The sequence below is a fragment of the Kogia breviceps genome, chromosome 6 (assembly GCF_026419965.1).
Source record: "Kogia breviceps isolate mKogBre1 chromosome 6, mKogBre1 haplotype 1, whole genome shotgun sequence".
NCBI lineage: Eukaryota > Metazoa > Chordata > Mammalia > Artiodactyla > Physeteridae > Kogia > Kogia breviceps.
The window spans coordinates 130,433,975-130,578,153 of record NC_081315.1 but is presented as its reverse complement, the minus strand read 5'-3'; the positions used below and the strand labels follow the sequence as shown (position 1 = coordinate 130,578,153).

The 144,179-nt window shown below is 37.7% G+C and overlaps 1 protein-coding gene across 2 annotated transcripts; it reads left to right on the top strand.

Moving 5' to 3' along the window:
- Nucleotides 1-74,631: 74,631 nt before the first annotated feature.
- On the top strand, nucleotides 74,632-118,810 carry ANKRD50 (ankyrin repeat domain containing 50). 2 transcript variants are annotated; one of them, XM_059066302.2, is made up of 5 exons: nucleotides 74,632-74,925; nucleotides 76,418-77,370; nucleotides 103,836-104,065; nucleotides 110,630-114,177; nucleotides 115,699-118,810. In XM_059066302.2, exons 2-4 carry the CDS (start codon nucleotides 76,859-76,861, stop codon nucleotides 114,172-114,174), a joined length of 4,287 nt encoding a protein of 1,428 aa, XP_058922285.1. In that variant the 5' UTR covers nucleotides 74,632-74,925; nucleotides 76,418-76,858; the 3' UTR covers nucleotides 114,175-114,177; nucleotides 115,699-118,810. The 2 variants fall into 2 exon arrangements, with proteins under 2 accessions (XP_058922285.1, XP_066892738.1); XM_067036637.1 differs by having other exon boundaries at nucleotides 74,637-74,925; nucleotides 76,487-77,370.
- Nucleotides 118,811-144,179: the final 25,369 nt, after the last annotated feature.

The following is a 144,179-nucleotide window of genomic DNA, read 5'->3' as shown; positions in this document are numbered from 1 at the left end:
CCGCCTGCCCATGCAGGGGACACGGGTTCGTGCCCCGGTCTGGGAAGATCCCACATGCCGCAGAGCGGCTGGGCCGGTGAGCCATGGCCGCTGAGCCTGCGCGTCCGGAGCCTGTGCTCCGCAACGGGAGAGGTCACAACAGTGAGGCCCGCATACCACAAAAAAAAAAATAAATAAATAAACTCAGAATGGGTTAAAGACCTACATGTAAGGCCAGACACTATCAAACTCTTAGAGGAAAACATAGGCAGAACACTCTATGACATAAATCACAGCAAGATCCTTTTGGACCCACCTCCTAGAGAAATGGAAATAAAAACAAAAATAAACAAATGGGACCTAATGAAACTTAAAAGCTTTTGCACAGCAAAGGATACCATAAACAAGACCAAAAGACAACCCTCAGAATGGGAGAAAATATTTGCAAATGAAGCAACTGACAAAGGATTAATACCCAAAATTTATAAGCAACCCATGCAGCTCAATAACAAAAAAGTAAACAACCCAATCCAAAAATGGGCAGAAGACCTAAATAGACATTTCTCCAAAGAAGATATACAGATTGCCAACAAACACATGAAAGAATGCTCAACATCATTAATCATTAGAGAAATGCAAATCAAAACTACAATGAGATATCATCTCACACCGGTCAGAATGGCCATCATCAAAAAATCTATAAACAATAAATGCTGGAGAGGGTGTGGAGAAAAGGGAACACTCTTGCACTGCTGGTCGGAATGTAAATTGATACAGCCACTATGGAGAACAGTATGGAGGTTCCTTAAAAAGCTACAAATAGAACTACCATACGACCCAGCAATCCCACTACTGGATATACACCCTGAGAAAACCGTAATTCAAAAAGAGTCCTGTACCAAAATGTTCATTGCAGCTCTATTTACAATATCCAGGACATGGAAGCAACCTAAGTGTCCATCGACAGATGAATGGATAAAGAAGATGTGGCACATATATGCAATGGAATATTACTCAGCCATAGATAGAAATGAAACTGAGTTATTTGTAATGAGGTGAATAGGCCTGGAGTCTGTCATACAGAGTGAAGTAAGTCAGAAGGAGAAGAGCAAATACCATATGCTAACACATATATATGGAATCTAAGAAAAAAAATGTCATGAAGGGACTAGGAGTTGGACGGGAATAAAACACAGACCTACTAGAGCATGGACTTGAGGATATGGGGAGGGGGAAGTGTAAGCTGTGACGAAGTGAGAGAGTGGCATGGACATATATACACTACCAAACGTAGGGTGGATAGGTAGTGGGAAGCAGCCACATAGCACAGGGAGATCAGCTAGGTGGTTTGTGACCACCTAGAGGGGTGGGATAGGGAGGGTGGGAGGGACAGAGATGCAAGAGGGAAGAGATATGGGAACATATGTATATGTATAACTGATTCACTTTGTTGTAAAGCTGAAACTAACAAACCATTGTAAAGCAATTATACTCCAATAAAGATGTTAAAAAAAAAAGTTGTATTTTGTCAAACACTTTCTATGGATCTATTTTTCCTGCATCATACGGTTTTTATCTTTCATTCTATTAATGTGGTATATCACATTTATTGATTTGCATAGGTTGAACCATGCTTGCATCCCAGGGGTAAATCTTACTTGATGGCGGTTTATGATCTTTTTAATGTGCTGTTGATTCAGGTTGCTAACATTTTGTTGAGAATTTTTACATGTATATCAATCAGGGATATTGCCCCGTAGTTTTGTTTCTTGTAGTGTCCTTATCTGACTTCAGTATCAGGAGAATGCTGATCTTGTAAAATGAGTTGGGGAGTGTCCCCTCCTCTTCAACCTTCTGGAAAAGCTTGAGAAGTGTAGGTACTAATTCTTCTTTAAATGAAAGAAGGGAAAGCATCTAGCCCAGGGTTTTTTTTGGACGGATGGGGGGGATTTTTGATTACTCATGCAGTCTCCTTACTCATTATTGATTTGTTTGGATTTTCTATTTCTTCATGAATTGGTCTTGGTAAGTTGTATGTTTCTAGAAATATATCCATTTCTGGTCAATAGTAATTGTAAGATGCCATTGATAAGGTATCTTGACATCAGAAGTGGGGAGAAAAAAAAGAATATGCTTTAGAATCAGTGCATTGGTAAATAGTAATCTGCTCACTACTGGAAAGAGTAAAAGAGATGAGAGCTGGTTGACATTCATTTCTCTAACCCACCCTTTTGTACACTCCCCACCGTTCTCAGCTTTATCTGGCTTCTTTGGGTAGAAGCAACAGAGTTACCAATACACTTAACGTCTTGAGAAGGGGGGTGCCAGAGGAATGTTGGGAGTGTACTGGTGCCTCCTCTCCAAAGCTAATGCAGGAATTTGAAAAGCCAGTGATTTATAAAAATTCAGAGGCCCTCTAATTAAATGAACTTCTTGCCCTCTTTGTTATAATCAGAGGAAGTCCTACATAAATAATTGCTCTAATCATCCAGGAATAGCTGAAGGTAGAAAGATAAGTTAGGAAACCTACATTTTAATTAATATTGCATTTGACTTTTGCTATATAATTTTGGTAGTTTTATTAAATAGAGTACGAATTTCAAAGCTCAAAGTTTTCCAGAGGGGTAGCAAACTAGAACAAGATTGACCCTAAATATTCTATTACTTCCATCCAGCTTTAGAGTAAATAAGAAGGGTAAACTGGAGTCAATATGTGGTTTTTCCTGCTTTGGGTCAAATCTTAATCATTATAGTCTCCATTAATAAAAGCCACATGACACATATTTGAAATTATTAAATCTTATCCTATGCATGATCTCAATTTTTGCCATTCCAAATTGTATACTATCCTTAATAACACACCAAGCTTGTATAATTGAAAGAATGAATGGAGCCTTAACCTAAGTAATCAGAAGTATAAATTAAAACAGATGCACATGATGTGCTTTAAATTTTAAAAGGAGAAAAGGGGACTTCCCCGGTGGCGCAGTGGATAAGAATCCGCCTGCCAATGCAGGGAACACGGGTTCGATCCCTGGTCTGGAAGATCCCACATGCTGCAGAGCAACTAAGCCCATGCACCACAACTACTGAGCCTGAGCTCTAGAGCCCATGTACGACAACTGCTGAGCCCCGTGAGCCACAACTACTGAAGCCCACATGCCTAGAGCCCGTGCTCCACAAGAGAAGCCACCGCAAGGAGAATCCCACGCACCACAATGAAGAGTAGCCCCTGCTCGCCACAACTAGAGAAAGCCCGCACGCAGCAATGAAGACCCAACGCAGCCAAAAATAAATAAAATTCAATCTTAAAAAAAAAAAAAAGTAGAAAAGAAGATGGCTCTAAAGATGAATTTCCAGCTCACTTAAAAGTAAACACTGACATGTAATAGCTGAAAAAAAAATGCCCCTTCTCACCTCCTCCCCAGAGTGCACTGCAAGTATATCATAATGCTAGATTAATCGTTTTAAAAGAAAAAAGACGAGGTTAATAAGTCATGATCAAAACAAGATAAATATCTTTGTAAATAGAAAGAGGAATAGAAATGCAAATTAATAAACAGTCTTGTGCTGGGTGGGAGAGGTAAGGAAGAAGCATCAGATGTTTAGTGGCCTTAGGTTAAGTGGACTAAAGAAACTACTCAGATGCAAGGACTACAAACACACTTACTGCTTGAAACTAGACACTAGGTACAATTCCCCTCTTATGAAAAGATTCTACCAGTTGCTGAGGGGCTGTCGTTTAGAACAAGTACAATGTCTAGAAAGGTGGGAGATCAAAAACAAAACCCTTCTACCAGGAAATGAGCCAATCCACCTGTTGACTTGTTAACTAAAATCTGTGATAGTTCCAGAATCACCCAGACCAGAAGTCTCAGGGCTGCCATACTAAGACTTGGTCCTTGAAAACTATTTTAAAGTATGTATTGTTAGGACCTTCACTGAGGCAAATAAAAGAACATCTAAAAAATGAGCAATACAATAGAAACAAAAGCAAGTGGAAATTTCTTTTATAAGGTGGATATTGTATGAAAACAGTAAATTAGAAATCTTGACAAAGAAAAAAATACATCCACTGAAGTAAAAGAACACATTTAGAATTATAAATATTAAGTAGGAAATATTAGTTTGTATTAATTTTCTATTGCTGTATAACAAATTACCATAGATTTGGCAGCTGAAAATGACACACATTTATTATCTCACTGTTTCCATGGATCAGGAGTCTGGGCAAGACTTAACTAGGTCTTCTGCTCAGAACTCACCAGAGTGCTAGCAAGATATTGGCTGAGCTGTGCCCTCCCTGGATTTAGGGGCTACATCTTCAGCAACAGGTGGTTGCTGGAAGAAATTTTGCAGTTGTAGGACCGAGGCCCTCAAATCCTAGAGGTTGCCCACATCTCCTTACCACGTGGGCCTCTCCATAGACACTCAATAGCATGACAGTTGACTTCTTCAAGATCACCAGGAGAGCCTTTCACTGTAATCTGCTAAGACAGAGTCTATATAATACAACCTCATCAATGGAGTGATGGCCCATCACTTTTGCCATATTCAGTTGGTTAAGAGGAAGTCTTAGATTCAGTCCATGCTTAAGGAAGTGGCTCATACAAGGGCCTGACCCACTGGGGTTACCTTAGATTGTGTCCACCATATACTGATATTAAAAATTAATGAATTAGAACATATTACCCTGGCATTTTACAAGAGAGAAACAAGCTAAAACCTGTTAAGAAAGAGAAAGAAGGTAGGATAAAGAATCTCCAACATGTTTCTAATATAAGTTCAAGATGAAGATAGCAGAAATGACAGAAGGAACATTTTTTAAAAGTGGTAGAAATTTTTCAAGAATTAAAATAAGGCAACATAATAAAAAGTAGTCCTTGATTTGAAAGTGCAGAGCAGAGTTAAATAAGAGTCCCATCTTAATACAGCACAGAGATCTGGAGAATGTTAGGATAAGAAGAAAATTTTCAACGCCACCAATGAGAAAAGAAATATTGACTTCAGACTGACAGGAGCCAACTTCTTATCAGTAACAATAGATTATATAAGGCATTGGGCTAAAATCATCAATGTACAGAGAGGGGAAAAACTACTAACCTAGAGTTATATAAACAGTTAAACTATCCTTCAAGAATATGAGAAAAGAAATTTTCATACAAACACAATACAATCTCCAACTAACAAATTGCTTAAAGTATATAGTTCAACAATGAAAGTAAAAGAATGTATAAAATGGTTATACATAAAGTAAAATAGAAATTGAGAAATATATGTTGGTGAATTTCATTACTATTAATAATAAAACAAAAAATAAACATACGTACAAAGAATGAATCAGAGTATGTTTCTGCATTCATAATTTTTAAATGCCTGTTCCCTTACTAAGTATTTTTCCATTTCCTTCCATCATCTCACATTTTTCTCCCTCCCATTTCCCTTTCCTTCTTTTTCAACTCCTCTGAAACTTAGTGCTGGAAGGAAGCAAACCTGGGTTTCTTTTGGCATTCAAGACATGAATATGAAGGCCATATATAGGGACTTCCCTGGTGGCGCAGTGGTTAAGAATCCGCCTGCCGATGCAGGGAGCACAGTCTGATCTCCGGTCCGGGAAGATCCCACATACCGCGGAGCAACTAAGTCCGTGCGCCACAACTACTCATCCTGCTCTCCAGAGCCCGTGAACCACAACTACTGAGCCTGTGTGCTGTAACTACTGAAGCCTGGGTGCCTAGAGCCCATGGTCCACAACAAGAGAAGCCACTGCAATGAGAAGCCCGTGCACCACAACGAAGAGTAGCCCCTGTTCACCACAACTAGAGAAGGCCCACGCACAGCAATGAAGACACAATGCAGCCAAACAAAACAAACCAACAAACAAACCCCAGGATATCTAGCTTCCTCCGTCTGACACTTAATATTCATATTTAGACCTTTGACCCAAGTGAGCAAAACTTGCCCCGAGTATAAGATAATGAGACACTATCAAAAGAAGTTAAGACCAAGAGCAAAGACAGTTCTGTTCTGGCCATAAGAGATGAGTCTTCCCTCGTATAACCAATTTAAACAGTTTAATGCCCCTGCTTCATAGAAACTGGACAACTAGGACATGCTTTCCAGACAAGAGAATTTTTTACATTACATACTTTTCATAATTATATTATAGTGCATAGTTTTTGTTTTAGGCTTTGCCCTATTTTCATTCCCTTTGCAAAAAAAAATGAGCTAAAATATGGTATCTTTAAAACCGGTACTTAACTGATGTTCATCAGCTATTTCAGTCCATACTACACTTGCTTTATTGATTCCACTTCATCCTTAACTTACTCACTTGTTTACATCCCAAATTAGGACATAAGATTATGAACCAAATTTTCAAACTCTTTGTTCCAAATTAGAATTCATTAACGACTGGAATTCATTAGTTCCCAATCCAAATCACTGGTCTACTGGACTAATGTCGGTTTTTATCTTCTTTCTCCTAATATCAATGACAAGAAAACTAATATATTCCAACGTCTTCTAAGTTGCAATAAGTAAACGTACAGTTAACCTAAAGTACAATATAATGACGGAGGCTCCAAAGCCAATTGTTGAACTGAACCTGGGAATGACAAGCAAATTAATAACCAGCCTGTTGTTTTGGTACCAAAGCATTGATGTTGAGAGATCTTTCTAAGTGTCAGCAAGAATAAAAGTACATGTTAAAAAGCAGATTCAATTTATACATAATTTGAGTAGGATTAATGTTAAATTATTTTCAAAATGAGTGGTAAAATGAAAAAGTTAAGAATGCACAATTGCCGTAAGGTTTTGCCTATGGGTATGGCTCTATGAGAGAAAAGTGGATATTCAGCTAGAATGAGCAGTTTATGACTTTATCAGAGAACATGTACAAACACCTCAGAAATTAAAGCTTTATATCATTCCCAATAGCCTTTCAGAGGATATGAAATACAAGTTATACATTTGATCCATTCATTCTTACAATAGTTACTTAATAAAGAAAATATGATATCCTTTACTATCTCTTCAATTTGTCTTCTCTCTTTAACACTGTTCATAAGTTATCTTATAGCCAAGGGTATATAATTTATAACATTTTAGCTAATTGACTAACTAGTTACAGATTTACTCGAAACCTATTGCCCATTAATTGAAATAGGACACCAAGAGTAACTTAAAGGAAAATAAATGTAAGTAAAAATATTTCAAATATGAAACTGAGAAATAAAATGGAAGTCAAATTACAAAGACTAATAACACAGAAATATGTCAATAATTCATTCTAGCTGGTCAAAGGCTCCCCTCTCAAAACATCTGACACATCCTTCATATGGCACCAAAGTGACAGTGTCATATGGAAAATTGAATAAAAAATTAACAATGCTGTATGTGCTCAAAGACTTAGATGAATGGTGCAACTTTTAGCAAAGCTGGTGAGCTCTGAAAAAGAATAAAGATTCAAAGAGTTCTTTTGGTTTCTTTATGTGCAAGTGCTTTTTAAGAGTACTAAAACAGCCACAGCATAATTTATCTTTCCCAAGAAGGGGGAAGTTCCAAAAACCCTCAAGTGTAGAATATAAGGGTATCAATAGATCCTATGTCATGTATAATATGAAATATTTACAATTTAGTGGAACTGGCTTATTACAGTGTTCAGAAGTAGACTATTGCAGTTAGCAAAATCGTAATGAAATAGGCCTGGCTTTTGTGGAGAACAACAACAAAAAGCTAAAAAAAATGATACGCACTTAAAAGAGGCCATCAGATAGAATGTCCTTCAGGGAGTTGAGCTCCCTTGGTTCTCTTTACAAGAGATCCCAATCTTAAAACCAGGATTTGGGGAGTTAATTGCATACACTAAGAAGTCTGACTGGATGTACATATAAGGAAAGTGAAGTAAGCTTCATTGCTGGGCCTTTTTCTTTCCCAAAGTCTCTGAGTAGTTTGTTGTTTTGCTCCATTTTCTCCATTTGTTATGTGGTTTTAAGAGCGTGCATGGACACACACCTGCATCCAATTTGAGTAACACGAACACATGACTTCGCTGGCAGAAGAAGTAAGAGACACTGGAATGCACAGAGGGCTTTTCTCAATGCCAGTTGCCTTTTTTTTTTTTTCTTTGCTGTCTCTTCTTTTTTGGAACTAAAGAATACTTAAGATTACAGAGCAAAGTAAGAGAGACAAGATTTGGGCTTTTTTTTTTTGCAAGTCCCCACTAAAACCTGAGAATAGCAATGATAATAATGATTTATATTTACATAACTGCCATCCAGCCTCCTAAATCTTTAAATGTTAACTTAAATTACTCAGATTTTAAAATAGTCTTATACGGTAGGTACATGCCAGCTCTTATTTTATAATAGGCAGACTAATGAATGCACTGTATATATATATATATATATATATATATATAAAATCTTCCCTGGCATAGCATTTAATCAAAATGTTCACTTCTCAACATTTCAGAAGTCAACAGGAATAGCTAAGAATTGAGGACTGTTAAGTGTTCAATATATATTTTTCAAAGAAACAAAACAAAAAAAGCTTCTAGTTCACCACGAATGTAAATTGATATTTGGAAAGTGTATGCCTATAATTCAGAAAATAAAAACCATAGATAGATAATATTTTTGTGAAATATGGTAATAACTTATAATTATCCATTATTGATCAGAGTTCACCTTTAATTCAATTAAGCATGTTTCTGGAGTGTCAAGCTCTGAATCTCATATTGGACATAGCCAATGTGAGCCATATATAGACAGATAGATAGAATATATATCTATGTATATGTTTCTCCCTTCCATTCTCACACAGCAAATGTGAGCCTTCAAGAAATAATTATGCAGAAAACTGCAGAATTTCAAGCAAGTGAAAAGATTTTGTGACTTATACATGATTCTACTTTGGAGAATTTGTAACCTCTAAGACCTTACTTAAGTCTTTCATGGTCTGGCTGTATAAGTGGCATATGTCTGTGCCTATAACATTTTCCTTAAGTTAAACTATAAAATAAAGTTGTCTATGAATTTTTCACATCTAACTTTCTCATCTTAGTAAAAATTAGTCAAAATTATCATCTACTTAAATTATCAAGATAAAAATCATTATATATATTTTGGAAAAAGAGACAATAATGACATATCCTAGTATAGTTTCCTACTATGGAGACAGTAAAATGCATTGGTAGTCTGTTGATGAGGACAGCATGGAGTCAGCCTGGTTGGGGTTCCTTCTAGATTTCAGCACATGTAACATAGTCGGCAAATTCTCTAAGTTTCCTCCACTATAAAAGAGACACAAGTGTTTCACAGTGTAACTGTGAAGACCAATTGACAGAACATATAAGAAGCATTTCAGGACTTCTCTGGTATATATAGAAATGTATAGGGAGAATATATATATTTAAATATATAAATTTGAATATGTAATGTATGTAAATATGTATAAAGGATATATATAATATATTGCATACATAAATATATGTGTGTATAATATAAATGTACACATAAAATATGTACGTGTGTATATCTATATGTAGATATTTCTGTCTTTCATTCTCAAATTCATTCTTCAAACTCCTCCAAAATCCACTTTACCTTTCCAAATCCAGTAAGAACTTATGAAGTCCCTACAACCTTCCAGATATTATAAGGGTGGAAAAGAAATATTATTTATGTTCTCAATTTTCCAATATTATTGAAGAAGCAAAGCATACACACATGAAATATGTAGAGAGCATCATTTAATACCATTAAAATTTTAAAAGTCAACAGGTGTGGTGAGGAAACATATGACTATCAGGGGAAAAATCAGAATAAACTGGAAGTTTGCTGGGAAATTCTAAAGCAGGATTGCCTAGACACTTGAGAAACAGCTTTATTTTTCAATCTCATCTCACCACAAGGCTGAATTCCTTCACTTCTAGTTAATTACATTAGTATTACTTTTCCCTTGCCCTATAAAATCCATCATCATCTCCAGAAAGCTTGAGTTTCCTCCCATCATTTCTCTGCTTAGGAGAGCCTGATCTCCTAGCTGTGTGCATGTCTAAATTACTTTTTGCCACTAAAGCAAAATCTAACAGCAAAAAACAATTTTTGGAGATGGCCTAAACTTATGAAATAGGTTCCACTGCTAACAGTGATGTGGCAGCTATAGTCTTGGCCTTATCAGTGGTGTATGGTATCCAGTAGGATCAAATAAAGAAGTATTAATAAGAAATATGTCACCCCAGTAGGGCTGGCAATGAACAAGTAGCTTAGCATTCATCTCCAGCTGGACACAGAACTAATGAAATTTGCTGAGGTAGCTCTCTATCAGAACTATATTGCCAGCCTCAAGGCTGATCCAGCAAAAGGTTTCTTTTTTTTTTTTTTTTTTTTTTTTTTTTGCGGTATGCGGGCCTCTCACTGTTGTGGCCTCTCCCGCTGCGGAGCACAGGCTCCGGACGCGCAGGCCTAGCAGCCATGGCTCACGGGCCCAGCTGCTCCGCGGCATGTGGGATCTTCCCGGACCAGGGCACGAACCCGTGTCTCCTGCATCGGCAGGCGGACTCTCAACCACTGCGCCACCAGGGAAGCCCAAAAGGTTTCTTTTTAATGTGCTTCTTTTTTACAGCATAAACTGTTTCAGTTATACAAAGAAAAGAATGTTTCTTATGATCAAAAGCTAGATACAAATTGACCTAAAATTAGAAAGGAGGAAAAATGTACTAATATAATGTGTACTGATATAACATACTCATATACTAATGTACTAATAGAATATAAAATCATTACTGTCTATAAGATGCCATGGTAGACCCTAGAGGAAATAAAGAGCTGAGTAAGACTCAAATCTCTGTCCACTTTGCAATAAGGAGTTGCTATTGTGAAATCATAGCTATAATTTAAGCCACAGTATAATAAACGGTACTGGAGCATATAAAACGTTAGAAAAATAGAAACATACTCATTCTTGCTTTAGGGAGAGTGGAAGAGTCGATGTGTTAATTGCCTCCTCTTTACCCTGTTGGTGAAGGAGGGATTCCCGCCCTAGGGTCATGGAGATGGCCAAACACACAGCACCTAACACTGTGCAAATGAGATCAACAGCAGCTCATTAGTCACATACACGCACAGCCTGTGGGAAGGAGCAGACTACACCGCACACAGGGCCACATGGGAGTTGCACTCGGGGACACAGGAAGTAGTTAAGGGCCATAGGAGGCAGGTTGTATAGTACCAAGAGGGTGAGATGCCCCATGGTTCCTGAGGGAGGATGTTACTGGCTTGGTTGAATAATCCCATGAGTCCACAGGGAACTGAAACCAGCTACTCAGGGAGAAGCAGGAACTGTGCCTGGTTCCCCTGAAGAGGGTTGCTTAGTGAGGGGACATTATCTGTGGGAGAAGTTGGGGAGGGGAGACTTGCAGATAGGCTATTTGAGGCCCTCTCCATTTCCCCAGATGTTAAGGCAGCACATAATACTAGGTCTTAATTTTAGAGCTTACACTACCATCAAGGGAGTAGAGTCAGAGAAGGCTGCATACAGGGGGTTACATTTGAATTCCTAAGTTGGACCTTGATGGGTGGATAGTAATTTAAGAGGTAGAGATGGGAGAAAGTGAGAAACTACCTTAATCATATACACTGAAGATGCAAAGAGAAATGTTCAAGAAAGTTAATTTTTTTTTTTTTTTTTTTTTTTTTTTTTGCGGTATGCGGGCCTCTCACTGTTGTGGCCTCTCCCGTTGCGGAGCACAGGCTCCGGACGCACAGGCCCAGCGGCCGTGGCTCACGGGCTTAGTTGCTCCGCGGCATGTGGGATCTTCCCGGACCAGGGCACGAACCCGTGTCTCCTGCATCGGCAGGCGGATTCTCAACCACTGCACCACCAGGGAAGCCAAGAAAGTTAATTTTTAATGAATGTACATTTCATCCAAGTAGAAGAGACTCTGATAACATTCTGTATATTCTTCCAATTTTAGCAGATGGGCTGCTTATACAAAGAGCTCCTTTTCGTGAAATACAGAGTGTAAGAGAGTAAGGGACAAAATCATATGTGATTTAATGCCAATATTTGAGTTACAGTGCAAGCCCTGATGAAGGTAAAATATTTTGCCTGGGAAGCATGAAATGAAAGATAATGTCTGTTAAACATTCCTTTGACTATCTCTTCCAACCGAGCCTCAAATCTTTATGATTCTGGCAACTTTGTGGATTAGACCTAAAAGCATAAAATCTTAGAGCGGGAGTCCACATTTATTCTAATCATCCTCTTACCAAAGGATCTTGACTTGCAAATCATTGCAGTATCAGGAAATGCACAGTTTTGGGAGACAATTCATTTCATTCTTAGGTGCCAAATTGTATCCTCTGTTGAACTAGAGTGTTCCTATTCACAACTTTGTCTATTGATTCAAACGTGCTTTCTCAACCAACATAGTCTGTCCAATACATGACAGAGAAAATGAAAAATGGCTCTGGCAGCTGACAGCTAAGCTCTGATGTTCCCTAACGAACATAAACATGGTCACAGGATATGAACAACATAAACAATGACCAAGCAAGGCATGCTGTGACTGGGATGGAACAAGACACAGAACATGCCACTCAGTGACCACGTCGGAAATAAGATACAGACAAAGACCCTGAAGCCACAAGACTAGCTAAACATACCTTTCTTCTTACTAACATGAGTGACTACTGCTTCTTTACCAAAGACAACTCTAACCCCACTTCAGTACCCCCTCCTTCAAGTTAAAAGTTACCAAGATGCCCCTACTTGCAGACAGCACTCAAAACAGGATGAACTCAGCTTCCTTTCACCATGTTTAGAACCAGCAGCATAACCCCAATCCTGTAATAAGCCCCTTCCTATTGCCTCTTAGCATGATATCCCATGGTCCCTATATGTGCTTTTTCTCTTGCTGCAGAAACTTCGACAACAGCTGCATTCCTGGTGGTCTCTGACCCGTGGGCTTTAACATCGCATTACACCGTTTGATTCCATCATGCCAGACAGAATGTATAAAGTATTACAGTGGAATTGACATATCTCTAGGACTCAAAGAGACCTAGGTTCTAGTCCACTTCGGTGGGATACCTTGGGAAGGTCACTAAACCTCTCTACGCCTCAGTGTTTACAATTACAAAATGAGAGGGTTAGGTTAGACTGATGATTTCTGACCTTTGAGGCTTGAACCACACGGACCGTGAGTTACTACAAGGGGTCCTTGAGTTTATATGGACACCGGATTTCAATAATCAGTGCAGTCAGTGTGCATTAAAAATACAACCACTCTTCTTACATGAGGATATTTAAAAGGTTTAGACTTTAAAAATAATCTTAATATTTGGTATTGGAAACCACTGGACTCCTGAAAGTTCATATAATTGTAACTTTCCCAGTGAACACTTTAGCACTGATCAAACCATCAAAGATTCTCTATGTCACCTTGGAAAGCAAAGAGTGTGCAGAAGAGGCTACAGACTTTCCATAGGGAGTGGAAGGTGAAGTGTCTCTAGTAGTCTAAGTACCTATTATAAAGCATAAAGCAACTTGAGAAAAAACTACTGATACGGTGCCCATAAGAGTCTGAGACCCTGCCATGGTGCCCCCTGTATAGAACGTCACTTGTTCCCCAGTTATGCTTGTGGATGAGAGCTACTGACACTAATGGGTGAATGAGTTCTGTGGTTAAATGCAAGATTGTGCTCTGGGTTGTTAGCAAAGGGAAGTCTCTTTCAGAGGAGTTAATTCAGAACGGTAGTGAGCTGTACATTTTTTTGATTATACGCATATATATAAATTATTAAGGTTAAATTCTAAAAATCCCCATTTTAGCCTTGAATTAAACTTCTCATACAATACTTTATTTTTTTCTTCAGATTCTCAAGCTTTCAGCCATCGTTTTTTTACGCACTACATTATGAACCTAAAATTTGTCTCATGAATACAGTTTTTGTGCTATATTTAGCAGGATACTTCCTGTTCTTCCTCTATAGATATTCCTCAATGAGTGCAGTCTTTACTCATTGACACTGTGACTAGTCTTTCTTCAGACACAGAATCAGAAGAAGTTTCTCCTTCTTTTAGGGAAAATGGAAATTTATTTGATTTACGTGAATATATTAAAAAGAACTTGAATATAAGTGACTGTCTTTCAGACCATTATGAGTTTACCCTGATTATTTTTAATCATTTAAGCGCTTTTGCAATGGAAACTATGCTGGCCATAACCTCTATTTGATTAAATACAAAATATCTACAATTTTAACTATTTTAATGGAAATATGCTTGAGGTTTAAAAAACTACACTGCTTTCATAAAAATTTGAGAAATAGGCCTGAGGTTAAGCCTAGCTGTATACTAAAACAATTATTATTAATAATAATAAATTATTTTTCAAGAAATTATGACAAGGATTAATGAATTAATATTTGCAAAGCATTTTGAATCTTCAGAAAAAATATTAAAAAGACAATTTAATTGAATATTTTAAAAACCAAATTTTTAAATTAGTTTACTAGATTGAATATCACCTGTAAATACATATATATTATACATGTATAATTCATAAATATATATGTATCTGTGTGTGTCTATGTATGTAGAATATTGAAGAGGATGCAATGAATTGCAATCTAACAAGAAGACTACCAGAAATATCAACTTAACTACTATATATATATGTAAATTGGTTTTATTCTTATCTGAGACTTATGCTCAGCACTATCCTTAGGATTTGTTAGAAGAAAAATGTATGAATGAGTAAATTAGCCCCCTCTTATCTTATCATACCTCATCCTTCAACTTCACGTTGAAGAAAAGTTCGTATGCAGTAAATGACTTCTGTGTAAATTTTGCTTCTCTTATTATTTTACTGAAACTGTTTTGAAGTTCACTATCACATTCCAGTTACCAAATTCAAAGGTCTTTTATCATTGCTCTTCATGCTGTACCCCTGGAATAGCTGGACTAACTTACCATTATCTTCTTTAAAAAATATGCTGTCCCTCAAACCACGACATCTGTTCTCACATTGTCTTATAAAAGTTATAGCCTTTTCAATTTTTTCTCTAGCTTCTTGTCTTCAGAATATGATGTTTTCTCACTCATGTATTTTTGTCTCCTCCAACTTTTTATCTTTCTTTCCCTTGAAGGAGGCGTCTGCCATAAAGTTACATCCTGATAACTTCAAAGCTATTTCCGCAGCAACACTCTCCCTTTGGAATCTTTGTCAATGGCCCACTGCTTGTCCATCCCATCATTTGAATGATTTCCTAACATCTCAAATCTGATTTATTCAGACTAAATTTATCATCTTTACCCTAAAACTTGTTACTTTGTGACTTACGCGTATTTGTTAATAGCATTACAATCACCATAATCACACTCAGGCTTAAACACTACAGTGTTAGACTTTGAAACCCCATGTCATTCTATTAACTTCATGTAGGCTCACGGCACAAAATTTAACATGGTCTATTACAATAGCTTCATGTTCCACTCCCAATCTATGCCTCACACTGTTAAGAGAAATCTTCCTGCTGTACGACTCTAATTGGCTTTCCCAACCACTCAAAAATGTTCAGTGGCTCACATTACCACTGAGAAATGAACAAATTCCTTTGTTGGTCCTACTTGACATGACCCCAAACTGGTTTTCTTTCTTTCTTTCTTTCTTTTTTTTATTTCCAGTATTGTTTACAATTACTTTCAAATACCTCACACAACAACTTAACGAGACTACTTGGTGGACTCAATATGTTCTATGCTTTTCTTTCTCTGTGAATTTTTTTCATGTGGAATTAAATTACTACACATAGAGCTAAAATTGGAAGAAATTACCTCTGTATATTTTAGGCACAAATTCTAAAAAATATAAAACAGTTGAATTTTATTATCTCTTCTCTTAATGTATCTAATAATTTGGCTCTACTTAAATTAATTAAATGCATATTGTATTATTTTGCATTAAAATGCATGTTGTGTAACAAATCACCACCAGCTTACCAGCATAAAGCAGCACAGATTTGTCATCTCACAGTTGCTGTAGGTCAGAGTCTAGCACACCAATTCACTGCCCAGAGTCTCACCAGATTGAAATCAAAGTGTTGGTCAGGGCTATGGTTCTCATCTGAGGCCTTGGGTTCTCCTCCAAGCTCACTGTGTTTGGGCAGAATTCATTTCCTTGTGGTTGTAGGACTGAGGTCCCTATTTTCCATTTAGCTGTTGACCATGGACACTCTTTTCTCCTAGATGTCTCCCTCAGTTTCTTGCCATGTAGCTTCCATAGCCCATTCCAGTGTGGATGGTTGCTTTCTTCCAGGCCAGCTAAAATGTGTCTCTGACTTTCCCTAATGCAACCATTTGGAGAAAACTCTCTTTTTAAAGACCCACATGGGGCTTCCCTGGTGGCGCAGTGGTTGAGAATCCGCCTGCCGATGCAGGGGATACGGGTTCGTGCCCCAGTCCGGGAAGATCCCACATGCCGCGGAGCGGCTGGGCCCGTGAGCCATGGCTGCTGAGCCTGTGCGTCCGGAGCCTGTGCTCCTCAACGGGAGAGGCCGCAGCGGTGAGAGGCCCGCGTACCACAAAAAAAAAAAAAAAAAAAAAAGACCCACATGGATAATCTCCCTATAATAAAATCAGCTGATTTGGGACCTTAATTACATCTATAAAATCAACTCATAGCAGTACCTACTTAGCATTTAATTGAATAACTAGGAGAAACTGTATAAACACCAGGGCCTGGGGCTCTTAGGGAGCCATTTAGAATTTGTCTACCACACATGCCTACTACTTTTTTCAGTGCTGTTGACATATTTCACTGTTATAGGCCAATAGTCCTTCAGAAGCAGTCAAATCTGTTGACTATTTGCTGGTAAAAGGAACAGCAACAAAAATTGTTGACTTTGGCTCCATATTCTCCAAATTTCAAACATAAATACTAATTCTGAATCCAGTAATTCATGTCAAATGTGGATATATATGGTCCTACTAATTTATTTGGGTAAGGTCATTACTCTGTGATATTACTCAAAAGCAAATTGCTTTGGGAGCCTTACTGAGGATCTTTAACGATTGAAATGGGCAATTGACAACACCTGCTTTTAAATTTCTAGGCCAGCTTTTCTCTTTCATTCTGTATGGAACAGACCTTGGGATCAAAATCAAGAATTCAAGTAGTTTCATCTCTTTGCGGACAGTTTTGGACTCACAGGCATAGCCTTCCATGCAGAATTTGGACAGCCCTTTGATTCAGGGTGAAATATGTGTTAGGCTCAGTAACACGATAGCCAATACAAACTGTATCCCCTTATCTTCAGTCAAACTTCTCCAGAATGTCAACATTTCAGAGCTTGTCAGAGAAGCCAATCCCAAATTGGTTGCCTTGTGAATTCCTGGAATGCAGGGACCAGATCTAAAGCATTTAAATTTTCAATGACTTAGCCAATCCTAATAATAAATAAATGTTCAATTGCAATATTATATTTGAGTAAGGATTTCTAAGACCATGCTTAGCTCCTTAAAGAAATGGCTTTATCAAGATTAAATTCTATATATACTAGACACAAGAAGTACTATAAGAAGAACATTTCTGCAACTTCTCAAACCTGCACTGAAATATCTTACCCACTATATTTGTTGGTGTCCTTTATGTCAGTAGCCATGCAATATCTTTCTCAATTAAGTATCTTATAAAGAATAGCTTTTGTGACAGTTCAGTTCAGTTCAGTTCATCAAACATGTATTTAAGGCCTAAGATTTAAGGAATTTGGCCAGGCCAAAGTGATACAATTATTGAAAAATAATTGGTTATCTTAAAATAGTTTAAAGAGTTTAAAGAAATATGAATTTCTTCTTATGAGAATTTTAGTGACCTGACTCATTGCTCGTTTATTGATTGATTGATTTTTACTTTAAGAAATATGGGGATAAATTTTATATTCTCTCCAGTAACAAATTTCTGGGAACATTTGTGTCTATTTCTCTAAATAAATGGTCTCTGATTTTGTTTTTAAATCTTTTATTTATTTTGTGTGTGTGTGTGTGTGTGTGTGTGTGTGGTACATGGGCCTCTCACTGCTGTGGCCTCTCCCGTTGCGGAGCACAGGCTCCGGACGCGCAGGCCCAGCGGCCATGGCTCACGGGCCCAGCCGCTCCGTGGCACGTGGGGTCCTCCCGGACCGGGGCACGAACCGGTGTACCCTACATCAGCAGGCGGACTCGCAACCACTGCGCCACCAAGGAAGCCCTGTTTTTAAATCTTTTAAAGAAAGTTTTTACTGTTTATTTTTATTGTAAGCTGCTTCAATTTTTCTTTTTTTACAAATAGGTGACATTTTAAATGTAACATTTACAATAGTTAAAATTTATAATAATATTTTCTTTTCAAATTTTTTATCAAATCATCTTTAGGCATTGAAAACATTCAGAACTATTACCATAAAGAATGAAGGGCCGGGCTTCCCTGGTGGCGCAGTGGTTGCGAGTCCGCCTGCCGATGCAGGGGACACGGGTTCGTGCCCCGGTCCGGGAAGATCCCACATGCCGCGGAGCGGCTGGGCCCGTGAGCCATGGCCGCTGAGCCTGCGCGTCCGGAGCCTGTGCCCCGCAACGGGAGAGGCCACAACAGTGAGAGGCCCGCGTACTACACAAAAAACAAAAACAAAAAACAAACAAACAAAAAGAATGAAGGGCCTTTTATAAAAATCTAATTTTCCAGTTTTTTTAAAGAAATTTTATTATAAAAAAATTCTTTTAAAATTAAATAACTTCAGAAGATCAAACAGATTCGTGTTTCCATTTTTCCTTTATGATACAATTAAAATGTAAAAATGGAAGGGAGAGGACATTGATATTTATTATATTGTTTCTACGGACCAGACTCTGTACTAAGCATTTTAATTAGTTCATCTTACTTAACTCTGTAGGTGATTAGACAGGACAGTAACATTTGCATTCTACGTTCCAGCTACTGAGTTAGGCATTTATGATGTTGTGATTTATAATCAGAAATATATATATTTGGTCTTATTCCCCTATTCCTGGTGCATAGCTCATAAAACTCTTCTAAATTTCTATGTAAGAGGCACAGGAGACTCTTTTGCTAAAATATTTAGTTTATTTCCAGTTCCTGAAGTAGCTGCATAGCATAAAGGTGAAATGGGTGTTCTTTTGTTATTCATAACAAGCTTCTTTCAGTCACATCCAAGTTTATGTTAATGAGGTGACTTTAGAAAGCTCCCAAGGATGGGGTCCAGGTGCCTAGGGAACCACGCATGTGATTAGACTTTGGAGTTTTCAGCCCCACACTCCCCACTTCCCCCAATGTATTTAAATACTTGTATCAGTTAATACTTAAGCAATCACGTAAGTTAATTAATCCCATTTTATATATAGGCACACCTCGAAGATAATGCAGGTTTCTTTCCAGACTACCACAACAAAGCGAATATCTCAATAAAATGAGTAAAACAAGTCACACAGATTTTTTTGGTTTCCCAGTACATGTAAACTTTATGTTTACACCAAACTGTAGTCTATTAAGTTTGGAATAGCATTATGTCTTTTAAAAAAGCACATACCTTAATTACAAATACTTTATTGCTAAAAAACGCTAACCGTCATCTGAGTCTTCAGTGAGTCATAGTGGTAACATCAAAGATCGCTGATCACAGACCACCATAACAAATATACTAATAATTTTAAAGTTGAAAATATTGCAAAAGTTACCAAAATGTGACACAGAGACACGAAGTGAGCAAATGCTCTTGGAAAATGGTACCAATAGACTTGCCCAACCCAGAGTTGCCACAAACTTTCAGTTAGTGAAAAACAAAATAAAGCAAAGCACAGTAGAACACGCTTTGCCTGTGTGGAAAAGATGAACCTCAGAGAAGTTACTAGTAAAGGTTATAGAGATCAGAGTAATGGAATTGAAGTGTGAAGCCAGGTGCAATAAGGAGAATTTTGAGATGATCATCATTGATCTACACCTTGTACCCTTAAGTGTGAGAGGGACCTACAACTGGCTTTTAACGAGTAGAATGTGGCCAAGGTGATGAGGCAGCACTCCTGTGATTATGTTATATGTCAAAGGCGAAGGGATTGGGCAGATACAGCTAGAATCCCTATTCCATTGACTTTAAGTTAATTACAAGGGAGACGCCTTCAAAAGAGGTAAGAGACAGGAGGAAGCAGCACAAGTGCTCTCTTCGTAGTCTTAAAGGAGCAAATGTCATGTCTGGAGAGGGCTATGTGACAGGGAACTTTAGCCTTACAACCACAAAGGACAGAATTTTGCCAAAATTCCAAGAGCTTGGAAGAGGACACCTGTTCGAGGATGAGTTTCCCGTCCTGGTGCACACCTTGATTTCAGCCTCAAGAAGCCCGAAGTAGGGGACCTGGCTAAGCTGCACTCACACTCCTGACCCACAGAAACTGTGAGATAATAAATGCATGTTGTTTAAGCCACCGAATTTGTGAAGTTTTTTATGTAGTGATAATAAGCTTATGCACCCAATCTGACTCATTTAGACTTCTACAGTTTTTCCATTATATTATGGTGTATTTTCTTAAGACACAAGACCAGTGCTATAGTTACTTAACAAGAGCTATTTTTCCACCATTCTTTCTTGCTCTCATAGCATTTTCCCAGCTTCCCTTGCAGGTAAGGTATGGGAAAATGAATACACTCATGTTGATAAGACATAAAGGGAAGTAATTTGGGGGCATCTGTAAAAATTTTCCTCCTTAATGAAAGAGAGAGATATATGAGGAGAAGCACCATTTGCTTCTTTTTACCTTTGATGTGGCCATGTTAAGGACTCAATTGTTTAGAAGTGAAGCTACCATACTATGAATATGAGGAGAAAACCAAGACCGGCCAAGAAGCTCCCATCCCTGAGCTACAAGGCAAACACGATGCATTCTGAGCAAAACATTCCTAATATTTTAGTCTCTGATGCTCATCAACATAGTAGAGACTGAATGGTAAATCATATTTGCAGCTGAAAGTATCTGTATTAGTCAGGCTTCTCCAGAGAAACAGAGATGTGTGTATACGTATAGAAAGAGATTTATTTTAAGAAATTGGCAGATGCGATTGTGGAGTCTTGGTGAAACCAAAATATCATGGGGTGTGTGAGCAGGCTGGAGAGTCAGGAAAGAGTTTCAGTTCAAGTCCAAAGGCACTCAGTTGTAGAACCAGGAAGAGCCGATGTTAGAGAGGAAGTCCAAGGGCATTCAGCTGGGAGATTCTCTCTTGCTCTGGGGAGGTTAACCTTTCTGTTTTAGGCCTTCAGTCTGACTGGATGAGGTCCACCCACATTATGAATGGCAATCTGCTTTACTCAGAGTCTACCAATTTATATGTAAACCTCATCCAAAAACACCCTCACAAACACATCCCAGCATAATGTTTGACCAAATATCTGAGTATAATCTTCCAGACAAGTTGATACAAAAAATTAATCATCACAGCAGCCGAACTGCTACAGAAAAATAAATATGTCTTGTATGTTTTATCCTGATAATAACTACCAACCGCATGGGAAAATAGAATTCAGCTTTGACAATAAAATTAGCTGTCATTCATTGAGTGCTAATGTTATGCCAAGCATTACCGCAGATGCTTTTTATCAATTATTTTATTTAATCTGCATATCAACCTTGCAAGGGATTTAAAATATTTTATTATTTATTCAACAACTATTTAGCACTCACAGTATGTCAGGCATGGTTTGGGGGCTGTACACACAGCAATAAACAAGACAAAGTCCCTGCCCTCTGGAAGTTATATTCGAGTGAGTTAGGACAGACAGCAGACCAATAGACAAACAAATATGTGACATGTTAGTTAGTGGTAAGTGCTAAGAAGAAATTAAAGCAGGTAATGCCATAAAGGTGAAGGCAGAGGTGGTGTATTTTAAGGAAATGGCATTTTACCGGATACAGAAATGATGTGAGGGCGTAGCTATACAAACATCTGGGAGAAAGTGATACAGGTAGAGAGCCAAGAGTAACTGCCTCGAAGTAAGAATGAGTCCCAAGTGTTGAAGGAACATGAGGAAGGCCAGAAATTATTAGAATAGAATGAGTTTGGGCAAAAGAGTTAGGAGATGATGGCAGACACAACCAAAACTAAATTATACATGAATACACCCATTGGAAGGTTTTGGACAAGAAACTGAAGTGATCTGATTCATGTTTTAAAAAGATCACTCTGCCCGCTGAGTGAAGCCAGACTGGAAGGCGGCAAGAGCGGAAGTCGGGATGCCATCAGGAGTCTAGTGCAGTGATACAGGAGAAACGCTGCAGGCAGGGACTTGGGTGATACTGGGGGTGTGGGACCACGATTGTTATTGACTCCTTTCACAGGTGAGGAGACTGGGCTTGGGAAGTTTGAGAAAATTATACAAGGTAACACAGCTTATAAGTGGAATAGATATACTCAGAAACAAATCATCCTGTACTCAAACATTCGTGCTATTTCCATATGTTTTCTTTTCTTGCTTTAAAATAAATAATTAGTAAAACTTCTGTTATACAGGATTAGTGATGTTCGAGGGAAGTTCTGCCATGTGCTAGTACACTTGAGGAAAAAAAATGACAGGAAACATTTGGCAAAACAAAAATTAAAAAAGAAAAATAACCTAACAATAAAGAATCTCTTTTCAAGGCAAAATGGATTAGAAGGACAGTGATATTTTCAGATCTCCCTACAAATCCAGTTGGTAGGAGCATAATAATGTTTTGTTTCTTCTTGGCCAAGATCATTGCAATGACGTCATCTGAGGCAGAATTTAAATCTAGGTGGAGAAGGCATCATTGGTTCACATTTAAACTCTCATGATATATAAACAGAACATTGCTTATCACCTTGTAAAAACATAGTGTGTTCACCCCCTTCCTTTTTCTATCTTTATAATAGAAAGAGTTGCCAAACTCTTCTGAATATTACTCAAAATGAGAAATATCTTTTAAATTATGACCCAGTGAGCAAACTCAGGTGCACACGCGCGCATGAATCCCCACGAAACAAGCATTTCAAAAGGTAGCATTTATCTTTACTATTTACGATGAACTCTGGAATGTTTGATTCTATTTCATTTTTGAACGCTGGATGAAAATCACTAAATTGATTTCAATTGGCTGATCAACGCACCAGAGTTTCGAAAGCACTGGCGTTAGAAAGCAGACCAGAAGAAAACTGTAAATATCCAGCTTTGTCCCCATTCATGTCTTTTCCAACGTAGGTGCAGGATCATCACACAGTTACACTGAGGCCAACCCATAGCACAAGAGCAACTGAGTCCATAGTCATGAAAGCACACACTGTCTCTGAGATGCTCTCCTCCCCTTTCTGACCTCTTACAACATTCCCCTTTGCCAACACGTAGCCTTCCGAGTTTGGCAGAGTTAAGGATCTCTGGCTGAAATTGACAGTGGATGTAGCGTCAGGGGCTCTTCTTTGGGCTGGCAAAGGGCCCACCCGTTAACGGTTAAGAGCACGTGCTCAGGAACCAGAGGTCAACACCAGCCCTGCTCTAACACCGCTGGGTACGCTTCAGGGGAATGCTTAACTTTGTGTTTCAGTTACCTCAGGTCCGACACAGCACTAGTGGGCTCTCACTCAGAGGGGAACTGGCATAGAAAATGAGTTGATGCGAACAAAGTGCTCGGCTCAGAACCTGGCACAAGCTGAGCATCCATTGATAACCGCTCCTATTATTGTTGTTGTTGTTGCTGTGGCAGAGCGGAGCGTGAAGTCCGAGAGAGATGGAAAAGAATGCAAGTAACTGTGAAGAAGAGCAGAAGTGAAAGAAGTCTTAGAATTGATCTGTCGGAACCCTTACGGGAAAATGGCCCGGAGAGATTCGGTGACTTCCCAACTCACACAGCTGATCTGTGGTGGAGTTAGGAGTGCATTTCAGTTTTTATGAATCTAAGGTCATTCCTCTTTAATGGGAGTGTCATTCCTGGCAGGGCTTCACACTTCACAAGCATATTACTCACACAAGTTTGAATTTCAAAAAACATGTGCCCATTAACATTTTATTGCAAAGAAGTAAGGATGAACCTCTAAGTAAATATTTTAAAAGATTAAGAGACTCTGGTTTTCCAGGTATATAAATTGTTTAGTATATTTATGAGAGTTTTATATAGTTTAATGATTTATAAACACTATTTATAAATACAAACTGTCATAGATCCTTAGATTCACATATGTGACAGGACCTATGTCTATTTGCGCTTATTATTAACCTGCTGTTTTGAATTTTTTTATCTTGTTAATTAAAGTATAATTGCAATACAACGTTGTATTAGTTTCAGGTGTACAGATGAGTCAGTATTTGTATATGTCACAAAGTGACTGCCACAATAAGTCCAGTTAACATCCATCACCATACGTAGTTAGAGAACTATTTTTCTTGTGATAAGAACTTTTAAGATCTACTGTCTTAGCAACTTTCAAATATGCAGTAGAGTGTTATCAACTCTAGTTGCCATTTCTGTAATGTTATATCCCCATTACTTCTTTATTTTACAACTGGAAGGTTGTACTTTATGACTCCCTCTTCACCCATTTTGTCCACCCTCATGACCTCTGGCTATTCACAATCTGTTCTCTGTATCTGTGAGCCTGTGTTTTTTCATTCCCCATATAAGTGAGTTCATATAGTATCTTTCTCTGTCTGACCTATTTCACTTAACATGATGCCTTCAAGGTCCATTCATGTGGTCACAAATTGCAAGATTTCATTCTTTTTTATGGCTGAATAATTTAGATATAGACTTATACCACATTTCCTTTATCCATTGTTCCATGGACGGACATTTAGGTCGTTCCATGTCTTGGCTATTGTAAACAATGTTGCAATAAACAGGTGGTGCATGTATCTTTTTGAGTTAGTGTTTCTGTTTTCTTCTGATAACAGCAGAATTCCTGAGTGGAATTGCTGGATCATATGGTAGTTCTATTTTTACATTTTTGACCAACTCCCATACTGCTTTCCATAGTGGCTGCACCAATTTACATTCTCACCAACAGTGCACAAGGGTTCCCTTTTCTCTACATCCTCACCAGCACTTATTATCTCATCTCTCTGAGAATGGCCATTCTAACAGGTGTGAGATAATATCTCAATGTGGTTTTGATTGCTTTCCCTGATGACTCGTGATGTTGAGCATATTTTTATGTACCTGTTGGTCATCTGTACATCTTGGGAAAAATGTGTATTTAGATCCTCTACCCATTTTTTAATTGCATCGTTTATTTTTTGTTATTGAGTTGTATGAGTTCTTTATATACTTTGGATATTAATCCCTTATCAGATATATGATTTGCAAATATTTTCTTTCATTCAGTAGGTTGTCTTTTCATTTTGCGGATGGTTTCCTTTGCTGTGCAGAAGCTTTTTAGTTTGATACAGTCCCGCTTGTTTATCTTTTAATAGGTGAATATGAAAAATGACTTTCCAATGTTATTAAGATAATCATAGCTAGTAAAAAGGCCCAGAAAGAATACACACACACACACACACACACACACACACACACACACACACGTGAGATAATTTAATAGTATCTGGGATTAAACTGTTTATTGTTTCTCATATAAGAAAAAGTTGGAGAACTGGTTCTGTGTAGCCCAGTAACCAGGTTTACCATCATATCAGCAGCTGGCAACGTAATGTAGTGGTGATGGTAATTTCTAGAGATATCACTAATGTTAATGCTCAAACAATACAGTCAAATCATCCATCAAGTCATTAGTGGAGTCCATATTTTTCTAAAGTGCATGTTTGTAGATAACTATATAAACACACACACATATTCAGAGAGAGAGAGAAAAAGAAAGAAAAGTTAGTGCAAGAGTATTTAAAAATTTTTGATCCAGGGTATACATTGGATTAATAGTAACAAGTGTCATTTAAATATTCACTGGGATAATGAATATTTTTGCTTATAGTGCTAACTATTACAAACAAGAGAACAGTTTTCTAAAACTATAATGATAAGCCTTGTTTAGTCCAAATATAATGGTTTATTTATTATATATTTCCCAACTAAACTCAACAATCAAGAAATAAATTTCCAAAATATATAGACGTATATAATGATGAAACTACTTGATATAATGTATGTTTCTGAATACAGATATGAACAAACAAAACATCAAACCTTTTAAGAATGTAGAGGCTACCGTAGCCAATTCATTAAAACACCACCCCTTTCTAGAAAATTTTCTCTGTGTCTGAGCCAGAAATGCTTGACTGATTCTAAGCTTAAAGAGAAACTCACATTTCATGACAAATTCAAAGAATAAGGTGATTTTATCAATTCATTATAACCTAGTGAAATAAAAAGACTGATGCATACACTAATTTTTAAAACAACCTAATTCAAAAGCTGCAAGGAGGGGCTTCCCTGGTGGCACAGTGGTTAGGAATCCACCTGCTAATGCCAGGGACACGGGTTTGAGCCCTGGTCCGGGAAGATCCCACATGCCGTTGAGCAACTAAGCCCCTGCGCCACAACTACTGAGCTCACGTGCCACAACTACTGAAGCCAGCGCACCTAGAGCCCGTGCTCCACAACAAGAGAAGCCACCGCAATGAGAAGTCCACACACCGTTTCAGCCCCTGCTCATCACAACTAGAGAAAGCCCGCGCACAGCAACAAAGACCCAATGCAGCCAAAAATAAATAAATAAAATAAATAAATGTTTCTTTAATTTAAAAACTACAAGGAAAATTTCACCAAAATTCCAATAGAAGTTAGAGCAATAAGATTTGAATCTATTTAATTTATACACTCATACATAGGAGTTAGACATTTAAATTTAGACATCTTTAAGTTTTTATGCACAAATCCATTTTCTTAAGGCAACGACATCATCTAAATACTGTTTACTAGTTGTTTTTCAACAACTGAAAAAAATCATTAATTTTCTAAGATAATAAATATCTTTCAAGAATATTTTCTGGCAGCAGAGTTCCTCCTTATCGTTTAACATGTATATTTTTTTAAAGTTGCTTATTTTCCAAACCCTGTTCTAATTATTGCAGATATAATAACCCAGTTTCTGTCACTATGGGGTTTATAATATAAGGAGAAAAACAAATATAAACAAAGAACTATTAATTATACAGAGGACGAACACAGCACAGTGCTAAGAGGGTATAGAATGTAACCTATTCTGGGTTAATAAGAAACCTAGTGTTGCAACATATTTCATTTAATCAAATTCTTGGGTATTCACATTGCTTCCAAGGTTTCACTGTTAATTAAAAAACTGACTCCCAGGTATATTCTTAGAGCTGAATACTTGCATAATTTCATGATGACTGATTTGGAATAAATTCTTAGACGAGGAATTTAGGAGTCAAAATATGTGCACCATTTGAAGACTTCTAATGTGTATCATATATCCTCCGGAAAGGTTATAACCAAGTAACAAATCACAGATCACCAGCTGTGCTTGTACTTTTCCTTCACCCTCATAGTACTGTATATCTCAACATCTCAATCTCTCTCAGTTTTCCTCCTCCACTCTCTCGGCCCCATAAACAGATGCCAATTACTTATTAAGGTGTTACATTTAAAACACGAGAGTTTTTAAGTTCATTTGCCAAGAGTTTATTAAACTTCACTAAAATAAGAATCATCTGGGGGCTTGTAAAATTCCAAATTTCTGAACATATAAAACAAAAACAAACAAAAAGAACTTTATCTAGGAGGGCACAGGCAACTTTTATTTTTAAGAAGTGCCAAGTTTTTCCTTTTATAAAGCAGAAAAGGAAAAAGGCAAACTTATCCGCGGAAATATCTGTTAAAATACTTAAAAGACCAGCAAGGCAAGGATTGTGCACGCCACTGCTATCAAAGAAACCAAGAATAATATTTATGTGCTTTCTTAAGCATATCAGGGAAACAAGTTTGCTGTTCTGCAGAAAATGTAAGGTTTCCTGGGTCTGATACTTAATGACTTTGCAAAACTATTGCTTCAAGGACCTGCTTTGTCTAAACTTCTCACAGCTTAATTTATTAGAAAGTTCAAGAAAAGGCAGCTCAAACTAGTATCAGTATTTCCTTTATTTTACTTTCATTGACACAAATTAATGGATGAGAGAACATCAAATTTAAATCAGCAAAGCAATTAATAGAGTTCATTCTCACCATATGCATATTTGAGCAGGAAGTAGCTGTGCTTCGAAAGGTAATTTGTATTCAACATTTATGAAACATGAATCAGATTTCTACAGTGTACCAGATTCTAGGTTACATTGAAAATAAAGAGTTGAGTTTATAGTTTCCTGCAACAGAGACTTCAACTATCTAACCCGGGAGCAGATTTAGTCAAGAAAATATACTAAAAGACGACAATACAGTGCAGTGGAAGCAAATGCAAAGTACTGTAGGATTGTTGAAAGAGTCTAGATCAAGGAAGACCAAATGACCGCTCTTAGAAGATTGTTCAAGATAAAGAGATAGTGAGAGGCCCGCGCACAGCGATGAAGAGTGGCCCCCGCTCGCCGCCAACTAGGGAAAGCCCTCGCACAGAAACGAAGACCCGACACAGCCAAAAATAAATAAATAAAAAAAAAAAAAAAAAAAAAGATAAAGAGAAATTGAGTTTAGTTTAAAAATCTAAATGTACAATTTAAAAATATTAATTGGTCAATTCATTGTCTATCAGCATATTTGCATAGCATTTTAAAAATATATATAAAATCATAAAGCCAAGGTTGCAACTCCCCTTATGCAGACAAAGGGCTCACCATCAGAAGACACTGTCTCTTAATGACACTTTGTACTGACCAAACAGCAATCATTAAACTCCTTGTTTAGCAAACCTTGTTGACTATATAATGGAAATAGCACCAGAATGAACAATATATATACAATAAACTATATATGGACAATATAAAATTTAATGTTTGTAGATATATATGGGTGTGCTCACTGCTGTTTTAAAATATGTGTGTAATTAAGTACCTTTAATGCAGTTAGACATGACCTTCTGTCCTCAGAGTAGAACTTTCCTTAGTCTATAAATCTCCCATGCAGCAGTGAGCAAATCAGCTCACTAACCTAAACGACTCTTGCATTTCATCAATGTGAATTATACTTTTAGTTGGCACATAACATACTTAGAACTTGTCTAGCATATTAACCCAGAACATGAAATAAAATGTTATATAAAACACATAGTTCTTTCCTCCACATAATAAATCCTTGTCTAGAGAATGCCTATGAATATTGGCTTTGCAGGATCAGTGAGATAATTGCATTTGAAGGAATAAGCTTTTAACTAAAATATGATCCGCTACATTCATGCAAGTTTTCAAATATTTTAACATATCTGTCATAGGTGCCCAAGCAGCTAGCTTTTGTCTTTCCTTTAAAATTTTTCTACACAGTTCTAAGTAGCCCTTATCAGTCACAACTTCAGGAAACTTTCAGAATAACATCCCAAGAACTAATTTTTTAAAGACCTAGTGCATTTCAGTGTATTTCAAAGATAAATTTATGAAGAAAAAAGAACACTTTAGAATGGGTAAGCTTTCTTCTGTTTGTACAACTCCGCATGTGTTGGCTAATCTTGTTTTAACAGTGACCAGTAATGGTGCTTTCAATGCTTCCCCTCGGAAACTAGGCCAGGTCTATACCATCATCCAAAGTAAATGGTTTTGTAAATAGTCAGTAAGTTGGAAATAATATGAAAGATTCAAGCCAGAGGATCTGGGGGCTCCGTGTAAATATTTGACTACAAGAATATTATAAATGAAGCAAACACTTGGGCAGACCTCCACTTTGCTGGCACTAAATCTGGCAAAGGCTGCCTTTGTACTGGCAAATGGAGTGTAGTGAAATGGGAATAGACTCCTCCAAATACTCGAACAGAAGCCTAGCACTGCTAAGAACACGGGGCCAAATGCAGATTTTTGAAAATGCTTACATCACTATAACTACACAAAAGTTTTTATAAACATTTTCAATAGAAAGCCGCCGAAAACCCATGAGAATTCCTAGCTGATAGGAAGTGTTAGAGGAGAAAGAGGTGGGGCAGGAAGCGATGGTGGGAAGTTTGGGACATGGGGAGGTAACTACTAAACATTTTCATGGGCCTGTTGCCATATTATTGGGGAATTATTACTGTACTAACAAAATCTTTTGGAAAATTTTGACATGAAATTTATATTTCTGAATTCTGTGGTTGAGCTGGCAGGGAAAGATTTAACTAAGAAATTGATTTACCAAACATTCACTTTATTTATAAAAGACTTCAGCAGTAATGTTCAACGTGATAGATTCAGAAATTTTCACAATATATAATCTAATCAATTGGATTCAAGGAAACAATGAAACTTTTCCTGTATTATATTTAACTCATCAAATTTTTATTATCAATTAATAAAAGTATTAACCTTTTATTTCAAAGCCTTTGTGGATGAAATGAGACTTGAACTGGCTGTATGTATAGATAGGCTCTCCCAAATTAGAGACAGAATGGCTTAAAATCTTACAATACAGATACAGTACAAAGAAGGGTCCTATCGCTCTCTAGTTGAACCTCCTCCCCATCACCTTCAGAATCCCATGCAGATGTGGAAATGCAGAATATAGCATATTGCTTCACGTAGAGAGTGTCTGCTTCTCTGTCTTTTCATCCCACAACTTCACTTTGAGGTCTATACTCTTGTCACGCACAGCGCGGTGCAACCCCAAGGAGAAGGCAAGTGCTTTTGACTTCAGACCATTGAATTGGCAGCTTCTACTGCTCAGAATATTCTCAAGTCTCCTTCTTTCTAGTAAGGTTTCCCTCTCCGTCACCTTGCCTGGTCAACTACTACTCACCTCACAAACCCCATCTTAAACCTCACTTTCTTTGGGAGACCCCTCATGACAGTCATTTTACTTATTTATGTATTTGAGTCTGCGCCTGTGCTCGGTCAATGTCACCCCATCATCACGCGTCCAAACAAGGTTCCCCTCTTGCTGTAGATATTTATTACCTTTGAGCCCCTCATCCACTCCTGTTTCTACCTCTACCACATGCAACTACGGCAATTATTCATTATGTTTAATGAGAATTATTTTATTTGTATATGTTTACAAACTGTATAGAGCTTGAAAACATGTGTTTTCAAATGTATGTAAATGTGCTGTTTTAAAGCTCTCATTGTTTCTATTGATATCTTTCACTAAATACTGTGTATGTAAGATCCATCTATGTTGTTCTTACTCCAGGTAATCTTTAGATCCGATTGTTGTGTATGACCCATGCTGTGTCCACTCTCCCAATTCTGGCCATTTGGGTCACCGAGACGAACCTTCCATTACACGTGCACGCACGCTCACACACACACACTCTCGCACACACTCAGGCTCACGTATATACACTTGCATACACTCACACCACACAAATACACACACTCATACACACTCACCGCACACACGCATAAACGTTGCAATGACAATGCCCTAAATGTCCCATTTGGAACATGTAAGAACGTCTTTGGTACATGGACCCTGAAGGAGAACTGCTGAGTGATAAGCCATGTTGAAAACTAAATATTTTCAGATAGTGCCAGACTGTTCTCCAGAATGGCGGAGGGTTCCCTAAGCCCCACATCTTAGCCAGCACTTGGCATTATTCAGCTTTCTAATGTGTCCAGTCCAATAATGTGTGAGAAACCTTTACTGAAACAACTCCTCAACACTTTCTGTCTCTTTTTGTTTATCTAGTCTGCACTAGCCTTATAAGATTAATGGCCATTAAAACCCAAAGACCCTAAAACATATTTGAAGGATAAAGATGTCAGGAAAGCAAGGCTAAGAGTGAAAAAAAGAGAATATTACCCAAACTCATTAAACTAGGAATTGGCTAAGGTGACATAAATGTGACCCAATTCCAATTCCATGTTCATTTCCACATGTCAGAAGGCAACTTATTCATACCTCATGTCAAGAATCATTATACTTTTTTTGCATTTGTTGTATTTTTGGTGACAGGAATAGTCTACACCTCAAGGTCCTTTACGTATCTCACTAATTCTAACACCTCCCTAAAATGTAGAGTTTTACTGTTCATAATACCGTAAATGAGCAACAGAGCTCAGGGTAAGCAGTTAGGCAGCTGTTCTTTCATCAGTCAGAGGAGCCTCCCAGCATGAGACTTCAGCCTCAGCAACTCTGTCTGGCTCAGCGGGTTCTCAACATCCATTCTGGTTCTCCAAGCCTCATGATCCAGGGGCTAAACATCAGCCCAGCCTACTAATTCACCTCTGTCGAGATTGCCCAAGGAATTCTTTGTTTGCTTTGTTCTGACCTTTTCAGAGTCCTCCTTAATTTCTACATTCAAAAAGTATTCTTTGAAGTATGTTGTAATAAATAATTTAATTCATTTGCCATTGATTTACATCTTGTTCACTCCAAAAGGAATTTTAAGTAGCAAAGAGTTGATCATTTGATTTCAATGACGTAGCTAATTTTACGTCCTTTTGCTATGAGCTGGACAATTTTTTTCCCCTGAAGCTTTTTGTTCCTTCTCAGAGTAAAGGTCATATGCATTTCTATGAGACTCACAACAGCTCACAGTGAGGCAGCCCATCATATTCTTGGGGGTAGCCCTTATGTTTCACATACAGATCAGCTTTCCTCAAAGACCTTTGATTTGTATCCTTTATAGAGCTATATATAACTCTTCTTATACGCCAGCCCACTGTAGCAGAGAATTTCTAAATCTGTGAAGCTTAATTAGAGAGAAGCAGGCACACATATGGTTGACAGACTTAAAAATCAGAAGCTTTGGGTTTGAGCTATTCTTCCATGAACTCCATTCAATGATTTGGAGCCCTTAGTAAAGATTCTTCAATTCCTTTGTCTACAATTTATAGTAATACAGTTGTGTTTTAATATGAATGTTCATTATTATTTATTGAACAAACACCCTTTGCAGCACTAACTACGTGCGAACTACTATTCTTAGTATTCTACATCTATAAAGTGCTTGGCCTTCAGTAAACTCCGTTAAGCAGGCACTAGTATCATCTCCACTTTACAAGTGAAGAAATGAGGTCCAGAGAGGGTAACTAACTTGTTCAGGTCTATACAGCTTGTCAGTGTCAAAGGCAGGATTCTAACCTTGGCAATCCAGCTACACAATCAATGGCCCTGACATGTTTCTAACTAAAGGTCCCAAAACACAACATGATCTTAATAGTTTTCAGGCAAATGACGTAGGACTATTATTATTGTGTAGGTAATAGGAAACGCTTACTCTGTGAAAAAGAAGAGAGATACTATTTCACAAAATCCAGATCATATGCTGTGGCTTTCTTCAGTTTCCTAATTAAGAAGTTTTATTGCAACCATCTCCCAAATGTATTCTATGGATTATAATGCTACAAGAGAAATTGGACCAAGCCTCATATTTCTCATTTCCCTGCCTGTTTCCTTGTCACCCAATCCCTTTGAACCAAAAATATCACAACATAACAACAAAACATCATATCGTCAATTAAAAGCACTTCTTTAAATTTCATCCAAGGGAAAATTGAACCATATTTAACTATGATAGCACCAAAGCTTGTCATTATTTGGTATAGAAACCTAAAAGTCAACTTTCCACCAATAGGTCATATTTTACTTAAAAAGACAATCACCCATCATTAACCTCTAAGTTAAAAAGGACACGTCAATAAAGTTTATGAAACACCCTGCATGTGTCGATTACCATGCTAGGGTTTGGAAATGCTCACGTGAATAAGACAACACCTAACATCTGAAAATATATATACAGAAAACAGAAAAATTAAAACCTGGTGTAGATGCTACAAACAAGGTAAACCAAGGGTTTATTTTTTAATTGTTATGAGTTTATTGTATTAAAAGCATCAGATGGAGAGTTTAATTGAAGATATTTTTTAAGTAATAAATGACCATAAGAATTTATTTGAATTAAAGATGTATACACATTGAGACTTTCTTTTAGGTCTTGTATAAATGAAAATAAAAAGACTTTTAGATTTAAACTGTTTTCCAAGGTCAGGTTAAAGTCATTTTGAAAAACAACAATTTCACTAACCAAGTAAACACATTTTAACAATTCATTCAAATGAAAATTCTATGGGAAATTATCCAATTTTAGGCCAAGAAAATTGTTGGAAACTGCATTTTCTGGATGTTTCTGATAGATTTATGTTTTGTTTTTGAGCCTATTTAAACTCCCATATTATTTCTCAGTGTAACAACATCTCTAAAACAGAAATAATGTAGTGATGTCATGGTAAGAACTAGAAAGGCTTTCCAAACAGAGATAACAAACACGTTATTCTGTCTAACCATACATTCACAGATAGAGTCAAACCAAATGGAGGAAAATCTTTATTAACCTGGTGACCTCAGTCTGCAATGCTCACAGCTGGTTATTATTCAGTCTTCAGATCCAGCCTTAACATCTCTTTGGATAGGCTTTCCCTAATCACCCAGTCTAATGCAGGCCCTTTATAGTCTTTCAAATAAAACTGTACTTTTCTTGTGTAGTACTGTTCTGGTTAGCTCAGGCTGCCATAGCAAAATACCGTAACCTAAAAGCCTTAAACAACAGAAATTTATTTTCCCACAGGGCTGGAGGCTGAAAGTCTGCAGAGTTTCAGTATGATGTAGTTCTGGTGAGACCTCTCTACCTGGCTCACAGTGTCTTCTCACTGTGTCCTCACATGTTGAAGAAAGAGTTCTGGTGTCTCTTTCTCTTCTTAGAAGGGTACCATTTCTATCAGATCAGGGCTCCACACTTATGACCTCGTTTAACCTTAATCACCTCCTCAAAGGCCCTATATCTCCAGTACAGTTGCAGGGGGCGGTTAGCATTTCAACATATGAATGGGGGGGGGAGTCAAAATTCAGTCCATAGCAAGTATCTACCACAACTTTTCTCCACGTAATAACTTTACTTATTTGATGGCTTCCCCTCCAACTCAGTCATAAGCTGTTGGGATCAGAGACCCATTTACCTTGGGCACCACTGAACAGTCAGCACTCAGCATAGTACCAAGAAACTTGGGCCAAGTTTCTTTCTCCAAACTCAACAATCTGACTAGTGGTCCTAGTTCACCTGGAGCAGAGACAATAAGAGAGCAAGCGGCAAGAGGCTAGGAGAGTCAAAATGGAAGAAAGCCTTAAAATTGAGAAATGATCATTCCACCACTAACACATCATACGAATTTATGAGCATAAAGCCTTAAAGCTAGTGCCTTAATTCATAGAGTTTTGGTGAAGATGGCCACAATAGCCACCCAACTCTGTAAAGTTCTGTGCAGTTAAAAAGCTCTTGAGGTCAACTTCCTCGTTAATTCTAGCAATACATTATTATCCTCATATTTTAGTTGGATAAAAAGAGTAAAATTAAAGTAACAAATGTAGTTTATAAGATGTAGTAGTACTAAGGATAAAATTCATGTCAATTAAACTTAGCACTTTCACCATTATATCTAGATGTCTCAGAATCTGAAACAGATGTTTCTCTCAGCACAGGTAATGCAGGCTGTCTGAGATAAATTTGAAAAAAAGTAGCCTTGACACTTCTGGTGGAACTGAATAAAAGTTGACTATAGAACTTGAAAATACACTGGATTGAAATTTTAGAATAGAATGGGAGGGAAAGGGCCACTGTAGTATTTTGTTAAGCCAGGACTGGATATAATTAATGCCACAAATTTCTCTCTTCAGATGCTGCTTATGATATTTTTTTGTTCTGATGCTAAACAGTCCAAGAAAATTGGAGGGCTAATTCTTCTGGAGATATTAATTTAATCAATGCAGTTAATTTTCCATGTTCCTCTTTGTATGACTCAGTTTGAGAATTTTTAAACAGGAGTTTTTGTCCTTCGATCAAAGATAAATTTTATCAGCCACTGTTTCTTTGTCTGTACTTCAGAACATCTCCCACATGAAAAAGATTTAAGTTGGCCGTTAATAAGGATGGCATCATAAAATAATATCCCAAAGGTACTGTTGTGAATTATCAACCGACATTATTTTGCGCTTATTGTTTTTAAAGTTTTAAATGGGAAAGATTAATGTATGCGTAGTAGTCCTAAAGCTACTGAAGGGAATCCTGTCCCTCAACCATGGAATTTCAGAGATTTCTGTGGGAGGATGCAGATCATGACCACATTAATTTGTTCATTCAAGATTCAACCAGGGTGTGTTGTACCAGGGGCTCTGCTGAGTGCTGGACATTCAGTGGTGCCCAAGGCAAATGGGTCCCTGATCCCTACAGCTTATAACTGAGTTGGGGAGGAAGCCATCAAATAAGTAGACAAGTGATTAAGTGGTGAAACATTGTGGTAGAGACTTGCTATAGTTTAACCCCTCCTTTCTCTCTCTTTTGCTAGTATGCTCTGTAGAAAGTCTGTGTTTCCTCTACTGTGGTTTCCCACAGACAGGCTAGGCAGCTGATGGAGGAGGCCTACTCCAGTTCAAGACCGTTAGCGACAGGAAGGTTGGTAGCCAGCATCCAACAAGGTCACCAATGATTCATGTCTCCTAATACTCTTGCCATCGTGTAGTCTCCTCCCACATTGAAAGCAGCTGGCTTGTAAAATCAATAAGATAATGCAGAAATGACAATGTGTGACTTCTGAGGCAAAGCCATAAAAGAAATTGTGTCTTCTATCTTGCTCTTTCTTGCGGTACCCCCTTTAGGGGGGGCCAGCTGCCAGAATCATGAAAACATTCAAATAGTCCAATGGAAAGAAACTGCCAACAGCCAGCATCAACTTGTCAGCGATATATGACTGAGCTCTCTTGGAATCAGATCCTCTAGCCCCAGTCAGGTTTTCGACTGTGGCCCAAGCCTACATCTTGCCTGCAACCTCATAGGAGACCCTGCACCAGAACACCCAGCTAAGCCTCTTCTGAATTCCTCGTCTGTAGCAAATGTGACAGACTAAGTGTTTATTGCTGTGTAAGCTTCTAAGTCTTGAGATAAGTTTATACAGCAATAGACAATTAATATAAAATATTAAGTACTCTTCAATCTTACATCTGTTATGAGACATGAACTATACTCTCCCGTACTAGCTTGAAATATCAGAGTTGAAATTTTACCTTCCAAAAGCTGAATCTTTCGTCTTTTTTGTCATTACTTGGACACTTGAGCAGGGAAGTTTGATTCTAGTTCTCGAACCCTCTCAAACATCTTAATATTATTCATTGCATTTTATCATTTATTCATCCATTCAACAAGCATTCTATTGAACACCTCCTAAATTCCAAGCACTGTGCAAAAGTTCTGAATGCCCAAAGAATTAAAACTGAAATAAGAACATCTACGGCATTTGAAGTTTCCATAATCTCATGGGGGAAAAATAATGGCAGAACTAACTGAAAACTATGAAATAATATCATAGAGAGTCAAATTTCAATTAACTCATCAATAGGATAGGAGGGAAGAAAGAGAAAAGTTCAGCAAGTCTAAAACTGATTTGATATATTTAATCAGAATTACCTCCCATATGTAGAGAGCATATGTGAGTAAGTCCAGGCCCATGTGTTACCTTACTGATGAGAATTCTACTTGCAAAACAGAACACAGTGGTCGAGAGCACAGGCTCTGGAGCCAGACTGTCTCATTTTCTGTCTTGGCTTTGCCTTTTGGGACCTGTGTGATGTTGGGCTACTTATTTAAACTTGCTGTGTCTCTTCCCTTAACTGTCAAATGGGGTTATTTGAGGACCAAATGAGCTAATAAATGTTAAGTATTTAGGATAGGGCCTAGCAGTCTATTATTGTTTGATGTTATTATCAGGATTTACAAAATCATTTAATTATGTTGACAACAATTAGTCTCAACTTCTTCAAACTCTGATTCATGCATGTAAGAGTCAAGTCATGCATTAATGTTATTTTCATCAGGTAGTTTGCCAAAAGATATTTTCGAGATGTTATCTAACATTCCAAGAGTACGAAGGGAAAAGTTTGTTCTTTCCATAGCGAATTAACTCAGATGCTCGAACTTCTTGTACCCATTTTTTGACAAACCAGCCAGAATTACCTTCTTGCAGTCATTCTATGAAGAAGAATTCATGATTTTTTACCTTTTAAACCTGTTTATAAAACTGGACCAAATTGCAGATGAAATAAATTGATTATCTATCCTTTTCAAGTAAAAAATAAGTCAAGCAATACTTTAGTCATAGTGTATTTCAAGGTGTTCAGTAGTCTCTTCTTTTTATAATTGTTTTAAATTATCACATATTTTACTCAATGTAAAGCACTAGATAATTTTATTGACCCAAACATTTAAATTATTGAGCTATACATCTAATGGGCAAGAGAAATTGGCTTTCTCACTCAATATTAGCTACAATATGACATCTTTGGCTCTTTATAATCCAAAATAATGGAAGTTTTTTACAAAGTTCTTACTGATTCATGAGAGTTCGAGAGTTTTCAATGATGCAGTGTCTATTCTTTCGACTGTGTAATGTGAAATCTAGTTCATCTCTCCCTAAATAATCAAGAGCTGTGGAGTGACATCAGTTAAGACAATGATTAGGAGTTTTCTACCATCTTCCCCACAAAGGACACCGATTCTGGCAAACACCCACAAATAAGAATACATTTTAGGAGTCTGGAAGTCCAGGTAAGAAGTTCTAGCACACCATCGGGGCAAAAAAAATCTGAGGTTGGATTTATTAAAGAGGTAGAGGAACAGTTTCAATCTACTCCTGTCACCCCTCCCCTCAGAAGGCACAACTCACTGCCAAGAGAGATCCCCTGACACTCAATTTCTCCTGGGTGGGAAAGTGAGAGCCTGTGAGCACGGCTTCCCCAGCTAGGTAGGATGCTGTCAAAGAGGTCCATTTCTTCCTTGCCCCATCCAGAATACTGAGGGGGTCTGCATGACTGAGGCGCAGGGAGGGGTTGAGAACACAACTTCAACATCACTAATCTTCAGGAAAATGCAAATCAAAGCCATAAGGGGACATCACCTCACACCTGTTAGGATGGCTATCGTCAAAAAGCAAGAGATAACAAATGTTGGTGAGAATGTGGAGAAAAGGCAACCTTTGTACACTGTCGATGGGATTGTTAATTGGTGCAGTCACCATACAAAATGGTATGGCGGTTCCTCAAAAAATTAAAAGTAGAACCGCCTTACGGTCCAGGAATTCTACTTCTGGTATATATCCAAAGGAAACGAAATCACTATTTCTAAGAGATATCTGTGCTCCTGTGTTCTCCATAGCATTATTCACAGTAGCCAAAATATAGCAACAACCTAAGTGTTGACAAATGAATGCATAAAGAAAACGTGGTATACATATATATATTCTTTATATATATATTTCTTTGTATATATATGAAGAAAATGTGTATGTATATATATGTATATGAATATTATTCAGCCTTAAAAAGAAGGAAGTCTTGCCATTTAAGACAACATGGATGGGCTTCCCTGGTGGCACAGCGGTTGAGAGTCCGCCTGCCGATGCAGGGGACGCGGGTTCGGGCCCCGGTCCGGGAAGATCCCACGTGCCGCGGAGCGGCTGGGCCCGTGAGCCATGGCCGCTGAGCCTGCGCGTCCGGAGCCTGTGCTCCGCAACGGGAGAGGCCCTCATGTCGCAAAAAAACCCCCCAAAAGACAACAGGGATGAAATAAAACAATTTAGGGGAAGATAAGCCGTCTAGGATCTCACTTATATGTGGAATCTTTATAAAAATGTCAAACACATAGAAACAGAAAGTAAAAGGGTGGTTGCCTGGGGCTCAGAGTGGAGTAATTGAGAAGATGGTGCTCAAAGGATACAAACCATCAGTTATAAGATGAGTAAGTTCTGGGCGGTCTAGCATGGTGGCTATAGTTGATAATACTGTATTGTGTACTTGAAATTTGCTAACAGAGTAAATCTTAAACATTCCCACCACACACGCATGCATGTGCGCACACACGCACATACAAGGTAACTCTACGAGGTGATGGATATGTTCATGAATCTGATTGTGGCAATCCTTTCACAATGTATACATATATCAAGTCATCACATTGTATACTTTAACTATATACAGTGTTGTTTGCCAATTATACCTCAATAAACCTGGGGAAAATAGAAAGGAATAGAGTGATAGTAACTGAAAAAAAAAAGTATTATGATATAGGGACAAAAATTTCTTATAGAAATACAGGAGGGAATAGAGAGGATCATAGAGAATGTGATTATCTTGACTACAACTTAAGTATTTGAGAGCTCCTTGTTGGAAAGAACAGAGTGAAGACGGAGGGTATTTTAAATTAAAAAACAGCTTGAACAAGAGAAATGAGTTAATCAGGATGTCCAGGAAACAGTAGACTATAGCCAGATTTGGAAGGGTCATTAATAGCATGTTATATGGATTAGTCTTTATTTTATAAACTAAGGTTGGTAAACTTTTGCCAATGGACCAGATCTGCCCTGCCTCCCGCTTTTGTAAGTAAGGTCTTACTGGAAAACAGCTATGCTCATTGGTTTAAGTATTGTCCATGACAGTTTTCAAACTATGCAGAGTGAATACTTGCAACAGAGATCAGATTGGCTGCAAAACCTAAAATATTAGCTATCTGGGGACTTCCCTGGTGGCACAGTGGTTAAGAATCTGCCTGCCAATGCAGGGGACACGGGTTCGAGCAGTGGTCCAGGAAGATCCCACACGCCGCGGAGCAACTAAGCCCGTGCGCCACAACTCCTGAGCCTGAGCTCTAGAGCCCGTGAGACACAACTACTGAGCCCACGTGCCACAACTACTGAAGCCCGCGCGCCTAGAGCCCATGGTCCTCAACAAGAGAAGCCATGGCGATGAGAAGCCCACGCACCGCAACGAAGAGTAGGCCCCGCTCGCCACAACTAGAGAAAGCCGGCGCACAGCAACAAAGACCCAACGCAGCCAAAAATAAATAAATGAATTAATTAATTTTTTAAAAATTAGCTATCTGGCTCTTCACAGAAAGAGTTTACTGACGCTTGTTATAGACGATGGTGTCAAAATGAAAAATTTTGAAGAGTAATAAAGTGTTTAATGAGGTTTTTAACTTATAATTGTTTTTTAGAAAGAGAATTCTTATAAATAGAAAATTATGTAGAGGTTTTATGTACTACTTTATTTAAAAACTATACAAAATAAATATTAATATATAAATCTGTTACTTTTTCTACTACATTGCAAGTGCCTCAATAAATATGTATGTTATCCAGGTGGAGGTGGTAGCAGCGTATCCATTTGTAATATATAGAGAGATTATTTTACTTTAGCAAAAATTAATTCACTGAAGATATGAAAAATATAAATTATTTTAGTGGAAAATGAACTGGGGAGATGAGTGGGTAGAATATCTAGAAAATATGGATTAGTCTTGTAGAAGGGCGGCTTCCAGTAGAGTCCAGAAAGAAGCCAACAGTTTGGGAGACAGGCAGAGGAATAAACTGAGAAAGAATTTGCCAATGAAAATTGGATAAGAGTCTTGAGAAAGAGGTAGGATGTTAAAGAAAACCACCCACATCACATTTTTTTCTACAGTCTGCTCTGGATTTATTGGATACTTTGATGCTTGAAAGAACTGCATGTAATAGCTGCAAAGTGCTAAAATTAATTAAAATTTCAAGGGCTGATGGCTGTTTTTACTTACTACAGGGATTGCTCTAGTAAGCTCTATTGTCATGAGGAGAAGGAAGCTGATGAATCTTAAGAAATCTTTGGCAGGAAACTTGAAAAGCATATTAGCACAGCTCAACAAACCATGATTACGAACAGCTTCCTCAGAAACATCATCATGAATACTGAGATGAATAAGATCTTGATTTTTCAAAAAGATCTTTATACGTCAATCATATTTTATTCTGCTAATAATAAAAGCATATTGATAAAAATAATAAATGAATATGAGCAAGAAAGAATCCCAGCCTCCCCAAAAACCACTGTTAACATTTTGGAGTATTTCTTTTCAAATATTTTTCTATTCATTTTTCGTTTACAGAAATGAAATCATGTCATACAATCAATTTTGTATCACTTTCTCCACATAAGATTTTGCAAAATAAACAGTCTCCAGGTTTTTATTTCAGGCTTTTTAATAACATTTGTTAACACAATATTTTATCATCTCAATGTGCTATCACCTAACCGTTCCCCTATTCTGGACATTTAGTTTGCTTCCAATTTTTTGCAGTTATAAATTATACAACTTGATGATGAACATCTTTATGCCTGAATCTTTAATGGCATTTAGAATTACTTCCTTAAGCTAGATTTCTGGAAGTAAGATTATGAGATCAAAGGCTATGAATATTTTTAAGCATTGTGATCCTTCATGCCTTTAATTGTAGTGGTGATTACATGGATCTATACATTTGTCAATGTGGTACCATTAATATTTGTGCACTTTATGCAAATTATACTTCATTCAAGTTGATTTTTTAAAAATAAAAAGTGTAATTACCAACTCAAGAAAAAAATGTAATAGCTTCTGTTAGAGGTAGTTTCTCTTCGAATGAATGGTATAAAATAGACAGAGAATTCAAAAGTATAGGAACTGGTGAAAAAGCAGGACATTTTCACCTGGTACCAACCATGTTTTCAATGTTGTAGCTCTCCTCATAGAAATAGGCAATATTACTCAAAAATAAATAATGACTGAGCCTTACAAGGGGACTGTGCCAGTGAGGATCCCTGAGGCTGAAGACTCATCAGGTTCATGTTAAATCCACCTGGTATTTACATTTCTTGTGACTTGAAATTAAAATTCCATAAAGTTATATCCTGGGAAATCTCATTTAATAGAATCTACCAAGTTCAGGTTTTATTTAAAATTTGGCTATGGCCCCATTTGTTGTACAATGAGAATGATTTCAAATAATGATTTTAAGTTTAATTTTATTTGCAAACAAAAATGGAGTTAAAGGAAGGGAGAAAGGAAAAATTCACTCAATCACATTGACAATGCTGTAGCCTAAGAGTTAAAACGAGAAATCAGTGGAAACTGGTTTGTGATTTTTTTTTTTTTTCCCTTTTCCAAACACATTGCATCATTCATTTAACTCCATTACTAATCCTATTTGAAGTTTTTTCTTGATATGCTGGACAAAGGACTTTGGATTTCTCTTTTCTAATCTAGAGAATGAAAGGTCTTACCAGTGACGTAATTGAAATATTTTCGATGAAGGTCTTAATACAGTAAGATAAACATAAGCACATTTTACACAACAGGATCATCCCTATGATAAGACACTTCTCTGGTGACATGGAAATTGCATGCAGTGAAATGGGAGCTAGAGAAAAATAAGAGAACACGAACCACTGTTTTAGACTCTCTGGCTCTTTCTCCACTAGGTGTTAAAGTCAACTTAAAAAAAGGGGAGTAAAAAAGAGAGTAAAAAGAGGTCTCAGTGGCATGCCTTTTATAAGCAAGTAAAATAAGCTGTTGGAAATGAGGAACTGAGTTTTGATAAGTTTGAGATCGTAAAGCAATTATACTCCAATAAAGATGTTAAAAAAATGCTAAACTATGTTGAATATTCTGTATACAATTTGCAACAAAGAATCATTGATTGTGCACCTGCATTTAGAGCAGTTACTACTAAACTTTAAAAATATAGTAAGCTAATTGTTTTCTTGGCAAAGTACATGGTCACCCACTGTGTGGTCTTGGGTAGTTCCCGCCTACCTCATAGTATTTTCCAATTATCTTCCTGGTTCCCCTTAACAACCCAGGTGACTGGAAGGTTCTTGTATTGAATTGCCAACACTGATGTATTTGAACAAAATAAATGTTTTTTTTCATTTTTATACCCTTTTGTTTCCAAAAACCCCACTATACAAATGGACACATTTTACTGAGATAAAGAGAGATACAGTATGATAACCCTGGAGATATTGTATGGCTCTTAATTTTTAGCATGTTGACAACAACATATTTAGCAGTTTACATGCTATTCTTACTGTTGACATCCAGACCTTAAACTTATTCATTATAAAGCAAAAAATGTACAACACTAGTTGAAAAGTACGCCTGGCTTAGAATAGAAAGATAAGATTGTAGACATCAGAGCACCCTAGGAAGTTGCTTGGGCCAACAGGAAGGAGAGTCATGAAGACCAAATGGAACCACGTCGTGCCTTTATCTCTGAGTGTCTGTGCTAAGTGTTTATCAATGACATCACTCTAAACGCGTTTTTGAATTTTAGCAATGTTTATAGTGTGCTGGCGGGACTATACTCGTCTTGTTCTTCAGGAAGCAAAAGAAAGTTTATTGACTACATAGAAAAGAGAGTTTAAATGCAAGAATTTAAAAAATATTAAATTTGTATTTTCCTGTTAAGAAAACAAAAGTCAGAAACCTTCCAAAGGAGTCATGAAAAGGTAACAAGGATTTAGCCACAATGTTTTTAAAACATGATTGTAACTGAAAGCAAACTGAAACTGAACCTTGCACGAAGGCTTTATCCAGAGCCTTTCCTGCAAACAGCCACTTCCATTATTTTATTTTCTAATCCACTGATTTAAGTAAATGCATCTGACAAGCTAAAGAGAACTTTAAAATTGTAAATACGGATAATCTTGAAAACCTCAGCTGCTCGTCAAGCATACTTTACCATTTTTCCCCCACAGACGGGGCTTACGAAAAAAACTATCTCTGGGTGATTCATCTTCTAATGTCTTATTGAGAAATTATCCTTTATGCTTTTTACACAATGTAAACACATACTTCTTAAGAAAATATGCAGCAGCAGGTCCTCATTAGTTATCTATTTTATACATAGTATCAATAGTGTATACGTACAGCTGATTCACTTTGCTGGACAGTAGAAACTAACACAACATTGTAAAGCAACTATCCTCCAATAAGAATTAATTTGAAAAAAGAAAATATGTAACAGTATATTCTTTTGGCAGGCCCTCTGCTACTCTGTGCAAAACTGTCACAACAAAGCTCAGCATCATATGAAACAGTTCACTGGAACAGTTCTTCCACGAGGCCTTGTGATCTTCAGTCCATTAGGATGACTAGATTTTAATTATTCCTGAGCCAACATAATTCCCTGACCCCGGCATTTTTTATTAGCTAAATGGGATATTTAGAAAAGACTGATAGTCCTTTAAAATTTTTTTTTTACTCATAGCAATTAACATAGAAATGTGTCCAAGAGGTCCCTGTCCTGAATAGGCCCGTCCCGACCCATGGTGTGCCATCATCTCCTGCAGGGTACAGTACAGCAGGATGCAAAATTTATGCAGTGGCAATTACAAACTAGTCATCAGAGATCCGATTTTGAGTATCACCAAAGAAAACCAAAAAGATTGCCTCATTGTTCATGCCAAAACTACGATTCCCCAGATAATATTAATTATGAAAACTGAAGGACCAAATTCTATAAGTCATGTCCTTGTGAAATAAATGAATTCATTTCTCTTTACAATAAACAAGAACACTGACGGATTCTTCAGAGTAGGTACTTTAAAATGATTTGTTTCAAAACGAGTTTATTTGTACCTGTTTTTAAAAGCAATGTAAAGAACCTCACCAGTCAAACTCACCCTGTGAAATTATAATTGTAAGTGTTTTTTTGTTGCGGGCATTTTTTTCCTTCAGTAATGATTTTTAAGGTACTTTGGATTATTATTTAAGACCTCTTCCTCCTTAGGTGGATCACATACAAGTAAAATAACAATTAACAGGCTTTGACATAGGAAAGGATTGTTGCTACAGCTCTACCTTATAAATCTAGAAAACTCCACTAAAATATTTCTCCAGAAGAACTTGACCATCATACCTTTTCTAGGTTACTGAATCCCAAATTTCATTTGTTTTCTGCAGTTTCTCTCAAGTAAAACCCAAGAACAGTGCCTTCTGCTTAGAGGATACTCAACTTATATGTGTTCAGGATATGGGTAAACAAAAGGTTTCCCCACCTTATGCCTTCCTCATGCCTCCTATCTGGGAGGATTTGTAAGAGATCTTGGGGGGGGGTCTTAGACACCTCTTGCTTTGATATAATTGAGTAATAGTAATTTTCAATGCACAATGCACAGGTGAGAGAAATGTTGAAGTTCAATGAGTAAAAGTTGGGAGATGATGTAGTGAAGTCCCGAAAAGATGGTATAAGAACTGGTTTTAGACAGAAGGAGGAACATGTATTTCCACCGGGTAGTGAGATGGAAGTAAACCTTGACCCATAGGCAGGTGAGGTCGTTGGGGCGAGTGGTGGTGCAGGAAAGGAAGAGAGTTGAGGTGGCATCCGTCTGATCAATTTTATTTTATCTGTGAAGTATAAAGCTAGCTCACTCTTTAAAAATGTTTTTTCAGCTCTATTGATGTATAATTGACAAATATAATTGTATATATTTAAAGTGTATAATGTGACCTTTTAACATACATATACATTGTAAAATGATTACCACAATCAAGCTAACATATTTATCATCTCATACAGTCACCGCTGTGTGTGTGTGTGTGTGTGTGTGTGTGTGTGTGTGTGTTGAGAATACTTAAGGTCTACTCTCTTACCAGATTTTGAGTACACAACGCACTATTCTTCCCTATAGTCATCATGCTGTGCATTAGGTCTCCAGAACTTTATTCATTTTAAAACTGAAAGTTTGTACCCTTTGACTAATATCTCTCTCCATTATCCCCAACCTTCCTATCTCCCAGAAACCACCCTTCTATTCTCTGTTTCTGTGAGTTTAATTTTTTTAGATTCCTCATATAAATGAGATCATTCAGTATTTGTCTTTCTTCATTTAGCTTATTTCACTTAACATAATGTTCTCCAAGTTCATCTATGTTGTCATTATCACAAATGGCAGGATATCCTTCTTTAAGGTTGAATAATATTACATCGTGTGTGTGTGTGTATGTGTGTGTGTGTGTGATATGTGTATATATATCACATTTTCTTTACCCATTCATCTATGAATGAACACTTAAAATGTTTCCATATTTTGACTATTTGAATAACGCTGCAGTAGCGAACATGGGAGTGCAGACTATCTTTTGGGGATAGTGACCTCATTTCCTTTGGATATATACCCAGAAGTGGGATTGTTGGATCATATCGCAGTTCTATTTTTAATTTTTGGAGGAACCTCCATACTATATTCCATAATGGCTCTACCAATTTACATTGCCACCAATAGTGTACTAGGGTTCCTTTTTCTTCACATTCTTAACAACTGATAATGAAGACAAATGAAGTAATAAAAGGACTTAAGAATAGTGGAAAAGATTTTAAACAGACTAAAAATAGGTTGGGACATGATTTTCAAGTGTTATGAGTAAGTGTAAAGACTTTGAATTTCTATAACTGAAAATGAGTCATTTCATTTGGGGTCTGAATATTAACTGTGGGATTTGCAATTAATAAATCACTGCCGATCTTGACGACGATTTTAGTTTGGATAAAAGTCAAATTGTAATAGACTGAGGAAAAAAATGATGTGAATTCAGGAAGTGAGCCTAAAACTATGCAAACTGCTTGATCCAGAATTTCTCCTCCTGGGATATATCCTGAAGTCTTTGAGAATTTGGTGTGCTTCTCATTTCAATCTCCCCTTCAAGTCCGAACCCATGGAGTATACTCACGAAGATCATTAGCCAAATGGAAAAAGAAAACTAATTTTATGATTATCTGTGCAAGCATAATGTGGAGCTGTCTGGTAAAAGGGTCAGCAGGAGAACGTGACTTGACCTCAGGCCAAAAGTGAGGCCTCCTCTCCTTACACTGAATGTGTGTTTTAGGACCTGCATGTTTAGCAGTGCATTGTGGGGCGCGGGAAGGGATATGGGGAGGGTTAATAAGAGTAAGTGAGCATATGACGAAGTGAGAACCAGCCAAACACCTGAAGACAGAGACAGCACCTGGATCTCCCAAACAGCCTCTTACCAGACAGGCTAACAGAAAGACTTAAAGAACGGTCAGGCTGGCTTCTAGAAGGCAGGGAGTCATGGTAGTTGTGCTAGAGGACTATAAGCTCCAGGTAGACAAGAATTACACGTGGTTTTGTTTACCATTGTAACCCTAGCACAATATCTGATGCAATGAATATTCATGGAATGAATGAATTAAAAATACAATAATGTCAAAATATTTCAAGATGTCCTACTTTGAGGAGATAGGAAATAATCGGAGCTGATAATCAACAAAGATATATGGGTACCGTTGAAGCAATTCTTTTCAGTTGCCTTTCATTATGGGTATGACAGCATCTGTTCTGATTGGCCAATGCCTATAGTCTGGAGGTTAGTAAATATTTTACATTTTTCCCCTGGGTAAGGGTTTAAGTGGGAAGTTAAACTTAGAGAGGAAAAAAGTCACCTTTTCATCATCAATACCTCGATTTTTTTTTATTAATATGAATTGTCAAGGTTGTTATACATTGATTTCTATGGTGATGTTGAATGTTTTTGAACACTATTGTAACTTGCTCATGCCCAGTCTTCTGAAAACATTACCTTTTTATAATTTTGAATTATAAAATTTAAATAAAAGTATCATATATACATAAATCAGAGAGGCATTTTTACAAAACCATTTACATTTGGAAATATTCAAGATACATGTTATTCAAGATGTATCTTATCATAGTCAATTTGCCTTTTTTACTACATTTTCAGTTAAATTCTTCAAAGAATGCCTTGATATAGTCTCCATAAGTCCTACAGGAGGAGACCTAAATTCATATAATACTGTCATTTATTCAACATATTTATTGAGCACCTACTCTGTCCTCCATTGCTAGGTATTGAGGATACGTGGGTGGCAAATGCCAACATGTTCTCATGAGTCCAACATGGAATGATGTCCATAACATCAATATCCAATGATGTTAAAGATGATTACATTTCCAGTTCCATAATTTTGTACTGGAGGAAAGGAACCTGTCCTAAACTTGTGCCTCAAGGAAGGCTGACATCAGAAAATGACAAGTGAACTGGGATCTTTGGGGTGAGCAAGAGTGGAGGGGACAACAATCTATGCAAAGGAAACAATCTTTGCAAAGGTGTTTTTTGTTTTGTTTTGTTTTTGCGGTACGCGGGTCTCTCACTGTTGTGGCCTCTCCCGTTGTGGAGCACAGGCTCCAGACGCGCAGGCTCAGCGGCCATGGCTCACGGGCCCAGCCGCTCCGCGGCATGTGGGATCCTCCCGGACCGGGGCACGAACCCGTGTCCCCGGCATCGGCAGGTGGCCTCTCAACCACTGCGCCACCAGGGAAGCCCTGCAAAGGTTTTTTGATAGAAGGAATTATGGTGGTCACCTTGACTGATGCTTCCCACCCCTGTAGACTGCATGAATGGTGGCCCTGGGGTTTCTCACTGGCTGCCTTTCATGGCCGAAAGCAATGGTCCTGCAAGTATGACCGAAAAGAACGACAGTAGTGCAAGGAAGGGGTGGAATGATAGACAGGAGTTCAACTATATTGGGTTTAAAAATCATTTTAAGTATTATTGTCCATTTCAGAACTTTAACTTGGAAAATCACACTGAAGATTTAGAAAGATGGTTCTAACTGCAGTGGGGAGAATAGAGTGGAGGTAGAGCAGAGTGAAATCAGAGACAGCACGGAAGCAGTGAAAGCAGTTGTCCAGCTGAAAGAACACGGTGAAGTGAGGGTAGAGACAGACCCATAGAATGACAGGGAGACAGTCACCCTACACTTTGTTCAATCTCACCTCCCATTAATGTTTAACCTCTTTCATGCAACCACTACCCGGTTGCTACGTACTCCTCCTCTCGCACACCTTCCAATGTTGATCTAAAATAAAATGATGTGTAGGCTAGTATAACTGAGCAATAAAGTACACAGACTGGATTCAGACTCTTTGGTTTCAAATCCACTATTACTTTGCTTGACCATGGGGAAGTTTTTATCACCTGTCTCAGTTTCCTTGTTGGTAACATAGTGTTGACAGTACCTACTTCAGAGAATTGTGATGATTAACTAAAATAATATACTTTAGGATCCAGCACAGTTCTTTGTAGTAAAAGCTCAAGAATTAGATTCTTATATCAATAGATGATGTTTGATTTATAAAGCTATAAAACAAACATCTGAATCATCTTCGTATCATTGTCTTTCATGATCATTTCAAGATAAAGTGAATATTCTATAGTGTACTATATTGGAACATTTCTTTTCAGACATTTAGACCAAGGTACTTTCTTTCATTAAAAAATCCTATTGTTCATGTTTCTATTCTAGTGTCCTTGGCATAAACCGTGGATACTGGAATATATACTTGAATGCCAAAGAAGCTGTCTTAACTCTGGATAACCAAAACATTGATATATCCTTAAAAGTTAATTTATTAATTATATTTAAAATTCTGACTTACATCTCTAAAGTAGAATGTGAAATGAATATAAATTTAGCTACAACAGAGAAATAAAAGTTATATTAATTTGATGATAGCTTCATGGAGCTTATTAATTCTTTAAAATACCTGAGTGGGGCTTCCCTGGTGGTGCAGTGGTTGAGAGCCCGCCTGCCGATGCAGGGGACACGGGTTCGTGCCCCGGTCCGGGAGGATCCCACATGCCGCGGAGCGGCTGGGCCCGTGAGCCATGGTCGCTGAGCCTGCGCGTCCGGAGCCTGTGCTCCGCAACGGGAGAGGCCACAGCGGTGAGAGGCCCGCGTACCCCCCCCCAAAAAAAAAAAAACCAAAAACCCTGAGTGTTTCTGATCTATAATGTGGGAGCCCTAGATAGATGTTGCCCAATTCAACTGTTGTGGTATAAAATATATTCACTTTTTAATGAAGTATAATACTTATTATTATGTTATAGTTTTTGCTAAGGGCTTAAAAATTTGTGTATCATCCTAGGAACAGACATTCCTTCATCCTTTCTCTTTAACTTATATAGATTTTAAGGGCATTGGCATGACAAAAATGGTGATAATCATTATTGACAAAGCGAACTCAATTATCCTCATCATTGAAAATAGACATATAGGTGTTTCAGGGTGTCACATGTAGAAAGTACAGAATGTAGTATCAATATACGTGTTTTTTAATTTTATGAAACTATAAATTTAAGCATAATCTAGTATACTATGTGTAGTGTTGGTTACTCATTTTACTTTCTATTACTAAAGGAAATAAAAATTCTGGTTATATTATTGTTGATTCATGTTATAATTTTTATCCATGGCTAGCCCTTTGCAATGAACACAGATTATGCCTAATGCTCCTTTTATACCCCAAAAAAGATGATTTGACAATTACTGACAATAGAATATATAAACTAAAATTTAAGAAATATGGAAGTTCCCTTTTCCATAATTTATGTTTATTTACCAATTTTTTTCACAAGAATTTATCACGTGTCTATTGAATGACTGTGTGAAATATATTCCACTAGATTCTTAAGGTACACATTAAAAAAAATAAATCTGTGTCCCCAAAGAGTCTAATGGCAAAGTAGACAAACACAACATGAGTGCTTTAATGGAACAGACACAACACATATAATGTAAACACGGAGGAAGGAATAGCTAAGATTGCTGAAGGAATTCAGGAAAGGTTCCACAAAGAAGCTTAAAGCGGCAGGTTATATAGGTCTTTTTCTGGTGAACTGAAGATGTGAGAAGGAAGTGCTCTACATGGAATGTTTCCAAAGGTCTGGAAGTGTAAAGAGCTCAAGTAACTTAGAACGTACAACGCATGCATGGGGAACAAAGCCAAGAAGCAATTAGGAACGCTAGTGAGGTGCCATATCATGAAGAGTTGTACAAAGGAGCTCAGCTCTTACATAATTGAAAGGCAACCAATGGGGAAGAAAACTAGTTTAACAAAGGCGCACGATGATCAGATTTTTTGTATTCAAAAGATTATTTTTTCAATAGTTTCAGAAGATGGATTGATGAAGTTTGAGATTAGAAGTAGGAGGACCAGAAGAGAGAGAAAAAATCTGAACTAGTGAGTAATGACAAAGAGAAATGAGGACAGATATAAAAGATAACTAGGAGAAAAGCTGGGATTTAACGAGAAGAGTAAAAAAAAAAAATGAAGATGGGTAGGGTGATTCCTATGTTTCTGACTTGGGCGATGAAGTGGATTATGTAGCCAAACAGTGAGAGGGAATCCAGGAGGAGGAACAGATTTGTGTGGGATGGGAAGATATGTTCATTTGAATTAAGATGAAAATATCATGTTGTGGGTATATTAAATGAGGTTGCTTTTTGTAAAAGTAGCTCCATGGCTCTCTGTCTTAGTCATAGTACATTTATTTATTCAACATCCTTGCCGAGGAATGACAATGCCAAGACAGGGTGATGTGTAGGGGTGGACAGTGCAGTAATAAATATGCATGGTCCCCGCCCTTCAAAAGCTTACACGTGAGGGTGAAAGTGGCAATAAGTTACACAAATGATCAGTTTGTATCTTCAGGGATATTCAGAAGGATTTACTATGAGAATTCACGTAAGAAAGAGATAATATATAGTGGCAAGTTCCAGTAAATATCCTTGAAAAAATGGGATTTAAATTATATCTAAAAAAAGAAAAGGATTTTGATAGAAAATTTGGGGAGGGCATTCCAAGTAGAGAAAAGAGAACGGGCAGGGAGGGCAAACCATGTAGAAACATCGCGTGGTTACCCAGTTTGATTGATGTGGGAATTATATTTAAAGTGGTAATGAGCAGTAATTTTGGAAAACTACAGTTTGCCCTTGAAAGAGGCTGGGGAATCGGGACTTGACTTAGTAACAGTGGGAATCCACTGAGGGCTTCTGAGAAAGGGAATGAATGACCTACCAGAGCTGTTCTTACTGAGATTAATTTTGAAGCTGGTTTAGCAGGGAGGCTTTTAAATGGTTATCAGGGCTTAACTAAAAAAAGCTAAGCTATTACAGACAAAAAAAGACAAAGGGTCTGATTGTTGGAGTTGGCAGAAGTGAAATAAATGATGACACTAAGGTATCAAACCTACATTACCGGATGTATGTATCATAGTGACATTAGCTAACGTTGAGAAAGACTTTTGTTTTAGGAGAGAACAGTGCAAGGCCAAGGATGAATGCCCTGAAGCGTTCCAATGATGTCGTCTAGCAGTCTTTTGCAAACAAAAAACAAAAAGTCAAGAAAGAGTCTGAGCCTGGATTTAGAGACTTGCAGGGTGATAAAAATCAGTAATATATGATCTCCATTGTAAAAATAAGGATTCCGTCTTTCCGAAATATTTTGAATCGCCTATTTATGTTCGTCCTACCTCGGGTGACTGAATCCTGTACTGTACGTGCAGAGGTATCTTTACATATCAAGAACCTAGAACATAGTAGGTGTCTTTGCTGAGTGTTTGGTCAGACTCTTTTGATTGCAATGAACAAAGTCATTTAAACGTGCTCCAGGAATAGAGGTCTAATATGAGGCTCAGTAAGAGAGATGATGCTTACACTGAAATATATGAGAAGGATCCAGAATAGAATTAGGACATGTAAAGATTGGAACTAGATTCAAGGTAGCAATAAGGACCTCAGAAGCAAGAATTTATGGCTCTTCCCTTTAGAGATAGGAGATGAATATGAGACCCCTACCTTCCTTCCCGTTCCTCCTTTCTGAGTCGGTTTTGTTTCTACTACAAACTGATGTTATAGTTCTCTTTACTTTATACTTTATGCTTACTGATAATTTCTGCATTCTTATACATCTGCGTTAACATCACGCCTTACGATCCTTATTTGAATTCCCAGGCTCCCTGCATTCTTTCATTTCTAGTTCCTGTTGTTATCTGCCTGATTTTCTCTGCAGATCTTACTATCTGACCTAGAATATACAGTGTTATTGGCCCACATCATCCCAGTTTTTGCAGAGCTTTTCAGGCTTACTTGCCTTTCAGGCTTCCTGGCTAATCTCTAAATTTCCTGACTTGGGTTAGCTGCTCATTCGTGGCCCCATCCACTGAGATCATGTGGGGAGATGGGTGTCTCATGATGGAAAAGGTGGCCACCTCATGCTGTCTGCTCATTACAAGTTCTGAGTGTCATTGAGGTGTCTAGTATAAGCACAATTTTTTCCCATTAGACGTCAATTGTTAGCAGTGCATATACTTAATTCAAAATGACTTGACTTATGTAAATATTATGTCTGTAAAAGCAATATAGAAACATCAAACCATAATTATATTAAATACTATGGAAGATAAATGAATTTATTTAAGTAAAAACATTCCTCATTGTATACATTGAGACTTTTAGGAAATTAACATAATCAACTGTTTATTGTTAATAAACTGCTATGATCATATTGAACTTATAAAGTTAAATTGTATGCAACTGGTGGTAAAGCATTTTGTTTGATTTCAACTTGTAAATCATAGAATAGAGTCTTAAATGTGGAGGTGACTTTATTTCATGTTATATTTTGGAGATTTTCTTTTGTTATTTTATTAGTACGTTTTCTTTTTCCATTTACCAGATAAACTACTTCAAGTGAAGCAGTGTTTTCAATTAATACTGTATTCTCCCATAAAGCTTAACAGAATTGTGAGTAGACAATTAAAGTTGTCGGGTGGCTGATTGATTTCAGGTTTTATGAATTCAGTTTTTAATTTAAAGTTTAAGAGGTTTGATATTTATGTGCATATATATATGGGCATGTACGCATGCACGCACACAGACACGTTATTAAATGCCTATACATTATAACTAATTAATGTCTCTTGCCCCCAAGCCCACATAAATGCTAAAGGCATTGCTGTAGGGAAATTTCATAAGCAAGTGCATATATGTGATCACTCTTCCCCATCTTGTATTATTTGGCATTTGACTTTTTTTATACTTATTGAAAATGTGAAGCTATATAAATAATAAAAGTGAGAGCAAGCTCCTTTAGGCTTTTCTGCTCACTCACTCTTATAGCATGAAGGGATCTAACTATATTTGTCATTACCTTTTTTCCTTTTTTCATTACGTGGAATTAATTTCTGTACCTATTAATTAACTCTCAGAGGCTAGTAGCACCCTCAAAAAAGGAGTCAGTGATTCACTCTCTACTTTCAATATGTATATATGAATACTGAAGATTAGAATCCATGTTTTTTTATCATTAAAACATAACTGTGTGAATTCCCTGGCGGTCCAGTGGTTAGGACTCCACACTTTCACTGCCTAGGGACCGGGTTCGATCCCTGGTAGGGAAACTAAGATCCTACAAGCTGCACAGTGCAGTCAAAAAAAACCCCAAAAAACAAAACTACTGCTTCTTATTCTTTCACTTTCCTTTTCTTCATGTTAGCAGTACAGCCAAAAAGGGAGAGAAATGAATGAATAAAGGAGATAAACATTATCTTTTTAAACCATTATAGTGACCACTCTGAAAAAGCTCCTTTTATTCATGAAAGAATCAAAGATTAAAGATCTTGTATTAACTCCCCACACATTTAAGAACCATTGTGGGCAAGAATTGTGCAGGTACTGGTAATAAATAAATAAAACTGATCTCCTGCCTTTCAAACGTTTATATTATAGGTGGGGAAGACAGACTTGCAAACAAATAAATGAAATAAAGTGTTATAAAACCTATATTAGAAGTTCAGCATGGAAAAAACTCTTAGTCTTCAAATTCAAGGTGCATGAAATGTGGTTTTGTTTTTTCTGGAATTCAACCTATTTCTATTTTGACTCCCATTCTGCTGGATAACAGAAATTTAATTTCAGAATCTCAGTGAATTTAAGATAGCCTCAGGAAAGCTTTTGAGTTCCCTCAGTCATTTCAGAGTTTTCTTGGTCAATTCAGAGTCCACCCACCCACTAATCCTTAGATTTATATCTATGTTCTAAGGGGTTTCTCAGGGCCCAGCTACAGGGCAGGAATAGCAAAGGGACACTCCGATGAATGGCTGTCATCCTCTATTCATACTTGTCTCTGCTAACATGGTCATATTCTCATTAGCTGCCTAGTTATCGGTCCATGCACGTTTCTGCTTCTTCTTCTTTCATCTTACTTAAACCCTAATCCAGAAGAACAGATCTCTTAGGTCTTTATGAGCCCTTACGAAGCATATCACAAACAACTGGTTTTTCCTTACACCACCCTGGGTACAAGCAAACTCTGGAGTCTGTCTCAGGCATTTCTGTTCTCACCGCTCAGAGCTCCACCCTGGCAGCCAAGCACACGTTCTCTCTTCTCTCATCTCTGTCCTCCTCAAGCCCTCTAGCCTTTCCATTGTATTTTCCTATGAAACGAGGCCAGAAAGATAGGGCTCAGGATGCACCCAGCAACCCATTCTCCCCACGATTCTGACTCTCCCATTTCTCCCCCAGCCCATGGAATATTTCTTTCCTCTAGAATGGGAAAATTTTGCTTTTAGATGATCATACAGTTTGCAAAGTCTATGATTTATCAGCATAAAAGTTATGATCTGCATCTTTCAAGGGTTAGTTTTGGAAGCTCTGATACCTAAGATATTATATACAGCAAAAGCTTTTGCTTCAGAAATGAAAACAACGTTTTTTCTCATTTTTGGTGGAATCATTCCTCCTTTGAGGCAATGGACACTCACTGTCTACTTTGAATGGAAAATAGGCTATATGGATAAAAGAAATTACTAGAACAAAAGACACATCCGTTGATAATCTGTCTGGACTCCACCCTTGCCCTCTGGTTTCATACTGAGTTAGGCAAGTAGGAGAGAGGGAAAGGAGATGGGAGAAGGGAGGAATGCGAGGTCAGGATGTTCTTCGAGCTCTTTTCTTCCGGGTTCACCATAGGCTGGCTCTGCCCTCTAACTAAAAGCCAGTTTGAGGCATTCATCTTCCTACGCTGCTCCCTCCAGCTTCCAGTAACTACTCTCTCTACCTGTCCCTTCCGGGCCAGGGCGATAACACTTTCCGCCATTGTTGACCTCAGGGTACTGCACTGTCCTTTCTTTGTTTCCATAAGTCTTGCCTACACATTTCTGGTTAGCCTCTTTATTATGATCTTTAGATCACCCAGTTTGATATGTCATCCTTTTTCCTGCCAGCACATTAATTGATCGATGGTACCTCAAGATAAGACAGGGATTATGGGCAGAGGAGCCAGTTTAGAGAAAAATACAATGAATACAATCTCTCCACCTATATTCTAGTATCATCTAATCTCTGAAGACACAAGAGTGGTATAGTTCAGCCATTCTCAAATATGGTCTTTGGACTGCTAAGGGTCCCTAAGACCCTTGCAGGGGATTGTCTTGGTCAAAATTACTTTCCTAGAAATACTAAGACTCTTGACTTTTTCACTTTGCTGACATTTGCACTGGTAGGTCCAAAAGTAATGGTGAGTAAACTGCTAGCGCATGAATGTGATTCAAAGGCAATGGCACCAAACGGTTCTAGTAATCATTGCATTTTCACTGCCACAACTCATAGTTTAAAAAAAAGAAGAAAAGAAAAAACAGCCGGTTTCACCTAAGAATATTTGTGACTGAGCAGTAAAAAATATTATTTTTCATTAAATCTCATGGGTGAGTACACATTCTACCGTATAACAAATTATGATGGTTAACTCAATGAAAAACACTTGTGTGTGGTATGAGTTGCAAGTTGAACTGGCCACCCTTTTTCATGCAATACCATTTTTAATGGAAAGAACAATGGACAGACAAACTAGGGTTATTTAGATATGGATATCTGGCAGATATTTTTTCAAAAATGAATGAAGCGAGCCTGTTGCTTTAAGGAAACTAGGCAACCGTATTTATTGCCAAGGACAAAACTTAAGCTTTCAAACCGAAATTAGAATTTTGGACTACTAGTTTCCACCTCTGTGAACCTGACCGACTTTTCTGATGTGACTTGTGGTGACATTAACAAATGTGGGTTTTTTTTTTTTTTTTTTTTTTTTTTTTTTTTTTTTTGCGGTATGCGGGCCTCTCACTGCTGTGGCCTCTCCCGTTGCGGAGCACAGGTTCCGGACGCGCAGGCGCAGCGGCCACGGCTCACGGACCCAGCTGCTCCGCAGCATGTGGGATCTTCCCAGACCGGGGAACGAACCCGCGTCCCCTGCATTGGCAGGCGGACTCTCAACCACTGCGCCACCAGGGAAGCCCAAATGTGGGTTTTTTGATGTTGTATAATGAAACGTGTTTGCATAACTGAGTTAATACTTTCAAAATGATCAGTGCATGATGTTATAATATCACGTATGAATAAAAGATCAATTCAAAGTTCAAGATAGACCAATTGCTATAGACTGAATGTTTGTGTCCCCCAAATTGATGTGTTGAAACCTAACCCCCAGTGCGATGGTGTATGCAAGCGAGGGCTCTGGGAGATGATTAGGTCAACTCTATGGATTATTAGCCCTTATAAAAGAGACCCCGGAGAGGTGCTTTGCCCCTTATGACATATAAGGACACTGAGGAAAGATTGCTGTCTGTGAACCAGGGAATAGGCTCTCACCAGACACCAAATCTGCAGGTGCTTTGATCTTGGACTTCCCAGACTCCAGAACGATGACAAGTAAATTTCTGTTGTTTCTAAGCCACCCAATCTCTGGTGTTCTATGCTATAGTTATAGCATCCCAAACAGACTAAGACACCAATTCAATTTATTATAACAGAGTATGAAAAGTTCACTGAGTTGGATTCAGATTCCATATTGAAACTAAAGCTTTAAGTTGTCACCACTTGATGAGTTTTGGTATTGCGTAAAAGAGAATATCAAGCATCTGAAAAGGCTATTAAAATACTTTCTCTTTTCCCACTACTTATTTGTGGGAGGCAGGATTATTTTTACATACTTCGACCAAAATAGCATATCACGATAGAGTGCATGCACAGGCAGATAGGAGAATCCAGCTGCTTTTATTAAGCCAAACATTAAAGAAATTTTTGCAAAATGTAAAACATTGCCCTCTACCACAAATTTTTTTGGAAATTATACTTATTTTTCTAAAATTATTTATACTTCAAGGTAATGGGTTTATGGTAGTTATCTAAACATAGTATATTTACATATTCCATTTTAATTTCTTATATAGTAGATATCTGCAGATATAATCTACATAAACAAGCAAAAGAAGACTGGAAGAGACAGCCAAAGGTTTATGAGCAAAAACAACAGAGCCTTAACTTAGAAATAAGGGAATGTTCAGCTGTGTTGTCCTGACACAGTAGGATTGATTAAATGAAGGGTAGGGAGCGGCTCAGTAGAAGGTCATTAATGACATAGCCAGAAACAGTTTGGGCAGGGCTGTGAAAGTCAAAGCTAGATGATTAGAAGTTTCAGAGAAAATGGAAGGTAAGAAACTGGAAACATTGAGTCTGTCCTAACATTTCCAGAAGTTTGAAATTAAGGGCACAAGTCCAACATTCCACCTAGTTGTGCTTACAAGTGGATATTGTTGCTGTTGTTTAGTTTTGGTTTTGCTACTGGAAAAAAAAAAACTGATAAGCTATACACAGGAAGCTACACAGTCTGTATCAGTCTGCTAGGGCTACTGTAACGGACTACCACAGAATAGGGCTTAAATAACATTAATATATTTGCTCACCATTGTGGAGGCTGGAAGTCCAAGATGAAGGTGCTGGCAGGCAGGCTTGGTTCCTAGTGACATCGCCCTCCTTGCCTGGCTGACAGATGGCTGCCTTCTTGCTGCGTTCTCACATGGCCTTCCTCCTGTTCTCAGACATCCCTAGTGTCTCCTCCTCTTATAAGGGCACTAGTCTTACCAGATTAAGGCTTCACCTGTATGGCCTCATTTAACCTTAATTACCTCCTTAAAGGCCCTATTTTCAAATAAAATCACATTAGGGATGAAAACTCCAGCATATGAATTTGGGGAGGGGAGGAGACACAGTTAGTCTATTAAAAGCACATAGAAGGGCACCTAATACTAAGTGAAGTGTCAGAGATTTAGTGATCTGATATCCAAAGGCTGAAAAGTGCAGATGAAAAAAAGATGATATTGTAGGTTAGGGCAGAGTAAAAAGGTCAGGAGGCGTGAGAGCAAACGGTCTGTCAAGGGAATTTCAGGTGGTGTATATTCAGTACGTAACAGGTGAGACAGAGAATACCAATGGGGTCATCACGAAAGAGATCTTTAAAAAATGTGGAAACTACTTTTCTATCAAAAAAGGCTACAGCAGCAGTGTTACAGAAATAGTAATTAGTAATAATACATTGCTTTGCCTTTATTTAGTAATAATTTTTTCTAAGGCTTTTATTATGGAAAAAGAATCCTATGTTGAAAAATGAATCCAATAACTAATTTGATTTGCCCAAGATTAGAAGTAGAAACCTGCTCTCCGGGTTTCTAGTTTACTCTTCCGATAGGCCTTGCTCTCTCAGAGAATCCAACAATTTTATCTGAGTGGCCAATAAAAGAGACTACAACTTAACTATGCCATTTTATTTCATCAATTCTCTTCAGATTACAATTTTATCTGAGTGGCCAATAAAAGAGACTACAACTTAACTATGCCATTTTATTTCATCAATTCTCTTCAGATTACATTCAGTAAAGTAAAGAAGGTGTGTCTGTAGGAAAGGACACACAAAATCAAAGGGTGGTTCCTGCAGAGATATTGGCTTGTGCTCCGGACTTCAACTGAGGGGACAGATTTTACATGTATCATTGAGTTATTGAGAGCTTCTGATTGCTTACAATTAAAATGGGCTCATACACTCAGATAACAGGACAAAATTTGCAATCAAGGAGAGGAAGGCACAGAGACTCGAAGCACAAGAAGGATGTGATGTGTCTCTGCCGGCTCTGAAGCCAGAGCGGGTCATATACAAAGGAATGTGGCTGGTCTTTAGGAGGTAAGACAGGGCCCCAGCTGACAGCTAGCAAGGAAATGAGGGCCTGCAAGGAACTGAAGTCAGCCCACCATCTGAAGGAGCTTGAAAGTAGATTCTTCCTCAGAGCTCTACGTGAGCAAACCTGGCTGCCGTCTTGATTTTGTCTTTGTGAGACTCTAAGAAGAGAGACCAGAATAGCCATACCAAACTTCTGACCTAGAGAACTGGAAGGCAATGGATTTGAGTTTTTTAGTTTACTACATTAGAGTTAATTTGTTACGTGGCTATAGAAAACTAATACAGTTATAAACATTCTGCCTCCCAATTAGGGAAAATGGAATCAGTCTTGCTTGGAAGGCTTGCTTGGAAGGCTCCATTAGGTTTCAAGGCCCGGGTATCGATCTTAGGTCTGAGTCATTCTTCCTTTATCATGAAAGATAGATCCCATTTGCAGCTGAGTAGTAGCCCTGCTTCCTGCCAGGAGCATTTGGGGAAGCTGAGAGTCTCCTTTGATTTCTCACTCTTTCTGTCCCTTACAGTCTCAGTTGGCAGTGCTCCTGCTGATAAAATATTCCCAAGTACCTTGTGGCTTTACGTGGATTTCTGGGGGATCACTCCATTAGACAAAAGGCTCATCCACAGATTTTTTTCCTGAGATAATTCTGTTCTGTTTTTGGCTTCAGCTGAGATTGCTGAAGGACACTGCCAATAAGCTTCTTCGAGATCTTCTGGTTTGATTGAGATCTATGAAGCACACCTTTAACCTCGGGTGATTGAAAACCCTGAACCTTGGATCTTTTCAGGGTTGCAGCAAAAGGTTGTATAGCCACCCCTACAGTTTTTGCTCTGTACACACTTTCAGGAGTAACCTCTTAATTTTAGCATCTTTTGCCATCTCTATAGGCTTAGAATGTCCTAAATCAGCATGTCCTGGTTCCTTTTTGCTTAACAATCTCAATTCAATATCCAAGTTTATTATTTACAAGTTGAGCTTTCTATATAACTGCAGGAAACAATTTTCCTAAACTTATATACTACTATATACCAAGGATCTCCTTTCCTCCGGTTTCCAGCCACGCGTCCCGCATTCTCTGCTGAGCGCTCACCAGCAGCGTTTTTCGTGTCCATATTCCTACTAACAAGTCTTTTCAAGCAGTCTAGGCTTTTTCTATCATGCCCCTCACAATTCTAACAGCCTCAGTTCACTGTCTGCTTTGAAAATCCCTTCCACACTTTTGGGCATTTGTTATGGTGGCACCCTTGGTACCCAAATCTGTATTTGTTTTCTATTGCTCCAAAATAAATGATCACAAACGTAGGAGCTTAAAAGAGCATACACTTATTGCCTCACAATTTCTGTACGTGAGAAGTCCAGGCAGGCTCCAGTTGGTTCCAGGAATCCAAGGCTAAACTCAAGATGTCGAGTGGCTGTGTTTTCATCTGGAATTCAAAGTTCTCCTCCAGCCTCCTTCTTGTTATTGGCAGAATGCAGTTCCTTGCACTTATAGGACTAGGGTCCCCATTTCTTTGTTGGCAGTTGGCCAGGGGTCACGCTCAGCTCCTTACAGCCACTCTCTAATCCTTGAACACGGCCCTGTCCGTCTCCAAAGGCAACAATAGTGTATTAAACCCCTTTCTACTTCAATCTTTTTGCAACAACAACAACAAAAAGATTCTACCTTAAAATTATCACCTATGGGTGGGTTTAGTTCTACTGTGAGGCTTCAACTGTGATGTTTCATTTCTACTTAGTGTATAATTTGTGGACTTTAGTTCTAATGTAACCTCCCCACGTGAACTTTTCAATAATCATTTCTGCCTTGGCCTGAGAACATACCTTGATTAAAATATGTTCTTCTCTCCAACCTCTTACTCTATTTATCAAATAACCAGCACCTTGTTCCTCTTGAATTTCAGGAACTGTGTGAGAATTTCCTTTATGTAACCTGTGTACCTACCTATCTGAAAGTCTTGCTTTTATCTTATCAATTACAGATTATAGACTGAATGCCAGGTACTTACTTATGTAACATTTCTAAATTATTCTGGAAGCAAATAATGAATGTATACAAACAAATACAAGTAAGCAATAAAATATTCTTTATTCACTTTAATTGGAAGTTAGCCAAATTAAACTACCATGTATTATACTTGTTAACATTACAAAGGTTATGTTAAATAAGAAATATTTCTCAATATCTTGAGAAGATATTGCTGATGTCAGTTACTTAGTGTGAAGTTATTTTTGAAAAATGTTCACGTTGATGTATCTTTTAACACACACCACTTAATTTTTTAATAATTAACTAAAACTAAGGAAAGACTGATACTAAGCAAAAATTCTACTTCACTTTCCTGTTCGAGGGAACTTCCTTCAACCATCAATGACTAAAGAAGATAAAAGTAAGTTGCTTTTAACATTTTTAGGGTAAAAGAATTTAGAGATAGAGTGACAAGTTGATTAAAATAAGAACATCTTGGGCTTCCCTGGTGGCGTAGTGGTTGAGAATCCGCCTACCGATGCAGTGGACGCGGGTTCGTGCCCCGGTCCGGGAGGATCCCACGTGCTGCGGGGCGGCTGGGCCCGTGAGCCATGGCCGCTGAGCCTGCGCGTCCGGAGCCTGTGCTCCGCAACGGGAGAGGCCGCAACAGTGAGAGGCCCGTGTACCGCAAAAAAATAAAAATATGAACATCTTTATAGAACTAGAAAAGAGAATATTGTCTTTTGTTATGTATTAACTTATATAAGTGACATTCCATTCGAAGTCGTCAAATGATCAGTCTCTGTTCAACTATGATATTCACGTTTTCTGAGCCTTAACTCCTCAAAGTTCTGTTGAGTAAAAACATAATTTATTATAAATACAAACCCTAACACTGAGAAAAATGTCAGTGCAGATGGACATACTTTAAAAAATTGTTTTGACTATATTCCTGTTAGGTGGCACACTGAATTTAGGGGAAGCTGTTTAAATCAGAATTTCTTAGTTTCTTAATCTGGAGTCCTAGGACATAGAAGGGTATCATTCCTTTAAAATTAACACAGACTTTGTGTATGTATACATTTTTTTTCTTCTGGTGGAGAGTTTATGTCGTTTGTCAAATTCTTAAATATTTCTATTTGTCATACTTAAAGAAACAGGACCATATCATCCACAGGTAGAGTCTTTCCCCCCTCTTGAATCAGTCCTTGCGAATTTCTTTGACCCATAAAATTTGGCGCAAGGGATGCTGGGTGAGTTCCAGAGCAAGGCATCAGAGGCTTTCCAGATTCTGCCTTAGCTCTCACTGTACTCCAAGGCCACCTTGCTATGAAGAAGCCTGGGGAGAAGGCCACCTCATTCTTTGCAGCCAGAGAATGATGACCGAAACATGGGAGTGAAATCAGCTGAATGCACCTAAATGAGGGAGCCCGGGGGACACCAGCAGAGGAACCACTCAGCTGATCCAGAGAATTGTGAGAAATAATAAATTAGTGTGGTTTTAAGCCACCTTTTAGGTTAGGGTATGTGATGTAGCAACAGACAACTGTTAGGTAAAAATCGAACTCTCCACAAAAAGCTGGTTTCGAGACAAAAAGCAAATTCACCTGGAAATACTTTTCCCTTTAATACAGAGCCTTCTGGACAAATGTGTTAAAAAATGAGACTATCAACATTTGATGATATCTCTCTTCTGCTCTCTAAGCCAAAAGGACTTGGGCTTCCCTGGTGGCGCAGTGGTTGAGAGTCCGCCTGTCGATGAGGGGGACGCGGGTTCGTGCCCCGGTCCGGGAAGATCCCACGTGCCGCGGAGCGGCTGGGCCCGTGAGCCGTGGCCGCTGAGCCTGCGCGTCCGGAGCCTGTGCTCCGCAACAGGAGAGGCCCCAACGGTGAGTGGCCCGCGGTAGAACTTAACATTGAGTTTCATAAGAATGTATTATTTTACAATATTTTGTAATAAAAATATATTTAATGGGAAATGGAAACCACCCTACTGCCCATATTGGAAATAAATAATGGAGTAGATTATGGTCAGAAATCACTTGTTCTCAGCAATGGCCCTCTTTTTTCCTTCTTTCCTTCCTTCCTTCCTTCCTTTGCAAAATATATATATATATATATTTTTAATAAATTTAATTAAGTAAAAATTATATATAGATTTTGTTTCCTTTGAAGAAGTCAAAGTTTCCAGGATTATTTTATCAATACAAGAGTTCACAGGCCTAAATTCATATTCAGCTTCTCAGGGTCAGGTAGCCACTTTTGCAGGTAATATTTGCGCTGCCCTATTATTCAGATTTCTCTTTTTTCTTGATTTTTCCTCCTTGGCACAGAGAAGTAAGAAATCCTGTGGGGGTAAAATTGATCTATGCCAATGTAGGAGAGAGAGCCCAAATCTAGGAAATTTTGTTCTCTAGATTGAGAAGCAAAAGGGTTACCTGCCTCAGCAGACTGCAAACCAGGATACACGTATTACATTTACGGGCAATTGCTTTCTTTAATGTAAGAATTCCCCAATTCTTACAACATTGTCAGTGGAATTTCTTGACCTTCTTTATGCAAACATATAGAATCTCCAATTTGAACTTTTAAAAGCTCTCTTAGGGGAGAATTCTCCCTCTGAGAAATTGATCACTTTACAGTCACTGTGTCGACTGAAAAATAATTATATATTTAGATCATTTATTCTATATCTTCTTTGACCTGTTTATTCCCTGTGTGAATGAATGCATATAATATGAATTTAAATGTGGTCTAACTTAAATAGAAGGTGATCTCAATTCACTTGTCACTGATGGTTTACAGATAAACGGTGCTGCTCTTCAATCCATGACTTATTCAATTGTCATGTGACATTAAAATGCTTAGCTTTCCTCACGCATTTTCATTAAAATAAAAATTTAAAAAAATCTTTCAGTTATCAACTCAACACCTGTTTTTATATTAGATTTTCACCATTAATGTCTATTGATTTATTATCAGTGTAACAGAAATATCATAATTTTAAGACAAATTCAAGTAAAATTTCCTCCCTAAGGTTCAGAATGTTAAAATAAATAAAATAGAACTACTTGGTGAATATTAAGTTGAAGGAAAATAATCTGATGCCAATAAAATGAAAGAAATTATTGACTTTCTCATGTCAATTTTTTTCCTAGGATTTAAAAAGAATCTTGATATTTTATTATAAACTTCTAGTTTCCTATCATTTTTCTTAATAGGTGATGTCCTTCCTAGCTTTATTGAACTTCTTCCCCAGTATGCACTGAATAATGGGCCATTTCAACAATGACATGCATATACCAAAATAATGTGTCTCCTTAGCCTTCTGCTATTTTTCTTTGACAATCCCCGGCCCTGGTTTGCCCTCCTTGTCTGCTTTCTTCATTCTTGCTCCAAGGATGCTGAGCATTCCTAGAGAAAGTCACAAAGCTATTCAGATATTGCTAAGTGTCTTCACAATGAACTGTCTCTACTTCTTACAACAGAACCCTGATTTTTTTTCAGGGCAGCAATGTGTCTAGCTAATACAACCTATTTCCCAGCCTACTTTCTGTAGTTCTGGTAAATTAGATGCGTGCTGAGAATTACTGGGAAAGGTTTACTTTCCTGATATAGGTGCCACCCATTTTCTTATTCCCTAATTCTTCCCTCATCTTCTTCCTGGCCCCAATGGATACGAGAAGCTGGAGGTAGAATGTCATCTTGAGACTATGTAGGGTCACCAACTGCCCTGGTTTACCAGGGACTAAGGAGGTTTCTCAGTGTGTTACTTTCAGTTTTAAAACCAGGACAGGTTGGTCACCCTACCATAAGCTGACAATGTAGTGAAAGATACTTAGGACGGCAGAGAGAAAGATGAAGGGCGCTTCCCAAGTTCTGTTGAGCTATACTATATAAGCCATGCCATCAGGCTTTTTATTACACGAGAGAAACAAGCCCTTATGTATTAAACCATTGGATGTGCATCCTGTTACACGTGCTCAAACACAATCTCTAACTGCACTCACTACCTTGATACAATCTGGTCCGTCTGAAGTGGATCATATTCCATTTGAACGGTGTAACCTGCAGTTGTGCAGTGAACAGCCTGTGCAGCTGTATGTGGTGACCCTTACCCAAACTCTACTTCCCTAAAGCCATGAACCTCCTTATGTTTCAAACATGATTTGCCCTTACAGACAATGCTCTTTTTCAGATGCACTCCTTCTCAAAATATCTCCAAACCATTTCCCTTTCTTTCTTCCATGTGAACTCTTAGAAAAAAGGATTACTTCTCCTTCTCAAAGTGTACCTCTCCCAGGATAAAGATGGTCACTTCTCTTCCCACCTCCTCTGGGCTCTCAGTTCACCTGACTTGATTGAAAAATATGCAGTTTTATTATCCTTTTTTGATTATAACAACCAATTTGATGAGATTCTCACATAAAGGTATGATCCTTGGGTAAACCAGTTTGTCCGCGTGTTAGATATTCTACTATTAAAAGTAAAATTTTGATTTTTAATGAGTTTGTTCACCCCAAATTTAGACCTATCTTTTATCTGCGTAAGTTTCGTAATTATGTGCTCTTCGCAAAACATAGAATCCCCTAAGAAAAAAGAAACAGAAATGAAACAAAACCTTTTTATTACTTAAGGCTAATGCTAAACCAAAATGTGTTATTCTTTTTAAATTTTGAAGTAGTCAATCTCTAGGCATTCAGAAATTAAATCAACATTATTGAGATTATGTGCTTCTGATTTAGATTACCCCCTGACACACCATCCCAGTTATATATAAAACTATGTTGGCAAATTGAGAGGGCAGCTTCTGATTCTCATTTATTTTAAGGCACTTTGTTAGAACCAGATGTTTTTTGTTTGAAAATATCATATGGCTGTCTGACAGGCTAGAATCAGAGATGTTCTTGTTGAGTAAAGGTTTCTAATATGATAAGAAATATGCAGTGGGAAGAAAAGAAACTTGGAAATAAATATAAATTCTCATTCAGTCTATACAATTTTAAAAAGTTCACTTCTGTCTCATTTCTCTAGTTCTCAAATGGATAGAAAACTAGGATGGTATACATAATGTTTCAGTTCTTCCGAACTATTTCAATTGCCCAAAAGACTAGATGAAGAGAGAGACAGAGAAATAACGTAATAATTGCAGAACACGAGGATATTTCTTATTTCCATCAGGTAGTGTTTTAGTTATTTATTACTATATAACAGATGACTCCACAACTTAGAGGCTTAAAATAGCAATCATTTTGATATCTCTTATGGTTCTGTGGTTCGACTGGGCTCAGCTGGGCAATGCTGCCAGTGGGCTCACTTGGGGCTCTTTGTGAGGTTGCAGTTAATGGTAGCTGGGGCTGGAGTCATCAGGAGGCCCAACGAAGATGCTGGGCTGGCTGCACCCCTCCACATCTCCATCTGACCTCAGGTCCTCTCCATGTGGCCGTCTTGTGTGGTCTCTCCACATGGTCTCTTCAGCAGGGTAGCCAGACTTCTTCAAGAGTGATTCCCAAAGTTGAGCATTCCAAGACGGGACACAGAAGCTGCCAGCCCTCTTCAGATCGAGGTCTGGAGTGAATAGAACATCACTTCTGCCACATTCCATGGGTTAATGCAAGTCACGGGTCAGACCAGGTACAGTGGTGAGACAACTGCTTAAGTGTGTAAATTTCATCAGGTATGGTTCCTTGGGGGTGTCTCTGTCCTACCTACTCTGGACTGGTAGCATTAACAGTTGGAAGAAAGGCATAAAAACATTGCTTCCTTTTTCAGGAGCATGGGGATCTATACATGTGCCTTTCAGAAAATAATTTGGGATGGTATTTTCAGTATGGTTCTAGAATAGTGATCATCTCTGATAGGGTGCTTGCTGTGTTTCATGGTTAAAAGACTTGGCAGATGGCGGACCTCAAACAATTCAGTTCCAGACTTGGGATTTTAGTCACATTTTTCAGTCAGAAGAATTTTTAAAAACAGAGAGGGCTTACTCAAAATTAAATGAACACATAAGGGACAAGCTAAAGGGATGGTCACATTTTAGGCTAACTGAAGAGTGCTAATAAGAAATATAGGCGCCCAGATAAAACTGACTATTAAGGAAATTATCAACTACCTTTGGGAGGTCATTTGACATCTAGCCTAACGGAGAAAAAATAAAACAAATGAGCTTTCTGAGAAGTTAACTGCCCTGCCACGGGCCTCTTGGCGCTGCTATATTGTACAACTGTCTCTGCCTGCACCATCACCATTAATATAAATGAGTTCCCTGGCAACGTGTGTGGGATGGGAAGCGTGGGATTCCCAGGAGCCTCTGTGACCTTAGAAAAATGCCTTCCAAGATGAGTTACTCCCACAGATGCTTCGTTCAGCTTATTTTTATGCTTTCTAGTATATAATACTTATCTTCCAAATTAATACAAACCTATCTCCCAGAGGTTGCTAATACCAAGGCATGGTGGCCTAGTGAGTAACAGACCTGGAAAAAGACAAAGTAAGGAATGCTTCTAGAAGACCAGAGAGACTGAGGACAATAATATCTCTCCTTTATCTGGGAACCTATCAAGTTAATAACTACATACAGCAAATCAAGAGATTAATTGTATTAATATTTCACTGTAATTAGGTCAAAGAATGCATAGTGGACATAATAAGTTATGCAAGTCTACTTTGATCAATGACATTTAGCATTTGTTTCAAGTTACTATAATTATACCTAATTATTGCTATTTTTTACATATAACCATGTGACATAGGAGTCAGGAAGGTAATATTGCTAAATCAGTTTCGACTGTCCTCATATGTTTAAAATGAGGTGCAGAGACTACTTCATGAATGACCTTTATTAGGATGAAAGAATTGATGAAAGGTTGATGGCGACTCTGTAGTTGGGTATGGGCTTATAGAAGAAAAAGTAGGAAAATGCAATCATAAGAATCCATTGGAGGGACATATTTTAGAGGATCCTAATTTGCTTCTTTAAATTCCTTGCTGTATTTGAGAGCTGGACCAGAAGATGAATTCCGGATTCATTCTGTCATGCGTACCGTAGGTGTAATTTTGGAGTCTATTGAGAGTTTTTGTTCTAAAAGCTTGTAGAGGGCTTCCCTGGTGGCGCAGTGGTTGAGAGTCCGCCTGCTGATGCAGGGGACGCGTGTTCGTGCCCCGGTCCGGGAGGATCCCACGTGCCGCGGGGCGGCTGGGCCCGTGAGCCATGGCCGCCGAGCCTGCGCGTCCGGAGCCTGTGCTCCGCAGCGGGAGAGGCCGCAACAGTGAGAGGCCCGCGTACTACAAAAAAAAAAAAAAAAAAAAAAAAAAAAGGATAGTTTAAGGTGGAGCCTTGTAAGCAGCTACTCAGTAACCACAGCTAGTGTGTCTGAATTCCCCTTGGCTGGTAATTCTGCAAAATAGATCTTATTTTGGAGTTTGTTTAATTCTTTGAAGGAAAGGCCTATACCTTACACATTTTGTAAGTAAAAAACTCTTTTTAGGCTTGTCTTCAAGAACAGGAACAAATACAGCTAGCAACAGTAATTTTAACATGTGAGGCTTAAATAAGCATTCTTTTAAAAAGGGTAGTTAAGAGGGCAGCCACAGCTGGATGTTCGTATCATTATGCTTACTTTGTCAATCAAAGGCTTTCTATAGTCTAGGACCACATCAAGTCCAATTAACATAACTTGTGCATGTTTGTGTAAACCAAGCACTGTTACTATTAGTAGTATTAAAATAATCTGGAATAGGTTTAGTAGACCTTCCTTCATATTTATTTCCAGCCTCTACCATTGTCGTGTTGCACAGTGTGTGAGATACATTAGCAATGAACAGAGTTCTTTAAATTTGCAGGGAAATCTGAAAGACTGCCAGCAATAACTCTTTTCCGGACTCTTTCCAGATGCAAAGTAACTAACCCCTTCCTCTCAAGGATAGTGTGTAGGATACTAGCTGAAAAAACAAAATTCAGCTTGATATGAGAGGCTAGGTATAGCCAATTCCTGGTCTTGGCAGTAGTCAGTGAAACTTTCAAGGTTGCTGATCCTACCAGGTACTTGGTGTGCCAGTGAGGTGTGCCCTGGCCTGCTGCTGCTGCCTTTTGACATGCATGAGCTCACCAGGCTGCCACTTCTGAGAATCAGTGGCAAATGCGGAGAATTAAAGGTAAGGTATATCTGAAATACATGAAACAGAGGCTGAGTCACCCTGTAATAAAGCATATATCAAGTAGGCTGAATGATTTTACAATGAACAGCGTTCTTTAAATTTGTGACATAATCTGAAAGACTGCCAGTGATAACTACTTAAAGAATTACTTTGTCACAATCTACTATGTAAAAAATAGATAAGTAAAAAGGATATACTGTACCGCACAGGGGAATATAGCCATTGTTCTGTAATAACTTTCAATGAAGTATAATCTATAAAAATATTGAATGTTGTACACCTTAAGCTAATATAATATTGTAAATCAAGTCTACTTCAATTAAAAAAGATGAATTACTCTGTGAATAAACCTGAGTGACCTACACTAGTTAAACTAGAGGACTAAAATGAGTCCTCTAAATTTTCACAGCATTTCATTTAGAATTACTGAAACTCCAAAATCAAAGTGTTCGTCTTCTGCAGATTTTTTAAGTATCGTAATTACTGAAAACAAAGGTTTCAAAGAGGAAGATACTGAAATTTATCTCTACCAATCAAAGAAGGAATTAAATGTATTACTTGATGAGAGTACAAATATTATAAAAGACCCTGTTTTCAAATTTATAATTGGGCTTTGGAATATCTCAACTTGTGGGGAGAATCTTGATGGAGCTGCTGTTTTTAATTGGATAAAATTATATTTTGTATCCAAATGGATTAAAAATCAGAAGACATATAATTTTGCAGTATCTAAATTTAATTGAAACCGTCAACATAAACATATATAAAGAAAATTTATATGAGGAGTTTTGTTTTGTAAAAATATTTGTTGAAAGATGTTACTCTGTTTTATAAAACACACACCTCAAAAAAGATTTGAGCTGAAAAAATTGTACATTTGAGCTGAAAAAAAGAAATTAGAATGTATTTTATAAGAATATATATATATATATATATATATATATATATATATATATTTGTGTGTGTGTGTGTGTGTGTGGTACGTGGGCCTCTCACTGCTGTGGCCTCTCCCGTTGCGGGGCACAGGCTCCGGACGCGCAGGCTCGGCGGCCATGGCTCACGGGCCCAGCCGCTCCGCGGCATGTGGGATCTTCCCGGACTGGGGCACGAACACGTGTTCCCTACATTGGCAGGCGGGCTCTTAACCACTGCGCCACCAGGGAAGCCCCTATTTTCTTTATCAGAGTTTGCTTTGAATTTACTAGGTACCTCTACTTACAGGAAAATTTTTCTATTAGAATTATTATGGTCCACCGAGAAGCATTAGTTGAAGGTGTCAATAATTTCAAATTTATGCAACTGTGAAGAAGATTTCAGGTAATTTTATGAACAAATTAAAAATAAAGAAAATCATATTTAAGAAAACGCATTCTTTAGAAAAATACCAGTACTTGATGGTGGAGAAAATATGCTAAGAAATTGATTAAAGTATGTGAAAATGCACTGAGAGCAAATACGTAAATACTCTGCCTAAGTCATTTTTAGCATTCAGGTAATTGTAAAAAGATGTTTTGTAAAATTTGGTATGTAAATATATATTTATGTTTTAATATATATTTTATTGTTATTTTTTGAAAAATAATGTTTAAATAGAATATCTCTGTCAAATACAATAGAACCAAGTTTTCAGTCAATAAATAAGTATATCTAAGAATTATACAATGTTAATTGTTTTTTATTGTCTCCTTTTTGTTCTCAAAAATGCCCTGGTTTGGTCAATAAATAGGCCCACTAAGCCAGACTTTTTTTTTTTTTTAAAACGGAGATTTCAGACTTTTGGTGAGAGAGACAGTAATTTGGCCAAGAGGAGTTGGAAAGAGTTTAAAAAACATCATTGCTTCATATCGAAAACTGGTGAGATAAATGAATATTCTGAAAAGAAAGAATGGCTAGAGCAGTCCCAAATTTCCTTTGCCATCTGTGTCCATCCATCTTTATAACCTAGCACTATGGCCAGCGTAATACCATACCTGTAGCAAGTCTCTAAGTAAGCGAGTGTGACAAAAAGGAACAGACATGCTTTACATGCAAGGAAACTTGCTACATACCTACAGGGGTGTGGAGGGCACAGTCCTTGCTTTTCAGAAGTTTTTCTATTAGGGAAAGCAAAAAGCCATAAAAATGAAAAGTGAAATAAACTTTAAAGTAAAAAAAATTCTAAATGGGTCTGAAGATTAATTACAGCTTAGTTATTGCTGAAGTTATTTAGAACAGCATTCCATGATGGTTAGTTCCCTTAGAAAAATAGGCTCACTGAATCAACAGTTTCTGTAACTCCTCTCCCTATTGGGCAGAAATTATTTTAATTATTGTATTAGCAAGTAGTTTAATGGAAATGATTATACGAGGTACATATTTCTTATTTAAAATTTTCTCTAAACATATGATTTCACAACCATGAAACTGAAGGAGTCAACTTTTCCTATGACAATAATGTATGGCAAACCAATTAAGTGGTAATTTAAATTGCTTAAGCAAACGAATATCAAAATTGTATCTTTTAAAAATCAATTTTCATCACTCAAATTCTTGAGGATTTATACTTTTCTGCCCTTTTTGCTTGTGCTTTGGAAAAGAACCTCAGAATTTGCAACAAATGTGTTAAAGTTAAAGATTAAGATCAACAAACCTCAAATGCCATGGATAGCCAGGGAATAAACAGAATGGAAGAGTAAGCACAAGCACAATCCATTTTTCTAGTTAGGAGTGAGAGCTAAACTTTGGAATTCCTAAAAACAGATGGGAGACTGGCTCAACATTTAAGAAATAAGCACATTTAAATTAATGGAGAATGGGAGGAAAGCTCATGGTTTTAGCATAAATAATAAAATAATATACATTTCCTACTCCATCAGTTGACAGTACTTTCCCAGCAGAAATTTGTTATCTAATCCAGGTCCACGTGAATGCAAACAACTGGCTTGTCTAGTTCAAAAGTAACTGCCCTGTGGTCAGGTCCTCTAGGGCAGTTCATGTTATTCTGCATTCTGACCTCGACCATGGTCTCTTTCTCATATAGTGGCCTCTGTGGGTAATCAATCGGTCCAGAAGGGCAGGGGCCTGAGACCCAATCGTGATTACTTTCAACCTCCATCTGGCCATGTCCTTCACATAAGGCAGGTGGGAACATCGCCCCACACCCCTACGATTTTTAGTTTTACAACCTTCTATCCGGTCTTTACTTGCTTCTCTTAGCCCCAGACTGAGAAAGTTAAAGCATCACCGGAATTTAATAGATTGAAAGGGGACCCGGATGACTGAGGAATACAACGGGCCTGGAGTGGCCTTTGGGGATAAGAGGGTTAAGGGAGTGGCAAGGGGCAACTCTCCGGCTCAACTGCCCCTCCTAGCATCGGACACGGCCCCCAAAGCCAGCGGAGTCCCTCAGCCTGGAAGACAAAGGAAGGCTCAGGGCCGAGTGGTGAAGGGGGGGCAGCGACTCGCGTGAGCTCGGGGACGCGAGAACGCAGCCCCCGCCCCCTTCTCCGCCCCGGTCCCCGAGAAAGGCGGAGCCCCGAGGCCGCCCCCAGCAAGGTCTCCCAGCGGCGCAGGCAGCGGGTCCTAGGCGGCTGCACACGCCCAGGCACCGGCGGCGACTGGACGGCGCGGTGGGGGAGGGGCGAGGCAAGGGGGCGGAGCCGGCGGCCGAAGAAAGGCCTTGCGGCCGGGAGGGGCGGGGCTTGTGCCGAGGGGGCGGGGCGGCGGGCGGGGCGGAGCCGGCCGGTCCGGGGCTGCCTGAGACAGTCACTGCCCTGACGACGGCGGCTGCGGCGGCGGCGGCGGCGGTTGGCCAGTGGGGGCTGGGAGGAGCACAGCCAAGGCTGCTGGGGCAGCTGGAACTGGCAGTTGCCGGGGGTCAAGAGGAGGATCTGGAGCCCGGAGCGTGCTCCGGGCCGGGCGGAGGAAGCGGCTGCAGTTGGAGTCTGGGGAGGGCTGGCGGCGGCGGCGGCGGCGACGGCTTCTCAGCGAAGCAAGTGTCTGAAGCTGAGAGTCCTCGGCGGCGGCGGCGGCGGCGGCGGCGGCCGGGACCGAGGTAACCGAGGGGCGGCGGCGGCGGTGGAAGCGAGGCCCCACGCTCAGGTCTGATTCTTGGGGGCATGTGCCTGGGGCTACGACCTGACCCACCACCCAACCACCCTGTCTAGCCTCCAGCCCCAGACCCGACTTCTCCCGTCGTTCCGCTGCGGGCCGGGCGGGGTCGGGAGCGGCGCCCGGGGTAGGGGCGCGGAGCTGGACGCCGACCGGAGGCGACCCCTCCTCAAGGATTGGCAAGGACGTCGGGCACCCCCTCCCCCTTCAAAAGACACACCCCGATCTCGGGGCGGGGCGGGGTGTCGAGGCGTTCCCAGCCTTCTGGAAGGAAGACCTCGGCGTGGAGGCTGCACCTCCGTCCGTGGCCTCTCCAAGGTGGCCCCCCTGTGGCTCCTTGGGGCTGTTGAAACCAGAGGTGGTTCCCGTCGCTGGGAATCCCGGAGTTCCTTTTGTCTGTCAGCTGAAACTAGAGGCCGGAACTGTAGGCGAACACCCACCAGTCCTGAAGCCCTCTACTCCTCATCCCTTTCCTGCCTGGAAGGCATTCCACCCCGCAGCCGTTTTCTCCGGCCACAGTAGTAGATTTCATTCCTAACCCCCCTGCAAAACGTCCCCCCCTTCGGCTCAGAGGAAGGAAGGATTCCCATAGTACTTGTGTTTGGATTTATCATTCATGTAAGCTCACCCGCCTTTTTTTCTTTCCAACCCATTGCCATCTAGCCACAACCCTGATAATCATCCCCTAGGTTTTGCAAACTATCAACAAAGAAGTGTGGCTAGTCGCGTAAACAGAGCCCTTGACTTGCTGGGCTGTGCAAGTTAATGGAGCTTCCTGAACTGGCGCTGTTCTACCAAGCTGGTCGGGAAGACCTTTTTGGCTAGAGTTAAGGATGTTACTGCATGTGCCTAAAGTCTTTTTTTTTTTTCTCCTTTCTACAGTGAGGTTTTAAAAACCCAGGGTAACTTGATTAAAATGTAGCTGTTTGGGAAGCCTAACTATAGAGGCAGGAAGATACAGAAAGGAAAATGTAATTATGATTTTGGGGTAGTTGTCCAACTTTTTGAAAGTGCCAGAGATGAAGTGTATGGATTTTTGAGATTACTGTAACTGGTAAATTGTATTCTTTGATAAGTAAGCTTTTAGCATGTGATATTTTGCACTGAGATATTTTTGTTTTATTTTAGTTACTGGTGGGAATTATTGATTACCTGGACATCTTAAACCGAGAAGCCTGTGAACAGGTTCATTAAGAATCTATCTTGAAAAATGCATTTTATGAATGCCTTGAATTAAGAAGGTGTTAACAGTGGTTTGCCATTTTTGCCACATAAGAGACAGTAATCTGAAACAGTTCCCTCCCTGGCAGTTGCCCATATACGTAAAAGTGGCAGGGTCTAGTACTTTGAGTGACTATCCTTCAATCTACTGTATAACTGTAATCTCTTTGGTAGCATTTACTATAATGGACACCTTTTCTGCATCTAATTTTCAGATACAGACTTAACGCTTGCGATCTGGAAAAGCATTTTGTGCAAATTGAAAGATTGGGCTTTCTCTTCAGTTTTCCAGATGTGTTGTCTCATCTGCATACTTGAAACATCCACAATCACATAAACTCCAGATGTAACCATGGAGTTTTGCGACCCATCAAGATATAGGAAGAGTGCTGGCCAAGGTTCGGAACCAGGCAGTTTTCCATCAGTTCAACAATTAATATAAACTAATATATTCTCTGCTGATTATCAGGAATAAAGAGCCAAATAAAGTCGTGCACATTCTGTTGGCAGATGGACTATGTGGCTGTTGAATTTTACTGTAACTGGTTACTCTGTCATTCAAAGTCAACTGAATATGCAAGTTACGTCCTAATGGATGTAAAGACCTGCGTTGATGTACCCAGATTCTAGCAAACGTTGACGCTAAGAAACCTATTATGACTAATCCTTGGGAAGAGAAAGTCTGCAAAATGGCTCAAACGAGTTTACTGCAGGGGAAGCAGTTTTACTGTAGGGAGTGGGTTTTCCACAAGCTTCAGCATTGCCTCCAGGAGAAAACTAACTGCTGCAACAGTGCTGTCAACACACCACCCCTTGTAGTGAATTCTGGGAATAATGCTAGTGTTGTCTCTGGAAAAGGAGCTGCCTGGGGTGTGTTATTGGTAGGAGGGCCTGGCAGTGGCAAGACAGCCTTATGCACTGAGCTCTTGTGGCCAAGTTCACCTACAAGCTTGCAGAGAGGTTTACATCGCCAGGCTTTGGCCTTTCATTTCTGCAAAGCCCAGGACTCTGATACTTTGTGTGTTGGAGGGTTTATTAGAGGTCTGGTTGCCCAGATCTGCCGCAGTGGACTTCTCCAAGGATATGAGGACAAGCTAAGGGATCCAGCAGTTCAAAGCCTCCTACAGCCCGGGGAATGTGAGAGAAACCCAGCTGAAGCATTTAAAAGGTAACAATAAGAATGTCATAGTGTTCTGGTTTCTGTGCAAAAATTGAAGTCTTTTTAGTTTTTTTGTTTGTTTGTTTCTTAACTTTGCCAGTGCTTTTACTACCGCTGTATATTTGGGGATAATCTGTGGTTATGAATACACCTGTTTACTTTGTTGAAGGAAATAAAATTTAAGCTTTGTATTGTGAGGATATGGATTAAAAGTATATCTTTTATTCGTTTAATAACAGAACGTGAAGCGCTGAAGAAACTTAATTTGAGAGGTGTGGTATTCTTGCAGACTTTTTAATGTGTAAGTGCCGTCCAGTAAAACTCAGGGCAGATCTGTTATCTTCTGCTGTTAGCCATCAAAATCAGCGTTAGAATTGTTATATCATTCTTAAATTAATGAGGAAATAGGTTAGGCAATACCCGTATCACAAGTATGAGATGCCAGGTTTGATGGACAGTGTTCAATATGGAATCACTGTGTATGGAATCAATAATGCAGTCTTTAATATTAAACTTAACTTTTAAGAGACTTGAGTCTCTGTACATAAACAGCTCTTTTCCTCTCGACTTACTGCTTTTTCTGGAGATACTATCACGAGTTAAAGAGCTGAGTTTTTCATTTCTTATAAGTAATTTCATAAACTGCATTTATTGACACCTTAGACTATAAGCTCTTTGAAACATTTTCTAAGTTGAACTTAGTCTAACTAAATTATGTAATTATGCAATTTGTTTTATTGGCATTAGCTATGTAAATTTCTAATACCTTTAAATATTTAAAATCAAGTCTGATAACTGTATATTGTTGATATACTCTGATTCTCAGCAAATCTTTCTCTCTAGTATCAGAGATCTTCCTTCTACTCAGATGGATTTTCTGTAATTTTCTTTCCTGTGTGAATTTTAGTTACTCATTGAAGGGGAGTCAGAAGCAAGTAGAGCTGTGTGTAAAACCGACACCAGTACTGATTTTCTGATGGATAGAAGGAGCTGATCACTTTGTGCCCCAGAGTCTGTACTCGGTTAGGGAAGCCTGGTCTTCCCACCTGGACCATTTTGGTGCTCTTATTAATCTTCCACTGGATCTTCCAAAACCTTGGGTCACTTTCTTTTTCATTAAAGGAATGAATCATTCAATAAATTAGGTAACTTTGATATTGGAAAAGGTGTTTCTGATAATTCACAGAGCTACATTTCCTTCAAGACTGCGAAGCAGTAAAATAACCATAGTCGAATGCAGACCTGAGAGCACGATGAAAAGTTCAAAAGAAATATTTTTACGTAGTCTGTGGCATTAGATGATCTAGGCCTCTGCTTTTGGACAAATAGTTAAGATTTCATCGTGGGTTTTATTAGTGACTGATTGATTTGTTAGATAAGTCCTTTAGAGAATTTTGATAGGAATGTATTTTTGATAGGAATTTTATTTAGGCAGGGTTAGATGTAATTCAACAAGTAGACAATGGAGCAAAAGATAATTATTTTCAAAGAGTTGCAATATTTTGAGGGAGACGGAGCTGGAGGTGATTATAACATGATGGGAGATGAAATATAAACAAAGAAAAGTATTTTTTTTTCATTTTTGACAAAAACAACCTCCCAAACCAGTTTGTGTATTGTTACTTTCTTAACATCTAACACTTGATAATATTGATGGCTTCATATATTCATGTATGAAACAATTTAACAGAAATAGAAAATTGATAAAGGTAAATCTTAGTTCTTCACAGATCCACAAAGTTGGGGAAATTTCAGAGTGATTCAGTAATTAATGCTTTTTATCTGCTTTTCTTCAGTTTTACTTCCTAATTTTTTATCCCTATTTTTTTTTTTTACCCTTAATGATACTAATAACAGTATGTAGTGCTGAAAGCTAACTTCTTACATGAAGTCACATAGCTAAGTGGTAACTTGTTAATTACCAGTTTTTTGAAATCACATTTTCTTCACGATAATTAAAGACTGAAAGGAACTTCATGTTAATCTTAAACTTCACGTTAAATATTGCTACTTCTTTTTCTTCTGACATGGTAGAGTATAGTCTGTTGATTCTGAGATTTAGTTGTCAAGAAATTTCTTCTGACATCCATTCATTTATTCTTACAGCAAATGTTTATTGAGAGCCTTTTGTGTTTTAAGCACAGTTCAGCTGGAGATATTTATTGAGAACTGTCTGTGTGTTACGTGGAATTCAGATGTGGATAAATCAGTGAACCGAACAGACAAAATACCCTGTCTTCATGGAGCTTTAAGTTCTTATGCTAATATTTATCTTATTTCTATGAAAAGAAATAATATTGATACTTTGGGTATCAATATATAGATACTTCGGATATCAATATGTAGATACTTGCTGTAGATGCAGCACATGAACATTTTAACATGAATGGAATTAGATCATCTGTTGAAGAGAATGATGAATGAAGACACATTAATTTCTTATTTTTGTTCTTTTCCATTTTTCTTCACTGGTTAAAGTGAACAGCTATTGTTACTACATTTAGAATATATATATTTTATCTGTTTCTGTTGGTGGAACTAAGTTGATGACAATTACATTTTTACTTGTTTTGAGAACCAAATGCTGATTTCTTTCATTCTGCCTCCCGCTTCAGGCTTTTATTACAGAACTTTGCCTTTTGTGTTGAATTGTCTTTTCTAGAGTTAGTGTTAGAGGTAGGGTTTCCTAGTAGTCCTCTCACTGTAAAACAAATTCCAGTTGTTTTTGACAGAAGGATCAAGGCACCTAAGTTATGGAATGAGGGAGGGGCTAGTAGTTTTAGATCCTGTTTTTGGTTTAGAAGCACAACTGAAGATGGTTATTTTTTCAACCAGAAACTTCTTTCTGAACTTGACTATCAGGGTCCTTGAACCCCCAATGGTCTTTTTTGGAGAGTTAGATGGATATGGAATGGAAGTACAAAGCTTTGTTCCTAGTGGATATCATTCTCTTTTATTTCTGGTTAATAATCTGCAAGGCCAGGTGTGAGTCAATTCTGTGTGTGATGTCAATTTTTCCAAGTCGAGTAAAAAGATTTTGTTCTGTGTAATGTTGATAGGAATTAATTAAACATCTTCAGTGGTACCACAAATTAAGTGTAAATGGAATAAAATCATGATGAAGAATTAAGGATGAATGACTCTAAACTTTGAGAGTTTAGTAGAAAAGTCATGTGAGAAGTGGTGAAAGACAACAATGGCTTGTTAGAAAAGGATTGGGAGCTGGAAGACTGGACTGTGACCTTTGTTTTTATGTTGAATAAGAATCCTTGAATGGTGACATTTTCTTTCTAATCTTTTTATCTCCCTCTTGAACATTTTATAGTTCTTCACTGGTATCTCTTTAGATTTTTAACTTCTTTTGTAATTATTTATGCATACATGTTCTGTAATCTCCTCTATTAGGCATATGTTGCTTCGTGACATTATTCATGACTGATTAATATTTTATGTTTGCTATAGCGCTTTTAACAGCACTTTGCATGTCATAAGTGCTAAATGATTATCATTTGAAGGAGTGAATAATACTACTTACCTATCTAGAATGTGCTTGAACCTGATTGAAGGACAGCTGAAGTGCTTGTATAAGAAAGGAAATTGAAATGTTATATCATTTAAGTCAGTTTTAAATGCAGACCAGACTGGTACAGTGATTATTAATTTATTAACCTGCTGTCTGCTCTTTAGCATGTATGAATGTGGATTGGTCCAGATAGTTTTACGTGGCCAGATGTCTGTCTTCTGTCTTAACTGTAGTATTAAGAGTATACTCCAAGTATTTTTGGCAAACTCAACAAAGGGGCAAAGAACAGAATGGGACTGGAATGTGTGCTTCCTTCTTACCCTCAGTTGTGGGGTATTTTCAAGGCAAAATATTTCCTTTCCATTATCTGTCTTGAATATCTAAGACTATTTAAGATAACCATCATTATCAATTCTTAAATATTGTCAGATTAAAAGGTCTTGTAAAAGAGTCTTTACAGTTCACATTTTGAATAAAATAAATGAAAATATAATTTCATAATCAAAATTCTACAGTTCTTTTAGTGTAATAGTGGCAGTTTCCACTGAATTGCCTGTTGCTTCCAACTCTTATGTTATTTTGACTTTGATATGGACTTCCGTGCATTCAAACCCTCGCACTTTCCCTTCCTAAAATCTTTTCCTTTTACCCTAGACAGCCTTTCTCTCTCTTTTATACTTCATGTCTAAGTGCTGCTTCCTTTGGTTCCTGGTACCTTTATCATTTGCTGAACTAGTCCTCAACATTTAATCAGTTCTGTAGCGGCATAACATATTGCTCCGTATTTATACTGTTCAATATCAGCCACGTTCTTCATTCTGCTTGGCCATTTTTTTATTTACTTCTTGATAACTCAGACTTTATTTTGGATCAGAAAGAGTAAAGTAGTGCCCTATAGGGTTGAATATATTTTTTATCCAATTCAGGAAATTTCACACACCTATCCAGATTTGGGGGTTTTCTTAAAAAAAAAAATTGGAAATTTTGACTGTATTAGCTTTTCATTTTTTTTGAAGCAATAATCTGGTGGCACTGTGTCAGCTGCTGTCTTTATGTGGGGTCTACACATTCTAATTTGATTCCGTCTCCTCCACTCTCTATTATTCTATTCCAAGACTACTTCGTTTGTTTATATATGCCAGCCTGGCTCCTGTGGGCATTTGCAAATGTGAACATGTTTTCTATTTCTCTGAGTAGAGAAACACTATAATTTTTATCTCCCCCCAAATTTGCTATTATATTATCTTGAACTTGTACATGCAAGTACTACTACTTCTTCCCTATCACCTCATTTTTTCTTAGTGTACTAAAATCTGACTTCTATGTCTACATGTTCACAGAAAGATGTTTAAGCATAATAGCTTCTGAATCCACTACTCAGTCGGTCTTTAGCCTTAGATGATATATGTTAGGACTTTCTTCATTATTTGTGCTTTCTTGCATTCAGAATCTCCTGTCTGACTGTATTCTTTGGTGGCCCTTCCTCTAGGTTCTCTCTGGCTGTTTGTCCAACAAATTTTCCTTAGATCTCCTCTCTTTGTATATACACTCCTTCAGTAATTTTATGTACTTACATGGCTACCAATGCTCATGTCTAATGTGATAGCAATCAGATCTACATCAACAGCCTTTGTCTTCATTCTGATCAACATATATCTTTTCACTGGAGTGTCTCTCACTTACCTTCCTCTGTTCAATCCAGCGTCTCTTTTAGCATTTCTCTTCGTTGACTCATTCATTCATTTCTTTTTTTATATAAATTTATTTATTATTTTATTTCTTTATTTTCGGCTACTTTGCTTTCTTGTTGCTGTGTGCGGCTTTCTCTAGTTGCAGTGAGTGGGGGCTACTCTTCATTGCGGTGCGCGGGCTTCTCATTGCTGTGGCTTCTCTTATTATGGAGCATGGGCTCTAGGAGTGTGGGCATCAGGAGTTGTGGCACGTGGGCTCAGTAGTTGTGCCTCGCAGGCCCTAGAGCACAGGCTCAGTAGTTGTGGCACACGGGCCTAGTTGCCCCGCGGCATGTGGGATCTTCCTGGACCAGGGCTTGAACCCGTGTACCCTGCATTGGCAGGCAGATTCTTAACCACTGCGCCACCAGGGAAGCCGCATTCATTAAACAAATATTCAGCACCTGCTATGTGCCAGATGTGTGCTAATGTCCAGATAACAGGACTAAAGTGGTAAGCCAAACAGGGCACTGAGCTCAGTGGGGGGAAATACATTGAACAAATAATCACAAAAATAAATGTAAAAATGGAGCTTTGGTAAGTGCTAAGAAGGAGGGACACAGGCTGATAAGAAAGCATGTAATATGAGGCTTGATCGTTGTCTTGGGTTCTGGGAAAACTGACTCTCTTATCTAAGTTGTTCCATAATTACTCTTATTTCCTAGACCCTTTCTACTTAAAAGTATGATCTTAAGATCAACAATAGTGGCACCACCTGGGAGGTTATTATAAATGCAGAATCTCGAATCTACTGAACTGAATCTGCCTTTTAACAAGATTCCTAAGTGAATTCTGTGCACATTGAAGTTTGAGAAGCACTGCCCAGGCTAGATTCTAGAGTTTTCTTTGACTATTTTCTATTATATTTCTCCATTCTATGGTATTTAATCTTTTTCTTGGAATGGTTCTTGAATTCTTTTCCCCTAATCTAGAATTTTTGTTCATCACCTCCTGGGTGCTCTACTTAATCTTAGTCTCTCCATATGTAATTCATTTTGGTAACAGTTGGCCAATTAACCGTAGTAAAACAGTGCTTTCTTTAGGTCATTCCTCTGAGCCTGTGATGACCTCTACAACAAATTTAAATTTCTCTGCTTGGCTTTAAGAGCTCTTCATAATTTGGTTCTCTTCCATCTAAAGTATGTATCATGTTTCCAAACTTCACCAGAACACATTAAGCTCATTTATTCTTTCAAGAAATATTTTTAAGCATATGAGACAATGTTAAAGTCGACAAGAGATATGAGTAAGAATAGTCTCATTTTTCTTAGTGTATAGTAAGAACTTGATACACATAGTAAGGATATGGACCTTTTGTTTGTTATATATTTTGCAGATTTCTTTTTAGTTTGTTTTTTAGCCCTTAACTTTGTTTTTAGCAATTTTGCTTTTAGCAATTTTGCTTTTTAGAAAATATCTATGAAGTATAATGGCTTCTATACAATGAAATGGTTTGATTTTTATAAAGTAAAATAAGTACTTATTTTTCTCCCCTTAAAAAAACTTTGAAGTGTATTCTGATTGGTTGCCTGTCTTAACTATCTAGTTGTTCTAGTGATGTCTTTGACCACACTATACAATTGTTTTAAATTTCAAGCCAGTTTCTTTCTTTCATGTTATCTTAATCTCAGAAATATCCCTAATGTCATTTTTTTTCTATAACACATGTAGGTAGCTAAATATAGTCTTTGGTAATAAAGTAGAATTTGAAAATGTTCATGTAATTACTTAATAAAAATAGGTATTAATTAAGAGAACTAATTAAATCTTGTGGTTATCTTGAGAAATGATTTGGAACATTCCAAAAACTGGTGACCTTTTACAGTTGTGGCTCATGATTTGAATATATAGAAACTGGTGTGGATTGAGTTATTTGCTTTTGTTCTTCTCTCCATGTATCCTTGGTCTTTGCCATATGATATTGCAGTCCTTCTGCTAGAGGAGAAGTGTACTTCTCTGCCTTTTGATTTTGTCTCAGTCATGTGATTTGCTTTGGCCAGTGGGATGTTAGTAGACATTACCCAAACAGAGGCTTAACATGTGTGTGAGTGATTGGGCTTGTCCGTTTTGTGTCTCATTAACTTCAGAAGAACATGTTCTGGCGAGCTTGTTGGTCCAAAGAGGATGAGGGAGACGTGGAGTAAACCAGACCCAACGGGAAGCTTGACTCCAAGCCTGGAGTACAACGAACTCACAGACACAGGAGAAAGTATAAATGATTGTTATTTCAAGCCACTGCGTTTTGGGGTGGTTGTGGTATATCACTGTTGTGGAAATAGCTAACAATACAGAAATTAAGGAAATAATATTTCAAATAAGAAATCATTAATTTTCATAAAAAATCTAGGAGTCCTCATTGATTCAATTTCACTCACCCCCTACACTCAACCCGTCAGGTACTTTTGTTCTGTTTCCAAGAGAAAACAAATACCTCAACTTGTCTTCATCTCCATTGCTGCCACTCCCATTATCGCTTCCAGTGGTGTCCTAACTGGTCTTCTTGTTGCTACTGTTGTCCCTCTTATCTTCACAAAGCAGTTAAGGATAATCACATTTGTTAAGTCTCTGCTTAAAACCTGCAGATAGCTTCTCACTGCCTTCAGAATACAATCTAAGCTTTACATGGTCTATAGCCCTTCCCCAGCCTTTGACTTCAGCCTGTGCTGTGCTCGGCCTTGTTCACTGGTTCTTCGTCCACATTGTTCTTATTATTGTTCTGAGATAGGGCACATTCTGGCCAACAGATTTTTGTATGGCTACTTGCTCTGGTATCACTTAGGGTACCAGCTTTAATGTTCCCTCCTCTGAGATCTCCCCTTGTCCACTGAATCTTTACAAGTCTCCCCACCCAGTCATTTTCTTAAATCACAACATCCCACTTTGTTTACTTTATTTCTTAATTTTCAGTGTCTATCATGATTGGGAATTATTTTGTGCATTTGTTCACTTTGACTTTCTGTTTACCTTCTGGAATGAGCAGAGTACTTGTCTGTCTTGTGTCTTTATATCTCCAGGGCTTAGAATATAGCAGAGACTCAGTATTTCCTGAATTAATGAGTAACTGTATTTTACTTTAAAATGTTATAATTTTGTCACATTGATAATTTGTATTGCTCTAACCATATTCAGCTTTGAAATATTCTGTTTTCCTGTGGAATAATACTATACATATAGATTATATAGTTATAGACGAACACTATTTAAAACTAGTATTTTTGATGATTTCATTAGTGTCAACAATTCATATTGAAATTAATTTTTATCAATGGAAAATCTTTTTAATAGCATCAGATTTATGTTATGCCATGTGAGTCATATGAGGTCATAAATCCATAGTTTCACCTGTAGAATTCTTATCATTCTTTCAGCCATTGTCATTTAAATTTCACATTCACTTAGAAAGGAGAAAAAACTTTTGTAGCTTAAATCTCAGCTAATACGTTTGTTAAATTGCTACTTTAGGGAGAGAAGCAACTTGCAAACGGAGGACTTCACGGGAATTGAAAGGGAAAAAATAATGGCACTAAAGGGGAAGAAATTGTAGAAAATAAATTTACAGAGGAAATGATAGATTGCTCCTACCCCCAAAGGTTCAGTTATACAGGAAAGTTAATAAAATTGAAAAAGAAAGATGCACGTACTTCCTCATTTTGCCATATTTGCTGTAAATCTGGGTTTCCTGTTTCTGTTTTAAAGAAAAAATAATCCACATTTGAAGCCACCCAGGTATCCCGTTAAGTCTGATCTACTCATACCCCGTAGGTGACCCCTCCTGTGAATTTACTTTTTATGCCTATGTAGTTTGACCAGTTTATATACATAGGTAGATATATATGTATATACACATACTTGTTACATGCTCTAGTTCTGTACATTTTTGAGTCCACATCAGCAATTCTCAAACTTTTTTATTCTAGGTCCCCTTTATACCTTGAAAATCATTGTGGACACCAAAGAATTTGTTTATGTGGGTTGTATTTATAAATATTTGCTTTTTAAAAATTTAAACTAATATTTAAATATGTATTAATATATTTAATAATAAATCTTTATCTATTAACATAAATAACATTTTAATGAAAGAATAACTGTACTTCCAAGACCAAAAAAAACACTTAAAAAGTGGCATTGTTTTACATTGTTTTGCAAATCTTTTTAATATTAGGCTTAATAAAAGACAGCTGGATTATCATGGTTCTGTTTCTGCATGCAGTCTCTAGAAAACTCCACTTTATCCTTGAGAGAGAACAAGAGTGAAAAAGGCAAATGACATCTTAGTTTTATTATGACCCTGAAGAGGGCACTCCTAGGGATCCCCAGACTATACTTTGAAAACCATTGTTCTGTAAAAATAGTACTGTGTTGCTAGCACTATTCTGCAACATTTTATATGTAACTTTTTTTTTATGTTTAGCCAAGTTTTTATATGTGGATCTACATGATTCACTTTACCATACGGTATATAATTTCATTCTTTATACTATAATTCATTTGTTGTCATGTTGATACTCATTTAAGATGTATTCAACTTTTTCAAGTTTACAAAACAGTTACGAACATTCTTGGGTATTCTGGTGTGCATATACTAGGAATAAAGTAGTGAAGGGTGATTAGAGGTTGAATACTTAGAAGTGAAATTTTGGATCATAAGGTGTGTATATCCATCTTCAACTCTGAGGAGATAGTACCAAATACCCTTTAAAATTACATCAGTTTATCTTCTTGTAGTACTGTGTAATTAAAATTGTTTTAGTTCTCATAACTTTAATAATTTTATTTATTCATTTATAAATTTATTTTATTTATTTTGGCTGCGTTGGGTCTTCATTGCTACACGCGGGCTTTCTCTAGTTGCGTTGAGAGGTGGCTACTCTTCGTTGTGGTGCGTGGGCTTCTCATTGAGGTGGCTTCTCTTGTTGCGGACAACGGGCTCTAGGCGCACCGGCTTCAGTAGTTGTGGCACGTGGCTCAGTAGTTGTGTCTCACCGGCTCTAGAGCACAGGCTCAGTAGTTGTGGCTCACAGGCTTAGTTGCTCCATGGCGTGTGGGATCTTCCTGGACCAGGGATCGAACCCGTGTCCCCTGCATTGGCAGGTGGATTCTTAACCACTGCGCCACCAGGGAAGTCCCTCAATCTTTTCTTTTTATGATTTCCTTTACACTTTGGCCTTTTGGGGTCTTGATATTTAAAAACTTGTTTTCTACTTGATTGTTCTAGCAGCATTTGTTGAATGGCTCATCTTTCACTATTGATTTGTGATACCACTGCGGTGAGATACACACACACACACACACACACACACACATACACAAATGCATGTATTTCTGAGTTCTCTCTTTTACTTTGGTTTATTCGTTCATTCATTGATTTATCAAATATGTATTAGATACCAGGAATGCACCAGATGCCATTCTTAATACTGAGATGTATTAGTAAAAAAAGAAGTGGCAAATATCATTTGTGTTTATGGAGCTTACATTTTGAGGGTTTGGGGTGGGTGTTTAGTAGAAGAATGAAAAGTTAAGAAGATAGTATATAATACATAGCATATCACTACGCAGTAAGTGCTACGTGGAAAATCAAAGCAGAGTTAGGATGGTAGGGGTGATGTGCTGAGTAGGTTGGGGGAGGAGTGTTGCTATTTATATAGGGGAGGTTAGGGCATCCTGAAGGAAGTATCCAGACTGAGGATATATCAAGTGCAAAGTCTTGAGGTGGGAGTTGGCTTAATATTATCCAAGAGAAACAAGGGGGAGCCTGTGTGGCTGGAACAGAGTGAGCAAGTAGTTGAGTATATGAGACAAGTAGAGATGTAGTTTGGAGCCACATAATGTATGGACTTGGAGGCCATTGTAAGGATATTCATTTTTACTCTGAGAAGATTGGAAGCCATTAAGTCTTTTAAACAGAGTAGTGAAACATCATATGACATGATTTGAAAGGATCACACTAGCTACTGTGTTGAGAACTGGGGTGGTAAATGTGGAAGCAAGGAAACCAGTAAGTGGGCAGTGCAGCAGTCAAGGTGAGAGACAGTGTACTTGGACTAAGGTGAAGCGGTGGAGGTGGTGAGAAGTGTTGTATTCTGATTATTTTTAAGATTGACCTGATAGCACACTGAAAGGTGGAATATGAGAAAAATAGAGGAGTAAAGGATGGTTCTAAGATACTTGGCTTGAGAAATTGTAAGGATGGAGTTGTCTTTTACTGAAAAGAAGAAGACTAACAGGAGCAAGATGGAGTTTGAGGTCAGAAGCTTAGTTTTGCATATGTTCAACATTAGACGTCTGAAGTTAGGTAAGCAGTTAGATTTACAAGGCTAGATTCAAAAGAGAGGTGCTGCCTCTATATATCAATTTGGTTTCAGTGGAATATAGATGGTAATTAAGAGCATTAAGTAGCTTATGTAAGGAATGAATGTAAATAGAGAAGAGAGAAGATCCAAGATCTGAACCTTAGTGTACTTCAAAATTCAAAGGTTGAGAATTTATGAAGAAAAAGTAGCTAGTATGAAAGGAGCAGAAAGCCAGGTGACAAAGTGAAGACAGTGTCATTAGAAGGAGGAAGTGATAAGCTAAGTCAGGTATTTGCTGAGTTGAGGATTGATTTTAGTAACATGGAGGTCTTGGGGTATAGGTGGAGTGGAAAATAAACCTTGATTATAATAAGATCATGAGTAAGTGAGAGAAGTAAATAGACAGTAAATATCGGCAGAATTTTTGAGGCATTTTGCTGTAAAGAAGGGGAGCAGCAAAGTTGAATAATAGCTGGAGAAGGATATGTGTTTGAGGGTGATAAGAGATGAGATTGATGATTCGAGAGAGAAAGGGTAAAGTGCTGGAAATAAGTCATTGCGAAGGTAAGATAAGGAAGGATCTGTTATTAGAGTGGATGGGATAGGAGCACAGATGGTTGGTTCATCCATAGTTAGAGGAGGGAAGGCAGTGTATGTAGATATAAGTGCAGGTGGGTTGGGAGAGTAGATGTTCCAGTGAGTTTGTGGAAGTTCTCTTCTAATTATATATGCGTAGAAGGGTGTGTGTGTGTGTGTGTGTGTGTGTGTGTGTGTGCATGCACACATTTATATATTAAATGTTACATATACGTATTTAAATAATTTTTTATTATCTAGAAACAAGGTCAATAGTTGCAAGTGAATGTGGGGAGTAAGGAAATCATGGAGGTTTGAGAAGAACGAAGTGTAAAATATCATCTAGGCAAGTGGGGCATGGATGGTTTAGTGTTTCTCCAAGTGTGGTGTAGGCCCCTGCAAGGTCAAAATTATTTTTAAAATAATACTAACACATAACACAGTATTTGGTTTTTCACTCTTGTTCTCTTTTGAGGGTATAGTGGAGGCCACATGAGAGATTGAGTACACAAATATTCTGGCTGAGATTTTGATTAGGGTTGCATTGAATCTTTAGATTAATTTGTGGGAATTGACCTGTTTGCAGTGTTGAATCTCCTAACCCATGAATATATCTCCTAATTCAGTGTTGAATCTCTCAATCCATGAATATCATGCTAACAATAGTATCTAGATTATTTAAGTCTGTATTTATTGTCTCTTTTTCCTCTAGATTACCAATCACGTATTTCTGCCCTTTTTCTGTCTGATAATTTTTGATTGTATGTCAGACAGTGTGTTAAATGACTAGAGTTCCAGATAATATCTTTCATCAGAGAAGGTTTTTGTTTTTCTCATTTGGGCAGAGAGAGTGAGGGGATGATATAATCAGGGATGGAGGTGGGCTGGGGCTCCTTTGTAGTCTTAGTAAGACTGCTAATTTATTCCTATTATTTTGGTGTGGACCTTCTAAGCTTTTGATTGAGAGTTCCAAAAGGACTTGATAATTCAGTTCTTCCCCAAGAAATATTTATTTAGTCCTTTGACTTCCTGCCCTTTATACCTTCAAATTCTAACAAGTGTCTTGAAGAGGATGGGTTTTGTGTTTAAAGCCAGTACCCTCCCATTAGCAGAATTTTGTCTTCAACATACAGACTATGGGAGATTTCATGCTGGCTTTTAGACACACTCATCCTAGTTTCCCAGCTTTTTAAATACAACCCAGAATTTAGCAAATGTACCTTGGAGAAAATCAGCCTCTTGTTAGGGACACCTCAGATTTGCACTTTCTCTGAAAGAGACATAGCTGACCTCTGAAAGTTGTGCTGATTTTATTCCACTGGTAGAGTCCCTCAGGGTGGCCCAAGCCTGATTCTCAGTCCATACTTAAAATCACTATATGCCTCAAATCAGCAAACGACCCCTGAGGAGAAAGCAGCAGGTGGTTTGGTTTTTTGTTTTTGTTTTGCTCATTTTGGATCAACTCCCATCCTCTGGAGTTCTAATGCATTTTGTTCTCTTGCTTCAACAGCTTTCTCATATCTTTAAAAATGTAAATTTTGTAACAGATAACATTTTTTTTGTAGCTATTGCAGCGGGAGTTTTGGGCTGCTGCCACCTACTGCATTTTATCTGGCAGTGGAAGTCCCTATGAGGAAAATTTCTCTGGTTCTCTCCTGTTTTATTTGCTTTGTGGCTTTGCTTGTTAAACAATTCCTTTTTAAAAAAATGGATTTTATTCCCTCTTTTATTTATCTGAATATCACAACTACATTTTCTTTACATTCTTTGGCAGTTTTATAAGTTACTTTCATTTGGACATGTACACGTATTCTGATTGTTGAGTTTACTGCTTTCTCTCTGAGCACTATAAATTTTGTAATTCTTTTTTCACTCTCCTGTTTGGTTCACCACTTCTACCTCTGCTCTCCTTGCTCTGATTGCCGATTGCCTCCACCCTCAGTGCAGTCTAGGATGAGGGCCAATAATTGAGATACGAAGCTCGCACTCCCAGCCGATACAAGTGATTTTGTAGATTTAGTCACCGACCCATGATCTTTTAGGTTCAGTTCCTGTCTCCAAGGAGGCTGATTTTTTGCCCTCCCTGCTGCTTCTTAAAAGCCATAGCCCTAGGTAGTAGTCTGTGCTTTTTGTTTCCTTCTTTCATTAGTAATAAGGAGAGCCCCTGTTCCAGCCCCTAGTTTCAAACAGTGAGTCTGAGTGCTATTAGCAGAGGCAGGACTACCCCCTCGCCCCTTTTACCTCCACCATCTAAGCCCCAGGCTGCCAGTGCAGACTAGTTTGCCAAGCTGAAGTTTTCGGTTCACTCACAGCATTATGCTTCTTTTCTGTTTCTGATACTTTGAAATGTTTATTTTATTTTTGACTCTGGTTATGTTTTTCTTATTTCATTTTGGTTTTATATTCCGTCATTCCCTGCTATATTTTAGCAAAGGGGAAACAGTGCATAAAAGCATGAAGTTACGACAATATCTTGGTCAAAGTTTAGAGAGAAATTTTACCCTACATTTTGGCCAAGCTCCTGACCTGATTTTAATTATCAATCGTACTTATTAGATTTTTTTTTTATTGAGTATATAAATTTGATCCCTAACTGGTTTGAGGTATCTTATACCCTGTTCCACATTTTCACATGCTTTAATTTACTGGAGAGTAATTTCATTCCTAAGAAAAGAAAATAGGGAAACAACCTAAGTGTCTGCTGACTTAGATAAATTGATTAAGAAATTTTGATACGCATATATACACATAATTCAGCCACAGTAAAAGAAGGAAATTCTGCCATTTCTGGCAACATGGATGGATCTTGAGGGCATTATGCTGAGTGAAATAAGTCAGACATAGAAAGACAAATGCTGTATGATTTCACTTGTGTTTGGAATCTAAAAAACCCAACTCATTGAAATGGAGATCAGCTTTGCAGTTGCCAGAGGCAGGGGTTAGGAGGTGGGGGCATTAGGTGAAGGTGGTCAAAAGGTACAAACTTCCAGTTATAAGAGGTGTAATGTACAGCATGGCAACTATAGTTAGCAATACTGTATTGTATATTTGAAAGGTGCTAGGAGATTAGATCTTAAAAATTCTTGTCACAAGGAAAAAAATTATTAACTGTGAGATGATGGATATTAACTAAGCTTATTGTGGTGACATTTTACAATATGTACATATATGTGTTGTATACCTTAAACTTATACAACGTAATATGTCAATATATATCTTAATGAAACGGGAGAAAAGGAGAAAAGTAAAACCTGTGTTTGTTTTCCTAAGACAAGATATATTAAGTAAGAATTATTAGTGATTTAGTTTTTCTACTTCTCATCTTTTTAAAAAGCATTTATTTTAAAGCATAGCCTTTTGAAAGGATTTAATCATTTCATTAATAGAATGACGGGCCAGTATGTCAGCATTGTACTTCCAGATGGTTTTGGAAAGTGCTAGGTATTTAGGATTATCCTTCTAGGTAAACTTCAAATGTATAATATTTTGATGCGAAATTTCACAGATAGTAGTGAGATATTAGACTGCAGAATTCAAAGTGGGTAATCTGGTAATATTATGTCTAATTTTTTTTTGGTTGAAAAAACTTTCCTTTCTCAATTGAATTCCCTTTGCAACTTTGTGAAAAATCAGCTTCCTGTATTTATGCTGGTCTGTTTCTAGACTTTCATGTGTCTGTCTTTTGCAAATACCATACTATTTTTTTAAATTTACAGACTTTATTTTTTTAGGTTAAGGGGAACGTGTAGAGTTTCCATTTATTCCCATCCCTGCACACACACAGCCTCCTCCACTATCGACATCCTGCATCACAGTGTGCGTTTGTTATAACTGATAAACCTGCATTGACACATCATTATCACCCAAAGTCCATAGCTGGCATTAGCGTTCTCTCTTGGTGTTGTACATCCTATGGCTTTTAAGAAATATATAATAACACGTATCCACCATTATTGTATCATACACAGTAGTTTTACTGCCCTTAAAATCCTCTGTGCTCTGCCTATGCATCACTCCCTCCTCGTAACCTCGGGCAACCACTGATCTTTTTACCATTTCCGTAGTTTTGCCTTAAGAATGTTTGACAATCAGAATCATACAGTATGTAGCCTTTTCATATTGGCTTTTATCACTGGGTAATATACATTTGATTTCTCCATGTCTTTTCATGGCCTGATAGCTCATTTCTTTTTAGTGCTGAATGATTTTCCATTGTCTGGAGGGACCATAGTTTATTAACATTCACCTACTGGAGGACATCATGGTTGCTTCCAAAGTTTGGCAGTTACGAATAAAGCTATTACATACACCATGTGTGCAGGTGTTTGCATGGACATACTTTTTCAGTTCATTTAGGTAAATACCAGGGACACAGTTGCTGTTTTGTATGGGAAGAGTATGTTTAGTTTTCTGTGAAACGGCCAAACTGTCTTCCAAACTTACTATGTACCATTTTGCACTCCCACCAGCAACGAATCAGAGTTCCTGTTGCTGCACACCCTTGCCAGCATTTGGTGTTGTCAGTGCTTGGATTTTGGCCATTCTAACTTATATATGTCACAGCTTGTCTTAATTTGCAATTCCCTAATGACATATGATGTTGAACTTCTTTTCATATGCTCACCTGCCATCTGTAACTTCTTTGGTGAGGTGTCTGTTCAGGTCTTTTGCCTATTTTTTATTCAGTTTGTTTTCCAGTGTCCAGGTGCATCTGCCCCAGGTAAGTAAGTGCTTGCGTTCTGTGTCTGCCTGCAGATGTCTGTGTCACCTTAGATTTTGGGCTAGTTGGTTGCCCTGTGACCTAAGCACTCTCATGGGTTCATGAAAAGTCTTGAACTTGCAGTTTGCCTGGCTTATTTTGTTGTTAACACTGGGAGGGAGACTCTTAACTAGTTCTCTACACCTGAGGGAGTGAGCCAGAGAATGAGATGAAACTCAATGTTCAACAGTGAAAACCTTAAGAAACTATTGTACGTATAGTATCTGTCTAGTAGTATACTCCTTATAATACTTGTAGGAGCTTATAAAAGTTAATTAGCCTCAAAAAAAAAAAAAAAAAAAAGGGCTTCCCTGGTGGCGCAGTGGTTTAGAGTCCGCCCAACCATGCAGGGGACAGGGGACGCGGGTTCGTGCCCCGGTCCGGGAAGATCCCACATGCCGCGGAGCGGCTGGGTCCGTGAGCCGTGGCCGCTGAGCCTGCGCGTCCGGAGCCTGTGCTCCGCAACGGGAGAGGCCACAACAGTGAGAGGTCCGCGTACCGCAAAAAAAACCAAAAAACAAAAAAAATAGTTAATTAGTCTCTTGAGAAAGAGGCAGTAAGTAAATTCACTGTATTTTAAAAAAATGGATTTCATTTCAGAATTGCCCTTAATGGTCTTTTAGCTGCCTTTCTGCCTGAAAATCAGAAGGCCAGCTATAGAAGCATGATGCTGCCAGCGCTTATTTTCAACATAGAATTGAAAATGGGGGGAAAGCTAGCTCAAGGACTTTAAATTAAATTCATAAAAGTATTAAGAATGTAATATATATTGCCTGAATTTTAATAATGTACCTAAGAAATGTAAGACATTTAATAACATATATCTACAAAGGTAAAAACCCTGCGGCACACTGCTGTTTTTAAAGATGGTGGTTATCTTTGTATGAATGTGATAATCTAATACTATTACATTATCTCATTTTGAAGATAATATATACATATATATTCACAAACAGAGGAAAATCTGTTTTAGACTTCTAAAGCACTCTTGCTTTGTGTGTGTATACTTTGATGGGATTGTCATTTATAAAATGATAAAATGTAATCTGGTAGAGATGTGGATCTGTGTGTCACTTAGTGGTGTAGGTATCCCCATATGGTGCTTTTGATGGAATAAATGAAAGGAAACTGAATATGGGAATTCTGAGTCTAGAAAATTTTTTATCTAGTGTTTCAGAGTAGCAATTTTCCTATTAATTACCATTCATTCATAAAGCAAATTTTACTGAGTGTTTGTGATGTGCAACTAATGGTTTTGAGTGCTGGGAATGTGGCAGTGCACAGGACAGGGGCCATCCCGGGGGAGGCAGCGTGGAAGTGGAGGAGCTTCACCCCAGCCTTACAGTGAAAGCAGTGCACGAGATAATGCACTAAATTACTTCGAGGATGGGCTCAACACTACAAAGAAAACAGGATGAGTTGCTAGAGGAACACTAATACATGATGAAGGCCATTTAAGACACGGTGACCAAGGAAAACCTCTTCAGGGATAAACTTTGTGTTGAAATTTGAAGGAAGAGAAGTTCGGCCTGGGGGAGCTCTCTCAGCAGACAGAGTACCAAGTACCTAGGCCCTGACTGGAGGAAAGCTTGGTGTTAGGACTGAAAGGGGGACAGTGGCTGGAATGAAAGGGAGGACTCAGGCATTAGTCCTCGACTTTGACTTAAGAAACTAGGGGGGTGATGGGATACCACTGACTGACATGGGGAAGATGGGTGGGGAGGAACTTATTTGCGGGGTAAGTTGAGAGAATGCTTCTTTAAACATGTTAAATTTGAGACGCCTGTAGGACATCCACATGGAGATGGTAGTAGACAGTTTCGAGTTTAGAGATGAGGTCAAGACTAGAAAAAATTACTCAGCATTTTTAAAGCCATAGTTTGGCTTTGGGTTTTTTTTTTTTTTTTTTTTTTTTTTGGCTTCTGGTTTTGTGACTGACTAAGGCCTGGGAAATAGTCTAATAGCAAGAAAGTGAAACTATGAGAGACCTGTAAACCCCAGCCTCAAGATAAATGTGGAAGTTAATACCAAACGGAGATGCAGACAAAACTGACACAACATTTATTCTTTGAAATAAATGTATACCCTGAACATCATCAAGAGCCTAAAGACCCTCATGTGGAACCATGGAGACATGGTTATAGACGTATGCTAGGAGCTTCCCTGGGCCCAGTGAGGCAGAAAGGAAGCACAGAGAGGCCTGAGAAGGATGAGTCACACAGATGAGCTACGTGCAAGAGTCACACATCTGCGGGCAATGGTGAGGGCGCTGCGGTGACAGAGGCCTCGCGTACATCCCCACAGCTGCTCATCTCGATTGGCTGGGGAGAAGTGGAAGCACAAAGAAGTTGTTCATGCCCATAACTCTGAGTCATAAGGGCATTCTTAGAAGCCTGGACACTGGACACACTAACCTGCAATTGCTGATCCAGAAAGAAGTTATCTTACTGAAGAGCTGTCACAAGATATGTAAAAATATATCTCAAAACCAGTAGGGACTGTGGACATGACCATGAAAAAAGTTGCCCACTAGGTTTTGTTTCTGCTACTTTGTAGCAGTCAGCCTGTTGGGAACATTTAAAAACAAACAAACAAACAAACAAACAAACCAGTAGGGAGAAGGTGTCTAAAAAACAGCACCAGACTAGGACTTCCAAAACTATGTTGAATAAGAGTGGTGAGAGTGGACATCCTTGTCTTGTTCCTGATCTTAGGGGAACTGTTTTCAGTTTTTCACCATTGAGTATGATGTTTACTGTGGGTTTGTCATATATGGCCTTTATTATGTTGAGGTAGTTCCCTCTATTGCCCATTTTCTGGAGAGTTTTTATCATAAATGGGTGTTGAATTGTGTCAAAAGCTTTTTCTGCATCTATTGAGATGATCATGTGGTTTTTCTCCTTCAATTTGTTAATATGGTGTATCACACTGATTGATTTGCATATATTGAAGAATCCTTGCATCCCTGGGATAAATCCCACTTGATCATGAAGTATGATCCTTTAAATGTGCTGTTGGCTTCTGTTTGCTAGTGTTTTGTTCAGGATTTTTGCATCTATGTTCATAAGTGATATTGGTCTATAATTTTCTTTTTTTGTGATATCTTTTTCTGGTTTTGGTAATGGATAAAGAAGACACATATATACAACGGAATGTTACTCAGCCATAAAAAGAAATGAAATTGAGTTATTTGTAATGAGGTGGATGGACCTAGAGTCTGTCATACAGAGTAAAGTAAGTCAGAAAGAGAAAAACAAATACCATACGCTAACACATATATATGGAATTTTAAAAAATGGTACTGATGAACCTAGTTGCAGGGCAGGAATAAAGTGGTAGACATAGAATGGACTTGAGGATGTGGGGTGGGGGGGTGAAGCTGGGGTGAAGTGAGAGTAGCATCGACATATATACACTACCGAATGTAAAATAGTTGGCGGGTGGGAATTGGCTCGGTGCTTTGCGATGACCTAGAGGGGTGGGATAGGGAGGATGGGAGGGAGGCTCAAGAGGGAGGGGATATGGCGAAATGTGTATGCACATGGCTGATTTGCTTTGTTGTGCAACAGAAACTAACAGTATTGTGAAGCAACTATACTCTAATAAAGATCTAGTAAAAAAAAAATCTTATAATTTTAACAGTCTATTTTAAGTGAATAACAACTTAAGTTTGAAGGCATAATAAAGCTCTACATTTTACTCTTCCTCCCCACCCCCCCCCAAAAAAAAAAACCCAGCACCAGAAATGCTCACCAGAAAAATATTGCCATGGAACCAAAAGAAAACCATAGCCAAACATATTGTCTTAAATGAAAACATAATTAATGAGCAATTACCTGACTTAAACAGTTGCATGAAGTGGAGATGTAAGTGCTTGGAAAAGAGATAGTGAGACAACAGAATGAGATGAAACTTAGCCAAAATATATATGGGGATTTACTCTGTCTGTGAAAAGAGAGATATTTCAAATCAAGTCAATAAGAGAAAGATAATTTAGTAAATAGTTTGGGGATAACTGTGGAGCCATGTGGGGAAAAACACTGGAAACCTAGTTCACATCTTATGTCAAAACTAATGTGATTAAAAAATAAAATTTTCAAAGCTTTTGAAGAAAACATGAGGAAGTGTTTTTTTTTAACCTTTAGAGTAGGGAAGTCCACTCAGAAATGAAACATATAAAACTCAGAATTCATAAAAGAAAAAAGACTGATATATTAACATATAAAAGTAAAAAAACAGAGAAATTGTACATTTCAAAAAAAAAAACCCTTAAAAAGTCAAAAGAAAAGTAACAAATGATGGAAAATATTAGCAACAAAATCATTTTCTTAATACTCTCCAAAAAAGCGAAACAATCTTTTGGAAAATGGATAAAGGATATGAAGACACAGTTTAAAGAAAAAGAAATATAACTCCTAGACATTTGTAAATAAGATTGACCTCATTATAAGGAAATGTCAATTAAAAGCATAATGATGCCATTTTCCACATATGTGTGGAAAATAACGTTAATTGCTATAATGGAGGGGCTAGGGAAACAGGTGCTCTTACGCAACTGTTGGGAGGGTATGTTTATATAATTTCTAGAGGGTATTTTGACAATATCTGTGAAGATATACACAGATATGCCCCTTAACCTAGCAACTCTAATCCTAGTAATATATCCTACAGATATACTTGTATATTTTAAAATGGTATGTATAAGAATATAGTAAATTTAAACTGAATCATATGATAATCACATTAAATGTAAATGGTAAATACCCTAATATAAATGGCAAATACCCTAATATAAATGGCAGTTTGTCTGATTAGATAAAAATGCAATATCTAATTATATGTTACCTAAGACAAATATATAAAGAGACATATAGCTTAATTTTTAAAAAATGAAAAAATATATACCTGACTATTTTAGCTTACTGCCCTTGGGTTCCTTTGTTTTTGAGACAGAGATAGCAGTATGCTGGGTTTTTATTTTGTTTTATTATATTTATTTTTTTTAATACAGCAGGTTCTTATTAGTTATCCATTTTATACGTATTAGTGTATATATGTCAATCCCAATCGCCCAGTTCATCACAGCACCACCCCCACTGCCCCACCACTTTCCCCCTTGGCGTCCATACATTTGTTCTCTACATCTGTGTCTCTATTTCTGCCCTGCAAACCAGTTCATCAGTACCATTTTTCTAGGTTCCACTTATATGCATTAATAAACAATATTTGTTTTTCTGACTTACTTCACTCTGTATGACAGTCTCTAGATCCATCCACATCTTTGCAAATGACCCAATTTCATTCCTTTTTATGGCTGAGCAATATTCCATTGTATATATGTACCACATCTTCTTTATCTATTCATCTGTCGATGGGCATTTAGGTCGCTTCCCTGTCCTGGCTATTGTTAATAGTGCTGCAATGAACATTGGGCTGCATGTGTCTTTTTGAATTATGGTTTTCTCTGGGTATATGCCCAGTAGTGGGATTGCTGTATCATATGGTAATTCTATTTTTAGTTTTTTAAGGAACCTCCATACTGTTCTCCATTGAGGCTGTATCAATTTACATTCCCACCAACAGTGCAAGAGGGTTCCCTTTTCTCCACACCCTCTCCAAGCAGTATGCTGATTTTTAACTGCACAGGGGCTCGGTGCCCCTAACCCCCAAGTTGCTCAAGGGTCAATTGTATATAGAGCAATTGAACAACACTATCACCACTTGACCTAATTGACATTTATAGAACAGTCCATCCAACAGTAGCACACACAGTCTTTTCAAATGCTCACACATTTACTAAGTTAGACATTCTGGACCATAGAACAACGCTTAATAAATTTAAAGGTATGCAAGTTATACAAAGTATGTTATCTGATCACAGTTGAATTCAAATAATGGTAACACAGGAACATAAAATACCTGGGAGGTCCCCAAATATTTAAAAACGATACCACTCACTTCTCAGTAACCTGTTTCAAAGAAGAAATCAAAGGGAAATTATTTTGAATTGGATGATAGTGAAAATACTTGAGGGAAATTCATGACATTAAAGGATTATATTAGAAGTATGAAACAATGATTCCAGTTTGTATTATAAGGAACTAGGAAAAGAAGAACACACAACCTGGAGTATGCAAAAGAACGGAAATAATCATCAAATCCTATCAATTTCACCCACCAAATTTCCCTCAGATCTGTCTACTTCATTCTGACCTTGCTGCTTACTACCTTATTTATAACATTGGTTTTAGATAGATAGTAGACCGTCGTGGATAAGAGTGTAGAATAGGGGGTGACTGACCATCCTGGTTTGCCCAGGAGTGGGGCGTGGGGGGCATGGACAGGGAGGAGGAATGGCTGGTTCTCAGCACTTAGAACTGGTAAAGTCCTAGGCAAGCCAGGCTGAATCGTCTACCCTTGTGTAGGTTCTAGAGCCAGACCCTGAACTTCAGTCCCTTCCTTGAGCTTTGGATAAGTGACTTCTCGTGTGCCTTGTTTTCCTCATCTGGAAATGGGTATTACAGTAGTACCCATCTTAAAGACTTAATGTGAGAATCAAGTGAGTTGATGCAAATGTGAAGTACTTAAATGCAATAAAGCACTGAATTAAAGTTAGCAGTGATGGCCTTGGTAACAGTAGTTCAGGATGGAGATTCTTTTTTCTTTTTTTTCTCTTAAATTCTGAGCAGTGGCCTCCTATCGCACTCTTTCCTTCTAGACTTACTCTGTTTCAGGCTTTCCTTCAACTGTAGCCAGTTATCGTTCTAAACACAGATATAAACATATCAGTTCTGTGCTTAAAGTACTTCACTGGCTCCTTAGTACCCTTAGGTCAGAGTTCACATTTCAAAATAAAGTTTGTACGGCCCAGCATTTACTCTTTCAGTAATTTTCTTCGGTATGTTGTTCACTGGTCTTTCTCTTCCACCAGCCTGTGTGTGTCCTATTGCCTTAACTAGATTTTTTTTTCCTGTGTCTGTTGCCTTACTCTAGAACTTTCTCCTGACTAAGCTCCTCTCCTAACTTTGCTGACCTCTCCCCCTACCCTACCCTGATCAAAAACAGGTTAGGTGGGGGCTCCCCTGGTGGCGTAGTGGTTAAGAATCCACCTGCTAATGTAGAGGACACGGGTTCGAGCCCTGGTCTGGGAAGATCCCACATGCTGTGGAGCAACTAAGCCCGTGTGCCACAACTACTGAGCCTGTGCTCTAGAGCCCATGAGCCACAACCACTGAGCCCACATGCCACAACTACTGAAGCTGGCACGTCACGTCTAGAGCCCGTGTTCCACAAGAGAAGCCACTGCAATGAGAAGCCCACGCACCGCAACGAAGAGTAGCCCCTGCTCGCCGCAACTAGAGAAAACCCGCACAGCGACGAAGACCCAACACAGCCAAAAATAAATTAATTGATAAAATTAATAAAATTTTTTTAAAAAGTAGTTAAGGTTATGGTCTCTCTCAAGTGGCACTGATTATAGGATATTACTATAGGATATTATGATAGTATATTTTATATGTACTATATATAGAAATATATATATACTGTATATGTATATATGTACTATATACATAGGTAAATGTATAACACTGGCTTTACGTCACCCTTCTTTGTTCTCATAGTAGAGGAACTATATACATAAGGTACAATAAAGGAGATTTTCCTAAATTTATAACATTCCTTCTGCCAGGATGGCCCTGCCTTCCCTTTATTGTAAAATTTATTGCAAATTTATTACTATCCCTGGAGAATTTTAATTGATCCTTCAAAACTTAGTTCATCTTGAGCACCTAATATTTGAATGTTTCTCTGACATTTTCTCCCTTTCTTATCTACTTCCCTTGAGTTGATCATTTCCTATCCACTGTGTTAGTAATTTTACTGCTTTTTTTGGTAGCACTGAGCAGCCTACCTTGAAGTTATTTGTTTTCCAGTCTAGGCTACAACAGTGTGAAGTCTTCACTTAGGGTCTCCTATGGGTACAGCACTGTGCTAGGTTCTGGGGTTATACTCATGAGCAAGACTGACATAGTCCCTGTTCTTTTGATGCTTAACCTCTAAAGAGAGAAATAAGAATGAATGACATTAAGTGAGTAAGTTTAACATTACAAACTTGATAATGCTGTGAAAGAGAAATACTTGATGTTGTGAAAGCATATTACAGGGTCTCGGTTTTGAGAAAGTGACTCTGAAGCTTACCATTGAAGACCAAGGAGGAGTTAATTACTGCATGAAGAGAGAAGGGAAACACAGACCAGGCAGAGGAGACTGCAAACCAAAAGGCCCTTGTGTAATTGTATCTAGTAAAAGTCATGGAAAAAACTAGTACGGCTGGAGGAACATTGTGAAAAGTTTGATCTGCTGCAGTAGGAGTGCTGGAGGGAGTGGCTGGAGGCTTGTAGATAAGTGTGGTTCCTGGGTGAACGAGACGACGGCAGTTTGGAGTAGGGTGGTGATACAGACCAGGGTGGGTTTGAAGACTTTTATAAAGAAGTATTGACAGGGGCTTCCCTGGTGGCGCAGTGGTTGAGAATCCGCCTGCGGATGCAGGGGACACGGGTTCGTGCCCCGGTCCGGGAAGATCCCACATGCCGCGGAGCGGCTGGGCCCGTGAGCCATGGCCGCTGGGCCTGCGCATCCAGAGCCTGTGCTCGCAAAGGGAGAGGCCACGACAGTGAGAGGCCCGCATACCACCAAAAAAAAAAATAAATAAGTAAATAAATAAATAAAGAAAGAAGTATTGACAGGACTTAGTGATACACTGGATCTTGGTTGCTATCAGGATTGAAAGATTAAGAAGAGAGTTGTAGAAAGGATTATCTGTACATTTCTGGTGTTCATAATTAGATGGATTCTGTCCTCTTCACCACTGTATCTTTCAGTACCTCATTCAGCACATGGAATGCTCATGTAAATATCTGTTGAAAATGAATGAGTATTGTTTCAGTTATGAAAAAGTTGCATTCAACTTCAGTATAAATTATCTGAGTAGGAAATGTGTTCTGCAGTGGGATTAAACCTAATAATTTATTCTTTACATTGAAATTTGAACATACATCAAATGGAATCTAGACTGTAGTTTATCTTTGAAAAGTCTTTTAAAATAAAACTTGTGTATGACAAACTAGGTGAAGTGCAGTCATTTTGTGAGAGACATGATGCTACAATCTTCTAAATTCTAGAGAACTCTTGATATCTTTTCTGTTACTGACGTGGTCCCCACTTTCTTTTTCCTTTCCAATACATTTTAGCTTCGTGATACACAATTCAAGCTTTAATTATTGATACACATTTCAGGAAAGGAATAGTGAGATCTCGTTTCAGGTTCATACTCTGCCCTTCTTAAGAATGCTGAATCAATAATACACACACACACACTTTATTGTGGAAAATGTTGTTGGAAATGTGAACTATTTAGGACCAGTATTCTCATTAAAGTGAGGAATTGAAACTTGTACAATAGTTTTATTCTAAAACATTAATTTTTTTCTTAAAACAATATTTATAACCTGTAATTCCAGTGTTTGGGTAACAAGCCTTAATATCATAGCCAATAACATTCAGAATGCTCATATGGATGTGTTTTCCAGGTGTGTCCTGCTCCCTCTTTTGGGAATGAAGCCTCCCCAGCAAAGCCTTTATCTACTTGTGGATTCTGTGGATGAAGGGTGTAATGTTACCGAAGGTGAACAGACGTCTACCAGCTTATCTGGGACTGTGGCAGAGCTTTTAGCTGGTCACCACGAGTTCTTTCCACCATGGCTATTACTTCTCTGTTCTGCCCGAAAACAGAGCAAAGCTGTTACTAAAATGTTTACTGGTAAGCGTAATTCCTGCCGTCTTCAAATGTGTTTCATTGATGAACTAAATAATACATGTGTTTCTTTCTTAGAGGAGAGTACTCAGTTGACAGTCTGGTCATTGCTTCTGCTATTCTGTCAGCTGTTTTATCTGTTTATCAGCTGTTTTCAACTGTACTTTTTAAAAGTTGTATTAAAAACAAGCCATACCCGTGAGCCATGGCCGCTGAGCCTGCGCGTCCGGAGCCTGTGCCCCGCAACGGGAGAGGCCACAACAGTGAGAGGCCCGCGTACCACAAAAAAAAATAAAAATTAAAAAAAAAAAAAAAAAAAAAAAAAAACAAGCCATAGACTACTTTAAGATCATTTACTAGTACCTTTTTTTTTTCAAGATTCTTTATCTGACATCTTTAGTAAAGATTATGAGTATTTCATGCCATATTAGCTGCTTTATATCTGTAGGGCTGCATTTTTTATGCTGATGTGTCCTGATCAGCTTATGATATTTCTTCTAACTAGACGGAGAGTAGTGAATATGTCTATTTAAAAATCAGTGGCAGTTTCTCTAAGAGGTTTTTCCTGGTTTAAGAGGAGAGACAGAGTCAACAGCCATTTAGGATAACTCTTGAAGTAGATCCTTTTTTTAACCCTTTTCTGATGTGTGAGAAAACAATCTATACAATGTATAGAAGTACCTGATCAAGTTTTTTTCTTCCTTTACTTTTCTTGTTTCCCGACTCTACTTTTTTACTACCACAATAAAGTTGTGGTTACTCCTATTAGATTACGCAAAGCCCTTTTTTTCTTTGTGCTATGGGAAGTAAAAGGAGCATAAAACAAGGACCTCTCACAGGATTTATAGTGTAATTGGAGAGGTAATTAAGTTATTGGTTAATTCCATATCACTTGTAAATAGTTCTATACATTTTACAGAATGGTGAAACCCTACTAATTTGTTAAAATGGTTTCCTTTGGGCTTCCCTGGTGGCGCAGTGGTTGAGAATCTGCCTGCTGATGCAGGGGACGCGGGTTCGTGTCCCGGTCCAGGAAGATCCCACATGCCGCGGAGCATCTGGGCCCGTGAGCCACGGCTGCTGCGCCTGCGCGTCCGGAGCCTGTACTCCGCAACCGGAGAGGCCACAGCAGTCAGAGGCCCACGTAGCGCAAAAAAACAAAAAAAAAAGGTTTCCTTTAACCAGATTTATTCCCTTTTAGATTCCCTTGCTACGAATAACAGCACTTTTGATTTGATTTCCATTATACTATTCTGTTCTGTTGTTATTGAAAATCTAGTTGATAAAAGTTGGGGGATTAACAGGATAACAGCTAATACTTAATGTAGCTCTTAGTATGTGAGGTCCAGATAAAGTTAAAGCCCTTTTTGGTCTATGTCATCCCATTTCTCTCCCTTCCTCATTTGAGACAACCAGTATTATTAGTTTATTTTCTGTCCTTTCAACTCATATTTGTATTCCATATATTTTTAAAGTTCACATAAATAAAACACTGCATACACCATCCTAGCTATTCCCATTTACTGGCTATGTGACCTTATGCAGCTTACCAATGACCTGTGTGCCTCAGTGCCCTTATCTATAAAATGAGGATTACACATTCCTATTACTTTTCCCACCGAGTTTTTGTGAGTCTAAATGACAAATTACATGTGAAGCACTTAGAACAATGCCTAGTACATAATAAGTGCTTCATAAGTGTATTGCTGCTATTATTATTATTATCACTATATCTTTTTATTTTATAGCATTGTTTTTGAGCCCTATTCCTATTACTACTTATAAACCCAGTTCATTGGTTTTAACTGCTGTATATTATTCCTTCCCATGAATAAATCTCCAGTTTTTCCATTATCCTGTTCATGGACATTTAATTATTTCAGTTTTTCATGATTACAAAAAATGCTTCACGAGCGTGCTCAAACACATCTTGTGCACGTGTGCTAAAGGTTTATATTACAAACCTAGACAGAATTACTAGAGAACAGAGTGTGTACATTTTGAGCTTTAGTTCATTTTGCCAAATTGCTATCTAGTGTGCTTGAAATAATTTACGCTCCTGCCAGCAACACATGAGATTTCCCTTTCTCTCTATATTTCCGTCAGTTCACAGTTGTTATTTTCAGATGTGCATTTCCGCTTTAGGGGCTTGCGCTTGACGTTCCCTCTGTCTGGAATGACCTTCTCCTGAACTTCTTACTATCTTAACATTTCGATCTCTTCTCAAATACCAGTCTCCCGCAGGCTTCTCCGTATGTTTCTATCTGATTTCTATTTTTGCTACCTCAACTACTTAGTCACACACTTTTCTTCCTATGTCTTACTACTGTTTAAAATTGTTTACATTTTACCTTTGTTTTCTTACTTGGGTGTCTCCTCCACTAAGATACAGCCTCCATAAGAACAGGAAATGTGCTTGTCTTGTCCACCACTGTTATCTCCTCAACATCTAGATCAGAGCTTGGAACAAAGCAAATAAATGAATTTGTGTTTCTTTGAACCATGTCTTGGTGGAAAAAGCAGTGAACCAAGAAGGAATAAGGAGGAACTGAATATGGTCTTGTTTTCTTACCCTACTCCTTCTTCTAAAATGTTGTTGATTATTAAAACTGCTGAGCTGTAGTAAGCATCAGATCACATCTCTGTTGCTGATAGGTTTGGAATTTGGGAGTAAACGTTGAAGAATATTACTAAAGTTATAAATACATATTTTCAGGTTGCTTTCCAGAAAGTTATATGTCATCTGTTTCTACCTGAGAGTGTTGGTTTCTCGGAACTTCCACCAGTATTGACTTATATATTTTCATATTTGCAGATTTAGTGTGTGAAAAATAGTATCTCGTTTTTATTTATACTTCTTATTTACTATTGAATTCTTCCCCCTTATGCTTAATTTATCAATTTGTCTCTTTTTTTTCCTTTGAATTATTACTTTCTCACCTTTACCTAGGTTTCCTCCAGGAAGTTAGTGATATTCTTATTGATTATTAAGAGGACTTTTATTTCATATTTTTTTATTCTTTGCAACTATTTTCTTCAGCTTTTTAAAACTGTAGTAATTCTTTTGAAGTCCGTTATATTCCCTCTAATGTATTGTCCTTTACTATTGTATATTCTTATTTTTACATTTAGGATTTTTATCCTTATAGTATACTACCAAATGGTGTGAAATAAGACTCTTATCTGGATACTTTATCAAATCACAGATCTTCTCAGCACTGCTTATTAACTCCCTGTACCACTAGTTGTCAGTGCTTCTTTTATCTTAAGTGTAGGCATATGTGCATATATGTGTGTGTGTGTTATTGATGTATTTCTAAACCATCTGTCTGCTCTTCTATACTGTCTGTTGGCATCTGTATGCAACTGTCACATTGGTTTAATATTTTAAATTTTCTTGTACAGTTACTTCCCAGTCGTCCTTGCCATCAATATTATTCTGAAATAGGTGTTTTTACTTTTATTCCACTAGATTGACTTGAACAGCTTTTTAAAAATTATAACTACCATTGATGTAAACAAAAAATTATTACATTTGGTTAAAATTTAGGAAAAGTTTGACATTTAAAATATGCTTTCTGGGCTTCCCTGGTGGCGCAGTGGTTGACAATCCACCTGCCGATGCAGGGGACACGGGTTTGTGCCCTGGTTCGGGAAGATCCCACATGCTGCGGAGTGGCTGGGCCCGTGAGCCATGGCCGCTGGGCCTGCGCGTCCGGAGCCTGTGCTCCGCAGCGGGAGAGGCCACAGCAGTGAGAGGCCCGCGTACCGCATAAATAAATAAATAAATAAATAAATAAATAAATAAATAAATAAATAAATAAAATAAAACAAAACATGCTTTCCTTCTGTCCATGAACATAGCATTTTTTTCACTTATTAAAAAATTTTTTCAGCATTCCTTATGTCCTACGTGTTTCTGCTTTCTACTGATGTTTTAATGAAATATATGGATTTTGAATTGAAATGTATGCATTCCAAATTAGAATTGGCAGGTGCAACTTATCTCACAGGCTTGACATAAGAAGAAGTGTTATGTATGATAAGTACTGGAAGTGCTGCTTTAAAAATAATTGACTCTCAATAAACGTTGATCTCTTATATTTCTTTCAGAACCAAACCAAGAACCAAACCTGTTACTGTGGAGGGTTAGCCTAGATTCTGTCTTAATTACCTCAAGTTTCAATCATGATATCTTAGTTACGTAGGTTTAAATTACAGATATTTATTCATAATAGGCAATATGATCTTTCATGCCAAACATTATCTACAAGATCACTTCGGAAACTTTAAAACACTGTACAATGTAAGGTGATAGTTATTATTTTTTAAAATCCTTTTTATTAGCAACATGCCAGGTGTTTTCCAGCTTAAATTGTTTTAATGAATTTATAAAGTCAAAAGCAAATGAACACACAGAAAAGGTTTGGAGGCAAGTTATCTCATATCACTGATAAATGTAGAATGTTATACACTTCTAGGCATGTTTTAAACTCTTCAGATCAGGAGTGTCTTTTTTCATAATTAAAATTTATCATTTGGAATTAATTCTGTTGAGACTAATCAGTTATATGTTTAATCAATCAGTTGAATGTATGTAAATATATATAATTACAGATTCCATTTTATATAGATTTAGAGGTATGCAAATTTGTTATTTCTTCATGTGTCATTCTTCGTAGGTTGTGTTTTTCAATAAATTTGTCCATTTCATCTAAGTAATTCAAGATTAGTGTTACAAAACTGAATTTATCAACTTTCTCTCCAAACCTGTTATTTGTCCTTTAGTGGTCTCTTTTTCCATGCTTTTGGCCACACCACAAATGAATGTCAACTTTGACTCCTGTTCTCTTTCCTTCTCCACCTTACTAAGCTCTACGCAGTCTAGCTCTTATTAGTAATTTCCAGATACAACTTTTATTTTTATCTGTTGCTGCTACTGCTTTGGTTGTTGAGGTTCTCAGTGATTCTTTTTTGTTTTTTGAATTTTATTTTATTATTATTTTTTTATACAGCAGGTTCTTATTAGTTTTCTGTTTTATACATATTAGTGTATATATGTCAGTCCCAATCTCCCAATTCATCCCACCACCACCACCCCTTTTAAACAAAATTAGGTAATTAATTAATTAATTTTTTTGGTCTGCATTGGGTCTTCGTTGCTGCGTGTGGGCTTTCTCTAGTTGTGGTGAGCAGGGGCTACTCTTTGTTGCGGTGCACGGGCTGCTCATTGCGGCGGCTTCTCTTGTTGTGGAGCATGGGCTCTAGGCGCGCGGGCTTCAGTAGTTGTGGCACACGGGCTCTAGAGCGCAGGCTCAGTAGTTGTGGCGCATGGGCTTAGTTGCTCCACGACATGTGGGATCTTCCTGGACCAGGGCTCGAACCCATGTCCCCTGCATTGGCAGGCGGATTCTTAGCCACTGCGCCACCAGGGAAGTCATAGTGATTCTTATGTAGACTTTATCACAGCCTCTATAAGAGGTTTTGCCTCTAGAGTTGATTCCATCTGTTCGTCTTTAGTGATGTTAGCCTTTCAGAAGGCAGATCTGCCTTTGTCCTCACTGACTTCTCACCACAAAGTGAAAGTCTCATTTCCTCACATAGTACCTGGCATATAGTAGGTGATATATACATTTGTTTTATTCAATTAAGAGTATTTTACTCAGTATTAATTGACCATCACTAATCTTTGCTGAATTTCTAGATTTATTCCTCTTAAGAGAGTTCATTCACTTAGCAGTTGTTTCTTCTGGAAGATGAATTACACAGTTGTCTAATATATCCATGTCTATAAAACAGTATATCATCTCCCTTCGCAAAATGATAAGGTTTCCTTTAAAGAACTTAAAGTGAGTTTTGAATGGCTGTAACTAGTATGGTTTTAGGTTGGTTTGAAGTTTATTAAGTTGCTTTATTTTCACAGTGCTGAAATTTTGTTAGCATAATTTGACCAATTTGCATCTTCAGATTCAAGCTGTTTATTGACAGTCTAAAATTTAATTATTTTAATTTGGTAACATGTAAAATAATGTAATTTAAAGGCAATGACAGGTGATATTCTAACTGTATGCAAATATTCAATTCCATAATTAAGACTAGTGTACCTTCAGTTATGTGGATAGAAATATGTAAATTTTTCACATGGAAAAGATCAGCTTTTAAAAACAAACAAACCTTATTTATGTCTCCTGCAACTTTTTTTCCTAATCATTTGGGGGATCAGAAAAATCTTCCCAATGTGCTTGGCTATGTGTGTAAGATGTCTAACGCTCAGTTTAGTATCTCTTATCATGGAAGTTGAGAGGAGCACTGAGCCACTAAATGAATAAGAAATAGTTCCATTTGTGGATAGGGAAATGAAATCGTTTATCTGCCATCAGTGTGTTTTTCCAGAAGGAAAAGAAAACTGACTCATATACTTATAGGTATCTATTGACTGGTTTATTAGTATTAATTGACTTATTATTGATTTATTTGCTTCTCAGTTTGTCACATGTTGAAGACATTCTCTTTGAATATATGGCAACTTTGATAATCATTTTCAATTGACATCTACTTTTTTGTCCTTAGGTTTTCGAAAAATAAGTTTAGATGACCTTCGGAAGGCATATATCGTTAAGGATGTTCAGCAGTACATTCTTCATCGCTTAGATCAAGAAGAAGCCTTGCGACAACACCTCACAAAAGAAACTGCAGAGATGTTAAATCAACTGCACATTAAGAGCAGCGGATGCTTTCTTTATCTAGAACGAGTTCTCGATGGAGTTGTAGAAAATTTTATTATGTTAAGAGAGATTCGTGACATCCCAGGAACTCTAAATGGTCTGTATCTCTGGCTGTGTCAGAGACTTTTCGTAAGAAAACAGTTTGCAAAGGTTCAGCCTATTTTGAATGTGATTCTTGCAGCCTGCCGACCTCTGACCATAACGGAATTATATCATGCGGTATGGACCAAAAGTATGTCATTAAGCTTGGAAGACTTTCAGCGCAAGTTAGATGTCCTCTCCAAACTTCTCGTTGATGGACTAGGAGATACTAAAATACTGTTTCACTACAGTTTTGCAGAGTGGCTTCTGGATGTGAAACACTGCACTCAGAAGTATTTATGTAATGCAGCAGAAGGACACCGAATGTTGGCCATGAGTTATACCTGTCAAGCCAAGAATTTAACACCATTGGAAGCACAAGAATTTGCATTGCACTTAATTAATTCAAACTTACAGTTAGAGACAGCTGAGTTAGCTCTGTGGATGATATGGAATGGTACACCTGTCAGAGACTCCCTGTCTACACTAATACCCAAGGAGCAAGAAGTGCTACAGCTGTTGGTGAAAGCTGGTGCTCATGTCAACAGTGAAGATGATCGCACATCATGCATAGTCCGACAAGCCTTAGAAAGAGAGGATTCCATTCGGACATTATTAGATAATGGAGCATCAGTAAATCAGTGTGATTCAAATGGGAGAACATTACTGGCTAATGCTGCTTACAGTGGCAACCTTGATGTAGTGAATTTACTCGTCTCTAGGGGAGCAGATTTAGAGATAGAAGATGCTCATGGGCACACACCACTTACCCTAGCTGCTAGACAAGGACATACCAAGGTGGTTAATTGTTTGATTGGTTGTGGAGCAAATATTAATCACACTGATCAGGATGGCTGGACAGCATTAAGATCTGCTGCTTGGGGTGGTCATACTGAGGTCGTTTCTGCACTGCTGTATGCTGGCGTCACAGTGGATTGTGCAGATGCTGATAGCCGAACAGCTTTGAGGGCAGCAGCCTGGGGAGGACATGAGGATATTGTACTTAACTTGCTACAGCATGGTGCTGAAGTCAACAAAGCTGATAATGAAGGTCGAACTGCTTTGATAGCAGCAGCCTACATGGGCCATAGAGAGATCGTGGAACACCTACTGGACCACGGAGCAGAAGTGAATCACGAGGATGTCGATGGCAGGACTGCACTCTCTGTGGCTGCACTTTGTGTTCCTGCAAGTAAAGGACATGCATCGGTTGTTAGCCTTTTAATCGATCGAGGTGCTGAAGTAGATCACTGTGATAAAGATGGCATGACTCCACTGCTGGTGGCTGCCTACGAAGGACACGTCGACGTGGTTGACTTGCTTCTAGAGGGGGGAGCAGATGTCGACCACACAGATAACAATGGTCGTACACCCCTGTTAGCAGCAGCTTCTATGGGTCATGCTTCAGTTGTAAACACACTTCTGTTTTGGGGTGCAGCTGTGGACAGCATTGACAGTGAAGGGAGGACAGTCCTCAGCATAGCTTCAGCCCAAGGAAATGTTGAAGTTGTACGTACTCTACTGGATAGGGGATTAGATGAAAATCACAGGGATGATGCTGGATGGACACCTTTGCACATGGCAGCTTTTGAAGGTCACAGATTAATATGTGAAGCACTTATTGAACAAGGTGCTAGAACAAATGAAATTGATAACGATGGGCGGATACCTTTCATACTGGCTTCGCAAGAGGGTCATTATGATTGTGTTCAAGTGTTACTGGAAAACAAATCCAACATTGATCACAGAGGTTATGATGGAAGAAATGCACTGCGGGTTGCTGCATTAGAAGGACACAGGGACATTGTTGAATTACTTTTTAGCCACGGAGCTGATGTGAACTACAAAGATGCTGATGGTAGGCCTACGCTTTATATTTTGGCCTTAGAAAACCAACTTACAATGGCTGAATATTTTTTAGAAAATGGTGCAAATGTAGAAGCAAGTGATGCTGAAGGAAGGACAGCACTTCATGTTTCCTGCTGGCAAGGCCATTTGGAAATGGTGCAGGTTCTGATCACCTACCATGCTGACGTCAACGCTGCAGACAATGAAAAGCGCTCCGCTCTGCAGTCTGCAGCCTGGCAGGGCCATGTAAAAGTGGTGCAGCTTCTGATTGAGCATGGCGCCATGGTGGACCATACCTGTAATCAAGGCGCAACTGCGCTCTGCATTGCGGCCCAGGAAGGGCACATTGATGTTGTGCAGGTTTTATTAGAGCATGGTGCTGATCCAAACCATGCTGATCAATTTGGACGCACTGCTATGCGTGTTGCAGCCAAAAATGGACATTCTCAAATAATTAAATTATTAGAAAAATATGGTGCATCCAGTTTGAATGGCTGTTCTCCATCCCCTGTCCACACAATGGAGCAAAAGCCTCTACAGTCAGTGTCTTCAAAACTGCAGTCATTAACAATTAAATCAAATAGCTCTGGCAGCACTGGTGGAGGGGACGTGCAGCCTTCGCTGCGCGGGTTCCCGAATGGGCCAGCTCACGCATTCAGTTCTCCTTCAGAATCTCCAGACTCGACAGTTGATCGGCAGAAGTCGTCATTGTCAAATAATTCCCTGAAAAGCTCAAAAAATTCATCTTTGAGAACTACTTCATCTACAGCAACGGCTCAAACAGTGCCAATTGACAGCTTTCACAGCTTGTCATTTACAGAACAAATTCAGCAGCATTCGTTGCCGCGCAGTAGAAGTCGACAGTCAATTGTTTCCCCATCTTCCACAACACAGTCCTTGGGACAGAGCCATCATTCACCTAGCAGTGAGTTTGAGTGGAGTCAAGTAAAGCCCAGTTTGAAGTCAACTAAAACAAATAAAGGGGGGAAATCAGAAAATGCCAACAAATCTGGGTCAGCTGGGAAAAAAGCTAAACAAAATAATTCTTCACAGCCAAAGGTTCTAGAATATGAAATGACTCAGTTTGATAAAAGAGGACCTACAGCCAAATCTGGGACTAGTGCACCAGCTAAACAGATGCCAGCAGAATCGCAGTGCAAAATTATACCTTCAGCTCAGCAAGAAATCGGTCGATCACAACAGCAGTTTCTTATTCACCAACAAAGTGGGGAACAGAAGAAGAGAAACGGAATAATGACAAATCCGAATTATCATCTTCAGGGCAACCAGGTTTTTCTGGGTAGGGTTTCAGTCCCACGAACAGCACAGGATAGAGGGCATCAGGAAGTGCTGGAAGGATATCCTTCCTCGGAGACGGAATTAAGCCTTAAACAAGCCCTGAAGCTTCAGATTGAGGGTTCTGACCCAAGCTTCAACTATAAAAAGGAAACACCATTATAAAAGGTAACATTTCATCGACATAAAGAATAAATGTCCAAAGTATAGTTCCCTCTACTTAGAATACTCTTCCCTAATCCACACGGCCACGTCATCACCATTCCTGTCGTCTTCTCAGCAAGACCCTCCCTCGTCACTCCTTGGAATTTGAATTCTCCCACCTCCAGCACTCCACTTCCCCCTTTCCTGCTTTACATTAGCCACAGTACTTACTATTTAACATGCTTTATATATTTTACTTATTATTATGTTTATTATTTGTCTCCTCTCTACTGAAATGTAAGCTTTGTGAGAGTAGGGATTTTTATCTCTTTTGTTGACCACTGTATTCCAGGTACTTGGAATACTCCTTGGACCTATAGTCGTTTCTCAGTAGAAATGTGTTGAATAAGTGAATGAGTGGGTGAATGAATATGCTATTTATGGATCTCAGATTAAGAATTCCTTCCTATACAGTCATTTCCCCTCTTCAAAGTTCTCTGATGGTAACAGAGGCAGGGGCTATTTCAGTAATATTCCCTTTGGGGTTTGAATAAGGTAGTGTATATAGTGCTTAGTAGGTAGTTAGTGAATGTTAATTTCCTTCCTTTTTCCACCCTGGAAGAAATCAAAGATTTAATCATGAAAGGTAATTTTTATTATGACAGATCTCTTAAGAATCTTCCAAGTAAAATTTACACATATCAAGAATAGGTGTGGAAAGATGATAAATGGATGTATTGGCAGGAGGGTATTTAGAACCCAGTATATTTAGACGTAAGAATTAAACGTTTAAACCTCAAAGTTATATTTATTAAATAAAAACATTTTTTTTTTCTCCTTTTCACTAGAGTGGATGCTACAGTAATTACATAGGGGAAGTTAATGGGAAAACAGATGCATAAGTTTATATTATGGATACTTTTTTGGAAGTACATTTCTCATATTCGAGATAAATTCAGATTTCACTAGGAATTTTTTCTAACTTATACTACAGGTATATTTATCCCACTTTGTCTAATCATTTTTCATCCTCTAACAAAATTGTACTCTTTTCTTTAACAAACTTGAAATCCTTCTTTTGCTTTTTTGTCTTTGGAGATAAATTTTTAGGGATGTTTTAGGTAAAACATTATTATAAATACATTTCCTATACCTCCTAATAATAAACACCCTTCACTGTGAACCTACAGACGACTAGTCAAATCTCATTCAACAATAATTTGTCTAAAGTAGTTAATACATTCTCCAATGTGATTTATTTTTAAAATATTTAGTTTTGATGGTACAGCCCTCCAACTCATTCTATCTTTTGTAAAGGTTAAGTGTAGATATATATTATACAGTAAAACATATCAATTAAGGTAAACACTTTGTGGACTCTTTAAAGGTGATTTATACGTTAAATAATGAATCTCTAAAAGGTCTACTTTTGTGCTTTACATAATAAATATATGTATATATTCTTTTGTATGGTTTTAAAATGAGATGTAGTTAGATAATAAGTATAATATAGAAATTAATTTTTTTTTTTAACTTTTGCATTAGTTTCCTATTCTGTGAAACAGAAGACATTGTGATTGGAGTGATTCTTCAGCTACTGGATGAAAACATAAAATGCCTGTTGATTTGCTGAAAAAAAAAAAAAAGTGAAGAATGTGATATCTGCAGTACAGTTACCTTAAATACTGTAATGTGCCTAAATAGTAAGGCTGCCTTCTCAGTGTAACCCTCTGTATTTAAAAAATTTCATTTTGTGTGCTTTGTATTCACTACCCAAGAGTAAGCACTTTTTTTTTTTTTAATGCAGATACATACTGCAGTTCCCTGATAAAAGCTGAAAAAGATTTTGAGTAAAGTATTTTAAGTTAAGATTTGATAAATGTGCATGTGCCATGATCAAATATATATGAAAAGGCAGTGTTCTTTGTATTTATTTTTTTCTTTCTGTGGCAAACAAAACTTAAGCATACTGTTTCAGTTGTATTTGCCTTGTTGTAGTGTATGGCTTGTTTCCTGTATCCTTAAAAATGTCACTCAATAAAGTAAATCATGCAACTATTTTACGTTCACTACACCTTCAGCACTGGTTAAAAATGTGTTTCTATTTAATGCCACATCGAGGTGAAAAAATAGTGTCATGAAAGATTTTTTTAAATGTCTAGTATTTTAGGGATCTGCTCTAAGTAGTTTATATTTGGATTTCCCAGTAGAATCCTCCTAATCTTTGGCTAAAGGTGTCACAAAAAGGAAAAAAAGCAAAAGAAAACACAAAAGAAAGAAAAGAACCCACACACGGACTTTAGGCAGAATAAAGTTCTGCTTCACTCACTGGGATGCAGTTTCACCTTCCACGCACTTGTCATTCCACATCCAAGAAGACAGATGATCGTTCCTGAGGCATGAAAATTCTCAGGGACAGAGCCAGGCCTCGGGGGCATGTGTGTAGAGGGAGATGCACCTGTCTATGTGAGGGTAGATTTTTGATCCCTGAACAATTCATTGACTACCCTTCTCTCTTCAATCCAGTTAAAAAAAATATCTACCACTGTAAATTGTGATGCTAGCTTCTCTCTCAGCTGTTTCTATTTTGTAAATCACTGCATGACCAAAATAGCCCCCACTCAAAATCAATCGGATCAATTTTGGTGATTAGTTGGATGCATATTCTTGATGAATATAATACGTGTTTTCCTTCACTGATGACACCACTGACCTATCGGCCATAGTACAGGTGTATTTTTTTTTTTTTTTTTACTGCTATTTGATAAATGGTAGTGATGGATTTGCACTTTTCTGTCCACAAACTCTTTCCTGTTTTTCTCTTTGGACAATCGCTTCCAGAATGATGGATGCCAGGGTTAAGGGTGAAGTCTGTAACCAAGGAAAACAAAGTTGACCGCTCAAATGGGCATGTGACCCAGAGCTTTAGCCTCCTGGGTGGACTCCAAACCAGTTGAGCTAGCTTAGTGGGTTGTGTGCATGTCTGGAAAGATTTAAATTTATTGTTTAGAAACCAAGGTTGTAGGTTTGATCTTTGAAAAAGCCCTGGGATCTTACAAAACCCAGAAATTCTGTTCTTTCTATGTGCATAAGGAGGAATAAGGGAAGAGAATTTGGAGATTCAGCACAAAACCATTGTTACTACTGGAAAAATTCTTTAGAAAATGTCTTAGTAACTGAAGTCAGTAATGTCATCTTCATATATGAAGGACATATACATGATACATTGTTCACAGAAATAGAAATGTATAATTGGTTGTGATAAATGTTTCACTTGATCTTCCTATAAGGCTTTTATTTTTGCTTCTATTTTTTAAAGTCAGCAAAACTCATGCATTTATGTCACCAGTAAGTCATAATCAAGAATAGGAGATAAGTTGATAAGTTCAATTAATATTAAGGTGACATGGCAATATTGATAACTCGAATGTGAATGTTTCAAGTATTGAATTTTTGTCCCTATGGGACATTTATTAAATACGCTTAATAGGACTCTTGCAAAGTAGCCTTAAAAGTGTTAATGATTCTGTTAATAAATATGAACACATCCTATTATAACCAACTTTACTTATATCTCAAATACAGTACATTTACATAATTTTAGAAGATGAAGCTCCAGTTTCTTATTAGGTGTATTTTTCTTTAGAAAGAGAACCCTGAAAGCTGCCAGTTTTTCTAGTAAACCTTGAATTATTGGAATTGTATTTATTTAATGTTATTGTTTTTACAGAAATGCACCTTGTGGCCAAAGGGCAAAGATATGACTCATTACATAAGGGATTTATGTTTTCTGAAGAGCTAAATGTTTTCATATCCATACTATATACACTTGAAACAGCTGGTAGGAAGAGAACTTGTTGGAAAAATATGATTTTCAAAAGAAAATATTCCTCTGGATGTTTTTACATTAATTAAGCTTTGGAATAGGACAGCAGTGGCTTTCAGTTAGAATAAAGATGAAAAGGGGGCTGAAGATGCCCTGCTTTGCTTATTTGTTTCTGTGGGGATTTATTTAATACTGTGACCGACAATAGCTTCTGCTTCATTAAGAGAGTAAAAATAGTCCCACAAATATAAAACTCCTAAATAGCTATTTTTTAAATAAAAATTTAAATTTTGTAAATCACCTGATGCCACAACACAACCATGATGCCATGTGCTTATAAGTTTTATACCATTCCATTTGTGCTTCCCTAAGAGTCATGAGTTGATAATAAAGGAAGTCATAAAAAATTACAGCAATGAAAAAATCTCCATGTTTGTAGGAAAGGTTTTGGAAGGAAGATTGACCAGAACTCAGTATGTCCTGCAAAGTACAGCCAGTTATGTCCTGCACCCGCATCCCCATGCCTACTGGGATCCTCACCAATAACAGTTCACTGATTAAAAAAACAGGAGTAAGTACTTTTCCAATGTTGTTTGCCTATGCAAATGTTTGTTTTACTTTAATGTCCTCCATTTACACTTCTCAGCAAATGTAGTTTCAGACAAATGCTTTTTCTTTTTTCATTTTTCCCTTGGTTTGGGGTATGTAAATAGCCTAAAATGTACATTGAATTTCACATTGTAAAAGTTTTATTTTATTCCTTGTATTATATTAAGCAAAAATCCCTATGTATATGAAAGTGCATAATAAATATATTTGCTTTACAGAGGATATCTTGTTTTAATTTTATCCTTGAACCAATAGAACATCCATGAACATGCCTGCAGTAAAAACAACTGCTAGTTGTTTTAAGTTAACTTCTTTTAAGTACATACTGAGCAAATGAATTTTGGAAACATTTCACAAAGAAAGAAATGAGATATAAAACCTTTCAAAAAGAAAGAAAACAAAAAAAGAAAAACAAAAAGATCTAGCCTTAGTATCTTCCTAAAGTTTCTATAAGGACTTAATGTTCTCCCCCCACCCCAAAAAACGTACTGTATCTCACCATGTCAGGTTTTCTGCCTCTGAAATTGCAGTAATCCAATAAATTGTGTGCGTGTGTGTGTGCTCCTTGATCCTCAGAATATCATGGGCATCTTAAATTTGATATTTTGGGGGTTTATTGAGAACAATGGTCATTCATTTTCTAAATAATTTTCTATGTATTCTTCACTCAGTAAACTTAAGTCACTTCTTCAAGACCTTCTGCTTCTTCCACCAGAACACAGTATTGTGTGTGTGTGTGTGTGTGTGTGTGTGTGTGTGTGTGTGTGTGTGTGTGTGTGTACTCCACAGAGGTTTCTAAAAGGGCCAACAAGGCATGTTCTGTTAGGTAATTTTACAATTACAGGGTTCTATAGTCATTACCTCACATTTATAAAATTGTTGGAATAATAAGTCTTACTCTAAAAATTTTTAATAATTTTTTTTAACACAAATGGGTGATGTACATAGAGGAATTTTAAAACAGACTGGTTGACTAAATAAACTTACATGGAATTTTCTAGCTGGTGGTCCAAGGAAATACATTGGGAACTTGGCAATGACTAATGTTTTCACTCCTTTGCCCTAACAGTTGGAGGGAATCCAACTAATCGTAGTGAGATACATATCAAAGGCATAGATTCCCAAATTTCTGGGAAATTTTTATTCATCATGCAAATATATGCACTAATCTCATCTTTAAGATAGGGTCTCTGCTTGCTTGTCTTGCTAATACAGTAAAATTAGAATTATCCAATATTAAAATGGAGTCATTTGAAATTTACTGCATATTTAGATTTCTACTCTTAAATACACACTGTCGTTACCACACTGGCAAAATTTAGCTACATTCTAATGACCATATTCTTAGAAGAATATATTTTTAATGTTTAGAAAAAACCCCGTGTACATCTAGCTTTCTACTTATTCTTGTTCTAAATTGATACAAAGGTATGTCCCAAAAGAATTGATGCTGCAATTTTAATGAGTGTCTGTTACTCCTATTTTGTTTGTAAACTTAGGTTGAAATATAACATACACAGGAAGAAACACAAATCCTAAGTTCCTGTCCTATACATTTTTATAAAGTGAACATACCTGTTTAACTGTCGCCCTGATCAAGTAGGCTGTAATCATACTCTCAGAAACCTCCCTTGCCACTTCCTAGAAATTACCCCCAACAAAGAAAACCACTATTCTGCCTTTCTTCATGATAGATTAGTATTGACTATTTATTTAAGCTTCATAGAAATGGAATCAAACAATATGTCATTTTTGTGCTATTTTCTTTCCCTTAATGTTATGTTTCTAAAATTTATCCACACTATGTGTAACAGTGGTGTACCCCTTTTTGTTGCTATAGTATTGTTTGTCTTTTAAAACTGTTGTATAATATTGCATTGTGTGAATTTACAATACTTTCAAAAATCCATTTTATTACTAATGGGTATTTGGATTGTTTCGGTTTTGGGCTCTTGGAAATTCTGCAGGCAGCTACATTTTTGTGCATATTTTTGGTGTCCATATGTATACAGTTCTTTTTCATGATGAGTGAAATTACTGCATCTTATGGTATGTGTATGATTAGCTTTAATAATGTCAAACAATTTTCCCAAGTGATTGTATCAATTTCTACACATGTCAGCCATATACAATAGTCCCTTATTGCTCTATATCCTTGTCAATACTTGTATTGTTTAATTTTCTTCTTTTTTCTTTTCTCTTTTTTTAGTCATTCTGTTTGATTATATTCTAGTATTGCATTTGAGGTTTGAATTTGCATTTCCCAGATGACTAAAGAAATTAGACATTTTACGTATGATTTTTGTCTATTCATATATGCTGACTTGTGAAGAAATTTGCCCTTTTTCTCCCTTGGGTTTCTTGGTTCGTAGAAATTCTTTTATGTTTTGGATATAAATCCTTGTTATAATATATACAATGCAGATATCTTCTCTGATTCTGTGCTTTACCCTTTCACTCTCATAATGGCGTGTTTTAATAGAGGTTCTTATTTAATATTTTTTAGAAGTTATGCTTTTTTGTGTCCCATTGTATAAATATTTGCCTGGCTCAAGGTCATGATCATAGTCTCCTATGTTTTCTTCTAATAGGTTTTTGTTTTACCTTGATGAATTATCAAATTAATCCAGCATTTTCTATTTCTCATCGTATTTTAGTATCATTTTGTCATAAATCATGTATTCTTATATGGGTGGATCTTTTTTGTCCATCCTTGAGCCAATATCAGACACATTTAATTACTGTGGCTTTAGAAGTTTTAACATCTAGTAGTGTGAATCCTCCCACTCTTCTTCAGGATTGCCGTGGCTCTTAGCATTGTTTTGCGTCTCCATAGAACTCTAAAAATCAGCTTCTCAGTTGTCATTTCAAAAAGAAACTTGCCAAGAGATTTTGACTGAGATTGCATTGAATCTGCAGATCAATTTGGAGCTGGGTGAATTGATCTGTTTATACATTTAGTCTTCCAGTCAATGAACTTGTGTATCTTTCATTATTTTCAGTAATGTCTCTTAGTTTTCTGTGTAGAGGTATGTGCATCTATTAGATGTATTCCTAGATAATTTGTTGCTCATTGATGCTGTTGTAAATGGTATTTTTATCTCATTTTCTATTTGTTATATATAGAAATCGTTTCAGTATATTGATCATGTATTCATAAGTCTTGCTGAATTTTTTAATGTGAGGTATAACTTACATACAATAAAATTCATCCTTTTTAAGGATAGTTTGATGAGTTTTGACAAATGTGTACAATATCAACACCACCACAATTGAGATATAGAATATTTCCATCACTTCATAAAGTTCCTTTGTACATGCCCTTTGGAAATCAATTCTCTCTTCTCACCCCCAGCCTCTGACAACCACTGGTCTGATTTCTTAATAGTTTTGCCTTTTTAGAAATATCTTATTTGCATTTAGATATTTGTGTCAACATATGATTTCATTTGTCTTGGGTAAATATCTAGGAGTGGGATTGCTGAGTTGCAAGGTACGTATACCTTCACATTTATAAGAAATCAATGAAACCCTTTACAAGGTGGCTCTACCATTTTGCATTCTCACCAGTGGATGAGATTTCCAGTGTCTCCACATTTTCACCCACACTTGGAATTGTCAGTCTTTTTAATTGAAATTGTCATTGAGATGACTGTAGCCTCACATGCGGTTGTAAGAAATAATAGATACCCTATGTACCGTTTCTTGAATTTCCTCACATGGTAGCATCTGGGGAAACTACAGAACAATATCACAGGCAAGATATTATCATTGATAAGATCCATCAATCTTATTCCAATTTCCATTTTACATGTTCTCGTGTGTGCGTGCACGGACGCACACGTGCGCACATTTAGTTCCATTCAGTTTTACCGTTTGTGTATGTTCCTATATCCAACAAAACAGTCAAAATACAAAACAGTTCCGTGCCTACAAGGATCCCTCGTGTTGCTTTTGTAACTACACTCACCTGCTTCCTATCCAGCCCCTCCATCCTTAATTCCTGGCAACCACTAATCTAGTCTCCATTTTCATAAGTTTATTATTTCAAAATTGTAAAATAAATAGAATCATAGCGTATGTAATGTTTTTGACTTGGCTTTTCTCACTCAGCAGAGTTCCCTTGAGGTTTATCTAAGTTGCGTGTGTTTTTACTGCTGAATATTTCATGGTGTGTACATGCCACAGTTTATTTGATTATTCACCCATTGATGGGCATGTGGACTGTTTCCAGTTTTGAGCTGTTATGAATAAAGCTGCTATCAATATCTGTGTATAGATTTTTTTGTGAATATAAGGTTTCATTTCTCTAGAATAAATGCCCAGACTTCAATTGCTGAGTCACATGGTAATTGCATGTTTAATTTTATAAGAAACAGCCACACTTTTCCAGATAACTATATCATTTTACATTTTTTTTTTTTTTTTTTGCGGTATGCGGGCCTCTCACTGCTGTGGCCTCTCCCACTGCGGAGCACAGGCTCCGGACGCGCAGGCCTACTGGCCATGGCTCACGGGCCCAGCCGCTCCGCGGCACGTGGGATCCTCCCGGACCAGGGCACGAACCCGCGTCCCCTGCATCGGCAGGCAGACTCTCAACCGCTGCGCCACCAGGGAAGCCCTATCATTTTACATTTTTATCAGCAATGTGCGAGTGCTCCAATTTCCTCACATCCTTGCCAGAATTTGTTGTCACTGTTTTTTATTTCAGCCATTCCGATAAATATATTGTAGTAGCTCATGTTTCAATTAGAATTTCTCTAATGACTAATGATGTGGAACATCTCTTCATGTGTCTATTTGCCATCTATATATTCTGTTCAGTGAAATGTTTGTGTTGTTTGCCTATTTTCCAATTGGATTTTTTGGGGTTTTTTTAATGTAGAGTTTTTTATTTGTTCTAGATACGAATCCTTTGTCAGATACATGGTTTGCAATATTTTCTCACAGTCAGTAGCTTGTCTTCATTTTTTTCATATACTCTTTTACAGAGCAAAAGTTTTAAATTTTGGTGCACTCCAATTTATCAATTTTTTAAACTTATGGATTGTGCTTTTTCTGTCAAATCTAAGAACTCTTTTCTTAGCCCTAGACCCCGAAGACTTTTGTCCTTTTTTTTCTAAATGTTTTACAGTTTTTACATTTTATGTTTAGGTTGAGGTTGAGTTCATTTTTCTTTTTGGCTATGAAAGTCCAATTACTTCAGCAACTTTTGTTGAAAAGTTTATTCTTCCTTCACTGATTTGCTTTGGCACCTTTGTCAAAAATCAGTTCAGCATCTTTGTGTGGGTCTATTTCTGGGTTCTCTATACTGTTCTTTTGATCTGTGTGTCTCTTACTCTGCCAATACTGCTCTATCTTGATTGCAGTAGATATATAGTAAGCCTTAATATAAAGTATGATTCCTCTCATATTACTTTTTTCTGATTTTCTAGGGCCTGTGCCTCTCAGTAGAAATTTTAGCTAGTCTAGAGCTAAGTAAATGTATTTAGATCTTTGATTTCTTTCATCAGCTTTTGTAATTTTTCATTTACAGATCCTGTAAATGTTTTGTTAAGTATATATCTAAGTAATTCATGTTCTTTGAAGTAATTATAGATTGAGCTTTTAATTTCAGTTTACACATGTTCTTTGTTAGTGCACTAATTTTTATGGGTAATCTTGCAGAATTCACTCGTTTTTATTTAAGTGAATTTAACAAGGTCAGTACACAAACACAAAAATATTATTTATACTAGCAACAAACAATTGGAAAAAGAAATTTTAAAAATACTATTTACAAAAGCATCAGAAAAAAATTGAAATACTTAGGGAAAAATTTAACAAAATATGTGCAACAAATATACACTGAAAACTACAAAACATTGCTGAGAGAAATAGAGTGATATATTGTCTTCATGAATCAGAGAACTCAATATTCATAAGAAGTGCATTCTCCCCAAATTATCTATAGATTCAGTGAAATAACAATCAAGGTCCCAGCAGGGTGTTTGTGTGGATATTAACAAAATGATTTGAAAATTTACATGGAAATGCAAAGGACCTAGGGTAGTCAAAATATCATTGAAAAAGAAAAAAATTGGATTTACTGTAAAAGTAATCAAGATAGTATGGTATTGGCATAATGATTCTATTCCAATAAGGTGGAACATAGTCATACCCATGTTTTACATATTCCTTATGGCTGCTCTCATACTATGAAAATATAGTTAAATAGTTGCAACAGAGATTGTATGTAGGACCCATTAAGCCAAAATTACTATCTTTCCATTTACAGAAAAAAAATTTGCATTATTTATTTGAGATCTTCTTTCCAATATAATAATTTAATGCTACAAAATTTCCTCTAAGCGCTGCTTTAACCACATTCTACAAATGGCATATTGTTTTTCTTTTGCATTCAGTCAAAAGTATCTTCTGATTACCCTGTGATGTCTCTTTTTGACCCAAGTGTATTTAGATATGTATTGTTTGCTTTCTAAATATTTAGGTATACTTTCAGATTTTTCTAGAAAGATACATTTTGATTATTCATTCTTGGCTATTCCATTGGCATTAGAGAACATACTTTTTATGACTTCAATCTTTTTACATTTGTTGAGTTTGTTCCATGGCTCAGAATACACCTATCTTAGTAATGTTTCATGTATGTACAGTTGAAAAAAAACACTTATACTGTTGTTGGATGAAATGTTATATATATGCCAATTATGTCAAGTTGGTTAAGTATTGTTCAGCTCTTACGTTTTCTTGCTTACTTGTTCTATTGATGAGTGAACAAGGAGTACTAAAATCTTTAATTATAATTGCAGATTTGTCTTTCTCCTTTCAGATATTTCAGATTTTGTTTATGAATTTAGAACCATTGTGCCCTTTTGATGAATTGACCCCTTTATCCTTATTCAATGTACCACTTTATCCTTGGCAAAATCCCTTATTCTGAAGTCTCTTTTGTCTGATATTAATGCAGCCATTACAGCTTCCTTCAAAGTCTTTTTTCCTGTATATTCTTCCATCCTTTTACTTTCTGCTTTTCTTCATTGGAGTATAATTGCTTTACAATGTTGTGTTAGTTTCTGCTGTACAATGAAGTGAATCAGCTATATTTATACACATATCCCCTCCCTCTTGGATCTCCCCCACCATCCCACCCATCTAGGTCATCACAGAGCACCAAGCTGAGCTCGCTGTGCTATACAGCAGGTTCCCACTAGCTATTTATTTTATACATGGTAGTGTATATATGTCAATCCTAATCTCCTTTACTTTTAACCTATTTATTTCTTTATATTTGAAGTGGGTTTCTTTTTTTTTTTTTTTTGTGGTACACAGGCCTCTCACTGTTGTGGCCTCTCCCGTTGCAGAGCACAAGCTCCAGATGCACAGGCTCAGCGGCCATGGCTCACAGGCCTAGCCACTCCACGGCATGTGGGATCTTCCCGGACCGGGGCAGGAACCCGTGTCCCCTGCATCGGCAGGCGGACTCTCAACCACTGCGCCACCAGGGAAACCCAAGTGGGTTTCTTATACATGGTATGTAGTTGGTCCTTGCTTCTTTTTATCCAATTAAAAATCTGTCTTCGGATTGGAATATTTGATCATTTCCATTTAATATAGCTAATATGACTGAGTTTGTCTATTGTCTTGCTACTTGTTTTATGTTTGTCTCCTTTGTTATTTGTTCCTTTATTCTCTGTTTTCCTGTCTTATTTTGGAGTATCATTTTACAGTTCCATGTTATTCCAACTATTAGCTATTATTTATAGTTCTTAATTTTGTTTTTAATGATTGCTCTAGGGTCTACTATATACATCATTAACTTATCACTGTGTTCCTTCAGATAAGATTACACTTTACATATAGTTTAACAACTTTATAATAATATGTTTCCATTTTCTCTTTCCCACACTTTGTGTTATTTTTATCATATATTTTATATCTACACATGACTTAACCCCCACAATGTATTCTTACTATTTTTACTCTAGACATCCAGCTATTTTTAAAGATTAAAAAAACCCAAAACTTTATATTTACCCATTTTTTACCATTTCTAGCACTCTTCAGTTCTTTTATTTTTTTTCACATCTTTATTGGAGTATAAATGCTTCACAATGTTGTGTTAGTGTCTGCTGTGCAACAAAGTGAAGCAGCTATACATATACATATATCCCCATATCCCCCCCCCCTTGACCTTCCCTCTCACGCTCCCTATCCCATCCCTCTAGGTGGTCACAAAGCATCGAGTTGATCTCCTTGTATTATGCGGCTGCTTCCCACCAACCATCCATTTTACATTTGGTACTGTATATCTGTCAATGCTACTCTCGCACCTCATCCCAGCTTCCCCTTCCCCCACATGCCCTCAAGTCCGTTCTCTATGTCTGCGTCTTTATTCCTGCCCTGCTACTAGGTTCATCGGTAGCGATTTAAAAACTTCCATATATATGCGTTAATATATGGTATTTGTTTTTCTCTTTCTGACTTACTTCACTCTGTATGACAGACTCTAGGTCCATCCACCTCACTACAAATAACTCAATTTCGATTCTTTTTATGGCTGAGTAATATTCCATTGTATATATGTGCCACATCTCCTTTATCCATTCATCTGTTGATGGACATTTAGGTTGCTTCCATGTGCTGGTTATTGTAAATAGTGCTGAAATGAATACTGTGGTACATGTATCTTTTTGAATTATGGTTTTCTCAGGGTATATGTTCACTAGTGGGATTGCTGTGTCACATGATATTTCTATTTTTAGTTTTCTAAGGAACCTCCATACAGTTCTCCATAGTGGCTGTATCAATTTACAATCCCACCAACAGTGCAGGAGGGTTCCCTTTTCTCCACACCCTCCCCAACATGTATTGTTTGTAGATTTTTTTAATGATAGCCATTCTGACCTGTGTGATGTGATAGCTCGTCATGGTTTTTGATTTGCATTTCTCTAATGATTAGTGATGTTGAGCATCTTTTCATGTATTTGTTGGTCATCTGTATGTCTTCTTTGGAGAAATGTCTATTTAGGTCTTCTGCCCATTTTTGGATTGGGTTGTTTGTTTTTGTGATATTGAGCTGCATGTGGTGCTTGTATATTTTGGAGATACATCCTTTGTGTGTTGCTTCATTTGCAAATATTTTCTCCCGTTCTAAGGGTTGTCTTTTCCACTCGTTTATGGTTTCTTTTGCTGTGCAAAAGCTTTGAAGTTTCATTAGGTCCCATTTGTTTATTTTTGGTTTTATTTCCCTTACTCTACGAGGTGGGTCAAAAAGGACGTTACTGTGATTTATGTCATAGAGTGTTCTGCCTATGTTTTCCTCTAAGAGTTTTGTAGTGTGTAACCTTACATTTAGGTCTTTAATCCATTTTGAGTTTATTTTTGTGTATGGTGTTAGAGTGTGTTCTAATTTCATTCTTTTACATGTAGCTGTCTAGTTTTCCCAGCACCACTTATTGAAGAGGCTGTCTTTTCTCCATTGTATATTCTTGACTCATTTATCAAAGATAAGGTGACCATATGTGCATGGGTCTATCTCTGGGCTTTCTATCCTGTTCCATTGTTCTATATTTCTGTTTGTGTGCCAGTACCATACTGTCTTGATTACTGTAGCTCTGTAGTGTAGTCTGAAGTCAGGGAGCCTGATTCATCCAGCTCCGTTTTTCTTTCTTAAATTGCTTTGGCTATTTGGGGTCTTTTGTGTTTCCATACAAATTGTGAAATTTCTTGTTCTAGCTCTGTGAAAAATGCCATTGGTAATTTGATAGGGATTGCATTGCACCTGTAGATTGCTTTGTGTAGTATAGTCATTTTCACAATATTCATTCTTCCAATCCAGGAGCATGGTATATCTCTCCATCTGTTTATGTTATCTTTGATTTCTTTCATCAATATTTTATTGTTTTCTGAGTACAAGTCTTTTACCTCCCTAGGTAGGTTTATTCCTAGGTATTTTATTCTTTTTGTTGCAATGGTAAAGTGTCCATAATTTCTCTCTGATCTTTCATTGTTAGTGTATAGGAATGCAAGAGATTTCTGTGCATTAATTTTGTATCCTGCAACCTTACCAAATTCATTAATTCATTCTAGTAGTTTTCTGGTGGCATCTTTAGAATTTTCTATGTATAGTATCATGTTATCAGCAAACAGTGACAGTTGTACTTCTTCTTTTCCAATTTGTATTCCTTTTATTTCGTTTTCTTCTCTGATTGCCATGGCTAGGACTTCCAAAACGATGTTGAATAATAGTGGCGAGAGTGGACATCCTTGTCTTGTTCCAGATCTTAGAGGAAATGCTTTCAGTTTTTTACCATTAGAATAATGTATGCTGTGGGTTTGTCGTATGTGGCTTTTAATTTGTTGAGGTAGGTTCCCTCTATGCCCAGTTTCTGGAGAGTTTTTATCATAAATTGGTGAATTTTATCAAAGGCTTTTTCTTCATCTATTGAGATGATCATATGGCTTTTATTCTTCGATTTGTTAATATGGTGTATCACATTGTTTTGTGTATATTGAAGAATCTGTGCATCCCTGGGATAAATCCCACTTGATCATGGTATATGATCCTTTTAATATGTTGCTGGATTCTGTTTGCTAGTATTTTGTTGAGGATTTTTGTGTCTATGTTCATCAGTGATATTGGTCTATAATTTTCTTTTTTTGTCTGTGTCTGGTTTTGGTATCAGGGTGATGGTGGCCTTGTAGAATGAGTTTGGGAGTGTTCCTTCCTCTGCAGTTTTTTGGAAGAGTTTGAGAAGGGCAGGTGTTAACTCTTCTTTAAATGTTTGATAGAATTCACCTGTGAATCCATCTGGTCCAGGACTTTTATTTGTTGGAAGATTTTTTTTTTTTGCGGTAAGCGGGCCTCTCACTGTTGTGGCCTCTCCTGTTGTGGAGCACAGGCTCCAGATAAGCAGGATCAGCGGCCATGGCTCACGGGCCCAGCCGCTCTGTAGCATGCAGGATCCTCCTGGAGTGGGGCATGAACCTGCGTCCCCTGCATCGGCAGGCGGACTCCCAACCACTGCGCCACCAGGGAAGCCTGGAAGATTTTTAATTACAGTTTCAATTTCATTAGCTGTGATTGGTCTGTTTATATTTTCTAATTATTCCTGGTTCAATCTGGGAAAGTTGTACCTTTCCAACAATTTGTCCATTTCTTCCAGCTTGTTCATTTTACTGGCATAGAGTAGCTTGTAATAGTCTCTTAGGATGCTTTGTATTTCTGTGGTGTCAGTTGTAATCTCTCCTTTTTCATTTCTAATTTTATTGATTTGGGTCCTCTCCCTTTTTATTTTTTTTTATTTTTATTTTTTGTGGTACACGGGCCTCTCACCACTGTGGCCTCTCCCGTTGCAGAGCACAGGCTCCGGACGCGCAGGCTCAGCGGCCATGGCCCATGGGCCCAGACGCTCCACAGCATGTGGGATCCTCCCGGACCGGGGCACGAACCCACGTCCCCTGCATCTGCAGGTGGACTTCAACCACTGAGCCACCAGGGAAGCCCGAGTCCTCTCCCTTTTTTTCTTGATAAGTCTGGCTAAAGGTTTATCAATTTTGTTTATCTTCTCAAAGAACCAACTTTTAGTTTTATTGATCTTTGCTATTGTTTTCTTTGTTTCTATTTCATTTATTTCTGCTCTGATCTTTATGATTTCTTTCCTTCTACTAACTTTAGGTTTTCTTTGTTCTTTTTCTAGTTGCTTTAGGTGTAAGGTTAGATTGTTTATTTGAGATTTTTCTTGTTTCTTGAGGTGAGCTTGAATTGCTATGAACTTCCCTCTTAGAACTGCTTTTGCTCTGTCCCATAGGTTGTCCCATGATGTCCCCAGGATCATCATGGTTTTGTTGTCATTTGTTTCTAGGTATTTTTTAATTTCTTGTTTGATTTCTTCAGTGATCTCTTGGTTATTTAGCAGTGCACTGTTTAGCCTCCATGTATTTGTGTTTTTTAAGAAGAAGAGAAAAAGAAAGTGCCTGAGAAAATATTTGAAGAGATTATAGTTGAAAACTTCCCTATCATGAGAAAGGAAAGAGTCAATCAAGTCCAGGAAGTGCAGAGAGACCCATACAGGATAAACCCAAAGAGAAACACACTGAGACACATATTAATCAAACTATCAAAAATTAAATACAAAGAAAAATATTAAAAGCAGCAAGGGAAAAGCAGCAATTTCTTTGTTTTTAGATCCAATTTCCTGTCTATTATCATCTCTCTTCTGATCAAGAAGTCCTTTAACAATTCTTATAGTCCATGTCTTCTGGCAATGATTTCTTTCACCTTTTGTTTGTTTGAAAAATTATTATTTCACTTTTATTTAATTTTTGAAAGATATTTTTTCTGAGTATATACATCTGTGTGTTGGTATTTTTTTTTCCCTTAGTACTTTAAAGATGTTGCTCCATTGTCCTCTGGCTTCCAAAGTTTCTAGTGAGGCAACCACTGTCATTCTTTGTTTTTATTTAATTCCTCCCCTGACTACCCTGCCCACTGCTCCCCCCCTGACAACTTCTGGCTGCCTTTAAGGTTATCTTTTTATGTATTATTTTTAGTATTTTAAGGAGAATGTCTCTAAATGTATTTTTCTTTCTTGTTACTCTGCTTGGAACTTTCTGACCTTTTTGCATATATATGGTTCATTTTCTTCATTACTTTTGGAAAAATCTTGACAAGACCATCTTTAAATTTGTTCTGTCCCCTTTTTCTCTTCTTTTGAGGCTTCAATTCTATATACATATTAGACTGTTTGATATTGTCCCAGAGTTGGGTCCTCTATTCTGTGGTTTTATTTTCACTAATTATTTTTATGTTTGTTTATAGTTTGGGTAATTTCTATTGAACCATCCTCAAGTTCATTAACTCTTTCTTATGCAGTATACAGTCTGCTGATAATCCTGTTGAAAGAATTTTTCATTTCTAATTATCATGGTTTTTATTTCAGGAGAATCTTATAGGTATTTATATATTAAAATATGAAATTTCAACTTGTAACTTGGCTTGAATATTTTATATTATCTATCCATTTAAGTTTCACAATAAAGGTAAGCATTAGTATCATCATTATTTTACATATGAGACATCCAAGGTTTGTACCGAGGTTTAAGTAATTTGCCCAAGAGCATACAGTAGATGAGTCAAAAAGCTAGGAGTGAACCCCAGCAGTCTAGCTTTAGTACCTATATGACTAATCACTGTGGCTATACTACCTTGCTGTAAATGAAAAGTAGCTCTATCTTTATGTATTATGAAATGCCCAAATACTAGGTCAAAGGATTCTCTAGACCTAAGGTTCTAACAATTACCAAAAATACTTGATAAATGCATCATTATAGCAAATGGAATATTGTATGTTAAGTTTTCTCGGTGTATTAGGCTAAAATTCTTAATAAATAATTCTTTAATAACCTGTTTGCTGCAACCTATTTAAAATTTCCTAAAGATTCCATTCAGTCATCTGATTATCTTTACTCAACACTCTGAACCTAATTTTAACCTCTATGAAAATACTCATATTTAAATCTGCTATTTAATAATGTACTATGTTAAAAACAATAACATAATTTGGGGGAGGAAATTTTAAAGAGTGTTTGTGGACTTATTCAAAATCCCATTTGTGGGCTTCCCTGGTGGCGCAGTGGTTGAGAGTCCGCCTGCCGATGCAGGGGACACGGGTTCCTGCCCTGGTCCGGGAAGATCCTACATGCTGTGGAGTGGCTAGGCCTGTGAGCCATGGCCGTTGAGCCTGTGCATCTGGAGCTTGTGCCCTGCAACAGGAGAGGCCACAACAGTGAGAGGCCCGCATACCACAAAAAAAAAAAAAAAAAAAAAGCCCATTAGTGATAATAGTGTTAGATATGTATCTAACATTAACATATTCTTAGGTTTTGACTATTATCACCACTCTGAATCTTGAACTATTTCTCTTTAAATGTAAAGATCAGCCATGGCCAGACATTATAAGAATTATCACATGGAAATGGCAGAGCAAGAAATTCCTTATAATAAGGTGGACCACTGAATGTGGATGTGGCTTTCTCCAAGGCCAATATTGTGAAAGGTGAGTGTGTGGCTCTGAGCAGCACTGAGAGTGCAAACACACAACTCCCTGAAATCATGTCAGTCATGCTTTTGTAGGAGGGAGGGGAGATGCTGGGAGTCATGTCTGTTCACATATTTGATTTGAGTACTTCCAGAACTGCTTATTTACTGATTTGGTAATAAATCTAAGTGGAAACAATGGTAAACAGATGACTCATCATTCTTGTCAGTCTTTTAACCACACCTAGCCTTTGTGATCTAGCCTAGTTCAATAGTTTAGGAATTGGAGCATAGTGGGTATTTGCACATTACTTTGAATCTGAACATTTTCTCTTAAGAATTTGAGGATGAATTTTATATTAGACACATACAGCACCATTATTACATATGACATTAATTTTATGTATCAACTGGGCTAGGCTATAGTGCCCAGATGTTTGGTCAAACACCAGTTTCGATGTTACTGTGAAGATATTTTTAAAATGTGATTAACATTTAAATCAGTGGACTTTGAGTAAAGCAGATTGCCCTTCCTAATGTGGATGGGCCTCATTCAATCAGTTGAAGACTTTAAGAGAAAAAGACTGAGGTCCTCTGAGAAAGAAGAATTTCTGCCTCCAGATGCCTCTGGCCTCAAGATGAAACATCAGTCTTTCCTGTTCTCTACCCTGCTGGCCTGATTTGCAGAATTCAAACTTGCCAGTCCCACCATCATATAAGTCAATTTATTAAAATATCTCTGTATCTCTCTGTCTCTGTCTTTCTCTTACTATTCTGTTTCTCTAAAGTATCCTGACTAATACAGTAAAATTTTGAAAAAAATTGAATTCAAGAACATGATAAAGGAGATAAATTCACCATAATAATTAAGAGAATTTCTCATACTAATATTACATTTTTATCAGAATTTCCAAGATAACTTGAATTTTGTAATTTTCTTTACTTTGATTAACTATATAAGAAGAAAAACCACAAGTTAGTTATATGTGCATGAATGTTCAACTCAATACGTGGAGTTCAGAAAATAATATATAGTGTGCACAAAACATGCATTCAACATGAGGGTATATCCACATAGGTACAATAACGATAGATCAAACTCATACACCCACTCACACAAATCATTAACACTCAAGGAGATTCAAATCATTTTGAGAAACTGGCTGGTTTGTTCCAAGTAAGAGGAAAACTCAATTTCCTTTAGGGAAAACTTCTAATATGATACTACTACTTAGCAATGGTGTCAAACTTTTAAGGGATGTATAATAGAACGGTATGCTATCATTGCCAAAGAAATAACCATTTTCAAGATATTTTTCAATAGACTTTCAAGACTTTCCCATTGAAGTTTTTTTTTTTTTTTTTCCACATTCCTGTAACTGTGAGGTAGATGGGTTTTCAACAAGAAGCGTGTGTTGTCACTAGTGTGGCTCCTCTTTGTGCTTCTCTGTGATTCTTTTTTTTTTTTTTTTTTTTTTTTTTTCGGTACGCGGGCCTCTCACTGCCGTGGCCTCTCCCGTTGCGGAGCACAGGCTCCGGACACGCAGGCTCAGCGGCCATGGCTCACGGGCCCAGCCGCTCCGCGGCACGTGGGATCTTCCCGGGGCACGACCCTGTGTCCCCTGCACTGGCAGGCGGACTCTCAACCACTGCGCCACCAGGGAAGCCCCTCTGTGATTCTTAGTGGGGACAAGAACCAATGTATCCATGTGTGTTTTTAATATCTACATGTAAACCTCTTGTGTCTGAAAAAATGTTTTTTGTGTAGGTAGATGTTAAAATAAACCATGTGATTTTATGAGATTTGATGTTGATTTAATAACATCATTAGCAGATTTCAGTAGGTAAAGAAACAATGAACACTCTTATATACCTGCAAAAAAATTAAATTTGATATTTTAACTGGGATTAATTCTCATAGGGAAAGGCAATTTATGAATTTCTAAATACCTGCTAAAAAAACTCTATGCATATTCTAAAAACACTGTAAATTCACTATATCCAAACCTAAAACCATCAACCTCCCCACCCAACCACTAGTCCCCTTCTTAACTGCTCTGTGAATAAGTAGAGTTTACCATTTTAAAGAAAATGAAATTGGATATTATAGATGATGCTGTATGGGTGTGGCTTATGCCGGAAAGAGGACAGTGTAGTTCTCTCAGAGAGTCCTTACTTGTAGGAAAGGCTTTGGTCCTTTCTCAAGAAATTAGCCAAGGGATGTATTGTTACATGCTTGAAGTTAAAATAAAATGTTTTGTGACTAAAAATTTTTAATAATTAACCAAATACGTTGATTAGAAAACCAAATATCCATCCTGGTTGAATTAATAAAAGGGCTTCTATTTTATAATTCATTCTTCCAGGCACATAGGTTTAAAAGCCCTGCATTTTGTTTCCAATTTGCATGAATAGGTCTAAGACAGATTTTTATGTTATACTAGGCTTAGAAATTTCTGCATGCTAGTCTTTTCTCTTGAACAATCATAATACGCATTATCATATTAAAGTCTCTGAGAGGTCCTTCAAGAAAAAATAATTTAACTTCACATGGTGTTTTTTCAAAAAATTTTGGTGATGGAGTGCCTAGCTCTGCACTTAAAAAAAAAAAAAAAAAAAAAGCCTGTTAAAACATGGGTTAGCATATACATCCCTGAGTCATCTTACGTCTCTTCACTGCTCACACCCAAGTAGTCGTTACCTATGGGCACTAACTCCACTGCATTTCTGACATTCCCAGTCTGTCCCCTGCCTGTTTCCACTGTCTTTGTTTAGGGCCTCACCTACCCTCCTAGGACCCTCTCTGAAACCAGTGCTCTTCTCCTCCGTGCTGTGCCTTCTCAAACCTTGCAAACTGATGGACCATTCATTCTCTTACAGCATGACTTGAGCCAGCCTGCCCTGCAGTCTGTCTCCTTGGCACTCTGTCCTTCATGTGGCCACCAGTTATCTTTTCAGAACCTCACACTGATTATGGTACACTCCTGCCTCTAAACCTTCAAAAGCTCTTATTTCTCAGAATGGCAGAGTTACTGCATGGTACCAGAAGCCCTTAACAGACTCTATCTTTCCAGTTGCTGCTTCTTCCATTTCTTCTATCACTCTACCCCCAGGGACATGCACCAAACCCTCTGGTCTCCAGCTCCACAGAAATACTTGCTACCGCTAGAACCCTCCGTTCCCCTTCACAGCTATATTTCTCTCCTTACGCTGATCTTTGTCCCCATCTCCCAGCCAGGAAGCACTTCTTTTTCATTACTGTTTTATTTTGTTTTTTGCTTTTTATTGTTCTTTTTCTTCATTATGCTAAACAAATTGTCTTCTTTTCTCCCACTGTAATCTTCTTGATAGGACTTGAGTCTTACTCATCTTTGTATCTTTTAGATTGTCTTGTACATAGTAAGCATTCAATTACTATTCTTTTTATTGTAGTTTCTTTTCATTCAGAAACAGCTGCATGGTATTGAGAAACATTTCAATCCTGCTATTTTAGGCCACTTGTTAAAACACACTCTTGGCTTAACCAAGTTCAAAGAGGGATCAAACTCAGTACAAAATAGTATGCATTTTCTTATTGCAGCTTTCCCATCTGTTTGTATTGTAATCACTCAGTTTGCATTGAATATAACAGAAGAACAAGCCAATTATTCGTCACTTACTAGTCTGAACATATGTGATTGACCGCTTGATTGCTTTTAGCTGATAACCTGACCTGACCTCTTTGTATTGGAGACTATTAAGTTGAATTCAGTTAATTATTTTAAGAACAACTTAATAGCTGTCACTAAAGTCAAGAAAACATACATGTGGCTTTTAATTATTCAGCAAGCATGGAAACCCAGCAGTTTTCATGTATTCAAAAGAATAAGTGTGGACATTTGATTGAGATTTGAACTTAGCTCTTGCTAACCTCAGAATCCAGATACCTTTCATCAAGCAAAATTGCCTCCTTCTCCTAGGAATCCTTTCTCCATATTTTAGTGGTTCCTTGTGAAATTTGGATATGAGATTATATTTTTAACAGAAGAAAAATTTTAAAAATTCTATTTGGTACTATATCAATTTAGTATTGTTAAACTTTTGAACTGAGATTAATTTTCACCTGATATTTGTTATGTAAAATATTAAAAAAAAAAAAGTGTGGGTTGTCAGCCCCATTCCGTGTCGCCAACACATCACTTCTCTGGCTAACCACCCCTTTCTCTGAGAATCCACCATAAGTTTTGTGTTTTTTTTGTTTTTTTGCGGTACGCGGGCCTCTCACTGCTGTGGCCTCTCTTGTTGTGGAGCACGGGCTCCGGACACGTAGGCCCAGCGGCCATGGCTCACGAGCCCAGCCGGTCCGCGGCATGTGGGATCTTCCCGGACCGGGGCACGAACCCGTGTCCCCTGCATCGGCAGGTGGACTCTCAAACACTGTGCCACCAGGGACGCCCCACCATAAGTTCTTTTGGTGCAATAATATAGGCATTCGATCTGAGAACTGGTAATAAGTCATTTGATGTAAATTTCAATAGAATCTACAATGGAAATAGTTGAATCAGTGGGGAATATACCCCATTAAAAATGAAATAAAATTGGTGAAATAAAAGAAGAAAATGTGTATCAAGATGGAAAGTAAAAGAAAATGTGTCAACTTAAGCCAAAGGAAATGTATCTGGGGGAAATCAGAAACTAAAAAAATTCATGAGAAATGTGAAGAACCTGGCCTGGACATAGGCAGAGTTCAAGTTATCCCTAGATTCTAGAAAAAGGATGTTCAGAAATAGCAGGAAATATATGTTTAGGGAGCCACTGCAGGGATGAATAAATGCCAATTGTTTTCATTGTCTTTGTTACTCTGTTTAAGTTCCAGTGAGGTTAGCCTGGGTCATACCCCCCATCTCTTAAGAGGGAGAAGACGGACATCTAATTATATTCTTGAAGATAGTATCCAGTAGGAAATACAGAATTCTCAAGAGGGAATCAGGGTGTTATTAGGAAAGGGAAATAAGTGCTAGGAAACCCCAACTAGGAAATGCCAGTTATACTGCTTAAGTAAACTGAGATGTATCAAGAACTGTGAAAGCTCTGTGATTTTACTCTACTTGCAAGCTCACGAGTCACAAGCTTGCCACAGTTTCATAGATGCCAGCAGAAGACACAAGACTTCTGGATCAGAGACAAAAGACTTTATCACACATACCACAGCAGGTAGCATGAGCTTCATGTTTGCTTTGGTTCTCCCTGTCCCTAAGCTCTACAGGGATGATAGGGAGGCAGGTCCAGAAAGATGCTACATGCACAGTGGTTGTACATCAAATCTAAGGAACTCAGAGCCTGGGAAACCCTTATTCTTATAAAGGGGCTGCTAGCAAACTTGCCCAATCCTTAGCCTGGAGAGAGCCATTGTCTTTATTATTTTGGACAGCAAAGAAATCTGCCCTCTGAACTGGAAGGCGATAGTCTATCTCCAAGGCTGTTTGCCAAACAAACATCTTTAAAAAGCTAGTGCAGAACAAAATATGTCACAAGACAAGCAGAAACATGAGAGATCTAGGGAGAATTGTCTACCAGCAAGGTCAGAGGATGAGCTGACAGAGGCAAAGGAACATTGATAGATGAACGTCTGATTCAAATCAAAGATGGAAGGAAAGCCAATGTCAAAGACATTAAAACTCAAGTTCAAAAGGACTAGAGGATAAAGATTAAGGACAAAGAGCTGCAAGATTTGGGTTTTGTAGATTCAGAGAGACCAAGGTGGTGGTGATGGTGCAGGTGTTGGTTGAGCCCTCAAGCCCCGATTGTCACTTGTTTGATCAGACAGGCTTAGAACACCAAGAACACTGTGGACATTTTGTCAATTTGTGCCTCCATCTGTTTGGTAGAACTTGAGGAATTATATAAATGTATTTATGAAGAAGATACAGGAACATGTTGAAATCAGGCAGAGCTCAGTTTCGGATTCAACCAAGAGATCAGCTCTACACCACTGCCAAATGACAGAGCTCTTATCCGTGATGCTGCACTGAATGAACTGTTCTTTGGTTAATTCCCAGAGTAGTACCTGGGCCCTGCATAATTTCCTAAGAAGGAAGAAGACTGTGGCCATTGTGCTTTGAAATATTTTCCCCATGGAGCCTAACTATGTATGATATATATATCTTCTCTGTCCAAGATTACAGGTACCTCTTGGGAGGAAAAAAAGCCATTCTCTGTCAGTACAGATCCCAGCCCTTCCCACAGGGCAGTGATGAGAGTGAAAGTGTGGGCCTTGAACTAAGAGTGACACCCTAGAACCTTAATGGGAGAAGATGGGCAAGTGTGGGCAACATCTCTCATTATCCTATTATCTCTCTTGTAATGTTCCTCTTAGGAGTATTTGAGGAAACAGTTCTTGGTTTCTGTTTTAAAAATATGTCAATGGCTTAAAGGGTAAAAATTAGTATTAAAGAAAAAACAGTCTGACGGTAAACTTTTTTTTAACTGAAGCATACAGTAATATAGATTGAAAAGTCAGGATTTAAAGCAGTTAGTCCCATAAAGGTAGATACTTCTACCCAAACAATTTAAAATTGTTCTACCTAAACAATTTAAAACATATTTTAAGGGAAAAAAAATTCTCAGTCAATTTTGAAAATTAAGCAATGAAAAGCTAACGAGAATATAAAATAAAACTTATATTAAGCAAGAAATGTGTAATCACTTATAAAGTCATATAGAAGCTTTCTCCAAAGCATTTCCTCCTTTTTTGGTAGTGACCCTATTCAGATCTTGAGTAATGAATTACTCACAGTACTTTGTAATATATCAAAGAGAATTTTGACCTCATTGTACTAAAGCTGCTATTTAGTATATATTTCAGTCAAATACATTCTTCATTTGAGAATGAAGATTTGAAGGTGATCCAGAATTTCTAATGGATAAAAAACAATTTTTAAATAAGAATAACTATTCCTCTAAGTTTTGAAAATGCATGTATGGATTGGTTTAAAAACCCTCACATTTTTTCAATTAATTGGTTGTTAGTTGGGAACATTATTTATCTCTGAAATGAATGTTGTTATAACACTGCTTAAATCAATATTTTTAATGTAAAATTTACCATGGATCAAAGAATTTCCAAACCCAGTTGGCCATCAGAATCACTTTAGCAACTTCCCAATATTTTCTGAAAATCAGTTGTGCTTGTGAAGCACTGCCTTGGGTCATCTAGTTCAACTTATGACTTTAACAGAATGACTCAGAAAACTTAGTCTCAATCATATGACAGATCTTCTTAAGCCAAGCTGAATGATTTCTCATCCCCACCCCAATGTCTAAGATTCTTTGTTCCACTTTTCACTTTGATTATTCTGACATTCTTCGTTCCCCACAAGGGAATCCAGAGTGAACTTGGATTATTTCAAAGGACAGTGGATCATATTTCCTTTTTCAACCTGTCACACTATGAACAGAAATGCTTCTGTTTCCCTGTCAGAGATCAGTATAGAAAACAGCAGTGTATAACACAGTGGTCTACAATTTTTTAATCCAATTTTTCAAGTGAAGAGAGATAACCATACTATATGAAAATACAACCATGACACATATGAAATACATTATGAACCTTGAATGTGCATAGACTAAACAGTATTATTGAGTTTCCTACTATCTGTAATCATATCTAAATACCTAAGAGGTCTAAGTTTCTGTATGAAGAAATTAATCTAATAATTAGAGCAAGGATTTGCTCAAATGCAAACAAACTTTTTATTTTGCTTGCAAAAATGGTTCAGAATTCCTGTGTATTCTTTACCTGATTCTCCCAATGGTAACATATTACATAAACACAGTACACTTATTAAAACCAGGAAATTGACATTGAAACAATTATAAAAAGCTATAGAATTTATTTGTATTTCACAAGTTTTTCATGCACTTTCTTCATTTTCTTAATAGTTTTATGAAATTTTATCATGCACATAGATTCATATAACTACCACCACAATCAGGACACAGAACTGTTCCACCATCCCCCCAAAACTGTCACCTACTCTCCCTTTATAACCACACTTTTCCCACAAACCAAGCCCCTAGTTGCTACAATGACAAATTCATAAATAAGTTTGATTTAAAAACCCAATGTCACTGAATTACATATATATATTCATTCATGAAATTGTCTAGCTTTGTGTTGAAAAGCCAGTGATTACTTCTCGTACAAACATGAAATGCAAAGCAGCAATTTCCCTTTCTCTTCTGAATATTTTGCAAAAGTTACAAGATGAACACTAACAAAATCTGCATGCTTCATTTGCAGTGAAATTAGAAGTCAGATAATTCAGACTCCATTAAAAGGGTCAGGTCTGCCATGAGCAGGTAAGAGTGCCTCCAGATTTCTTGCAATGAAAAGAAGCAAATATTGTTTCAGGGAAAGTGGATAGCAAGATGGGCCAATGACAGCAGATCCCAGATAATCTAAAAAAAAAAAAAAAGGCAGCAAAAAAGCACTTTCTTATGGTAGGGGATCCACCTGAGGTAACCAACCTATATCTGCTGCACACCTGGAGAGCTAATGTTTAATATTACTCAAATAAATTTGGAAACTTGGATAACATGAATCATTTCCTTAGAAAATATAATTTACCATGAATGACCCTGGAAAGAGTCTTAAAAATCTAAGCATCTTATTTCCATAGAAGATATATAGATCTCTTGGGAAAAAAGGAAGCAAGAGTAGATGGTTCACAGGGAAACTCTACCTGATATTGATCAGAAAATTCTAATGTTTTTAAAACTGTTCTAAAATGCTGTTAAAAAAAAAAACAAACTTCCTAATATTTTGTATGAAGCTTCATATTACATGGTTCCAGTACATATAACATCAGTTATTACAGTTTAGTTAAATAACACCAGTTCCTCAACAGCAGGGTTCAAATTTCGGTCACCATGATATATTAACTATGAATAATTGTATAAAGTAAAAAACTTCACTACTAGCTCTTTAGTCCACAAATCATTATGTACATAACAGATATGCATTATGACCAGTGATCATCATGTCACCTTTTCAAAGTCTGTTGGTGACTTGTTGATTGGTCACTGAGTATATGTTACTTCATGAACAGACAGCAAAACATATATTTGTGTTGCTTTCTTATCTCCCAGTGATAAACCCATGCAACATTTTTCAAAAATGGATTATTGAAAGAAGAAATTGGCCAACAAAGATTAAAGTGTGACAAAGACATGGAAATTGATGATGCTGGAGTGAAAGTGGATGAAATTAGAAGATTTGAAAATGGCAACAGCAAAGCAAAGACAGGATGAGATCTAGAGCTGCATGATGTTATGATACAAACCATGTTGAAAAAGTTTGATGAATATAAGAACTAAGCTAAAGTTGCATTAACATCTTTTAGTTTAAAATTTACTAAGCACATGGGGCTTCCCTGGTGGCGCAGTGGTTGCGAGTCCGCCTGCCGATGCAGGGGACGCGGGTTCGCGCCCCGGTCCAGGAAGATCCCACGTGCCGCGGAGCGGCTGGGCCTGTGAGCCATGGCCGCTGAGCCTGCGCGTCCGGAGCCTGTGCTCCGCAACGGGAGAGGCCACGGCAGTGAGAGGCCCGTGTACCGCAAAAAAAAAAAAAAAAAAAAAAAAAAAAAAAAAATTTACTAAGCACAGAAAGCCACTATGATTGAAACATAGAATTTGCTTCTACTCTTAAGTGGAGACTGTAATAAAAACATCCCAACCAGTTTAGCTAGGATTCAAGCTAAAACATTAAAGTTAGTTGCTGCATTGAAAGAAAACGGGGACCATGAGGAGACCGAAAAGAGCTTTCACTGCCAGTAAAGGCTGGTTTTTGTTGTCTCAGAATATAGTGTAAATTGACTTACGTGAAGTTATCGGTAAAAACTGTTAACACAAATATGTATGCTGCTGTGAAATCTGCACCCAGATTCCAAGGATTATGAAGATCACTGTGCAGGGTTTCAGTATGCATGGTCATTTTTACAGTTTCACACTATAGTGCAAAGTGAGGACTGCCAGTGTAAACTGATACCAAATCATGGCAAAGCTTGCACAAAAAGAAAATAACAGACCAATAGACTGATCTCACTTATGATTTCTGATGCAAAAAATCTTAAGTAAATATCAGCAACCAGAAGCCCATACCACATTAAAAAATATTTTATTATAACCAGTGGGGTTATTCCAGGAATTCAAGCAAGATTTGATATCTAGAAAGCTATTAATATAGCAGTTCTTTTAATTACATACCTAAAGAGAAAAACATATATTTCATGGTGGCTGAAAAGACATATGACAAATGACAACAATAGTTCTTGATAAAAACACTATAGAAATAGAATAAAATTTTTTTCTTAGTATAAAAGTCAGCTTTATGCTTAATAAAGAAATATGAGTTACCTTCCCACTAAAGTCAGAATAAATCAAGAAAATTCACTATCACCACCATTATTAATATTGTTCTGACATTAGTAGCCAACACAAATAGAAAAAGAAAAAAAAAGTTGAGTTTGTAAAGAAGGTAAAATCACTGTGTGCAATGTCATCATATTCTTGGAAAAACCCGAGTGAATCAACTGAGAAACCACAGTAGGCAATTAGAGATTTCAATAAAGCAATAAGGACACAACACATATTGTCAGTAATTTTCACACATACAAAAAATAACCAAGTGGAACGTACAGTGAAAGAAGTACACTAAAATCACATTTGTCATCTATCAGAATGACAAAACTCCCCCAATTTGATATTTAAAAGACTTTTTTCTTTAAAGTCTGTGAGAAAGTAGGTGTGCTCATGTATCACAGGTGGGCATAAAACTGCTGCAATCCCTATGGAAAGCAATTTACTACGTAAGAAAACTGCAAACTCATTTATTCTTTGATCCCAGAATCCCACTTTTATACTTTATCTGCAGATATGCCTATACATTTTGAAATGATGAAGGTACACGTTTATTCATTGAAGCATTGTTTGAATAATCGAAAGAGTTGGCAAACAAAAACGAAAGCACAGCAACGAAATGAAAATTGAAATGGTGAGAAGTTTGAAAAATGTCCATCAACAGGAGACTGATTAAATAAATAATTGCCTATCTATACAATGGACACTGCAAATAAGAAAGAGACAGTTCAGTGTAGTAACATAACACTAAGGAATCTCCAAGATATTTTGTCCTGTGGGGAAAAAGCTTAGTGCAGAACAGTGTGCCTGCGACCTTTTGCATAAGAAAGACCACAAGATCTGCAGGAAACAATCTTGTTGAGCTCACAGATAGGAGGAGGAGAACGGAAACCCATGAGGCCACGGTGGAGGCAGACTTTTAAGCTGGATACCGCTTATTTATTTACCAAGTGAATTTATTCCCAATTCAAAAAGAAAAGTCAATGACATAATTTTTTTTTAACTTATTCTCTAGGTCAATATTTTAAAATATTATTCATTCACTCAAAGCCCATCTCTTCTTTTTCCTGCATGTAAGTAGGCCCCATTTGCCAATTTGTACATCGGCGGCAACCCTGCCACGGTGATTCCTTAGGGCATCACTTCAGCGTA

Coding starts and splice junctions, on each gene's coding strand:
- ANKRD50 (XM_059066302.2), top strand. CDS start 76,859: ATGACTAATCCTTGGGAAGAGAAAGTCTGCAAAATGGCTCAAACGAGT. Junction 77,371..103,835: donor CCAGCTGAAGCATTTAAAAG/GTAACAATAAGA, acceptor TGTGTTTTCCAG/GTGTGTCCTGCTCCCTCTTT. Junction 104,066..110,629: donor TGTTACTAAAATGTTTACTG/GTAAGCGTAATT, acceptor TTTTGTCCTTAG/GTTTTCGAAAAATAAGTTTA.